Here is a 144,179-nt window from a genome sequence, read left to right as displayed (position 1 = left end):
CCCAAGCCAGAAAAATCCTTGGCAGGCATAAAGCCTCACTCATGGTGGGCTATTCTCTCAACAGATATTAGGGTTGAGTCCTCCTGATTTTCTCTGGATTAGCAAAGAATTACCAACTGTTATATTTCAAACGAAGAACTGAAACAAGGATGAGTGATCAGATGGGTCACCATCTCTTCACCTTCTAATGAACACATATGCAAGCCCAGATTCCAGTCTCTAGTTCACAGATGTAAATTGGAAAAAATTGAGTTTTTTTTAAATTTACAGCCATTTGAAAGTAGAATTTGCAAATCTAACCAAACTGATACAATATAATCTTTTGAGTGCTGTGTTATGCACCAGTGCATATCCTAAAACCAAGTGATTACCTGTCTAATTGTTAATTTCTAAAGTGAAATAACATATCAGTTACTTGTGGTTTCCATGTGATTTTTTATCTTGTTCTTAACTTGTACTTTTTACATTTTAGAAACATAAAGCTTAGGAATTTTACAAAGCGCACTATCGTGCCTTCTTAGAAAATAAGTGTTTAAAAAAAAACTAACTATGCTAGATAATCTGTCTACTCTTTGCATATAAAAGTGAGTGTGTCTGTGTATACATACACTCATACAATGGATTTATAACGGTATATATTTGTGTTGCATTGTTAGATGGACAATTAGAAAGAATAGCATTCATTAGAGCCGAATAATTAGAAGTACCTGTTGTCAGTCTCCCTGTGCTCAATTATATCAAACAACACTCAAAAAGCAAAACACTGATGGCAGGTGGTGGGAGCACAGTGGAGACAGAATCCCCTTCTGACTCTTCTCAGTTTCGGTTTGGTTTAGGAACCAGCAAAAGAGACACAGAGACACTACCGTGGTTCAAGCCTAGTTCTGTTTTGAATGATCAGAGCCATTCCTTACAGATGAAACTGCCCAAGCATGATTTTAACATTATTTTCACATTGCTTTATCTGTAAGCTACGCCAGAGACCCACTGCCTTCGAGGAGCACTAGGCTCTGTACCGTGTTTCTGAGGCACCTGAAGCAAGGACCAAAGCAATGGGGAAGTGAGAGCTGTGAGGAATGCCAGATCAGGGCCACAGTAATCACTGACCATTTCCTTCCTTCAGCAGGATCTTGATTGGCAATCTGATCCTTTCAGGAGTTTCCTCTATCCCAAGCCAGTGTCAATACAAAAGCAAATGGCTAAAATGTAAATGTAGACCACAAAACTCTTGAGTAAAACTGGATAACATTCCTTGACCTTCCCACTCATAAAGCTGCTTTACTTCCTCCTCTAAAATGAAGATTAGTTGTTATATTGTATTTACATTAGTTTATATGGCTACATCCTCAAGCTTTTTATTCAGCCAAGCGAGTCTGTGCCAAAGCCCAGGTGCAGGACTGCAGAGGCGGTGGGAGCTGTGGCCTCCCACCAGTCCCACCTGTTTTGGCATATGCTCCTGCTCACGTGCTGAGGAAGCCGTTGTGCAGCCCCTCACCCACAGACACCTCCTGGGTGCCTTCAGTAGGCCTTTTCAAGCATGTGTAAGCATGTGTGTATGCTGGACTGGGCCCTTAAGAACACATTAATCTAGTCTAAGCATAGACTTTACCCATCTAAAAGCCAAGGGAGTCACTTCAGGAGAGCCATCAGCACCTCCAGGATCATTCTGCCCTATAAAAACTATCCAAGGAGACTGGCTAAACTTCCTCTGGCAGCACTGGGGTCTTTCTCCTGGCCTCTGTCTGAGTGAGCCTCAAAGACTGAATCCAAAGAAATGCCCAGGTCTTAGACAATGTTAGGCTGGATGAATTCATCCCCATGAAAAACCACTGCATCTAGCTTAGGCAAAGGAGTAGGGGGAACAGAAAGGCAGCTGAACTCAATTTCAGTATCAGAATGTTTTTGTGCATATTGTTAGGTCTTCTTTTGTATGCACATGAAAGAAAAAGACAATGGCTGAAGAAGCAATCACTGGAATTCACTCTAGTTCTCCAAGTGCTTGCACCAGCATAAAAAATAATGCCTCTGAAAACAATGGGATAATGTTGGTGTAATATTGAAAGGAAAAGTAAGTCTCTCAAATTAATATAATGCAGGCATTCCACTTATTCTGCTTATTTTTAGCAGAAATATCAGGAAATTTCTTTATTGTGATGAAAGAAGTTAAACACTGTAACAATTTTCTCTTTTAAATAAGCATTCTACACAGGAGCTGTTTTTTTAACAGCTCTGCTTACTGATTTATCTCTGAGAAGATAAATACTTTAATTTGCTTTATGGTATTATTAAGATTAATTATCTGGTGCTTGCATGGCACACGGAATATGTACAGCACTATAAATGCTAATACTTTTGTAGAAGTCATTGCATGCAGCTTAGTGCCCCTTTTGGGTATGTGATATAGTAGGTTAAAATGTTCTGAAATCTATTCTTTCCTTTGCCAAGGATCAAACAGATGTTTTGAAAGCTCTTAATTGACTGACCAATTTATTGTTCTCCAGTAATAACACTGGAAAAACATAATGTTGCCTTAGATGTAGTCTCTTGTTCACACATCCTGCTTCTCTCTCCTGATGATCTCTGAGAACAAGCAGAACTATTGAATTATTTATTTCAGTTACTTGCTAAATTCTGCTTTGCTACCAAAATATTTATTGATGATAGCACCTGGGGTGTTAGGTTCTTGAGTAAAAAGGCTGTTGGGATCTTCCTGAAAGCAAAATTTTAAATCCTATCATATCTGATTTTAGGGAACTATGAGCACAGACTCATCCTTCCTTTCATAGCTGTACTTATTTTTTCCTCATTGCTGCCTGTATTTTGCATTTTTCAGCCTCTTCATTTGCTTCTTAGCAACACATTTTCAAGGCAACAGTGCCTGCTTTTTGTCATTAAGGCTCAATATTCAGCACATAAAGATACAAGCACACAGTTTTCAATCTAGCTGGCTGGGGAGGCAGCTAAGGAGGAAATAACAAGGTATCAAGGTGCTAGAGGGATGCAAAGCTGGTGACCTAGGACCAGAAACAGTAAAACTACAGATACACCTCCGGCCTGTCTAATTGCTAATGTGAATCTGAAATGGTGGCCTTTCCCTCTGCCTCCTCAGACGCAACTTCAACAGAGGCCCTTAAAGGGTCTGGGCAGAGGAGTTTATCCAGCCAGATGATTCACTACATTTGAGTGAATCACCCAAGGCTTCCTTCTGTAGTCCATGAAGAAAAACAGTCCTGTCCAGGTACCGCTGTTCCCTTCCTGAAGCACCAACATCTGCAATGGGTCACAAAAATCACTGCTTGAAAACAGCCTTTTTCTTTTCAATTGCTAAAGTGCCAATTTTCTTCAAAAGCCCCAAAGTCTCCTCCCTTTCCAAATAACTCAATCACTGAAGGCCTAGGAGGCAAGTTCAAGTCACTGTCACCTACAGAGGAATTCCCAGTGGACTCCCATTTCCCAGGGCATCACACTAACCACTAGATTTTAAACTATTCTGTCATACCTCTCATTTTCCTGTCTGATGCTGTTTCATTTTGTACAGATTGGAGCCAAAGGCCATGGGCCAGAGCAGGGCACACATGGAGAAAAAAGAACTCTCTAAGCTGGTTATTAGTGCATTGGGCAAACAAGGAAGGAGTCCCATGGTCCTGTTCCCTCCTCAAGATTTTATCCAAAGGCTGTTCAGTGAAAAATACAGAAAGAGTTTATTAAAATTGGATCTAGAACTGTTTCATTGCACTCTTTTTCTTTCTTTGTACCCAGACTAGCTGAAAGCAGACAATATGGACCTTCTGGGAAAAGCAGTGGACTGAGAAGCCTTCAGGCAGGGAATGCACTGGACTCGCATCTCCTCCGTCCTTGAGGTGTGCCCTACCCACAGAACAGGGACAGCAGCATTGAGTAGGCATTTAAGGAAGGCATTATTAGGGCTTGGCTTGCGGTTCTTTAATCCTTCTATGGCACTGGTGTCACGAATATGTGAGGTCTGGAAAGAAATGTAGGGAGCAGCTACTTTTGCTAGCACTAGGAGGGAAAAGTTCTGTTATAGGTACAAAAGGCATCATTTTTCTCTCGTTCCATCATGGCATGTTCAAGTGACAGCCATTAAAGGAGAAAGTTGCTCACCCATAGGCCATATGAAGAATCTCCGAGGACATGGGCATGTATTCATAGTATGTATTCAGGCTGCCATGTCATATGGACAGTAAGACAAGACTCCACTTCACACACCTGGAGAGTTTTCCTTGCATAACCAAGGCCCAGATATGATCCAGCTACTGTGTATCAGCAGATGGTGCTGGTGCTATTCTTCTGTGCAGATGGCTCAAGTCCTTGCTCCTTCCTGCAGCCCAAGAGCTGGAACCACAGAGATGACAGGGAAAAGAAGCAGCAGCACTGAAGAGTGGATATGGATGCTGCTTCTCTCATCTGCTTTACAGGTCCCACAGCCTGGCTTCTAAACTGGAAACTGCATGTCCACTCTTTCTTCATACTGCCATGTACTGGGAACTTGAGGCAGGTACTTAATATTGCACTTACCTGCAAAGGCCAGAACAGACTCTTTGCCTTTCATTGCACACACTTGGTGTTTGCAGAGTGGTATGAAGAGGCTTAGCCCTTTGATTCAGGCTGACCTCTGGTGTCTGGTTCAAGGGAGCCTTAGAAGTGTGTTTTGTTGTTCTAAGGATGTGTCCAACTCCTCCCAGCTTTAAATTGTCTCCCCCCAGGGATGGAGCTGGTATTCTCTGGTGTTCAATACAGATAACTGTTTGAAACTTATTCTCCTTTGTCTGTCAGGAACAGAGAAATCTTGTATGAATTGCAGTTGCTTGTTGTCTGCTTCTAAAAAGATAGCACAGAACATTAAAGTGATCATTATAGCCCAGCTGCCTTTTTTTACTGCATCTGTTTTCCTAATGCATTTCAGTTACAATGCTTCAGCCACTGCCTTCTGTTAAAGCACCTAATGTAGCATTTCACATTCCTATTTCTACTGGTTATTTCCGGTTCTGACAGGGTGCTGTGGCCCTGTAAGGACAAGAATTTGCTCACTCTCTAGTCCTACAAATTCCTTCCTTCCACTCTGGTGTCTACTACAGCCTGCCTGCTCCAAGTCCACACTCTCATGCATATAGACATGCTCTGTGTGCACTTTGGTGTTGTGGGGTTTATATAACTTCAAAGATTTCCTTTGGACTTAATGAATGGTACACACTGGCCTTACTTAGCATTTACACAGCATTATAGGCTGGAGACAGAGGATATTGCTTTATGGCTATGGAAGATACGGAGAAGGCTGACAAAGATGATGAAAGGTACAGAATGGCTTCTGTTCATGGAAAAACTAGATAGAGTGGACTCCTTATCCTGAAAAAAAAAAGAAAAAAGAGGGTATGCTAGAGGGTTATAAATTATAAATAACACAGTGAAAATGAAGAAGAAAGCGCTCTTCAGCCTTTTTTAATACAAGAACTAAGGAGAATCAAACAAAAGCAGCAAGTGGTAATTTCAGAAAAAAAAAGAGATCTATCTTTATACAATATGGACTTTACACAGTTGCACAGTGTATAGATCTATGGAACTCCTTGTGACAGGACATTATAGATGCTAAAAATGTACACTGGTTCCAAAATGTATTGGACAAACTTATGGAGGTGAAATTCATGGAGATGTCTTAAGCACAAAGATGCCAGAGGCCCCTGAGCCATAGTTTGCTGGGTGATGGAAAAGGGTTTTTTCAAACATCTCTATGGTCTTGCTCAGTTCTTCTACTTTTCCTTGTGCTGCTCCTGTTGGTCTTCTCCATTGTAGATGGGCATCAATGCAACTTTAGCAAGATTAAATATCCTGTTGAGGACTGGATGCTGGCCCAGCTGCGTCTGACTTAGCATAGCCATTCCTACTTTCTCACCATCAATCTTGTTCCATCCTCATTTAGTGACAATCAGTGTTCTTCTAAATATTTTGAGAATTGCTCAGTAACACTAGGGACTGGGTCAGGTAACTCCCATCATACTTCAGCTGCTGGAATTACAATAATCTGCAGATAACCACACTGTTGAACACTGGACAGGACCAAGTTGCAATCTACAGTTGCTCACCTGTTGAGTGACTGGCTTCTTGCACCCAGAGACACTAAGAAAGTGGAGGGGGCATACACTCTCCTCAACCTCTCCTTCTACCTCCTCACCCCAGGGAAAGGAAGCGCAAGTTTCTTACGATGTCATTTCACCTTAGCCTCTCCATCATCTGCTTTTCTCATCCGCATTGCGTTGCAAATCAGCTATGCACATTGACAGATATGACACAGGTAACACCCACTAGGCAGGCAAATTTTAGCAACAAATGATCGGTGACTGGTATCAGGCAAGATAAAACTGTCCTGGTTCTGCCCAATTAACTGAGCAGCTCAGAGCTAGAGTGGTGTTTTCTTTCTTTTCTATTTCCCTGACAGCTAATGCTCTTTGCAATACCAGCAAAATGTCAGTAACCCCATTATTATTTTACCCTAGCACCAGCCTATGATCGCAAACTCTTAATCATTAAATCCACTTCAGCTTGGCCTCTATTACTAGCTTCACAATCCTACTATTTAATATATATGATAAGATGTAATCACTGTGTTGCCTGAGCTACCCCGTCACATCTCTCAGTGCAGCTGCCCAGCAAACCACAGCAAAGCAGTCCAATATATATCCAGTAGCAGCAAGTGTAGCTGCTCCCCATCAAAAGGAGGCTTGGATGACAGCAAGAAGTGTGAGGATGCCAGCTGGGGACCAAGCAGGCTCATCTTCTAAAATATCACGAAAAGAAAAACGAATATGCAACAGAGAACAGGGAAGGAGGGATGAGAGACATGAGAGGGAAGTAAGACCTGCTGTTTGTCAAGTGACCAAGAGGGACGAAGTTGGAGCACAGATTGCCATGGCAACGAAGTTCGGGAGACCTCAGCTGTAACCAGTACTGCCAGAATGACACTGTGTTTCTGTTTGATTTTTAATGCATTTGTTGAACTGATGTAGGGAGCTGAACAGAACATGCTGAGCTGAACAGAAACCAGAACTTTCTTTTGAAGAGATATACTCCTGTTAGCCTTCTTAAGCAACTCACAACACATGTTGGTCCATAAAACAATTTGTATTCTCTCATTCATTTAGGACACAGCATAGACTCAGTCCAGTAGCAGACAGAAGTAAATCTATGGAGCTGGGTTTGCTCCATTCAGGATTAGGTCTGCTCCTAGGTCTAGACCTTTCTATTTTTTTCCGGCAATACTGGCCACCCAGAAGTCCACACAAGCTAGCAAATGAAGCCATCAATATCATTGCCTCACTAGGGCAAGACACACTGCTTTTACTTCTTTTGGACCAAAATGCTACTTTTGACACTGTCCCATCTGGGATTCTGGGATGCTCCCAGGCAAAAGAGGCAAAGTGGTGGTAAGGGACATTCATGGCTGCCTCAGGAACTGTGGCCTATGCTTGGGCCTCATGAAGCTGGCTTGCCTACAGACCTGCCTTGCAACTGACTGACTTCAGTATTGGGGGACGATAACCCCTGCCTGAAGCTCTTCCTTCAGCTGTAGCATTAATCAGAGCTCTCACTTGGTGATAGCTTTGGTTTCCATGTTCTTTAGTGTCCAAGAAGCCAAAAGTTCAACTACAGCTGCTCACTCAGCAGTTACTTAAAGCAGTCTCTGTCTCTACCTGTCTCTATCTATTTTCATGACATTTATAAACACATGATTATCTTCAATAGCTCTGTCTCACTGCTGGGATGGATTGAACTCAGCCAACATTCAATATGGTCATCGATTATGGGGATGGTGCAATAAGGGGCACCATTATAAAACTGGTTCACATCAGCAAGCCAGAAGGAGTGCTTAGGAGGACAGGATTAGGTGTGAAATAATCTAGACTGACTGTAGAAAAAGTATGAAATGCACTAAAAACAATATGCAAATTTTAACACTCTTGAAGACAACCAAGGATGATATAGTAAGAGGCTGCAGGCAGGTATCAGGTCGTAGTGACCATATTCTCCATCTATTCCAACAATATGACAAAAATAACCTTGGTTCTGTGAAAACTGTGGGACACAGAAACACTTCCCAGGTTCTAGATCCAGCTGCCATGTCCTGGCTGCAGCTTGTGATGGGACCTGGGCACACCTTCCCTTCACTCTCCAGAATGCTGGAGATGGCCAGGCACAAGGGACAGGGATGGAGATGTCACATATGCCAACAACTGCTGAGAGACCTGCTGCCCCACTGCTTAGTCCCAGCCTAGTGTGCAGCCAGGCTTTGCTGCAAAGCAGATTCCCTTTTGACAGTAGGACAACTTTTTCCAAGAGTACAGAAGACTTGAGGTAAAATGTTGAATCCACATATAGACCGTATGTATGCCCATTGGTGGCCTTTGAAAAACATGCTAGAGAAACTTCTGTCAGATAGGTTACACTAAATTATCTCTTTAAGCCTATTACATCTGACACCTGATTAATAAAAGGCCAAAATCAGAGCTTTGCTATGGTCTGAAAAGGAACTCTAGGCAGAAAGGATTCTCATTAACCATTTTATGAGCAACCTCTACACGTTACATGCTACATGCTGCTTATGGTCACATTATATCCACTTATTTTGCTTGAGAGAATATCACATACCTGCATGTAGAAAAGCAGCATTTGGATGGTCAGTATCCTCACATATTTTCTTATTTTTTTCCCCAGAAAAGTAGTTTTTAATTACAAAAAAAAAAAAAAAATCATATCTCCAAACCCACTACTTTCAACTTGCCTCTGAATTTAGGAAATAATGATAATGCTGGGAACTCATCTGTTAGTTCTATCAGTGCTTGGAAACCAAATACCTTGAGGCCTTAAAATGTCATCATCAGATGGGCTAAATAGGTAAATAGATATTCATGAAGCAGAAAGTTGGCAAGATGTATTTGGTATAAAAGTCTTCCAAAAGAGATTGTCTTTAATAAAAAACAATTATAACAACATGTGACCATAGCAACAGCTAACAGAGCTGGAGAATGGAAGAGGTAAATATTCCCCTCAGCAGATGGATGTCTCCCTTGTCTTCCATTGAAATGGAATGCTGAAAGGCTAACATCAAAGATTTGTTCAGAAAATTCTTATCTCTGAACCCCCTGCACACACACAATTCCCCTGAGCCTCAGAAAAGCCTTTTTTTCATTCTGCAATGTGAATGTTATTTCACAGGGTGTATTTGTATTAGTTTTTAGATAGCAACACTGGGAAATCTGGAGGACAGCAAGGCTGCCTCTTGTTTGATCTCCTCCTGCAGTGGTGTTTGGTCTTCCCTTTCTCCCCAGGCAGAACCCTGCAGGTCACTCGTTCAAGTGTCTGTGAGCACAGATTTGGTCCCTAAGTCTCTGCCTGTCATCTCCAAATTGGTATGAGGCAAGGAGATTATGCAAACAGAAAAAGAGAAGTCTATGAAAAATAAATAATATAGCTGCTTGTTTTGCTCAGTGTAACACTTGTTCTGTTCTGAATGAAAGAGGTTAAATGATTTTTTTTTCTTTCTGAGAAATGCAGCCATCAGCTATGGGGAAGAAACTGTCCACTATTTCCACACAAGCAGAGAAAAAAAAGGTCCCTTTGGCAAAATAAGGTCCTTCCAGTCTTTGATTACAGTATTTACTCCTGCCTTTCGATTCCCTGCATGAAGTATTTCCAGGTGACCCTGCGCGGGTCAATAAATAATATATCATCCCCTAATGAAAAAACCTAGCCACGTCAAAGGCGCCTTTCAGTCTGAGGCTGGCTGGAGTTTATCTCTTACCTTCAACTGGCAGTTTAGAAACATTACGACAATCAGATAAACAGAAATGAATAAGCACTTCGATGGTTCAATATCTCACTCCACAAGTGACAATAAAAAGCTCATAACTTTTCGAATGGCACATTTATATGTGCTGCATGCTCAGGAAGGGGACTTGGCCTTAGGAAGTGGAGTGGCAGTCTACTGTGCTGACCCCAAGGAAGCAGAACACACTACGCACACTCAGGTGATACTCAGGTTACATGTGTGCAGCTTAAAGGGAGAGCCCACAAATGCAGTTCTCCACGAAATGGTTAGATCTCATCCATAGAGACTGTGCCTCTGTAGAAGCAGCAGCCATTGTGCTTCCTCTGCAAACCTCATTAGGCGGCAGAAAGAAAAGCTTCGCTTGTGCTTACTATTTTGCAGGAAAAAATGAGGCAGACTTAAATCTGTGGCAGGACACAACCAGAATCCATGAGTTATGACCCCCAGTTCAGCTCCTACATGGCTCATGAATTTGTCCCTCCATGTGAGTAGCCTGATTTCTCACAAGATTTACATTGGGAGTTTTATAAAATCTCAAAGAAAATGTTTAGCTGCTTCTAGTTGAAATGAAAGGTGGTGAGTTGTAATAGGCTAGTCACCTCTCGTATAAGGAAGAGAGCAGCTCTGCTGCAGAAGATCTGCAACAGCTCTAGTAGTGGTGAATCTGCTTCTTTTTACAGATGTGCTGCACATAGACAGGAAGGCTTGAATCAGAGAATCTGAGCATTTCACTGCTCTCCAAGAAGTATTTCTAAAGATTGGGCAGGAAGTGTCTTGGGCTAATCTTTCTGTTGAGGTAGCTTCATTGGTTTCAAGGGATCTACACTGGAAGAGTCCTTTGGCTGCTAATTACTTTGCTAATCATCCTCAACCAAAGTCATCATTTGTACTGAAGAAAACATTCTGCATGTTATATAGCAAAAATTCAGTTTTTCAAGGCACTCTTTTCAGGTTTAAGAGGTGAGAGGAACTGGTAACTGCTTGAATGGCAATGGGGACTAGAATTTTCACGTTTAGGCTCAACATCCAGATCTTCTCTTGCCAGGTGATGGTATGATGGCAGTCGAAGGCCAAGATCAGGTTTCTGCCCCATGGCCATTCATCAGCACTGATGAAAGGCCACAGTTTAAGGTCCATGCATAGCACCACACAACCCCTTGTTGCAATATAGAGTGTGGGGATTAATGATGAAATCTGAAGTGTTACCGAGCGTTTCAAAGTCCCACACTTAACTGTGGAATACACTATGGCAGCACAGATCTCCCTTGCACGCTGCCGTCAGGTGACCTCGGCTCCGACGTGCCAGAGCGCGCCTCTAGCATGGAAGAGGCAGCTCAACAAAGAAGCCTGTTGGCTTTTTACTTCTTGCTTGAATTTGTCACCACAGATAATCGAGAGAGGTGACCCGCCAGGGCAGTACCACACAGAAAACGGAAACACCGGCGCGGCTCAGACTGCCGGGCACCACGGGCGCCCGGGGGAGCTCGCCTACCCTTTGGACCGGGGTGTGACGGGCACGCAGGGGGACCAGCGCCAGCGTGTCCCGGGCGGACGGCAGCAAGGAGGAGCCGCAGGGGCGGCGCGGGGTCTCGCCAGGCCCCTCGCTGCCTCCAGCCGGGCAGGAGCAGGCCAGGCGCAGGCGTCCAGGCCGCACCAAGGCCCACGTAGCAGGGCATGTTTCGGAGGGGGACAGATGAGACAGGCGAGGGGTCTCCACCTGCACCCGGGGTTTCAAGGTCGAACCGAGGACGCCCCATGCATGCGGGTTTGGGAAATCGGCCTGGGTCCAGGGCCTGCCTGGTTTGCCACACAGGGCAGCCAGGGTTAGCGAGGCGGAGCGACTCCCCTGGGACCTGCAAGCAGCTCGCTTGAACAGGGGCAGGGCACCACGCTGTGGCGACCTCGGCCCTGTCGTCTAAACCCTTCGAACACAAAGGGCCGGGCACCCATTCTTAAAATGCGGCAGTGCAATAAAGCAGGGCCTGCCGCTCGCCCCGAGCCCGCTCGCCCCGAGCCCGCGGGCACCTCACGCCGCCCCGGCCCGGCGCGGCCGCGGCGCACGCAGCGCGGCGGGAAGGCGGCGCCGCGCCGCTGCTGCGCGCCCGCCGCCCGCCAGGTGGCGCCGTCGCACCGCGGCGCCGCGGGAGGCGCGCGGGGTGGCTGGGAGGGGGCGGCGGGGCCGGCGCGGCCCTCGGAGGGCAGCGCGGCCCTGGGCGGCCCCGCCGCGGGGCTGGTGCGTTTTCCGGGACCCCCCCCCCAGCTGGTTCGTCCTCCCTCCGTGATTTCGGGCTCGGCGGCGCGTCGGAAGCTTTTTTGTTTATTTATTTACTTCAGGGGGTGCTGCGGGAGGGCTCGCTCGGCTTCGTTCCTGGAAATACCAGTCTGAGCGCGTTCACACCCGCGGAACCGCCCGTGGTTGCTCAGGCTGCGGCGCTCTCATGGCCAGCGCCGGCTTGCGCGCAGCGACTCCTCCGCCTGGAGAAGCAAAAGCAAGATTTTACTTCGTAGCGGCTGCGTTATTCTGTTTTAAGTTAAGCTTAGCAGTTGGGGTGGGCATAAATGCCGCCTTCCACGCGGGGAAATTGTAACGAAGCCTTTGTAGAATAGGGTAGCTGCAACGTGAGGAGATCCCCGCAGGCGTGGGACGGAGCCGGATTGTCTCGGTCTGTTTTGCACCCTTGTGGCAGCGTGGCCGGGAGCGCAGCCCTCCCTGCAGGGTGGCCGGTGGCCGCCCCGAGCTGCGCCCGGGCTGGGGGCCGAGTTACATGTGCACCCGCAGTCCAAGCAGGGTGACAGCTGGGTGCGGGGAGTCTGGGACCAGTGCGTGTTTCTCTCTTCCACTGAGAGATAGCTGGGGAAAGGGTTGCGCCACTAGTTGTGTCTGTATAAGTGAACTAGTAAATACATTAGTAAACTAAGCTGGGGCACAGGCCCCAGCACTGCCCTGCAGTTGTCTGTGTTGTTGAAGTGCTAGCATGTGCTCTGGCACGGTCCGTCTGACAGCCCAGGCCAGAACTGATCCAAATATGAACAGCATGAATGAGGCTATCCTGCTTTGGCCCACTTTATTTATTAGCCTTAGAGCCTTCCTTACAAGGCCTGGCTCTCCTGCAGCCTGTAGAGACTGCAGAGACCCCTGGAGCAGTCTGCAGTGACATTACGCTCGACTGTTCTTTAATCTTCCCTGGCAGATGAATAGGAGTTGCTTGTTACGTGAGGTCAGCACACATAACAACCCACAGCTTTAATCGAGGAGGAAGATTAAATCTCCTTCATAGGCTTTATCCGTACTCTGCCGTTAAAGCAGGCCTCAGCTGTTACTTACGCTCTCCTGTTGAGGACCCACCGTGTCTCCAGTGCAGGGTACTTAGACACAGGAGTTCTCAGTGTCTCCCCATTATTTTTCTAGCCCAGTAGGTCAGGTCACATCGGTGTATATCCTCCAAGCTCTCATGTACACATGTCCACCCCCTTTCCTCCAGCTGCATCAGGAAAAGCAGGAATTTGATACCTCAGATATTCAAGACAGCGTCTCTCTCCTGTGTCTCTGTGTTGCCCTCCCCACAGCATCAGAGCCCCCTGTTTTCAGAGAGCTGAGTGAGACGGCGTGGAAAGCTGCCAGCAGCAGCAGCAGCACCAGCACTGCAGCTGCTTGCCAGGCCGCGGTAAAGTGGGAGGTGGCTGCGGCCTTCCCCAGCTAAGGATGCAAAGACTGGTGGAGCTGCCGTGAAAGGACTCAGATACGACTGTGCGATCTTATCTTTGCAGGCAGTCTGCCCCTTTCCGGAATGGGAGCTGTTTTATTTCTGTATTGTGCTGTATGTGATGTTTCTTCTGCTCTGCTTTCTGCTGGCCTGCTCTTTGGTACACATGACGTGGGTTCTGGGGACAGTGCTATTAGCTGATGTTTTTGAGGTAAGGGGAGTTCACTGCAGTTCCTGGAGAAAGAGGAGATGGGAAAGGAGAGGCAGGGAGAACAGGGATACCGCAAAGCTCTTCTCTCACATCCTTTTTCTTTCCCTTTAGAATTTGGTCCAAGGTCTGCAGGGTTTTGCCATTTGTGTGAGATCTCTGGAGATCCCACAACCCTTTCAAAAGCAGTAACTTTAGCCTTCCCATTGAATTACTGCTGAACCCTCTCTTAGTCTCTCTCCTTTTACCCCTTACTTTAGGAGTGTCTGAGATTTGTAGGACGTAACCTGTACAGACAAGTTCTGTGTAGCACTTGCGCCCTGAATCTGGTGGTTTCTGTTCATGGCTGATCTATGCTGTAGCCTGACACATAAGGAACATGCCAGGCACATCAAGAACAGGCCTCTTGGCTTGGTTACGGAGTATGGGACCGAAGACCGGGGTGAAGGGGCAGCTCACCCATGCAGAGCTGTGCTTCAGAGATTGTGTGCGATGAGCATGTGTTGGGTATGAGGTCTGTGTGAGGTGGCTGACCTTATTTGCACAGGGAAATCAGTCATGGTTACAGCACATTTGCAGATGAAATCTGTGAGCTGTTTAGCTCCTAGCCAACACACTGTAAGGTGGAGGCATGTGACTCTCCCAAAGCAGGGTAAAGGGACAGTGGGGAGATGATGGGAAGTGTAGAAATGATTTAGGTGATGCCAGAGGGAAAGGAACGGAGTGGAAGAAACAAGCTTATAAGGCTGAGAGCAGAGGGAACATGGACAGATTTACGTGCGCGTGCACGTGCGCGCACACACACATGGGTGCTAGTTGATTTGATGGTGAAGGAGAAGAGAAAGGGAAAGCCAGATTTTGCTGAAACAGGAGAAGGATGAGGAAGTAAGCAAAGGGGAAGAACAAAAGTTTTGGGTCTGAAGGAGAAGGCAGGAAATGCTTCCCAAAAGCAAAGGCCACCGACCAGGACTGGGTGGGCAAAGTCAGGCTATGAGGAGGGCAGGAGTTAGGAATTTCAGAGTGGGGCTTCCTAGGGCTCGGGGGCGGGGGGGAGTAGGTGGCTGCTTTTGATTGATTGGCTTCCCAAAAACTGCTTTCTGCTCTGATTTTTTTTCTTTTTTCCTTTTTTTTTTTTTTTTTTTGGTTAAGCGAAGGGTAATTCTGTCTGAGAGGATGTGCCGGAAAGCTAATATATAAGGCCTGAGATGCTCTTTCACAGTGAACACAGGTTCCTCATCTCCTTTTCAGGCTTCACTGGTACAAGATTAGACCAACACAGCAAATGCAACTGCAAGCACACAAGAGATCCATTTTTGTTTTCAGGAACTGGGAGTCTTTTCTTGAGAATCATAAAAAATTATTGAAGAGAAGGCCTTTTAGATGTTATAATATATCTTCCTGACAGTGCTGAATTATTCTTAGAGCGCATTCCTATAGTTTTATTTAGTTACATTTTTAAAGGCCAATAAAACAAATTCCCTATCTAATTCATCTTCCAGAAAGCTCTGCTGATACTCAGCTTAAGTTTTAATTTGCAGCTTCCACTGGTGTTTCTTGTCCTCTTTGAGAAGATTTGGACTTGTTTAAGTAAAAAGTCTTATAACAGGGTTCTCAGTCATTTTGGATGTAAAATATTGGCAACATACTTCAGTTTAAATTTGGTCTGATTCAATAACTAGCTAACATACAGCAATAGCTTTAAAATATTAATTGTTACAAACACTAGGAAAATAAGCAACTAGGTCTCGAGTTCTTTAGAGAATCACCCATTAGCATAGAGATTGCCATTTATGTACCTTGGAAAGACCAAGGATAAATAGGCTTAAACTTGGATAAGTTTAGACTGGAAATACAAGACTGGAAATTTAAGAGTGCTCTGAAAATGAGAGTCTAGAACAGAGTCTTCCTGTAAGAAGAGCAAAACCCAAAGTGTTTTGAGATGCAGCATGAATGATTTATGGAAAAGATTATTGGGTTCTATGAGCCACGACAGCAGGGCACTTGTAAGCATCTGGTTCTGGATTCACTCAGATTTACTAATTAAAGAATTGGTTTACTCAAATAAGGAATAAAATGGAAAAGGGGTGTTCCACTCTCCTGGGAGTTGAATGGAGGTCACATTATTAATGATGAGGCTAGCACTCACCAGGTGCTGTAGTGTTCTTGACAATGTCTTCTCTGTAATTTCATGCGGTTTTTATGAAAGCAATGTGTACAACCTCCTCTCTCCTTCCTTCCCTCCCTCCCTCTTCCTCCCTTTCCTTTCTGAGCATGTGCAGCAGAAATTCCACTTTACTGAACCCCAGGAGCCTCATATGAACTTCCAGCAGGGATGTTGCAACCAAGCTGCTGCACGACCTAAAGAGGATGTCTGAGCGCCGGTGGCCGTGCGTCCCAACTGCGAACCCAGCGCCCCCTCTGATGGCAGAGATGTCATTGACTGCAGAGGAAATATTAAGACTAGCCAGTGGTGGGTCCTGTTCCACGTTTCCAAAGGATTGTGCTGTACTGCTTACAGACTGTTCTTCGTCTGCTTATCCCCTCCAAGCAAGCTTGACCTCCTCTGCCTTTGCTGCCTCCAGTCTGTCTGTCTCCTACTGTCCTCGCCTCCCCCCCCACACCTTTTTTCCATGGCTAAATTTATTACCATAAGACATGCTAATGACGATACTTGCTTTCCCTCCTAGCTTCCTCTCTGTCAGTAGGAGAAGTACGAAAAGTGCAGGATTGAGTGATTTTCTGGCCCCTAGTCCGTGCCTCCATGGCACCCAGCAGCTGAAGTAAGCTATTGCAGAGGAAATCCTGCTCTGACTCGGACCTGAGGATGAGGCATGGGCCAGTAGCCACCAGAGATGACCTGGATGCAGAATGGTCAATATGTCAGAGACATACTAGAGCAGAGCATGCTCATGCAGGCACCTGTAGGAACACTGAATTCTAAGAAGTCTCTGAGGAGCATGTGAGAATTGAGAAATCAGAGGCTTATAAATTGGACAAGCATTGACGATTTGTGTTGTTAGGAGCCCAGAAACTCTACTGTTGTGTCCTGCAGTGTACAAAACAGTTATCTACAAAACATTTACTCCTAATTTAGTTCTTGGAAATAGCTGAAACATCACAATACTATTACTAATAATAAGCTCAAGACAGACCACCAGTTTGGAAGATTCAGATAAAATGGTGGCCATTTTGCCTTTGCGCTAATAAGGTAAATGAGAGAGAGCTTTAGCTATAGGTGGCACAACTTAAACATACTTTGAAGTGATAGCTACAAGTGTGCTATGTAAACTGTAATACTTCATCCTTGACATCCGCTAGCAGTGAGTCAGTAATAGCAATTATTTAAATAAAAAAACAACAACCTTTTATTAAGTCATCAAGAAGCACATTTACCTAAGCTGAATCACCCCAGAGTGACTGTCCTTCTGACTAATTAGGTTTCTATGCTATGGTCCCTGCTATAGGATCCCCGCTCCTCATATTTTTTTGCTACCTTGTTCATTAGTGATTTGTCCTTTGCTGGCTTCTACATGTAACGAAAACTGAGGTGAGGCTGAGTGAAAGATGTGTCTGCATTTAATACCAAATGTGGTATTGTTTGTCATGGTTCTTACAGGTTATGTGAGGTCCATTTTCTTGACAGGACAGAGAGAAGAACAACAGGAGGAAAATAAAGCTAATTCAGTCCTATCTCTTTATATTTCTCCAAGATGGAACAGCACAGCTATTAACTTCCAGTAGAAGCAGTGCAGTGTCATTGCTTGATCGGTTGTCGGTGTGGCTTATTTTACCTTTCCACTACTCATTTGAAGAGAGACCTGCCACAGCTCAGGACAGTACTTTAAGGTAAGAGTGGGCTTTCCCCACACAGAAATGCTTTCAGTCATGAGGCTTTTATTTGTGTCTAAATTCATCAGCTTGAACTCTGTGCTGACTTTTTCCGGTGTAGATACTGGATTCAGGTGGACTTACTTGGAACAGAGTGATCCAAAATTACTCAGCTCCATTTCCAAGGATTAAATACAGGGAACTACCATAGTTCTCAACAGTACCACCTTCAGAAAACCTGTTTCTGGAGAAACTTCTGCAGCCCTGAGGCTGCTAGTTGGCAAGGCTTGCCTGCCAGGAAATCTGCACAACTTTGGCCTGTTTCTAAATCTCATTTTGTGCTTGTCTGGCATCTTAGGAGTCAGTAGCCCCCATCTCCTTCCTCGATGAGCCTGCTCTATTCAGTCATATCTTGGCAAAGCTTCTTCCCCCTGTACCCACTCATGGCTCCTCCTTATCACCAGAGTCACCGTCCAACACATTTGGGCTTGAGCTCTGAGCCAGCAGCTTGTATCCCTCCCAGAGACTCTTTCCGCTGACTACTGCTGATGCCTAAAGTCTCTAGGAGTAAGTGATCCCAGCACTAATCATCCCTGCTGCAAGCAGGGATATGAGGACAGCTCTGGGAGCTGGGCAGAAGGCTAGCTAAAGTGGTTGAAATCAGAGGACAAAGGGCAGGCAGTGCCAGAGATCTGGGGAAAATAGAGGTGTTGGGAGTGAGCTGCACAGAGAAATTGGGTACCAAGAGCAGAGAGATAGCTGCAGGATGCTGAGAAGGGGTGGGGAGGTCACTGAGTGGGACTGGGAGCTACTGGGGGTTGTTGGACACCTTCAAGATGATGTTTTCTAGCTTTTCAGAAGCCTGGATGTTCTTTTCCTGAATGTTTTTTTGTATGTGTTGTTTTTGCATAACAAATTTTCCCAAATGATCTCTTACAATATTTCCTGTAAGGCTTGAGTGTAGTGGTCTGAGTGCTCTTTAATAGGATCCAGCTTATGGAGGGACAGGACGTACTTTCAACCAACAGCATGTGTTCAGGAGTGCTCAGATTCTCTCCTCATTTCTAAATTCCTCTAAGAGTCACCAAACCAGGAGGGTCAGAACATCATCCATAGAGGAAAAAAAACTATTAAAATAGCATCATTAAAGGCTGCAATTACTGATACACTTTATTTGTTGGTGCACATGGGTTTGCTAATGAAGCAGAATATAGAGAGCTATTGGTTATATCAAATCCACAGCAGCAAGCTCTACTACAAATATTATATTATCATGTGAAATGTATAACTGAAAGGTAGCAGCAGCTAATGAAAGTCTGGTCTTTTTTGAAGACAGAGAAATCTTTTCTCCATTTTTTCTGCCCATGCAGTGAAAATGTCAGTAGAGTCCCACAATTCTGTGAACATCTCATGTTCACTACTCACCAGATCTGACTTGATGCCAGGGATTAGATTTAGAAGCCTTTGCTCATCTAAAGATGCAGAAAGGCACTTAGTGCTGTTTGTAAAAACCATAAGAGGCCCTGCTCCCATGGACATGTGTGTGATCATCAACTGTATCCTTAGGTAAGAAGTAGCTTTGCAAACTAAGCCCTTGGGCACTGTAGCACAAGTGCCAGTGTATTTCTGTTATTTGACCTACATTGCCTGTTTCAATATTGGAAGAAAAAGTTTCAGTGCATATATCTTATCTGGCAATTCTTTTATTATCATTTCCCATGTAATTCTGCAATAGCAATGATCATAGTTGCATCCAGAGAGGGTAGAGTACTTTGCAGAATCATTATGCCTCACAACAGAGAAAAAGGAGGCAAATAAGCAAATCACATTAAGTCACAGAGCAAGTCATCCTAGTGCTGCAAATAGAGTTCCTGGCCAATGTCCCTTTTCAATGCAAATCAGTGACAAAGAACCTCCTTTTTTTGCAGATACTGTTAGAGCCCTGTGAAGTATTTTAGATTTGACCCTGGACTGCTGAAGCTTTGTATCAAAAGGGAAAAGCACAAGAGGGACACCACAGGATCCAATTTTTACCTGTATAAATGTATTTTATGTACTGTCGAGGAAACGTCTGCTTTGAGAATAGGGTAAGGGGTTTTGCTTTGGGGCAGAGCCTCTGACACAGCCCTTAACTTTTCAGTTCCTTGTGACAGAGTGGAAGCCACCCCAAGTTAGGCACCTGGCTGCTTGAATCCCGCTAGCTGGGCTTCTGGGCCAGCCCTCAGGAACTGCCAAGAGCAAGAGGGCAGGAGCTCCCTGTATCAGGAGTGTGAGGCCCTGACACACAGAAGGGGAATAGCTCAGAGTCTTCCTGGCCTTGAACCCTTCTGGACTTCTCTCCCACAACAGAAGAGGAGATAGAGGTGGATGTGGCTGTTGGCTTTTGTTGGCAATACCTGGGTAATTTAAGCACATTTTCTGCTGAGGATTGGAACTCTCATGTGCTAAGTCCTCCTGGGCAAGTGGCCTACACTTACAATTTTAGGATATGCTGTATACACTGGGGGAATTCTTATTCTATTTCTCCCACTAAAGTTGTTTTACTTTGCCACATAAACATTCACTGGGTTGGCAAGAATGGGAAGAGGAAGCATAGCCCACTCTCCTAGAGTTTTGGTTGATTACTTCAAAGAGATGTAGGTGTAGTGCTAACCCCAATGAAGTTGAAAGTATCTATGAAATCTCAGGCAGTGTCCCTCAGAATACACAGTCTTGATCTTATGCCAGTTAAAAAAATTCTTTGGAACATTTGAGGCTAATTCGTCAAGAGATCTGGGAAATTCAAAGGTTGCAAACTAGAAAGTGACCTCACTCCTTGAACATTTCCTAACTCTGGAACAGCTTGGACAAGGAGTCACGAGCTATGTGACTTCCAGAGAACTGGTGACTTTGCCTGCAAACTAGGTGGGGGAAATAGGAGATCATGGTGGAGCACAGGGGCTGTGAGATCATTAAAAGTCATTTTAAAGACACACCAAACCTCAAGGCCACATACTGGCCCTTGTGAATGGCATAGGGGGTTGCTTGAAGTGGGACAAAGTACAAAGTGCCAAGTAGTTTTTAAGAGCACTGCATTGTGAAAGTGCCTCTAATGTGGGTTCAGTGGCCTGAAGAAGTGAAGCTGCAAAGGGGCACCAATGCTGGTGGCATTGCCTGGAGATCAGAGAAGACTGTCTGGCAAAGGGCAGTGCAGAGCTGGCAGCCCACACAGGCAAGCCAGCACTAGCACCCAAAGGAACACAAGGTTTAAGCTAAGGAAGGATTTCAAGTTGCTTGTGTAATTTTTTTGTGGGGTTTCCTTTCTCAACAGACCACACAATTAACAGTTCATTAAATTGTACATCAGCGCTTCACTGGAGGGAAACATTTTCAGTGAGCCATCCTTAGAGAAAACTACCCCTACCTGTAAGCAGGGGGCACTGGACAAGTCCCTTTCCCACCCTGGTTATGTATCTGGATTCCCTCACAGTGTTTCTTTCTGTTTATCTCAGCCCAGCTCAAGTAAATCTTGACTAGTGCAGGAGAGAGTCAGCAGATCACTGAGTGTGCTAGATAAAGCCCAGTATCATGTAAATAAATCTCTGTCATTGCTTAAATTAACAGTCTTTTCTCAACAAGCGAGAACTGTACATCTCCAGCAGCTTGTCGTGAAATCACAGTCCTTCCTGTTTATTTGTTTAATGTAGTAGGGCTGCTGTAAGCCTGTATCTCACATGCTTCGGAGGAGCTGTATCTGTTTACCCAAAGGAAGGCTCTGCTGTTTCTGCACGACTCAAGTGTGTGATGGTGTTTCCATTTATACTTTTGCTTCCCCCGCCTTGTCTTCATGGGCTGATTTGGTGAGGAAGGGAGGCAGCAGCATGGGCAGAAGGGAGGCTCTAACTCCCAAATCTGGGAGAGCTTACTGTGGGTCTTTCCCTTCTCCAAAGGAATGAGGGAGGAGGTGGCATGGAAGGGTGAGGGAGGCGCCCCTACTGAAAGCCCTGAAAGCCCATCCCCAGCCCTTCTGCCTCTGCCCACTGATGGCTGTTCCCCAGCCCTAGCTCCCTCAAATATCCCAGCCTCTGCTCCGACGTCTTCCCACCCATCTGCTGCCAGCAACAGAGCTGAATTTCTCTGCACAGCTTGGAGACAGCTCTAGCCTTTCTGAAGCTGCCGAAAAATCATTTCTTGCTGAATAGATGTGCTTATGAAAGTAAAACCATTATCTGGATCCCTAAGTGCTGTGAGACATAGCCACAGTTTAAACTCCAGTGGCTTGTGAGTAATGCATTTCACTCCTGTGGACAGCATGACTTTGGGCTCAGAACCCAGAAAGCTCAAAATAATATTTTCTGCAGAGCATCATGTTGCTGAAACAACAACTCCAGCCCCCAGTCTTTGCTAATTCTTTTTCTTTCTGCTAGTGAAAATCATTACTTAAAAGACAGTTTTGAAAAATTCTAAACAGATGAGTGGGAAAAAGAAAAAGCTACCCATGACATCAGCAAAACAGATACAAATAGACAGATATCAAAGGATTGCTGCCTTCAGCTACACACTTGAAGTATTGCTGACGTCAGTCTGGGGCACATTTTAGCCTCCTATGCTTTGCATTTAGGAAGCTGAAGTACATTACATATAATTGGTTCCACCTACATATAATTTATTGAGGGGAAAAGCAACAAGATGCAGATTTTCACCATGACTATAGGCACAAGGCATATTCCTGACACTAGTAGTTTTCCTGCAAATTGGCCTTGGAAGAGTGTCCACCGGGGAGTGCTCATAGAATTTGCCACAACTGCATCCACCACTCAATGTTCCTTCCTCACCAAACCCAGACAGAGGCTAAATCTGAAACATGCACAGGGACGAGAGCATACTGCGGGCCGGCAGGGACAACAGTTAAGAGAGCCCATGAGCCGAGCAGCTCTTATCTTCAACATTTCAGATTGCACAAGATACTGATGAAGAGATTCTTCCCTGTTGTTTCACAGCTGCCCTGGTGCCGATCACACTAACACACGGACTCAGCTGGGTGCTGGGAGGTGGCTGTGGTGGACACGGGAGCAAGGCAGATGGCAAGCCCAGGGGAATTCAGTGCTTGGATCTGGATCTTAGATTCCTGTAATTCAGCTGATAACATTAGTAACAGAAAACATATCAAAGGCCCTTTCTGATGAAATGTGCGACTACTGGTTTGATCATTCTAGGAAGACAACAAGTACCAGGAATAAATACTATTATCATGGTATTTGTAGCTGCTGCCGCTGCTACACTGCCATCCCAGCAGTGAAGTTATGATCCCACATGAGCTACTGCGAGGAAGACAAGGAGCAGGGTAAGGAGCCTGATGCCGTTCTGGCAGAAAGGAGCAGGGACTGCTCTTCTTAGCCAGAGCATTGCAGCAAGAGGCTTTATGCTAGCATGGAGCTTGGAAAAGCTCTGGCTTGCCAATGCTCCCCCTCCTGGAAGGTCAGGACACAAATGTTTTCCTACACCCTGCATAGCCTCCACCCATGTCCCTCCAGCAAATTTGTGTAGCAAGAATTTGTCAGACTCATTCTTTTTTGTACTATACAGTACTCCCCCACATGCAGAGGTTAGTGCCAAAGGACTTCATAAAATTCTTCATGTTTATTTCCATATTTTGAAGAAGTAAATACCCAGTTCTCTGAGGCAGTGCCAAAGATCCAAAGATGTTATTCTCCTTGAAGGGTGCAGGATGCTGAAGCAGTCTATAGGGAGGATAGCATAAGGACTCTCTCCTTCCACTGGTGGGCTGCTCCCTCTGATTTAATTGTAGCAGGCTATGCTCTGTCATTTTAAGCTGTTCTTCCTTTTTCCTCTCTTCAGTTGCTCTTTCTCTCCTTGGAAGAGCACTTAGGGCCTCTCTGTCCTCCCAACAGCAAGAAGTCTTTTGCAGAGGTGGCGCAAGCAGGGCGGGCATCAGGGAGCCAGCAAGGAGTGCATTGACTTTGCTGATGAGCAAGTGTTTGAGTGTTGTTTCTCCAGGGTTATTCTGTGATCACAAAACAAAAACAGTGCCCCACAGTTGTCTGCAGTCTTTGGCTCTCCAGTGCACCCATGCCAGCACAGCCAATTTCTCCTTCCCATCCCCTTCCCTTTTCAAGCAGCCATGTACCAGTGGATCTCACTGGTCTCCTTCACCCGTTACATGCTCCAGCTCATCACAGCTAGCTGAAGAGAAGGAGAATAGAGGCTGTTACACACAGCTAGTTGTTGTGTTGATTGGACCCTTTGCTCCAAGTGAGCTTGATGATGACCCACTAACCCAGACTAACTGATGTTAATCAGACCTCTAGAGCAGACCTCTAAAAAAATGCTTTGTTTAATATGTAGCAGGGCTCTGATTTTTCAACACTGGAACCTTGTGAGCTTTACTGAAGCCAGCAGGAGGTACAGGTAGGCTGGACCTTTGGAAATCAGATCTTTTACTGTTTGACTAGATCTAAAAGTAAATTGACCTGTATCTGAAGACACCAGACAGAAGAGGGAGAAATGAAGTTACATTCGTGTTGAATCTGACCTCCTAAGCCAACCAGGAAAATGTGAGTTGCAAAGTAGTATCTTTGCCTTAATCTTACCTCCTACAGACAGAAATTTTAAAAAATGATTTGGAAAACCTTCCTGTAGGTCCCACTGAATCTTTTACTTGTCTGTGCCTTAAAATAAACCTACTGCTTCAGCTAATCTAAGCTGGATCTGACTGTCTCTTCAAGGAAATTCTAGCTGACACTCGGGAAGGGAATGTTCTCCTGGTTTGCTAGGAAGACGTGAACGCCCACATTCAGAAGAGCACTTGGCTGCCTCGGTGGGGTTGGACGGCAGCTGGGGCGCTGCAGAGCCCCAGGAGCGCCTGCGCCTGCCCGCAGGCAGCCCTAGCACTGTGTTCCTCATCTCCTGCAGTGGCAGGCACTGTGCCGTGGTCGCCAGGCAGGCACTCGTAGCCCAAGCCTCGTGTTCCTTGATTAAATCTCACACATAAATACACCTGAAACAAGGATGTTTCGTGTGAAGTGAAAATAGTGCGCTGAAAGGTCCAGTAAAGGACTGGGGCACTTAAGATTCACACTTTCAGCATCTGTCTCCTGTATGTCTTCACCAGTGAAACAAAATATTGTCCTCAGTGGCATATACAGAGCAGGGAAAAAGACTCAAAAACAGAGGTCTGAAAGTCCTGCCCTCTGAGCAGGGAGCTGCACCAAGCCAGGCAGTACAAGTGACCCAGATCTACTTCCCTTTCAAAGGCTCATGCCCTGCCATTAAACCTGATGGGCGATGCCCTTGTCCACGTTTGACTCGGGGCTCAGGGCGAAGCGCCCGCAGTGGGGACAGGGAGGCAGGCTGTTCATCTGCCTGAATGCTCCTCCTGCTGAACGGGGCCCAGAAATAGTGCAGCATGCAGAAGGAAACCGAAAAAAAAGGGGATGTCTTGCACTCTACTGGTCTTGTTCTCTCAGTTGTGTGCCTGGTTCCTGGTGTTTTTATATAGTTTTCGTGTAACAAATAGAAAGGGCTTTGGGAGAGAGGCTGCCACTGCCTTCAAAGCTGCTCCTGGGAAAGAAAACAACCAGCAAAAAAAGACCCCTCAAAGGGCACGGCTCTGTGTCACCAGGTAAGTGCACTTTGAGCTTGAAGCCCTCTTCCTGGCCACCCCCAAGGTCTTGACACTGCCTGTCTGAGCACTGAGCCCCCAGCGAGCCTGGGGAGGCAGCCACTGAGCCGCTCAGGTTGGGACTCACGAAGGTGGCAGAGGGGCAAGTACTGAAGAATCAAAAAGAGATGAACTTGTAGTGTCAAGATCACACATTTTTAAGCTCCTTTCTCAACATTTAACCCCCAAAACAGTACAGCAGAGCAGGGAGTTAAACCCAAGGCTCTCCGGAGGCAACATGCCTTGTTGCAGCTTTAGCTCCGCACAAAATTCACGTGGAAAGTGCCTTCTGCTCGCTGCCCGGACTTCGTGCAGCCTTGGCACCTGGCGTCCCCTGAGCCTGCCCGCACGCTCCTGCAGGGGCCTATTCAGGACGATGGGGAAGGCAGAGCCCAGTGCCGTCCAGAGGCCGGTGCTCTGGTGCCACTGGGAAGTCAATGCCACCAACCTCTCCTCTGCTTGCTCCTGGGGCCTGGAGCACAAGGCCAGGGAAATTGGGCTTGCCGCCACCCCAGCTTTCCAGGCAGGAAAGCTTCATTCCTGCAAAAGCAGCCTGGTCGGGCTGCAGCGAGTCTGATCTGTGCTCACATGATCTCAGGAGGAAGCTTTCCATTTAATTGCAGATCATCCATGTTTGTGCATGGGTTTCCGTATCCCTGTCAGACCTGCTTGCAATTTAGCATTTTCAGTACAACCTGTCTCGGAAAGAGGCTCAAATTGTCTTCAGAAAACACCAGTGGCAGCTACGTGTAAAATGCTGTCTGTGCTACAACACCTAGCTAGCATAATAAATGACTTACGATGCCACAATTAAGTTTTTGCACTTGTGTTTTGGAGTGGTCATTTACGTCACAGCAATAACTCATTTTTCAAATTAAAAAGACATCAATTTCATTCATCAATTCAATCATCATCATTTCAATTAAAAAGACAATTAGAAAGACATTTCTGCCTTCGAATAACAGAATCCTCTACCTTTATATTCTGGAAACTTGCAACACAGCAATCAATTACCTGAAGCATTGATTAACCACAAGGACCTGAGACATGGCAGCGCTAGTGTGCCCATCTAACAGCTAGACTATTACTCCAGGTTCCCTTTGACGGCTGCCTGGAGAAGTTATCCTTCTTCTCCTGGTGCTTTGGTGCAGCTATTGATTTTCTAGAAGTATTCATTGGACAAGAGGGTCTTATTTGTTACAGTCAAAGAAGAAGAAGAAAGTTAGCTTTGCTAACACTGGTGCACAGTCTTCAGACTCCTGGGGAGTGATGGAGAGCCCCAGCCCTGGTCTCCGCAGTGCAGAGTTCACCCCGAGCCCCTCTCCCCTGCCAGCTGGTGGCAGCGAGCCGAGGGGCTGTTTGTCTTTCCCTTGCGTTAGTCAGACAGACGCGCGGGGCTGACATAACGTGGTTACTGAACCCGCTGATGTAAACCGTACTGGGAGGATCCTCACAACATGGCAAGCAAAGATTTACGACTGGAAGTCCAAGTAACTGCCTACTCCAAACAAGCAGACTGAAAGAGTGGGTGAATAATTCATAATATTACATGGAAAGATACTCAGGGATGCAACCACAAAATCCTTTCCATGGCTTTATCGTCATCTCTAAAAATAAATGACTGCCTACTCAGTTCTTTTTACCTTTGATTGCAGCTGTAATATTTGCAGGCTTTTAGTACATACGTTTAGCCTCAGAACAGGAAGTGCAATTTAAAGGGTTAGATGAGCACCTAAAGAAACATGAAGTATGGCCAGACTCAGCTGCTTCAGATCTCTGCTTGGTGCAGCCAAGTGGGAAGCAGAGATGGCTCCCAGCTTGGTGTTTCCCCAGGCAGTAAGGCTGAAAAACACAGTTCAAACCTGGAGTACGGTAGAGCGGGCTTGGAGATCGATGGATCCACGTTACTGCACTTGGATACAGATACTGACTTTTATTTCAGCTACATCTTCCACAGCAGAGTGCTAGGAGACAAAGTCAAGTTTAAATTCCTGGGATATTTGATTATACCAAGAGTATGGCTAGTTTGGAGTGTTTTTAAGGGCATTAGGCACTAGCAGAGCATCATAAAGCAGACTGACTAGAACTAAGGCCATCGCACTGTTACCAGAGCTAATATTTTAGTTTTATATCTGGAATGAAAATAACCTGTGATTATTTACCCCTGCCCCACATATGACCATCCTCCCTGCACTGAGTTTTAAGGGCTGTTAGCAGAAGTGTCTCAGAAAAGACCCAGTGTAAATGTAATGAAGGGCTGTAAGTAATCAGTAAAATGAGCACTGATGTGGGTTTTCATAGAGTTATTGGAGGAAGTTTTTTTTTTTTTTTTTTTTTTTTTAAGGGAAAATGTAAACTGGGACAGAAATAAAGAGATTCAGCCTAGAAAAGCACAGTCCTCCCTTTAGGGAAGGGTTGTAATAAAAATCCCAACTGTTTTGAAGAGCTTAGGAGGGCAGAAATGTTGAGGCGCCATCTCTGGGATTTGGGGCTGAGTCACTGACACTTGGCAGGGAGCTGATTTTTCCATCTTCAGCTCTCAGATATGGTTTTCACTCCCAGTATCTCTACCCAAATGAAAATTATTAAAACTTTAAAAATAAATAATCAATGGAAACACTAATTTGTGTCTCCCTCCTTTTTTTTTTTTTTTTTTTTTTTTTTTTTTTTTTTTTTGTCTACCAGCATGCATGAAGCTTGGAGAAACATGGTGGCCTTTGAGACTCCTGCTGCTTGCTCAGGTTTGGTTCAAAAGTTGGTGGAGAAGCAGCAAGGAGGGAAGGTGGACAGGCAGCTTGGGAGATCGAGATTCGGTCCCTTAGGACACCCAGCAACAGCAGGGAGTGTGAGGCCAGAAATCCAGCGCGCGCTTTTTCAAAGTTCAGTCCATCAGCTCATGAAACCTCTCTGCAGAGAGGATAAATCATTTGACACAGCGCACGGAGATGCTTCCCAAGGACAGCAGGAGCGTAGCGGGGCGCAGCCGAGATCTGCATTTCCAAATGAGCAGGACATAGCAATGAGTCATCAGGGTCCAATGTCCCACCGCCACCATCATTGTCCAAAGGAAAAAGCAGTCTGCTTGGCTCTTCAGCCTCCCAGAGTGTCACCCACCCGTCTGCCTGCCCTCACTGAGCTGGGTTTCGCTCTTGCTTTTATAGGGAACAGGTAAATGCATTTGCCTCTAGATAGAGACCTGCAGAGCTGAACAACGCGGTTCTCCATGGGGCACAGCACGGATGACCTGCAGGGGGTCCTGAGCACCCATCATGGATACTGATGCTGGGAGGCGACGGGCCCTTGGACTTCCTGTTAATTGGTGCCTCACAGGGCATCCTTGTGGGCCAGACCTTCATACTGCCCCACCACGCTGGCTGAGGCGGCTCTGTGCCGCTCGCTGCCTGCCTTCTCCCAACAGTATCACGGAAGATGACGATGTGATCTAGAAAAGAGGGGAAGATTTTCTAAATGGAAGCAGCTTTTTCCCTCCCCCCAAAATTTTAACAATGAACACGGACTATATGGAGTCTTTCCAATATCCCAGAATACTTGGCTTGTCAAAAACACTAGGCAGTATAAATACAAGAAATACAAGTCCTCAAATAACATCCACTCCACAAGAAATTTAAAAGATCTCAAAATTGACATGTTGAGAATTTCTTACTTGGAGGAATTCCAACATTTGTGTGTTTGTTCTGAGCTGGAATAGAAAGGAAATAAAATCCAAATATCAAAATCTCTTCTGAGCTGGTAACATCCATTTTACCCAATGTAACAACCACAAAAGCAAAAAAAAAAAAAAAAAAAAAAAAAAATTTTTTTGCTTTAGCTAGGACCAGTGCCCAGCATCTTCATCCCACCTACAAATTAGAAAGTACTGTGCGCTTGTCTCTGCTTGAATACCAGGTAATTACACATCCCTACAGTAATGCTGCACAGGCACCAGCTGGAGTGATAAATCACAGCTCAAGAGCTGATTTCCCAAACAAGCCGTGGCCTGCACACAGCCCAGGCTAGCGCTGGAGTCTGTCCAAGCAGGGAAGCAACGCTACTGACATTGGCTGTTGGGAAATAACAAGTGCAATTTTCAGTAACTGTTTATAAAAAAGATAGTAATATATTTTTGTGTTTCCGTATAATTGGAATGTGTCCTCTTGACTTCACCAGAGGCTGGTCCTAGATGTACAGCAGCTTAAAATTAATGAGATCTGCCATAAATTTAGGTGATTTTAACCAAGTGTTTCTTTATTTATTCATCTAGGGAGTTTTGTCAGAGGAAGAATACCACATTTTGAATTATCGCTGCAGAGAGAGGTGCCGACAAATGTGCTCGGATTTTTTCCACCTAATTAGCAGCATGCGGGAACTGCACCTCCTCTCATTACTTGCTATTATAGGCTCACTGCATTTTGTAAAGAATCAGCGCAACGTTTACAAAACCCTTCCGTGCGAGTTCACCTGTGGGGCTTTCTACGTTGCCGTCCTTCCGCGGGCTGCGAAGCCGTTCACCCTGGAGCTCCCCGGCGAGGGGCAGGGAGGAGCAGCCTCCCGCGGCCGCGCTCGCAGCGCCGGGTGGGCAGGCAGCTGGCCTCTTCGTCCCTTACGTGAGGCTCTGCCCGGCCCCTCTGTCCTGCCCGTCCCGTGAGCGATCGCTGCTCGGGGGGTGACCGGGAGAAAAGCCACTTCCCTTCACTGAAAAACCAGTACGTACGATGGGAGCACTGCTGGGATTTTAACGATTAACCACCCGTCATGAGCACAAAGATGCCCCCTCCTTACTGGTGGTCTGACAAACAGAAATTCTCAGAATTGGTCAAACGCTTCTCGTTACGCACAAAGTGGTCCTTTAACAAGCACTTTTTATCGTCACAGAAGCGATGAGACAGGGCCTGCTGTTAAAACCAGGAGCAGCTGTACACATAAAAGACATCGCAACACATGGAGCTTGTTTTATCGTGAGTTTTTCTCTTTGCCTTCCTGGGTTTCTGCAAGCTGCTCACCCTCTGGCGCGCATCCTGCCGGGGTAGCACCTGGAGCCCGTTGGCTGGAGCTGCAGCAGGGTGGACGGGGCACTCTGGATGACGGAGACACTTCACCGAGAGCCTCTGGAAGACTCTGGGCCTCTGTCACAACTCCAGAAGCAGAAAAATCCAGTGTTGCTGCCATGCAAGACAAGACATTATGATGGCAACAGTATCCCATGAAGCTGAGAATTAAGAATCCCATAGATTCCTAATTCCCATAGACCCCCCCAAATAGGGAAGAAAATAAAAAGATTGGGAATAGTATTAAGCTAGTATCGCAACACAAAACATGCTGCTTCCACCACTGTCACGGGAAACACAGGTAGGCATCTGACAACAATTAGGAACTCAACGGTAACGAATCCCTCCTATCCGAATGCCTAACATCCTCCGTATACAACGGTTATTCCGACTGCCACCGCACAGCACCGAGGGACCCAGCCCCTCTGGGCTTGTGCTATACTAACAGTGGGGTTCCCGCTATGATCTACGGATAAGATCGTAACTCACTGGGAAATATAAACAGACAGAAGAGGTGCAAATTGAAAATGAGAAAATGATGATCAGTATAATAAGCAGCACGTCAGATGTCCCTGAATCTGTTGGCTCTGTTTAGGCATTATTTCACAGGTGAGTTTCAGGGATAATTTTGCTTAGGAAGAAGATAATGAAGTGATTTTGCTGATGCAGTAATTTACATGAGATTAGTTTTTAAGCAGAGCACTCATACCATGCATACATGGAGGTGCAGGAAAAAGTACAGTGAATTTGCTAGGAAGATTAAGGTGATGTTGTTGAAGCAGGCAGCTGCAGAGAGACAAGGAGCAGACCACTGATAAGCAAGTAGCTTTTATATAGGACAAAAAGAACATTGCACAGGGCAGAGGGCTTCCTCTCCGGCAAGCGACTTCTGCTCAGCTCAGGCTGCAGGGTAACTCAATGTTACAGAGAATAGCTCAAGTCTGCAAAACAACTGCAGCTATCAAAGGTGGGAATCGTAAGTCACAAAACAAATGGTGGGGTAAGAGGCAGTCTTCAATCAATCTGCGGTAGAAAGCTGAGAGTCCATCTTTCCTGTATTTTTGATAAGCATCCAGCTGCTAATCCCAGGCAAGGAGAGGCCAAGCGCTCTCTCATTTGAGAGCAGAGGGAAGAAGTATCAGACTGACAGTGGGTGAGACACAGAGGGAACAAGAACAGACCAGGACTTGGACGTGATGGGAGGAATTGGGGCTGGGATCTGAGGCAGAGAATTAGGAAGGAGCAGACAAGTGCAACTGCATGGGTGGAAACATCTGTTCTTAGAGGCAGGAAATGTTTGGAGATGAGGAGCAGATTGAAAGAAAAGTGACTCTCACACACACAAACCAACTGAGACTAGAGTCAGAGAGAGGGAGGGAAGCAAAGGCAAAGAGGGAGAGAGCAGACAGATGGGAGAGGAGGACACCGCTGGCTAAGACTGACCAGATACAAGAATACCAAGGCTGAAAGCTGGAAAGGCAGCGAGAGGGAAATGTGCTGAGTTCAAACAAGGAGCCTAGTGAGAAATGCTAGGAAGAGGGACCTTCAGTCAACAGTCGTGCGTGATAGCTCTATGATATATAAAAGGTTACATTAAGTAATTATAGTTCTTCAGATTCAAAACATCAAGAACGGGAGCCAGGCTCTTCCCAGTGGTGCGTAGCAGGAGAATGAGAGACAACAGGCATAAATTGAAGTAAGAGGGGTCCAGACTGGGTATAAGGAGGAATTTTTTCACAGTGAGGACAGTGAAATAGATGCACTGGTTGCTCAGAGACGTTGTGCTGTCTCTGCCTTAGGGGTTTTCAAAAAACAACTGGAAAAAGCCCTGAGCAACCTGACCTGACCTCAGAGTTGACCATTTAGTGCAGGAAGTTGGACTAGAGACCTCCTGATGTCCATTCACACCTGAACTATCCTATGAGCATATGGAAACACAGTTTTGGAAAGGGAATAGTTTCATACTATCATTTACTGCCTCTGCTTAATTCCCCAGGGCTAGAAGTAAAACAAGAACAGAGCAGAAAAGCAAGCAAAAAAAAAAAAAAAAAAAAAAAAAAAAAAAAAGAAAAAAAAGAAAAGAAAAGGAAAAAAAAAGACCGTGGGAAAGGGGGGGGGCTGAAGCAAAGAAGGGTTAAGTAGGAAACCTGCTTCTCCAGCATGGGGAATCAGGAGCTTATTTGAATCACCTATTTTCTTCAAAAAATCTGTGAAGCCCCCTTGCACCTATGTGGTTCATTCCTTTTCATATTAAACTGCTCAGAGGATAACCATCCTATTGTTTGTTCTATTAGCTCAAATGTCAGAGTTTTTTGAGTTTCCCCCCAGCATTGTCTTTTATTAAAATCTAGAAATGAATGAATGTTATTACCCAAATGAATGTTATAAACCCAATGAATGTTATTAAGTTTGTAAAGTCAAGCATGCAAAGGGTGGAAATGGGAGGAATGCAACCTTAATCCTGTCTCTTCATGCGTATGCAATAACATCCACTGAAACTACTGTGGCATGCAAACACCTTGAACAATCACAGCCTCAAGATATTTACACTGAGTTCAAACCTCATGACTACTGAGTAGCTGGAGTGGGCTAAGGGGCCTACTTTAGCAGAGAAAGTAGCCCTTGAAACTCAGGGCCCTATGATGCCTGGGCTCTGCACTGTTGTGCTGAGAACTTAGATCTCAGACTGTTAAGTCTTGGCATCTCCTACCACTGAAAAGCCCACACAGCAAAGTTGCTCTAGAGTCCTAAAATCTGAGCTCCCCCTAAATCTGTCAGATGAGCTGGCAAGCAATTAAGCAGGTTGCTCTCTTAGCTCTGCAGCTGTTTCACCACAAATTGGTGAATGACATTCACACAAAATGTTTCAGTTTTTGCAAATCATCAATTTCTGACACAATCATCTCTGCTGAAAAATCATCTTTGCTGGAAAATTCCCACCCAGTTGTAGCTGTAATATTATACGTATTAATAGGTGTCCCTCTTCCAAAAGTGTCAAACCCCACTCCTGTAAATTTTACCTTGGCCATTGCTAGTTGGGGTATCCCCTACTAGCTACAGTAGTTAGTTCCAATATGAGAGAGAAAGAATAAATCCGAGAAACTTTAGATACATTCCATGAGAGCTCTGAAGATCATGAGTAGCACATTGGGTTTGAGCCAGCATCTTACGGGAAGCTAGCACCAGGATCAGAGTGCTGGGGTGTTATGTTTACTGTGACTAGTGCTGCTTGGTAGGTGGCCCACTGCATGATCAACAAGCTGGAGCTTCTTCAAAGCTTCCTCCTGCAATTCCGTTGTTTGCCCAAGCAAACTGCTACATTTTGCTTTCGATACCAAAAGAGAACATGTTTCAACAGAACTAGATTCCCTCTTTTCTCACAGTTGCTTTTGCGCCTCTGTTTTTAAAGGTATGCATCAGTGGCATGAACTTAATGACTTCTCCTCACAGCAGCACTCTGAAACAAAACAGCCCCAACACAGAATTAGCCAATAGTGAAATGCCAGGTGACAACCAAATACAATATTACACGTGTTATATAATACATATAATTATATATGCATATAACACATGTTATATATGGAGTTGTCTTGGAAGGAGTGGTTTAACTAGTGTTTAAATTCTACAGCACAGTGCAGTGTTCTTCCTTCTTTAAGGTTTGTATAGTTGTATGTGGAGCCCAAGTAACAGGGCTGAAGTAACTCGAGTGACAGCATAGTCTCTTGGTTTCTTTACTCCACATTGCTTGATGGTAAGTAATGGTTAGTTCCAGGGTAAACCATGATTTGCCTTTTCATGAAACCATGATTTTGGATCAATGTTCCATATCAGTAGCATTTAATATTGCCTTGTTCTCAAATAATATGGGCAAAATTAATCATTGTTTCACAGTTTATAAAAAATTGAGTACACAGATTGTGTACAGTGGCCAGGATTTGCCTTTGTTTACCAGTTCTAATCCAGCAACAGAAACAGTAGATTTAGTTCTTATTCTTGAGGCTCTTTGAAAAGAGCAGAAGATAGACATTAGGGAAAAGTCAGTATTTACATCTGGTGATCAAAGCATAATTTACAAAAAGTTTCTATTCAGACAGCCATTTTATAGCTCAGAATTGTGCCCGATTAATCAACAGTATAAATGTTTATTGCGGCATTTTTATCAAAAAACATACACAATTTCAGAATTTCATCTATATGTTTATGTAATTGTAATTTTTGAATTTAGTTAAGGGTGCTTCTGAAATACCATGTATTCTTATCAAAAACAAAGAGCCTAAGGTCAACAATACAACAAACCAAAATAATCATGTTTCTCCAAGTGTTATTAATTCAGTCCCAAATATTAAAAAATTCTCTGTGCAATAAGAGAGCTCTTAGTGAACTGAAAATGAACTAATCATAACTACCTTTGACTGCATTCTTCAACTCAGTTCCAGCTTGAAACTCATTCATTTGAATTGATAAAGGAATCCAAATTTATTGTGGAATCTTTTTTGCAAATCCTGAACACTCTCTGAAGGAGCCTAGATCAAATTCTCGTGAAAAATTGGTGCAATTCAACTGAACACAGTGAAGTTATTAGCAAGACTATTCAAAGACTGTTTTAAAAGACTATTTAAAGAAGATAGAACTTTTCACCCACACTAAATATGTGAGAGCTGTTGATGTTGGTATTTTTGTGTGAATAGCATTAATCATCCATATACACAAATTTGTGCTAACATAGGTTTGAATATGCTTTGCCATTGTGCCACACTTAGAATATTCTAAAAGCTTTGACCATTGCTATTATTAGCTCCAATGATTAAGAAAACTAAAATAGGATTTAAATGTTAAATTGTTCAATGCTAAAAAAATATTCAGAAGGGTAGGTTTTTAATTGATATTGAGACAATTAGTTTCAGGCATTTGAGTTTCAAAAGTTTTTCTTTTTAAATACATAGTCTGTCTTCCAGTATGAAATTAACAGTTTGAAAACATCCATGTTTAGAGATAATGCAGTTTAAACATTTACATGCCTACATTCAGCCTATATTTGCATGAAAATGTCAAAATGTTTTTCATTCTTCCTCACGCTTTAAGAGAAACGTCAAGGAATTAGAAGGTTTTTTCTACAAATTCTTTGGTTGGTGATGAGCAAGAGTCAGTCATCTACATATAATTATGTAGACATCCACACCACAGACCACTTTGCCAAATAAATGGAATACTAATGTGACAGCTGACTTCTAATCTCCAGATCTTCCTTACTGTAATTTAAAAAATAACATCAGCAATGGGAAACCAACATTGATATAAGCAGACTTAGAACTTGAACTAACCAAACTAAACAATTTACAAGCAGTATTTCAGCAAACTACTAATCACAGAATTTTAAATCAATTTTTAGGAAAGGTCATGAACATAATATTGTTGAACAGTTCCTTATTTCTACATATAGAAATTGTGCCATAAGGTGGTCATATCCTTTGATAAGTACATGGACATGAATCTGCTTTTCACAAGATTGGTTGGAATTACTTTTTCCTTCTCTATAATGCCTGGAAAATTCTCAGGTATGTAATGATCTCTTCCTGCCCCTCCACACATTTTATTTATTTTTTTTTTTTTTTTGAATGAAAGACATCACCAGCCTCAAAATTCACATACGCCTTGCTTGCAGAATGGAAAAAATGCCTCACTACTTTTTGTTTCACCAGAAAATTAATTTGCATTGAATCAGCATCTCCAGTATGATGCTCAAGGAGAGTTGTTGCCTCTTAAGGATAAAAATACTTCTAAGGCCTATTTTAAAGGTTTGTTCTTTCAAATCTTCAAGATCACAGACTTTCAGCGCTCCTTGCTTCTGCAGGAATTCTTTTTGTACTATTCTATCTTGGTCCGGATCCACAAAGGTATTTTAAATATGTAACTCCTGTTAAATTTAATGATAAATTGAATTTTTGTAATCTCTCTGTATGCTGACTCCTGCAATCCTGTCCAGCCCTTGAGGGAACTAAAAAGAAGACACAGTGCTGCTCTTAGTACTTACGTAAATAGCCACAAAACACGAGGAAGTGTTTTTTTTTCTACCCATGTACTGCCAACAATGGAAACTGGAATCTGACCATAGCTTAATGAGCTAATCTCCATGAGCAGATGCTAACTGCCCCTCAGTTAGAAACCACCAAGCAGAGCAAGTTAGAACAAGGTTTACCTGAATATAAAAAATGATGCAGATGTGCAGAAGTCGTAGAAGCTGCTGTACCTGCTGCACAGAAACAAAAGAGCAGACAATCGACTTATGTAGCCCTTTTCCCAGTTTTACATCCAATATTGCAGGGAATGCTTTATGAGATTGAATTCTGTGTACTTCATGTATGGGCAAAGTGCCAACTTGAGCAGTGCTTGGAATGCTAGACTGCAGTGGAGTGAGTGGCGGGTAGGCAGGAGTCCTCCGAGGAGGATATGTGACAGCTCTCAAACACACACCAGTTTCCACGAAAGCAAACACTGAAACAGGACTGGATCATTCAGGCCTCTGGAGAGTGATACTCAGCGTTCTCAGAAAGCCAAGATTTTCTCCCCCCGCCCAGGATAAATGGCAACTGTTTTTTCACATCATTCCTTCTCAGGCAATTTCTAAAATTGCAGTGGCATTTGTGCAGTTAAAGAGACAAATATTCATGTGCTCTAAGTATTATCACAGGTATATTTTCTATGAAAGTCTTAGTTGAATGAACAGCCGAGTCCTCCAATGAGTTTGAATATATATCACATAATGCTTATGCTGTAGGACATAACATTTTTTGGACATGCAGGCCCATAATAAAGACTGTCTGTAACAGCCTGCATAAACAGTGGATGCTGGTAGGATGCTCACTGGGTCCTGCTAGAAATACATTGTAATTATCAAGGGTAGTGATATGTCCTTGATATCTGGCTCATAACAGGTCTTAATATAACCTGCTATTCATTCTAATCGATCTGTGTCAAATGGTCCTATCTCCACACTGAACTCTAAGCAAACTGAAAAATAATCTGAAGGATCTCTTTTACAGAATATGTGTTTCCTTGTTCGAGTATTTTCCTGGTTCTGTAACAATCTTCAGGAAAAATCTAGAATGGCTGAGTTGCTTTAAAAAAGAGGAAGAAAGGGGTGCAGTGAGGTTTTATTTGTTCAATTCTGCGACTGCAAAAAAGTCTTTCTAATATTGAAGAAGAGCAGAAAGACTTTCACTACACTGGCATCCAGATTAGAAGACAAAAAGCTTCAGATCTTTTCAGTGCAAAAATCTTACACATTGATCTCATCTCTTAAACACAGTTCAGTAATTTAGCAAACATTGCCTATAGCTGTATATCAACAATCTTTCTTGGCATGAAAGATGCACAGAAAAGACTGACATGTGATAATATTAGGATAATCAGTTCTTGAAACACAAATAAATGTATATGCATGAAAGCATGCAACTGGAATTGAACATCATTAGCAGTATCCTATACAAGCTAACTAAAGCAGCCACTACCATAAAGCATCATTTGTGAAATACAGAGTTGAAATAAAAATCAAAACAGTTGATACACGCTTGTGTTATGATGGGATGACAATCACACTCTGAACAGCTGGTAAGATACTTGACAGTAGCGAGATTTCTAGGCATCTATGGATATTGAATCACTTAATAATACAGCATGCTAGTAAAATTCTTGGAGATCTTTATTTTTTTCTAGTTTAAAATCAGTAACAGAAAGTACAAAAATAAAAAGTATTCCTAGTGAATAGCTAAAAATGCTCTGTAGATCAGACCATTAAAAGATTATATTTCATTTGACTGACCTGTATGCATGGAAGTTAGTCGAAAGTGTTTCTTTCGACTCAAGAACATTGAGTAATGCAGTCATATCAATTTGATAGACTTGTACACAGATGGAAGTTTTGAATATAAACTTAAATAACAAATTAAACACATACATACTTACCAAGACATGACTCTCTAATACGCAATGAAAGCCTACAGTATGGCACGTCATTTTGAACAGACCCTAAATTCCCCAAACACCAGAAATCTGCATTAAATGTAACAGTTTATCTTTTAGAAAATGCTGCTTTTTTAACTAGCATGTTAGTAAATAATTGAAAAGTTACTTCTCTTTAGTCTCTGAAAAATCTGTGCTATGTATTTTCTCTTGGATTACCTAACCTGTGGAAAGCAGATCAAGGAAGAAATGTATGATCCTTCTGCTATTAAGGCTCCCTAATGCTGTGAACAGAGAGCTCTACACAAAAAAACAGGTAGACAGTACCTCTGCCCTTTTCATCTGAGCCATTAAAACCCTCTTATGCAGGCAGCAATCAAAAGCCATTAGAGAGAAAGAAAGAATGTAATTTATTTGTACATTTGGGAAGAAACTGGAAGATATTACTTGTCTTATTTCAAAATTGCTGATGCCTGCAAACAATCCTCCTTAAATATCCAATACACTTACAGAAGCTCCCCAAAAGGAGCTGCAGTGAAGTCCCCAAAAGTCAACTGCAACAAAAGATTTTCAGGTTCAGACTAAAAATTCTCTCGCTTCGGGGGGGGGGGGGGGGAATGTGAAGCAGTAGACAGTTTTCCAGATGTTTCTGAATACCAAACAAAGTTTATTTTTGCTTCATCCCAACACATTCTTAAAACTGAAAACAATAGCTTTCAGAGATCTCTGCATTTAAAGCATGAGGTATGTGGTTTTTTGCATAGTAGCTGACCTGTGTAGCTCAGTTATAACAATCAATCAGCAGCAAAGCTGCAGCAAAATGAACAGCTCTTGAATGCAGATTACGTAGAATATGAATTGAGTACTTAGGCTGAAGAGACCAGTGTATTATACATCTTACTTGACACTGTGTGAGGTTAGACTTTAAAGCCTTACAAGAAAATTACAGAAAGGAAAATGTGCGCATTGTATTATCAAGAGGGGGGTAAAACCCTGAATTTATAAAGCATGAAACCTTATGAACAATCCAGAGAAACAGGGCAGGGAACAGTGAATCTCTTGGACTGCAAAGTCACTCTTCCAGAGCGAACAAACCATATCTAAATTATTTAAACATTTAAACAAAGTCATACGCATTGCAATGTGATACTACAACCCATGGATTAATGTTTATTGAAACTAAGTTTTCTCCTCTTACAGATAAAGTTAACTGAAGAGATATAGGTATTGAAGCTGTGATCCACTAAAGGGATGAAACACCTAAAGGGATGAAAGCTAGTTTCAAATAACTCTTCTCATGCAACTTAAAAAAACAAAAGAAAACAAAATCTTTTTTGGTATTCTTAGTTATCCATGCATTTCTGACAGCTTTTAAAATTTCTCACTGCCAGCCCTTTCAGCTCAAGCTGAATTCTGTCATTGAACAAAGCCAAGAGTTAAACAGAAAAAAAGATGTCACCTCTTCATACGTATAAATAGACAACATTTTATCTATTTAAAAAAAAAAATCCTTGTTCTTTTATAATCCATGTTGTGTGGGCATACTATGCTCAGAGATAGCTATTGGTTTTGAATGAGAATTTGGCAAGGAAGTTACAAGGATCTGTTTATTACATTAACTGTACACAGTAAGATTTTTCCTGTAAGGGAAATTTCTGCAGAGAGAGGTAAGAAGGTATGCACCTATGTAAGTTCTGTTAAATGAAGACCAAGAATTTCAAGATTTTGCATATTAAAGTTTCTTATAGTTAAAAGGATGACCTTAATAACAATTTTATATACAATCATCTTAAACCTACAGCTAAGAAACTGGAGCAAAGAGCACCAGATAAAGTTTCTTTAATAAGAGAATTACAGAATTAACTAAAGACCCCAGACATTCCGGGTTTTAAACTTTACAAACATCACCACAATAGTAACCAAGCAATAGGAACTTTCACCTGTATATGCACCCAATAGTGCATATACAACAATGCTTGTGTAAACAGACACAGACACATGAGAAACAAGGCAGGATAGATTTCATAGAATTGTCGTATTTCCCATATTCATGGAATTGGTAAGGTTGGAAGGGACCTCTGGAGATCATCTAGTTCAACCCTCAAGCGAGTGGCCCACATCGGGATCGAACCCGCGACCTTGGCATTATTAGCACCATGCTCTAACGAACTGAGCTAAGCCTAACCCCCAAATGTCCCGTTTGGTTTCAAGCTGCTACTCCATAAAGATGCAGGTCTTCTGCAGATCTCATGTTATATCTGCCAGTCCTATGTGGATGTCTGAGGGAGTGGTAGAACATCTGAAAGGGCATCAAATCCCTATGTACTGACACCTGAATGTCACATATTGATATTCAAATCTGATTTATGACTGGTTTTTGAAAACACAATTTAATTTTAACCTTTGTCCATGTACCTGAACACTGACTACCTGAAGTCACTATTTCCATGCAATCAAAGATCACGGATCCCAACTACAAATATGGCACAATAGAAACTGTTTGTAAAACCAAAAGAATGCATATTGATACAAACAGTAGTGTACACTTCAAGTGAAAAATGACTTGCTACCGAATTGTACATGGATACTGCAGCTAGCTGCATCTTTTTCTTCTGATCCTGGACTCCAGCTCTTTGGTCAGTCTCTCTCCTATGTAAATGCTGTAAACACTCTCATTCTCCTTTCCTCCCCTTCTCCCTCCCCCAGAGTGAGGATCCAAAAAAATCTCTTGGGTAATTCAGATACCTTGCTATAAGATATATATCTTTTTTGAGGAAAGGAAAGTCAATAGAGAATGGTATTTGAAAACACTCCCTCTTTTCTACTTCAGAAACTAACAATTTAAAATCTAATTCCAGAGAAATACACCAAAAACATGAATGCCACAGAATGATTCTCATAATAAAAGATCTAGAAAAATATGAATGCAGCATGTACAAACACAATTGTCCTTCCATGGCTCAGGAGGTAGTTATCTTAGTGCAAGAAATTCTAGATACTTTTTGTAGGTTTGAAAACACTGTAAAGACAAAAAGCAGCTGACTGACCATCAGGGATCTACAAAGGATACAGTACTTACCTTTAGAGAACATACTTTATTTAATAGAAGTTTTGCTCCAATATACAAAATAGGGGACTGTAGTCCCAATTAACATTTACAAAGTTACACAGCAAATCATTTCCATCATTTCAAACTGACAACTCTCCCACACTTCCCATTGTATTACAACCAAGAAATAATTATGTAACACTTTACATACCAATCAGTTATATTTTGTACTTCCCTGTTTTTTCCCCCACTCTTTTAAAAAGTAAGTTGCAGTTTCTGATATCAGTTTAATCAAGAAGTTATGATTATTTCAGCTGCACTGGAAGTAAAATGAAATATATCATTTGGAATACTATCTCAAAACTGTTATACAAAATAATAGTCAGTATTTTATAAAAATACATTGCAGGAGTAACACAAAATATCTTGTGGCTACCACTGAAAACGAAAATGCTTTAAATATTGTTATGGTATAAAATATGTAGCTACTAAACTCTGCTTTTAACTACCTCCCCCCCAAAAAATACCCAAAAAGATGACCAAACATTTGCCAATTAAGAAAAAGTAATGTGACAACTCTTTTACAATACTGTACCTTTAGTATGCAAAGGACTTCATCCTTCTAACACGCATCATTATCCAACTGATTCACTCTTTAACCCTTTTTCCACTGAAAGCTGAAAAAAGATTTTAAAATAACTGGAATCCTTTAAATCCAATCTGTTACATTTGTATGCATCTCCCACAGTATTCAAGCTTTTCTTTAAAATGCTGGTAGTTTAATCATGATACATAATTTTATATAAAAGAATTAAACCAAGCCAGAGCTTTAGAAACTTTGCATTTTATAAAAGTAATTTATTACAATATGACAATTGTTAAATAGCCCAATTTATTTAGTGACCCTGTTAGATATTTGTTCAACTAATTGTATAGGTGAAGTCATTTCCTGAGCTAAAAGATACAGGTAAGTAAATAGTCAGTTATAGCAGCAGACAGGAGACATTCTTTTAAGTTTAAAACAGTATCAATAAAATAACCTCAGAAAACTATGATAATGTAAAAACAACTAGCTGAAGAGGGGCAAAAAGGACATCCAAGGCCTGACTACCATAATCTGGAATGTGTATTCCATGATTCTCCAGAAGTTACATTCAGTTACTGTCAGACAAAGAATATTGGAAGAACGTCAAATCACAATAGTTCACATTTATTACATATAAGGTGTTGGATCAAGATGTAATTCTTAATGCTGGCTGTTTCATAAATCTAAAACAAGGTAAACTGTTTGGTTTCAGAAAACTTCACCCTACAGGACCTACATATTATTATGACTTTTAAAGGAATGTGGTATCTTTGATTTCATGAAATTCCAATTTTTTTTTGTTTTGTTCTGTTTTTTTTTTTTTTTTTTTTTTAATTACTCAGACATATTTTTACATTTGAGGCCTGGGTGTTTTTTGAGATAGTCACCTATGCCTCTGGTAACTGGATTCATTTTCTGGAGAGGGAATAATATTCTGAAAACTGTTTACTTTGATCCAGGTCATTCTAATTTTCTTAAAGTATGAATCATTAACAAATAATTAAAGAGCTATAAAGACCAAAATACCACCACTGCACCATCATTTTTTTTATGATATGCATTCTTAAAATCTTCTATGTAGTAGTTTGATCACTTTTTTCACCCACTAATGCACAGAGAATATTGTAATTTAATTAAATAAAGTAGCACACTTAGATACCAGTTCCTCCAGAAGGAAATCTCTTTTCTGTGTTATTATTGTAGGCATTGCTTTTAGAATTTATATTGGCTGTTTTTTAACACTTAATTAGTTTTAATTCAAATCAATATAAAAAAAATCCAATACTTGTTAGAATAAAGGACAACACACAAGATCCTAAGAAGTTACAATAATTTATAAATAAAAATAAACTATTATAAACCAAATCTTTCCCCATACGGAGATTAAAAGCCATAATCTTGACTGATTGTTCCCGATCATATATTATAAATAACATAAGCTTCTTCAGAGAAGCAAAACATACTTGCCTCCCTGACACCAGTTCATATTTTCAGTTAAACTACTACCATCAAGAAGGCAATTGTGTTGGGCCCAAGTATATCTTCTTGCTTACATACTAACCTCATTCTTTCAAACTTACTTAAGTACAGGAAATGAAGTTCACAAAAAGTCCTTTACCTTTTATACAAGAAGTCTGTATAAAATATCAGATTTCTAATACTTCTATTGCACTAATCTGGCAGTGCAGTTAGAACCTGATTCAAATTCCACTGAAGTCCATGAAAAGTTCTCCAGTGACCTTAATGGGGTTTGAATTAGGACCACAAAGATAATATTAGTTACAGAAAGCTCCTGCAAGAGTGGCTGGTATCTCTCTTTTTGTTTATGGAATGCAGTGGAGATGTATAGTCAACATGATACCTGAGCAAATAAAATGAAAATGATATGAAGGTTTTAAAAATCTCAAATTCTTTGCTTAGTTGCGTGCAAACTGTGCTACTGCCCCTGGAGCTTCCTGCATTCCTTTCTTCAGTGCTTGCTCCATTACAAGATAGTCAGAGAAGAAGTGAGGCATAAAAATCTTCCTTCTCTCCTTCAATCCCGAGACTGATAGAAGAGGATGTAACCAGACTCAGAGTTCTTTGAGATGTCTGATGTCAACCCGTAGAATTCTTCAATAGCTTGTGCATCAATTTTCTGTATGCAAACCCAAAAGTGTAAAGTAAGTACCTTGTATAACACACACATTAAATTCCACTCTAAAAACTGTTCTCAATATCAAACAAAAATAACTTTTACTTGTTTCAGAAAGTAATAAAATGCAAGTAATTGTTAAATCTTCTATGCTTTGGTTTCCCTCACTCTCATCAACCGTACAGATCATATCATATCTTTATCATACATTTATCATGTTTCATATGTTTTTAGTATTACATGAACTTGTTACAAATGCAACTTAAGATGTAGTACTTGAAAAAAAATCACAGAAAAGGAAGTTTTAAAGAAAATACTCTCTCATTTAAACTTTAAAATCAAAATGAAGAATGTATGTACAGACTCATTACTGAACTAAACAGTGTAAGGTAATAAACTGCAGATGAGAATAAAGAGAAGACAAGGAAGAAGAACTAACTTTCCTAAGTTTGTCATAAACAGTATTTACTTGTGATCGTATTAGTCTGAAAAGCTTCCTATAACCAAGTTTTTTGGGGAAAGATGTAAAGGTACTAGAATGTGAAAAGAGTATCATCAGGTTTTCACTGTCAAAGTCTTCGTAAACAAAATAAACTGAAACTAAAAGCAAACTCTCTTGTCATATTTAAATCAAGGGCAATTAGGCTATAGACAAGAAAAAGGTGGAAAGATAAGATTTTCCTTCACTTAGGCAGACTTCAGGTTTAATCTTATTCCCATTATTTGGGATGAATGAGTCATTCCAACTTGAAGAACCATATGTCTAGCAGGCAGTGAGATATTTTAGATCTAAGAGCAAAAATATTATTTTTTTCTTCTTTGGAATGGCTAAGAGAAAAAAAAAATATATTACTGCCAAATATTATTGCTTAGAATTGGAGAGATTGTCCTTAATGTTTACGAAATGATATGAGATCTACCTCAACTCCACCTGCTCTCCCTGATAGAAAAGCAAACTTTTGACCCAACAGAAGACATTTCAATTTACAGTGTGTCTTGACAAGATACAGAGGCAATCCTTTTACTTTGCATTGTGTGAAAAAGAGTCCTTAGTGTGGCTTGCAGAAAAGCTCTCAGTATGCTTATTTGTCCTGCCAATTAACATAGTAAGTCCAACTCCTGTCTCACTGATTTTTTTCTTCTTTTTAATTATGCATTCCTGTGTATCGTAAGGAAAAATATACACTATTCATTTTACAGGTTTAATTAACCAAATAAGGTCAGAAAAAGAATCTGGACAGCACAGTCATAGCTCTGTTCATGCATAAGCATAGACAAGGGGGAGGTGCAAAGGAAGATTACAGAACAAGCAAAAAAATCTGAGACAACATAAAAGAAGAGACACAATTAGTTTTGGCTCTTTCTCACCAAGAACAAAAGGTAACTCATTAAACTGAAATGTGAGAAAGTCAAAACTGGTGAAGGGAATACTGCTGTTCCAAGAAACTAGCTAACAGTAATTTATTACAAGTCCTTGTTAAAGACTTTGAAACATTCAAAATAATTTTTTTGAATAATAAGTATCTGGAAGCACGGTTAATGTTAACAAGATTATCAGAAGCAAAAGGTTCCAGTTTCCAGGTAAGCTTTTAAGTTTCAGGGTAAAACAACAGAAACCTGAAGTTTCTGCTTATTTTTGGATATTTGATAGAACAATGTGACTAAGCCATTATCTTAAATCATAAGCTCCTAAAAAAACATGAACAACTGATTCCTCCAACAAATCATTTCAATTTAACTCAATTTACCTATATCTTTATTTGCCGTATATTCTGCACACAGAAGTAGTTTACTGAACAAAGGAGGAGGCTGGCCATACACAGAGAAGCTTTTCTCAAGAAGTAGAAAAACCATAATGAAATTCAAACTATTGTAGAGTCACATCATAAGGTGCAGTTCTGCACTCACAGTTACTCCTCATTTGCATTGGGGTTGAACCCCCTTCTCATTAGCATACCAGTCCTTTTACTTTAAATAATCACACACACACCTGGAGAATACAAGCGCTCTGGTTACTAGTGGAGGAAAAAAAGACCAGGGTTACACAAAGCTTACCTCTACAATATCATCATCAAAGAGCAACCAAAAATCATGACTCTTCACTATTGCAATATAATGTCCTCTATTAGGGCCACTGAAAAATAAAGTTTTTTAAAAAGGAACATAAATCATAACATATATATGTACAAAAGTATTTCATTAAAGTGTTTTTCCTTGTAGAAAAGCAACATGAACAATAACTAAAAGATACTGATACAGTTTCGGTTTGCATGTTTCTTTTCCTCCTTCTTCCCCTACTTAAACGATCTTCATAGGAAGGTCTTACCTATCTCTACATTTAATATTGTGCATTAAGGATTAAGGGTTATAATTCCAAATGAGGAATACGCTGCACAGGCACTGAGATTATAAATGAGGTTAAAAAAAAGGGGGGGGGATTAAGAAAACATTCTGATGTTACAAAAGAATGGACTAAATGTCAAATCATTTCTTATCTTCATGAAGAAAAACATACAGAGTGCTGTTCATCTACAGTCACAATCCGGACTCACTATGACTGATGCACAAACAAGCAAAAGACCCTCCACTGCAAAGGAAAACAGAATTAAACTGACAGCTCAGAAGCCTGAAGAATCCTCACAGCAATGAGAAGGGTTTCCAATTAAATTCAAACAGTTCTAATGCACAGCACTTTAGGTTATGACAGACAAGACATTTCTCCACAGCTATTACAGCTATTATCTTAGTATGTCCTGTATTTTAATCAGATTTCAGTCAAGAAAACAATACATAGCTGTAAATTTCAGCTAGTTCTAAAGTGGACAACTACTAAACAACTCTGGAACTCTCTTAACTGACTAACAGCATTCATATATAATTTTTCTTATGTCTAGACTGTGGTGGGAAGGCTACCATTGGTGACCAACAAGTATATGTACTTGTCAATTTTGAGGGACCTCAAAAAAGGTGGAAGAATGAGCTGACAAGAACTTCATGAAGTTCAACAAACGCAAAGTCTGGTACTGGAATAACTCCCTGCAACAATACATGCTGAAAATCAATTGGCTGGCTAGCAGCTCTGAAGAAAATGGCCTCCGGACCCAGGTGGTCAGCAAGTCGAGTTGTCAACCAGCAGCACATCACTTTGGTGATGGGGCTGACTGCATATAGAGCTGCACTGTAAGAGCACAGCCAGCAGCAAAGTGGTTGCTTCCCTCTACTCAGCACTCTAGGACCCAGAACTGGACATGGAATTCCAGACGTGGGCTTGTCAGTATAGGATATTGATAAATTGGAGGAAGTCCAGCGGTGGGTCACCAAGATGGTCAGGGGACTGTAGCACAGCATGGATGGAGAGACATGGAGGGAGCTCATTTTTTTTGGCCTGGAGAAGATTAAGTGGAGGATCCAACCACTGCCTTCCACTATCTAAAGAAGGGGAGTGAGAAAGAAAACAGAGCCAGGCATAGCTCAGAAATGCACATTGAAAGGACAAGAGGAAGAGGTCACAAATTGCAGCAAGGGAGATTCTGACTGGATATAAGGAAAAAAGAAAAAATCCACAGCGAGAATGCTGATGGACTGGAACCCATTGCTCGGCGACATAATGAAATCTCCTTCCTTAGTGATTTCTGAAACTTGACTGGACAAAGTCCTGTGTCACCTAACCTAATGTTGAAGCTAGCCCTGCTTTGAGGTTGAAGTAGCTGAACTTTCTAATGTGGAAGATTCTAGATGTTAAATCATTCCCACTTAGTGGTTTTTTTTTTTTTTTTTAATCCACTCAGTATGTAGTTTGTACTGCAGCCCTGATTTTAAGGCTTCAAACAAGAAAAACATTTGTGGAATACAGCAAATCTAATACAAATCTACCAGTCATAGTTTGAAAGCGAAAAAACAAACTAATCAACAAAATTCATACTTCATAAAATGTTGCTCAAGTCTATAAAAGAAATATTAAAGGAAACGCTTTATAAAGGAGCATCTGTTCCACAATTTTTTCCTTCCTAAGAGACTTTTTTTTTAAAAAAAGAGACTTAAATGCTGTTAGAATTATGATATTTTTTAACAGTTAAACTTATACAAAGATTCTTTATGTGAAATACACTGTTATTACCTTCCACAATGAACTACCACAGCAACAAGGTCATACATTCTGTCAGGATTGGTGGCATCTCCTGAGGTGTTAAATAAACGAAGCTCTAAAGGAAAAACTACTCTGTAAGACAGCTTTGTGTATCGATGCAGCTGATCCATGTATTTAAATCTCTTCAAGTGGAGAGCTAGAATCATAGGCAGCTTTTTTACTTTCATCCTGAAATTTAGAAAAAACAAAAAAACAAAAAAAAAATAGTATTTCCAATATCCAATGAAAGTGCTGATACTGACAAACAGAAAACTAGTTTACCAAACTAAAAAAATTGTCTAAGCATTAAAAGATACTCAGATGATCAGCTGTTTAGCAAATTGTGAGCATGTCTTATGTTTCAAAGCTAACAGCAGTTTGTTCTGTTGTTTAATCTAAGAGTAGATTTTAACAATTGAGAGAACCACAAAGATAATTAAAAAAATAAGCTAAAAAAAAAAAAAAGAAGAGCTGTGACCAACTCACTTAGGAATAACAATCACACAGCATAGAATTCATTTTTTAAACATACCTCCCCTTAGCTTTCCTGAGGTCCCAAAAGGAAAACCTACATCCCAAAAACAAAACCTACATCCCACTTGCTATAGAGTAGAGGTACTACAACAAAGTTGTTTCAGAGATCCTGTTCCATTTGAATTTCCTAATGAACTGGCCACGTCAAACAAGCATTAGAAAATAAGTGACACCATTTTGTTACACATATTATGCAAGTTTTTATATCAAACTATTCATTTAACATTGCTAAGGGATACCAATTGCATACTGTTACTCACCTCACCTCACAGTACCCAAACAAGACAATGTTAGCCTCCAGCACAGCAGTTTTATACACACATTGGAGCATGGAAGTAATAGCTAGAAAGCGTGAATCTAGCTTTACAGAGGACTCACTAGCCCCTTTCCTGAATTGAGACACTGAGATCACACCTCAGTGCCTACAAATTTTTACTAGCCACGCACAGCTGGCATGGCAGTGAACTTCTGCTCACTGAGTGATAAATTTGCCCATATTAATGGAGCAAGGGCAGAGAGATGACAGAAGAAATTATTTTTAGGGAGAGGTAATATATTTTTATTACTCTACTGAGATACGGGCATTATTACTGGTCTATTTCAAAAAAAAAGGGCACACATTTGTCAAAGGTTCTTGAGCTCTAAATGGGTAGTACTAGTAATAGGTCATCTTTAGAATAAGTAATAATTTATGGAAAGTTTTTAACAACAAATTCCTTTGACTTGAATCTACTATCTCTATGCTTCTGCTGAACCTACTATTTTTCATTAGTGTCTATCCATGCACTGTTCTTTTTATAAGTATTCCTTTAAGTTCACTGTAAAAATTCAGTTCTATTACAGTCCCTAACATTTTAAGATAAACATTTTTTCAAAATGAAAGCCCTCTTCTTATAACGCAATTGTGTTTGACAACAGTAGCTCTTTTGTTGGTGAAAAAATCCACTATGCCATTTTTGCTAGTTGAGTAGACACTATCACAGATAAACTTCGTATTACAGAAACGGCAGAAAATCGTAAAAATAGTGCAACTTGACTTAATCTCCATGTGAAAACCAAAATATAAATGATAAAAGCTGTGTTTTGCCAATACAGCAGCACCTATAGCAAAGGTTTATATCAACACAGCTTACATTGTTTGGGGATCACATTACCTCCCACACAGTGGAGCTAAGCCAACAGAAAACAACAGGATAGACCTGGCTTCACAATCCTCTAATAACACACCAATTAGTAAGCTTAGGTAATGTGTCAAGACAGACTTTGCAGAAGAGATATGCCAAAAGCCATGGGTTTAAGTGACAGTAAACCAAATAACCGGAATCAGTGATATAACCAGTAGAGCATGGCAATGTTCCCATCCCTTCAACTCATCTATAAGCAGCCAAATACTTCCTCAGATAATAAATACAGCACAGTACACAAAATCATAGTTGTTCACAGATGAAACAAGAATAAAAGCAATATTAGAAAGGCAAGAAATGTAAAAAAGAGTCAGGCCTCCATGGATTTTCTGTGGCTTTTCAGGAGCATTGTGAAGGAAAATCTAGCGTACCTAATTAAGCACTTTCAAGAAATCAGAAACTCAGTTAACATAAATGTAACATTATGAGCTTTATTGTGACTGCATCAGAAAAAAAAAACAGTATGAAACTGTCTCTTACAGCAACCATAAAAATTAATCTGATTTAATCTGTTTATCAAATTTTCCTATTTTTACCAAATTTCCATGAAATAGGTTTTATTTAATTAGGAGAAATCAAATTTAAAAAGTCACATGAAATCAGCGATTTTTCATCATTACCCATAATCTTTGATTAGTCACCATTAGTTTTTTTGCTCTGTTCTTTTTATCTTGTTTCTGGGCTTTAAACCATTATATTTCTCCTTGTTAAAATAATTCATGATCAAAGGCCTCCCAAAATACTTTACATGCATTCTTATTACTCTTGCAGCAGACTCATTGAATTCAAGCAAGAGGAATGCAATCAAGTTACTCTTTAATAGAAGACAATTAAAGGATGAAAAATCTTCTTCCCTGCCCAATACACACACATACAAAAGGAAATACAAGAGTTATTTTAAGGTAGGTTTTTTTTCTCCATGGTTTGATGTACCTTTTATGTGCTTCTTGCTTACTGCGACACTCTTCACAGTAATATTTGTATTCACTGCACAAAGTTTCTGTATTGCTGAAACCCCTGAGTGTAAAAAGAAAAAAAATTACAAGAAAAGCTATGGATGCTAGTTTCTTACTTCATACATACAGCCGTTTAAAAAAAGTTTAACATGATTTTTACATTCTAGCTTACATAAGCCAAAAATTTGCTAAGTCAAATGAACATAAGCTTTTATTTTTACTTCTTGTTTTCATCTTATAGAAGATGAAAAAAAATAAGAAAATTCAGTTTTTGTATCTACCTTAAACAATGAGTGATGGAAGTATTTTGCTCCACATCAACTGAAAGGTCTAAGAAGTCTTCATCTTTGCTGCTTATCTGCAGGAAAAAAGGTCCAACATATTACAGATAAAACTACTTACACCTGATTTACCTTGGTTGTTCAGCACCACTTACTTTTGAGAGAATGTATCTTTTATCTTAGAATAGCCTTTAAACAAATTGTGACAAGTGGCTTTGGTATTTAAGAGGTTTGCTAGATTTCTGTTTTTTGTTTGGAAAGAGGAAGATGAAAGTGTATGTGTGCCTGTGGCAGGAATATGATGCCATTTGTCATTCTGTTGTGATTTCAGCTCATTAATATTAATGTCAAGTTCTTCTACACCTCACTCTTTTTGAAAAGAATACAATAACTGGGATTATTCTTCTCTGTAGTGCTCTCACCTCTGCTCTTCCTCCATGATTCCCTCTTAATAGAAGATGTGTATTTGCCTACCAAGTGTTCCTAATAGATAGCCAGAAACAGACTTCAAAACATGACTGCTAGAATCATCATGCTCTTAAATCAGCAATAGAAAGCAGATCTGTCACTGAATGAGAGTTTGGGACTTGGTTTGACAGAGGTAGAATCGTGCATAGCTATTTCTTACAAAAATATTAGAAAACCAATTAAGTTACAAGAGAAAACCCTAGGAGCAAAGGAGAACTTCCATCACAAATCCTGAATGGCAATGGGTGAAATCCACATAATAACCATGTTATTAAAAGGTTTAGGAAATACAAACTGCAACCTTAACTTTCATCTGCTAGTGTTTCCCCTCCACATCTAAATATATTCAATGTCACTGATGAGAACATCTGCTGCCTTGTTCGACTCCTAGGTACAAAAGTGAATGTTTTTAGAAAAGATGCCTGTCTGCAGTTTCTTGATGGAAAGGGCAGAAATGAAATAGCTACAGGAAAAAGAATATAAGTTCATCTTTAAGACATATGAGATTTAAGTTCCCTTTTCAGCTTAAAATAAAGACACATTTGAAAAGCTGTTCTTTGATTATCAAGAGATCTGAAGGATGCAGTTATTAAAGGCAGCATATATGGAGGGGGGGAAAAAAAAGGTGGTCTTTTTGAGAATTATCATCACTGGGCAAATCCAAAACCTTATGAAATTACATTGAAAGCTTCTACTAACACCTGTAAACAGACTAGGGAAAGATTTCTCCCATTCTTCTGCAGCTGATCTTTTAGAGATTATATGCATACGTACAGAAAATACGCCATTAGACCAGCATACAGCATCATCTAAATGCTGAAGTAAAATGGTTAGTCTTCTAAAGGCATTACAGAATATCTACAAAGACATCTAAGATGTTTTTAGGATCTGAAAAAAGCCACCTGCATTTTCAGCATGTCATTTTCATTTCCTCATTCTTTTGAGAATCTCCTATTGTTTAGGTATGTGAAGATGAACAATTCTTCAAAATACCCCATTGCAAATCACTTACATACTTAAATTTATCATACTTAAATTTGGAATACTAAAAAGTCTGAGTGAAAATCATCTTAGTCTAGGAATTTAGAACAACTCAAAAAAGATCAGCAGTTCTAGGAAACACTGCTGCAGCCTTCACTGGGAGGAGTCCTGTGATCAGTGTTATTCAGACATGCAGTTAGATACTTCTTTCTCTCTTAGCCTAATTAAAGAAAATTCCATGGAACAGTAAAAATTTCATAGACAGTTTTATCATACTTAGTTTCTGGAGGGGAGAGTGGGAGCAAAGAGGATAGGGATGTGTTGTGGTTGTTTAAAAAGGAGATTAGTACTGAAACCAGAAGTTCACAACACAAATTTTTCCCATCTTAATGATAATACTGATGATGTTGCCTTCAAGAACTTCTCTCAGGTTAGCTAGCCCACTGAATACTTAGGATGATTAAGAATCATTAAAGGTTCTATTGAAAGAAGAATAGCAGAGTGGATTCTTTCCATCTATGCTGATAATATAGAAATTGCTCTTCTTTATTTTCAAGACTCTTCCAATATTAGTGTTTAGAAAGTTAATATAAATTAACTCAAACAGTTTTAGCTAAAAAAAAAATCCATTCTAGGGAAAAAAAAAAAAAGCCCCTCTTGTCTACTTGTCTAGAAGTTCTGCTTCAAGTAGATACCATTGGAAGCTCCTTAGGCTACTTCCTGGGCTCCAACACTACAGATTTCAATTATCTATACAATGACAAAAGGAGGGACACAGTCAGAAAACTTAATCACTTACAGAATCAAACCCTGATGTGTTCAGATAGCCATGTGAGTTCCCCAAATACAATATGAGCAACTGAATAATAGTGAAGAATTTGTGCATCCCACTATTCTGGATGGTATGCTGTCCTAACCTCATGGATATAATCCACACTTAGACAGCTCAACTGTAGTCTGATGAACAATGCCACACAGAGCACAAAATCTAGAAGGCTAACATTCACAGAGTCTGTATTTCTTTCAGATTGGATTTTCACTAGGAGTGTGAATCAGCTCACTGAAAAAAAAGCTTTTATAACTGTAGGCTGCCATGGGTCCTAAGAAAAACAAATTTTAAATGAAGCTGAAATAACGGGTATGCTTTATCTTGGGTTTAAAATGCAGGAGGGGGATAAGACATAGTTATGGTACTCTTGTAAGAGAGATCACTGAGATTTTTATTCTTATTGCCTTCTCTAAATTATCTGAAGTAGAACTGAGATAAAGAAGAATTGCATGCCTTGCAGAATTTCATTAAAATAATGAGACCACGAGCTGCAGACAAACATTCTGAATATCAGTTTGATACTTTTGACCTAAAACCATTTTACCTTTTTCTCGGTACAAATTCTCTCCACATTTAGCTGTTTCAAGTATTCAGATTTAATCTTAATCAAGTCAAATACCTTATTGTCCAGTTTACTATTACTTTTTCCTTAAATCTTGAGAAAAACTCTATAAAACCAACGAACTGCTGGATAAATTTTATCAGTTAGCCAAAAGTCATATTACTTCATTATACTGCCTCTCTATGAAGGAGGGGGAATCACATTAACAGCACGTAAAGACAACTTAAAATCTGTTTTGTAACTTATGTTACAGTGTAGTTGGACCTAAGACATAAATCTTTGTTAAAGGACCACTTCTACATTCTTTATATTCCACCCTCCATATTCAGATTTTAAATGGAGGATTATCTTTAAATATTCTATTAACCTTTTAGATCAAAGAAAGACTAATGAGACTGTGTGTCCTGGAAAGGTCTTTTCTATAATCACTACAATCAAAAGCACAATAAAATCTTGCCATGCTGATTTCAGTAACATTAAGTAGTTTGGGCCAGTTAAAAGATGATCACTCATACATGGAGAAAAGATATATTGTATGTTATATTTAAATAAGCATTATATTCCATATTATTGTATTCCAAAATATATTATTATTAAGTAAGCATTATACTCCATTTAGGCCCAAAATATACCAAAGTTATTGACTTATCATGAAAAGAAACTAATTCAACCTTTATTGCTGTGCAATCCTCTTTATGAACTATACTCAAATACTCCTGAGAGTTTAAGTTATATCTCTAAACACAAAGCCTCTAAATACCAGCAGCTTCCAGTAAATGTTAAAACAATCATATATGCTTTGTTTGAAAATAAGACACTCTTCACAGTAATATTACTCATTTAATATGTCTAAATGTGTATTTAAGTGCCTATTTTCAGGCAACTGGTTTTTGAATAGACAGAAGCTGACACATTGAATAGACAGAAGCTGATGAGATTGTTTTTTTTAATATATTTTTAGCCTTTATATTTCAAGCCCTAATAATCTAGAAACTATGTGTATTAGAACATTTTGGCTTGGAATGTTCTTTAAAATGCAACCGGCCAAGGAGGCACAGCTGTAAACTGACATGGCATATCTTGTTCAGCAATAGCTAACAGAAAAACAGAATACTGCAAAGTAGAGCAATATTAGTAAAACTCTCAAAATTGTGATAGGTCTGATTACTATTTTTTTTTTAAGAGCATACTAGTATTTTTAAGTTGCATTAAGGACTGCACCTAGACCAAAAGCCATATAGGAATAGTTCATTTTGACATAGCAAGGAAAAGTAATGATTGTAGAGCAAGCAAAATTCATGTTTCAAGAAAAAAAAATTGCTATAAAATAATTATTAAGGAGGGGGAAATCTACCAGGAAAAAGAAAAAAAGAGCTATGGTAGCTAGAAATCAGCACCTAAAATACAGTAGTCTAGTTGAAGTCTGCTGAAGTCTGCAGTTGTATTATCTATGGCATTAAGAAGCTCTTTTCTTGACATAAAAGAAAAGTGAGATTTCTATAAGATGAAAAAGACATACGAAATACATAAATTTAATCTGATTAATCCATTATTTCCAACATCACACTGAAATACGTGCATTACCTGATTTTGTTAAGGAAAATAGGTATGAAGAGTCATACAAAAAGTATAGTCATTTAGCTTTTTACAATATCTAAAGCATAGACCATAACACAATTACTGTAATTTTCAGATTGTGCTGCTTCATCTTTCCCAAGCAGGTGAAATTCAATCATAAGTTTTTCTGAAATACATGCTTTTTCTTATTGTGGAACTCTTCTCAAAGAAAATATTAAGATAGCTCTTTTTCAGAATGGGCATTTATTAGGTTACAGCACTACAAGAATTCCTGTGGAAAGGAGTTTAAGAAAGAATTACTTTTCCTACACCAAAGCTACATTCTTTGAAAATCTCACCTAGGGTCTCAAAGCCAAAAGCAAATGACAATATCTTTATTTCAATAGCTTTAAATTTAAAAACTAGAAATCTGCAAAAACCTGATTCAGAATACCTATTTCTGGAAAGTATGACTAAGTGTGACATTAAGTCATAAAGACAGTAAATTTGCAAAAACCCTCCATATCTCCAAGTATCAGGCTTCACTGCTCTTAGAAATATATCAGTTCTAACGCAAATTTTGAAGTTGGTTATGACCATACTGACAAAATTCAACAGGTCATTTTCCTAAAAATTGACCAACAGTTTTTTCCTAGAACTCATGCATTAGCTGCTGAAATAGTCTCAATAACAAAGAAAAAAAACCCACAAAAGTTCATACAAACATAAGATCTCCAAATAAAAAAATCAGTCTAATACGCTAGTTTGCTGAGATAAATGAGTTCTGAAAACATGAAGAATTTGCTTTACAGAGTAAATATAGACTTACAGTTTCACAAGTAAGACACCTAGTTTCATTAGTTAATGTTCCCTGAAAGATTTCATGAACCCAGGTTGGGTCTGGTGGGCTGTTACTTTCATTGTCGATGTTGCCGTTAGGTAGGCGACCATTTTGTTTCTCTTGTTTTCTTTCCTCTTGCAAGATATCCGCAATTGTATTTAATAGATAATTTAAGAACTCATGTGCATCCTGTTGCATGTAGTTATCAAAAAGTTCTAAAAGAATAGATTTTTTAAATTAGTTTGTTAGTGCTATAATACAAAAGAGAAAAACAAAGAAAAAACTTTAAAAAGTCAGTTTTTGCTTCAGGTCTTGAACCATACATGACAATTCAACATCATCCTAAGATGAGTACTTCAAAACCTAAGCAAAAAATGCAGAAGGGGAGGGGAAAATCAGCTTATATTCACAGCAATATCTCAACTCAAAAAAAAATTACCAGTGAACCATTCTGCAAGAAAACAAGGGCATGATTCAACTACCTAAATATAGGCGTACCTATTGTGCCATCTGAAATGTCTAGCTTATCCAATCCAGCCTCCAGATGCCAGTCCACATCAATTCGCATCTTACTGGTACCACATCATATCGGCCAAACCTAGGTCAATGTCTTGGATAAACAGGGCATCTCAAATGGCATTAGATGTTATATTTACACAAATGCACTGAGAACTTACCGCAGGAAATGTTTCACTTTTTGTATGTTCTGTTAGAGGAGAAATATGAACAATAAATACTAGAAACATTATTTATTTTCACTTTTATGGTCATAAGCCAACTGCTGCTCTGTCACAAGCAGTATCACCAATACTAGCAATGAAAATAAAATTAAAGAACTGAAAGGTAACAGTATTTTTAAATAACCATTAAATAACTTTGCCAAATTAGTCCACAGACCTAGCCAAAGCAACAGCAAACAAGCTTCCGATTAAAACTTCAAGCATAGTCTTTCAAGATCTGAAAAATTGCTTCCTGAGGTTGATATATGTAGCACCTCTATTACTGGTGGACTTTGTGGCTAGATAAAGATAGCTCCACCACACTTTTTGCTTGATGTCCTCAGTCAGTCAACATTCCTAAGCATAACACTTTTACGATTAATTCAGTTGAAGTGTAACAGTTTCAGTGGCACATGCTGCAACGCATAGCAATACTACAGATTAAAGTAGAAAGTCGGACTCTCATTTTCCTATGTCTGTTCTCTCGTTTATGTTCAAAATGGTACCATCCTGAAAACCTCATCTATTATAGTCCTTCAAGACACCGCTTTGAGAAGTCTTTTGCCTCCAAAGCTTCACTATAGGAGTGGATTAAGAAAACTATAAAGGCTATAAACCAGACTTAGTAATAACAATTTGTTCTCTCTTCCTGAGCAGGAGCTAGCACAAGGAAATTTAGTTGCCAACTGAAAAAGCACCTTGTATCACTGGCCAATATCATGCAGATCTTCTGAATGTGCAATTACTTCAATTAATTTTAACTTACAATTTGCTTTTATTCAAAAATATATTAAGAGACTTGCTTTCACTGAAGGGGTAGTTCCCAAGACTGGAAAGATGAATGAAAAAGATACTCAGTGAAGCCTAATTTTTGAAGTGCATATTGGGACTGCATGGAAGCTTTACTATTACTCATTTGATGGAATCTGGGTGTATACTTCTTCAAATAGGGAAAAAAAAATCCTGCGAGACTAGCAAAGTAGGAAGAATTTGATGCTAATCTAGATCACTTGGAGAAGTTAAATAATGCAACAAGTCAGCCATGCCTATAAAGCAAATAGTCTATTTAATAAACTGCTACACTACTTTTGGGTAATAAGAATAGGCTAATTCTGAGTCTAGCCTACTGTAACACCAAAGTCAAAACAAGAGAAGTCTCTTGAGGTAAAACACTTACTTCAGAAGTTCTTCAAGGCTATGTGTCCAGTCAGTAAACTGACATAAAGTACAACAGAATGAATTCCACGCATGACCTTGCTATTGCTCATTTTATGATTAGAAGAGTTTTAAGCAAACATAATGGTATCCCTTCAGCTGACTTCAAGGTGGCAGCTGCTTCTTAGCATGCTAAGCTTTAAGATCATTAACGAACGTATACTGGACTCAGACTTTGGAAATAAAGAATAGCAGGATTGTAATATGGAACACGTGATTCTCTGCCATCACTCCTCTTCTCAGCCATCACTCCAGTCTGGCTGGATTCTGAGCAGTGTAGAATCTACAGTAGGTATTGCATACCCATCTGATTTCTTTTTTAATCTAATTTTTTATTTACAGTTCCAAATTATATACCTTTATGAAAAAGCTTAATAGCACATATAATGTCTATGCTTGATAGTTTAGCCATTTACTTCTGTAAGAAGGTGAGACTATCATCATTAAGAGACCTAAAAAACCAATAGGAGTTGAAATTTCACATCTGATGTCTAATCATGAAGATTCCAATCACCTTTTCCTGCCTAGAATTCTAGTGTTACGACATAATTAAGCATTAAAAGATAACATTCTCTAAAAAGAATTTAATGACTCCTGTGTTTTACTTTCAACTTTCCATTTGAATTAACCCCAGCACTTGCTGTAGTTAGTAAAATTCAGTATCATTAATTTGTTCTGTAAATGCATCAAAATGCAACTATATTTACTGAATGACAGTTTTCTAATCTGCATATCAGATTAGATGCTTTTTTAACATTGTTAATGTCATTATTACTATTCATGGTGTGCATTTCATGGGGGGGTCACTTAAAATTAAGAATATCATTAAAATATTTTGTTCTTTATTTTTACTTATATAGATGGTCTCCTAATATTTAAATTCTTTTCAGTGTGAATATATGCTCTCAGAGAGATTACAACAGTATGAACATCTCTGTTGCAGCAGTGGTAAATATACTATCTTATACTATTTATTTAAAGCTAATGGTTACTGTATAGTAAAATTTGACATTATAATTTATTTTAAAAGTACTCAAACCAAGTAGCAGATTATAGGCTTTCATTTGTATTTTAATATAAAATTGCTTTCTAAAACACATTGATCAATAAATACTGTAGATAAACTAAGAAATGGTAAGAATCTGTGGAAAGCTCTAGAAACCCGGGATATCTGTAACACTAAGAAAATGAAATAAAAACCAACACAGTTTTCAATTCAGTGAGGATTTATGCAATACTTTACTTGACCAACTTTTCTTTTTTTAAAGAAATAATGCATTTTAAAAGCAATAAGTGGTTTTAAAAGCTAGATTCTTGAACAGGCATCTTATTATCCTTTCCACACACCCTATTTGGGAAAATAATATCTACATTCCAAGAGTAATGTTTAAGTATAGAAAAAAAGCTTTACAGTAAGTTTTGATTATAAAAGTACAATTCTTATAGAGGCAAAATTAACAAGCAATTTCAGAAGTAGCCATTGACAATACACTCAGCTCTATGTGAACAGCGAGAGAGATTCTCTTTCAAAATGAGTCCAGGTTTACATCCTTATTCTAGGGCCAACTCTTCTTTATATTACAGCACCAAGAAAACTTCTTATGCTTAGCAATATACACAGGTGAATTATTCCACTATTTCAGCTTTGGAACTAAATCACAATTGATACAATTATGACACAAGAAAAATAAAAATATTACCATTTTCTTTTCGTAATCTTGTTATAAATTTCTTGGGAGGTATTACTCCAACTTTTTTCTTCTGGGTGGCTATACTGTGGAAGAGATCAGCTAAGCATGTAAGGAGATTCTCTTTTTTTCTTGGTTGACTCTTGTACGCTAAGACTTTGTCTCGAAATGGGCGACAAAAATAAAGTGCCTGAAGAACTGAATTGCAGTAGCATGTATTCCCAAACTATAAAATAAGAAAGAAATTTATTAGCTTGCATCGTATTGCTGTAGAGATGAAAAATTAAATCCAGAGGATAAGAAAATGCATGAGTAGGAACAAACTTTCTGCAAGTCATTTATTTTTGACTTTAAGATAGTAAAGTATATTCCTGTTTCACAAAGGACAAGTATACTGTAAGCAGAAGAAAGAAATACCTTGGTAAATTCAAACAATGTTGTTTTTCTTATTTGTAAATTTAATTTATTAATAATATTTTCCATTAATGTGGATCAAAATGTTCAGCAAATATCAATAATTTTGCCCTCAAAATCCTTCCCAAACTCTCCCAAAATACATCCAGAATTACCCAGAAAAGTAAAAATACCTATCCATCTACTGCATCAGTCATAATACTAAAGAACAGGCACAGCATGACCTTGTATTGTGAAGAAACTCAGCTATAAATTAAGATAGCTTCTCAGATATTTCAGAAATTGGGTTCTCCAAATCTTATTAGTTGAGATCAAAGTCAAAAGTAACTGCTTTACCCTGTTCCTACAGTGTCAATTTCCACTTCAGGATGACAGGATTCACATCGAGGAATTTTCTTACAGTCACTGAAATATTGTTAGTTTAGGATTCAAAGATGTGGCACAGGTGGTAGTCTCAAAATTGAGACTGAAAGATAAAGAATAAACAGTTTGGACAAACATATTTTGATGGAGGTGGGCTGATGAATTGAAATGGGGGAAAAGAGTCATCTAGAAAAGCATCTGTAACCCTCTCTGTACCAAAGTCTCTTCAGATGTTCCTCTCCCCCAGACTCCTTCCAGCTGTTAGGCACTCCTTCCTTCCCCTTGAATCGTTTGATCACTGACACTGTCTCCAACTCAGCCCAGCACTAGAAACTTCCACATCATATCTACGAAGGCATCGAGAGTGGATGTAATTCTTCCCATTTCATACTGGTCTCCTGCAGTGGAGTCTACTACCTAACACTGAAAATGTCAGAAAATTCTTTAAAGGCCCTCAGTAAGCAATCCAACCTCTCAGCTGCAGTCACTCAGCCTGTAAACTGAAACACACACCTACTACATACGTTCTGTAAAATGCAAAAATAATGTTCATATTTATGTTTTATATAAAATATTAGCACACACTGGTAGTAAATTATAAGGTTATATTGTGAATGAGGCCATTGTTATATAGGAAAAAGAGTGTATTTAGGGTTATTTTAAGAGTAAGTTCTTTCAATTAAAAAAAAAAAGGGGACCTACAGAATAACAGAGAAGTAACTGCTTCTCATTCTCTCTCAGTTGAGATCACGACCAAAAAGAACACTACACATAATTTAAATAGAAAACTGGCACGTAAATAATTGTTTTTCATTTTTTTAGTTAAAGAAATACAAAAAACTGCTCTGCAAATACTCAAGACACACAGAAAGAATTAGCAATTAAAAAAAGACAAAGACATTACGAATTCTTAAGACAAACATATTAAAAAATGAGGCAATTAACACTAGTTGTATTTATTTTTTAAGCTAGAAAGAATGCTTATTTTAGTTTCTTTGTGGTCCAGTTCTACACTCAAGTAAGTCACTGATTTTAAGAGGAAAAAACAAGCTTTTTTTCTTTAAAGGAAGCAGATAAAGTCACACAGTAGTTTCTGCCAAAAACATTTAATAATATAAGCTGATTATTTATGAGTTTATAATTAAAAATATTCATAAAAAGAAATTGTATTAAAATGTTAAGAAAGTTCTTAAAATTGAATCAAATGGAAACAAGTGCTGTAATTTCTGCAGCAAGTGTCAAGAGATAAAAAGGCAGCAAATTAAAAATTCCATAACATCTCAATTTTAAAAGGAAGCAATCTGAAGACAAATTAATTAGAACGGTAAACATGCAGTGAGAGACAACCAAAATGTAAAGCAACAAAGAAATCAGAACACTGAAAGAAACTGAGATGATTAAGTTCAATATGATTATATGTTAACCTATATGTCTATCAATAGGAAAAAAAGGTGATTCAGTTCTGAAGAGGTTTTCACCAATCAAATTTAGAAAGATAGTAATCAATAGAAGATTGCTTGACAACAGACTCACAAAGAAAAAATTACTACTTTACATTTGTTTTATATTTAGAACATCAATCTTCATAGCTTCAAAACTTACAATCTTTTTAAAATGTAAGCTTACTTTTATTCAAACATTGACTTTATAATACAGATAAATGTGGTAAGATCAGCATTTATTACCTTCCTTTCCATCTTTGACTCCAATGCAAAAGCATATCCCTAATTTCAAAAATATCTAAGGCCTTGTTTCAGTCTCCTTTCTTCCCACCGTTTACTGAACACTGCCAATCTGGGCCTTTTTGACCTCTACAACATATAGCACTTTCTAATTCTACTTCTTTAATCCTTAACTCTCCTGCCAACTGGAAAAAGAGAAACCTTTCTTCTCTCCTCACTTTACAATTAGCACTCCCTCAGAAGCACAATACTCTTAAAAAGATGAAAGCTACCTACTACATGATGGGAAGTTTGTAAGCATAAACTGTATGCTTTGTAGTTACAACGTAAATGCTCCAACCACTCAGAATATGAAAACGCACTTAATGGAAAGCCCAAACTACTTAAAACAAGAAGGATATTTAGCTAGTGTCACTCAAAATAAAATGGTTGGAAAATGAAATGCTTGTGAAGTCTGTCTCAGAGAAACTGCAGAAGACAGTAAGAAAGGCCACCATAGTAATTTTGTATATTATTCCGTCAATCTGTATATTATTCTGTCAATCTGTCATTCAGCTAGTTTCTTGCTTGCTTCCTTGTTCTTGTGAGATCCATCTTAAAATATGCATATTTAAGAAAAAAAAGTGTCTTCTTTCTGTTCATATTGTTCTTCTGTTGTAAGCTATGAGAAATCACATTATTTTCTTTCACAAAAATACTGCACACAATGTTTTCTCCTCCCTTCTTCCCCTCCCCCCCCCGCCCCCTTTTAAAGCCCAATATCAAAGTTACAACATCCAAGTCTGACTGGAAACAAAAGGGGGGGAGGGGAAGACAATCAGTAAAGTTGCTACAATCAACTAATTGAAAATAGCTTATGGCCTTTCAGTTTATTCTTTTGACGCAATACAGAACAGTGAAAAAAAAGTTGTTTGTTGAACCATACAAATCTCCAAGAATGATCTACACAAATGCAGATCTGCTTAGAACACTGCTTTGGTATACCGGAATGGTTCCTCCTTAATCTATCTGATACATCAGTGGTTCTGACAACTTTTGTTAGTTGCAATTTTTTCAAAAACACACAGATTACAGGAGACTAAATAATCAAACTATCTGTTCCATAAGTCTGATAAACTCTGAAGAGGGGTTACCTTATGAGATTAAAAACATTTGTTACATGATACTCATTGGATAAGATCATGAATTTAATTTTGAAGAACACAGAAATTTACAGTTTGCATTCATAGAATCGGTAAGGTTGGAAGGGGACCTCTGGAGATCATCTTGTCCAACCTCCCTGCTCAGCAGGGTCATGAGCATGGTAAACAGGGTTGCATCCAGGTGGGCCTTGAAGATCTCCAGAGAAGGAGACTCCACAACCTCTCTGGGCAACCTGTGCCAGTGCTCCGTCACTTTCACAGGGAAGAAATTCCCCCTCACATTCAGGCGGGACTTCCTGTGCTTCAATTTCTGCCCATTCCCTCACATCCTGTCACATGGGACAACTGAAAAGAGTTTTCCCCCATCCTCTTGACACCCTCCCTTCAGGTGCTTGTACACATTTATAAGATCCCCCCTCAGTCTTCTCTTCCCCAGGCTAAACAGGCCCAGCTCTCACAGCCGTTCCTCATAGGGCAGGTGCTCCAGCCCTTTGATCATCTTCGTAGCCCTACGCTGGACTCTCTCCAGTAGCTCCATGTCTCTCTTGCACTGGGGAGCCCAGAACTGGACACAGTACTCGAGATACTCACCAGGGCTGAGTAGAGGGACAGGATCACCTCCCTCGACCTGCTGGCAACACTCTTCCTAAGGCACCCCAGGAGACCATTGGCTTTCTTGGCCACAAGGGCACATTGCTGGCTCATAGTCAACTTGTCCACCAGAACTCCCAGGTCCTTCTCTGCAGAGCTGCTCTCCAGAAGATCAGCCCCCAGCTTGTACTGCTGCCTAGGGTTATTTCTCCCTAGGTGCAGGACTCTGCAGTTGCCCTTGTTGAACCTCACGAGGTTCCTCTCTGCCTAGCTCTGTAGCCTGTCCAGTTCTCTCCGAATGGCAGCACAGCCCTCAGGTGTATCAGCCACTCCTCCCAGCTTCGTATCATCAGCAAAATGCTGATGATTTTGGCTAAAGTATTTGCATTACTGGATTTTAGAGGGAAAGAAGAATGATATGCAATCCTGATTGTCCATGTGCATTCCTACATTTTATGCATGCCAAATATCTTGAATTTTCAGCTGGTTCAAAAGGAATTCAACTCCTACACCTGAGAATCATGACTGACATTTTTTAGTAAAACAGGAACTAAAAGGATACTTCTTTCTACTTGTTTACAAGTTGCCAGAGCTACTTTAGGACTTCAGTAATATAATGTAGTGCTGACACTGCGTTTTCATTGTCTTATCCCAATCTGATCCTCATGGTCCCACACCCCTGTCCCTTACCATCTGCATAATCCTCCCTGTTACACCTTCTGGCAGCACTGTAGTTTGTCTGACCTGGAATGGAACCATTTCAGGTTACTCAGTTGGCAGAAAACTATTCAACCAAGGCAAAAAAGTAAGCTGAAATGACTCAGCATAAGGACAGAAGTGGCCAGTGCTGGAGAAAACAGTGGGATAGGACTGCGTAGCAGCAATTTGACCGATGAAGCCTGCAACTGTCCCCCCAAAAAAACTTTTTAGAGAAAAAAAATGATAACATGAGCTGGATTTGAACCGGTGAGACTACAGGATTGGTAAGTATCATCAAACATATACTACATGTATTATTAAGGTTCAGCTTAAAGACTTGAGCTACATCTACACAGGTAATGATACTTGTTGAATGTCAGCAGTAAAACCTCTATTCAGGCAAGAAACCTTTCTCTATCCTGATATCAGGAGTCACTCCTGCACGCTCCAGCTCTCCAGATAACGTTAGCAACGCTAACTTTATTTTTCTGTAGTTAGCATTTGGCTTGACATGCAGAGAGAACGAATCAGCAGCAAGTCTGAAACACTCTTAGACATCCCACTGACAGGGCAATTAGAAACAGGTGAATAAAGTACTCATGTCCAGTATTTTTACTTGCTAGACATGAGTCTAGCAACATCTGAGGAGTTGCTGCCTCAGACAGACAGTTCACAATGATCTTCAGTTTAGCGGATTCGAATTGCAAATAACATTTTCATCTTACCATGTATCTTAAATATTGTCTGCTGAATTCATGAATGGTATTTGTCCTTTTAATTGTAAGCAGAGTTTTCCATTTAGAGCTTTCATTGAACACAATCAAACATCCCATTGATCATCTGTTCTTCCATATACTTCTGTAATTGCCCTTTTTACTTCTACTACTTTACCTCTTAATTGTTCTTTCAGCATAGCCTCTGAATAATTTCTGAATTCTCCTCAAAAGCTGGAGAGGAGGTAAGAGGGTCTTTCTACCTTTTCTCCTTTTACATTCTATCTGGATAATTTCTACATTTATGGTTCACAGCTCTCTATTACAGAAACATCACCTGTATCTAAAATCCTGTCCCAGACATTGCAAACAACTAGCTATCACACAGCTAAAACAGAGCTATTGATTTCCACATCATATGGCCTCTCTCAGTTATTGTGGAGAAAATTAGGACAAATAGAATTGATAAATGAATTAGAAAAAAATAGTAGTAAATGTTAATTAACCTCTAAAAGCCTCACTTCCTGTAATTGGTATAAAATGATCAAAAAAATCAATGGAGACAAAATTTGTGATTGCCATCACATCTCAGTCTAACAGTTCATTACTCCTAATTATAATCAGCTCTGTTATTTCTTCTGAATAGGAAATTGGCTATTTGCTAGTAAAGAGACAGCTACCTTTCTCCCTTCCTGGGGTTTTGAATTCTGCAAGTTTATTACACATGTAATGTCATCCAGATAACGTAATAGTAAACATAGGCAGTATAAAAGATCTGAAAACCATTCAACCAACAGTATGACTGAACTGCATTAGCCAATCACTGTACCTGAAACAGACAGCACCAGTGCACCACAGACTTAGTAGAATCCCATTTCACTTTCAATTACAATTTGAAGAAGTTTGGTCCATAAAACTTCATTGTTTGAAGGTAAAATAAGATTAATGGATTGTCCTGTTCTACGCAGGAAACTAAAAGAGTATCTTGAGATATCTGAGCTGCTGATCTTTTATATGCATGGCTGAGGGCAATGACTTCAAAAAAGACAGAGCTCCCCTCAAAATCCCCACTCCCTTTGGATGGCAGAAAGACAGAATTATCATCTTCACTGTAGGAGGTGTATCCTTTACTGAAATTTTTCTTATAGCTACCAAGTATGTCGAGCTTCAAGATTAGCAGTTCAATAGAATTTTACTGTTCCCTTAGTTTTTATTATAATATCATAATGTATGTGCAACTACAGTTATAACAGACGGATTGCATAAACTAAAAGATTGGTCTTTTCTGTTAAATAGCTATAAAGTACAAAGAACACAACAGATTTTTAAAAAGTAAATAGAGGTTTTGATGAACTGAAGCATATACTCAACAGTGTAAACATTCAATCTTATAAGATGGCAAAGAAGAAAAATACTAGTGGAAAATAATAACTCACTCCTGGATAAGTTAAATTGTTGGCAAGAATACATTTTAGGTTCAACATTTCTTTCTTCAAACATGCAGCAAGTATGAGACAGGAAATAGAATTTAATTTATATATGCCAAAAGCCTGGGCCACTTCATAACAAATTCAAAAAAAAAATTACTTTATTTTCTCTGTATTTTGGATTAATCTGAGCAAGAAACCAAATGTTAGAAGACCTTAAAAAGTTAACATGGAAATATATCAATATATTTACCCTGTTTAACATTTGAATTTAAATGGTTAAATTCAGAATTTCTCTTTAATATGTGATCTGCAGGTTGATGTGATTTGTTTTAGTTAGTTTTTTTAATGTATGAATATTTGGGTCATTTTGTAAAGACACACAACCACACAGGAAGAAAAAGGCTTAAGCTAAGCCACCGTTCCAAAAATGTTAATGCATTATTAAAAGACAGTGCTAAGACAGGAAAAGGCTTTTGCTCATTGTCATAGTTCAAATTTTTAAAGTGTCATATTCTCAAGAGAAAGGGAATTGGTCAATGGAATCATCAAACAAGGTTCATTTGGGATACCTGACTAAGATTATTATGAGGATGTTTGAAGTTTTCAGGTCTGTCTTTTGTATTTTCCTTTCTCCAGATACATTTCTATGGTAAAAACAGGGGATACCTTCAAACCTAAAAAGGGATAGTGGGACTGCAATTGTATCAACTAGTATCCCAGGCACAAGTTAATGATAGCAGTTTTTGTATGTATAAAAGAAATAGTGCAACAATTCTCAATCCATTTGAGAACATGTGCAGAGAGGCATGACAAATCCTCTGGACTGGTGCAAAAGACCAGGAAAATTAGGTTTATCTGTCAAACAGAGTAATAGTTTTGAGAAAAGGTAAAAATAGCTTTGAAGGAAATGAGTTTACAAGCTTAAACTCAGCTATGGAACTAACAGCAAGTGTTAACAGGTCAACTACAGTACTTCATCTTTTCAGAGAAAGAAAGCCATATTTTGAAGGTATTTCAGCTTTTCAAGAGAAAGGAAAAAATTACTAATTTCAAATTTAAGTGAAGACTCCGGAAGCATGTCAGTGGTAATGTAGAGATAGACATATACGTTGTAGTATCAGGCCAGTATTATAATTCATTAGTTTCATTAAGAATATCAAGATGATGGCTCATGCTAAATCAACCCATTTTTGATATGTACTTTCTGAAGCCCTGAAAAAGAAAACTATTTAGTAATTGATTTCAGATGGAATCATGAAACGTCTTTTAACAAGATAACACTTTTCATAAGTAATACCAGAAATTACAGTGTAAGTTGCTCCTGAAAACTCAAGACAGAATGGAACACTATTATGTTTTTTTCCACACTACTTTTTCCCCTTCAGTCTCTCTCTCTCTCTCTCTATATATATATATATATATGTATGTGTATATATATATGTATGTGTATATATTTCAATACAAATGGCAGACTGGAATGCTTCATATCATCAATGGTCTTCCACTAATTTTATTTTAGTATACGTATTCACTTAAATTGATGTATTACCAACTGCAAGCTACATATTCTAAATATTTTTAAGACTTCTACATTTTAATAGCAAGATAGTGATTTAAACAAAGAAAAATCACCTATAATAAATATAATGAAATAAAGTATTAAATATAGACCAATTTCAACAATTATTTCAATATATTGAATACTGAAATATATTTTAATACATTAAATATATTGAATATGGCTTTCAGCATTTGAATTATTCACTCAGTGCAAACCTTGTCATTTAGCAAATTCACTTGTGGAATTTTAAAGCAAGCAAGTTATGCATTGAAACTTACATTAACCAAACCAAAATAGTGCTCATTGACTGGAAATTGTTCTGGACCAATTTCTTTCTCCAAAGCTGAGGCATTGGCGCCCTAGAAAATTAAAAGCAATAAAATATTAGTGTTGCAGCCATGTACACAGCAAGTTTAGCCACTTGAGAAAGATGTTTTTCTGCAAGGATAAATGACTGACTCCGAAAATTCTACAATGTGCAACTACAGCCATGAGTGGCAGCTCATATACATTACAGGCGTGTGAAACACAGTCACAGCTTAGTCTGGTCACAGTAAATATCTGGGGCAAACAGATATTGTTCAAGAATCAGCTGTTTTCTACAATGCATACATCATAGAAAATTAAGATACAGTTACACATTTCACATTGTATTTCAATCACATTTCTTATAGTTTTACTGTTGCCTGGGTCAAATGTTCTTATCCTCCAAACAAGTTGCTATTTTACTTTCTTTACCTACAGGAAAAAAAAATACATGGTATAGGTATAAGGTCAAACTACAGGTATAGAGTATAGGCACAGGTACAGAATTTGTTAACACCAAACAAGTATTGTCAAATCTCAGGCCATAAGACTCAGGGTTTATGAATTAGGTTTACTTCCTAACACTGAAGCAATCCAATCAAGAGAGAGGAAAACAAATATAAACCAGAGAATAAAAATGAAGAATGGATTAGATATCTTCCCATTTGTATCCAGACAATATGGAGAAAGCAGAGTTTGTGTCCCACCTCAGTAATCGTCTGTGGCAAATTAATCAAATGTATTTAGTTAGTCCTATTCTTTAATGCAAAGATAAACTCTTAGACAGGGAGATAATAGCCAAGAACGCAGAAAAATCAGTTCTTTGAGTTCTCTGTTGATTTACACTCTCTAGCTGTTTAGATTGGCGAAAAAAATTCACACAAGTCTGAAGGTAGTCAGGTCACTCAGCAAGTCTTCTGTTCCATAAGATACTCATAATACAGAGAAGAACCTAACACACTTCGAAAACCAGCAAATTATTTCAACATAATCTAAAACCTCTCAGAGACTTGTTTCTAAATATGTTCTATTCAAAAACATATCAAAATAAGTGACACTATTTTCACGTAGTTATATGAAAGAATACTGTTTTGGTATGCTGTATTTATCACTTTGAGTACAGTTCCTTAAGGTAACAATTGCACTTACACAGTACTGCTAAACAGGTGATACAGGGCCAAATGGTGAGCTCCTCTTTACAGTGATAATTCCCACACTGTGTAGTACATTTTGTAAAAAGTTAAGAGGCAGATTGTTCACAGGAAGCAAAGAGATGAGTTCTGTTTCACCTGCACTAAAATTATATGATGTCCAAAGTACTCTCAAATACCCTGAATTTTGTAAATTTAATGACAACACCATGCAGCAAGTGTTGGTGCGCATTAGAAATGCTGCAGACTTTGTCCAATCAATCTGTTGTTTTGATCCTCAAAAAGATGACAGAGAAAGTAACTTTGTTTACTCTGGTTCTAACATACAACTTTTGCCTGAACTGGCACAATAAACACTTGATTTCAAAGGACGGAAAACTAAAAGTTATGAAAAGGCAAGCATAGCAATGTACTATTTTATCTATCAACAGCTGCATGCAGATCAGTTTGAACAAAAGCATGACACTCCTGAAAAGCCTTTGCCACAAACACATTATCAGCATAGCACATATAGCTTTCATGACATAAATAAAGTATTTAAATCCATTTGGGGGACTCTAGCTACATCATTTTTAGACTTACCTACTAGGTAAAATAATACTTTTCACAGAGGATAATAAATTGCCATATTTAGGTTTCTCCACAATAACTGACTGTGAACATGGCCTTACCCAATAGCAAATAACCAGATACACAAGCTGCTGCTCCAGAAAATTCAGAGAACAAAAGGAAAAAACAACAAAAAGCCCACTTCCTGTGAAGTCTTACACTAACTGCATACAACATTGATTATACATATATGCATAAATTAATTGATTTATATATATACAAAATTGATTTATACATACACATACATATATATGTATAAATCAATCATGTACATATGTATGTATTTATGTATATACATATAAATCAATCATATATACACAAACACACACACACTCTATCAAAATAATAAACGAGTATGAATATTCCAGTCAGGGCCAAGTGAAACTAAAATAGCCCATACCATATATCAAAGAATCTTAAGAACAGATAGGGCTCCTTATTGTAAGAATAAATTACACTATGTTGTTTTTAAGTCAAACAGTTTGCAGAAATGTAAAATAATATTGGCCTTCTTTGTTGTAGATGTTACACCACATGTTGCTATGAATTTTAAAAGACAAGTCTCAAAAATGACAGTTTTATTTTGTTTTTAATCTTAACATATTAATCTTGGACAGATTAAGATTTGCCTAACTTCTATTTATTATTGAAAATGATCCTGCAAATGATGTTAAAGTATCAATGGTTATAAAACACATATAATGAAAGTTAGATCTAAGAGTGTACTACAGTACCCTTCATCCTATGTGCAACTTCAAACGGATATGAGATAAAACATTAATAATCTTAATTTAACCTTGTTCAAGTCACTGTTTATTACTCATCTCCCCTATCAAGTTAAGAAAGGGGCTATATCACTGAATTTATCAAAGATGCCCATAGCTGCTAAACACTTAATTCAGGGATAAGAATCCATGCTTATTATTAGAGGCCCTAAAATAGTTTCTCGATTTTCGCTTGAGGTTCCTATAAATTGACATATTTAACATGAAACAAATGAGTGGTTTTATTTCAGTTTAGTGCAATCAGAGGCCAGAAAACACAGTGGGAGAGGAAAATCTACTACAGTTGTTTAATTAAGTACAGTTGATTTTCCCTAATTTGCAAGTTTTATAAATACAGATTCTCTCAAAGTTCAAAACTAAACTAAGAAATCGACCCAGGTAATTTCAGAGGGAAAGGGAAAAAATGGTAAAGTGAAGATATAAGCAGCATTTGTTGCTGATTTTTGATTTTTTTTTTTTTTTAAAAAAAAAGCTTACTGCAATAATAAAATTGTTAACTGCTGTTTCCTGGCTTTTACAACTGACTTTCTTCACTGCTGCAGAGGTCACACTATTTTGGTGCTACGTGTAAAATTAGTACTCGAGACAGCTAATGTGCATAAGCCAACAGGAGCAGATTTGTAAAGCACATCAGTTGGTGTTCATAATCTGACATACACACTATTTGAGTTTCAGAGGTTTTTCACCAGTCTGGTTCTACCTGGCTCTGGGACTGAACATCCAGCTGTGACTGAAGTACATTGCCTAATTTCATTTCCTCTAAGAGGAATATATTTCATGCACTGTAAGACCACCCTAAGATGGAAACCAAATTGTGATACAAGAGGATGCCTGGAAGCTCTTCAGAAGTGCATATGCCTTATTTGAATTAATACGCTAACATGAATACACCCACTAAATAGCATGTCTCTCTAAAAATACTATATTAAAAATACTACCTAAAAATGTATCAGCATGGCAGCAAGTAACAGCAGTTTTGGTGCCCTACCTTGTCATTATCATCTAGCCTAGCTGAAAGCAGTTCTCTTAAAAAGACTTGATCATAACCAGCTTAATATGCTTTTAAGATTATACTGGTGTTAGTCTTATCTTTTTTTTTTTTTTTTTTTTTTTTTGGGGGGGGGGAAGAGGGATGATCTATCCTTTTCTAGGATAAACAATGGTTGATAAAGTCAAGAGGTCCTCTTTTCAGTAATTTGCTGTAAAACACTTTATATTTTAGCTTTAGAGTTGTACATTTCCCATGTAAAATCTTGCATTTTGAAAGAAATTTTCTATCTCAAAACTTACACTTGCCATCAAAATTCTAAAAATCCATTTCTCCCTTCATATATATCCTATGCCAGTTTATTCCCTGCAATGCTCTCTGCCTTCTCCAGGAAGCAAGAAACAATAAAGACGACTCACATAATTAAGTCATGTTGCATAGGTATGCCTAAGCCAATTTTTTAAAATATGCCCTAAGCTATAGGTAACTTAAAGAAAAACATAAAACAGAACTTTTCCTGGTGACTGAAAGATATTAAAAGTAAATAGTAAAGTTTATACCCAGGAATAACAATGTTTTCTTCAACAAGAATAAAACATTACTGAATTCTGTCATAAAACATTGTGAGTGCAAAATTAAACTAATTATTTGTAACTTGTAAAAATAAATCTCAGCAATATAAGCACTCATTTAAATGAGCTTTCATTTTTTTTGCCAGGTATTCCTTGCCAGGCTCTTCCTTGTCTGTGCTACTAGTGAAGACGTATAAATTTCCATAACCTATTCTAAATAATGCACAATAGTATGGCTGATGAAATCTTCTATTAAAGAAGAAATACATATTTCTACTCTTTTAGTCATGTTTAATCAGAATGTGTAAATCCACATTTTTCCCTGCATTTATATTATCAGGATTAAAAACAAACAATATAGCTATATTAAATCAGTTTACATTTGTTGTTTCAATGGAAACCAAAATGGAAATACATTTCTTATGATGTTTTTCTTGCCAGGAAGCAGAAGTGAAATAGGCTAAATAACCTTCAGTAATCCTTGTTGTCCACTTATTGGTGAAAAAATATGCTTTAATAACACCCAGCTTGATAGAGTTAACTATGAAATACTTGGATTATTTCAATTCATACATTTAAAATAAATTAAAAAGTGATCTTTTCTTAACTAATTAGTTAAAGACACTGTCTTATGTAGCCTGATCACATGCAACTATAACAAAAAAATTATTTTTATGGAGTACAAAGTTTAAAAAGAGCTTGGTGGAGCAAGGATGACAGTATAGCCTGAAATTACATTCTTTTCACATTTGGAATGTCTACCACATCTGTGTTTTTGAGCTCAACTGAGCGCACACACAAAGTATTTTCCTTCATACAGCCGGATACTCATACTTCCTCCAAAGAAGTCAATTCTGAATACTAAAAACAAAGATAAGTTACTCTCACATATGAAGCAGGGACTTCAAGAGTTAGAACTCTGGGCTTTGCTCTTTCATAAAATGATTTTTCAAAACATGCAAAGACCTAATGATGCCTCTACAATTGTGTCATATTCATCATGGGAAATTCTCTTGATTAGAACTCCCAACAGATGAGCTCTGGTGAACCTCCCTGTTTATGGTCTTAACCCATCTTAACCCAACTATATGTATGTGTCTAACACATACTTCTCCAAAATTTAATGCACTTGCAACAGAATCACCACAATAAAACATGTGCCTACACACTCCAGTACACCAATGAAGGTGGGTTCAACTCGTGATTCCAGAGTGAAATGGAGTTGCTGAGGCACAGCACATGTTCCTTCTTGCCAAAATTGCTACATGAGCAAGTCAGACAGCTGGGTAAAGCAAGACTAACACTGCTATTTTCTCTGTAAGCACAAATCAGAACCCTTACATGGTGTTACTTTAGTCCTCTTATCCTCTGCTTTCTTTTCTATCATGTGCTCACTTTGAAGCTGTTTTCTATATGACTTTTCTGTCCTTGCTGCAACTCTCAGTTCTCATTTCTTCCAGCATGCCTCTTCCTTCCACCTTCCTATGGAATCTGTTAAACTGATCATAGATTAGCAGATGGCATGACCCAATTAGAAGGGACAGGAGTGAATAAATAGTAGTCATTTCTGGCTGACTCTGGCAAATATCAATTTACATTAAGTACAGATTTCACAACCAGGTTTGAAAATCCTATTGTAAGCATTGAATTCCTTGAGCAGTAGTTAAGCTCACATACGTATATCTATCTTAAAATTAACTGCAAGTATAAGCTTTTCTTGCAATTAAGCATTTTTATAAAATTTCTCTCATATGACATTTGAGATATGTAACTGTGTGCACTGCAACCTTACCTCAGCTGTGCACTTACAGGGTCTGTTTCCTCTTACCAGCCCTTTTCTCCCATAATCTTGTATGAAGTTAAGAATCTCTGAGACCTCTTCAACCTTGTCAGATGTGACTGAAATAGGCAAAAGGGTACCGGTGGGATGGAGAGACAAGCAGGAAAAGGACAACAGCCAGCCAGTCAGTATGACTCCCTAAGTCTTATTCCATTAAAAAAAAAAACAAGTCTAAAAACAAAAATTTGTAGAGACTTCTAATACAGAACACTGCTACATTACACATTCCATATCCAAACTACAAACCACGTGTTTGATGTCAGTTTTCAGTGTCTGAATTAATCACTGAAGACATTCTGTGGCACTTGAAAACAAAGTACGCTAGCCCCATATATAAGACACCAGACTGACAGATAGAAAAGGAAGGGAACATATGGACAAATACCTGAAAGATGAAGCAAAAGATTTTAATGTCTAATGCTACAGATTATATAGATTAGCATCATTTTTAAAATGCTTTAAAATTTTCAGGTTTTGCTAATACAATGAAACACTGAAAAATAAGTACCACTACTACAACTTCATTTGTACGTCTGAGTTCGACATATTCAGACTGCTATCTTTCAAGCTACAAAGATCATTTCTACTCTTTGCTTTACTCACTAAGACTTGTTACCCTTCAGCTGCTAACAAGTGTTTGCTAGATTCTAGATAGCAGAAGTAAAAGTCAGAAATACTACACTCAATCTCTATTTTATGATGAATGTAGCTTAGGGGCACATCTTCAATAGAGTTAGCATGGGTTACTTTACTATCTCCTAGACAGGCATAAAATCCCCATATAATTCAGTCAGGTAAGACCTTTCTTGTAGTTTAATGCATGGATGAGGGTAAAAGGACAAGTTCTGCTTTTACTGGAAAAGCATAAAAACCAACAAAAAGCCTTTAATTTCTTCCATTTTGCAGTAATAACAGTAGCTAAATTACTCAAGGACAGAGCTTCTCCACAATTTCCAGCCTTGTAATTAAGTCTTGCTACAGCACAAAGAACCATGGGAGTGGTGACTGTAGGAATAAAAAAGTCCAAGGAAATCCAAAGATGGGATGTAACACTAGAGGAAAGTCTCTTAAGAAGAGCTGTAACATCATTGCTATGAATGATGGAGTACAGATCAATGAACTAATGAAAGAGAAGATCATCTGAAAAGGCACTGTGGCTAACAAAGTAAAAATCCTGGATATTGCTCTTCAGTGTACCCACACAACCTGCCAGTGCTGTAAAACCTAATTTATTGCTTTCTAATATTCAGTGTTTGAACAAAAAGGATAAGATGCATAAAATATAAGTGAGTCAGAAGAAGTAAAACTTGAATTTGTATACAAAAAGGGAGTCATTAAAGGCAGACCTGAGATGGAACAGCTTCTTCAACACAGGTAACTCCCAAACAGCTGTTTTACAGATTGTAAGTGTACATACATGTTAGGTTTGTGTCAGCAAATTGCCTCTGGACAAAAATAGCCTGTTACTGGTTTTGTACTAACCAAACACAAGAAGAAAAGCAAAAGCTTGAGAGTTCTTGTTAAGAGGCATGAGAAAAACCCTGTGGGAAATTTCATAAAGCTATGTGTGGACTGACACGAAGAATAATTGCAAAGAAAAAAAATCGATATTTATATTTATTTTTTTCCACAAAATAGATGCTTTAATATGCTTGTTAAAATTAAAAAGATCTGCCTGACCCTAACTAAACAACTGTTTTAAACAACTTCAGAGTAAATATCAAGTTCTTTTTAGTATTATCCTTACTGAAAAATTTTAAAACACCATCCTACACTATCTAGTAAGTATTAAAAAATGGTTTTACTCTGGGCATCCCTTGCTAGCTGCCCCATCACACAACACTATTAAAAGTTCAAGCGTCAGAAAGATACAGGAAAAATCTTATGTCTGGAGTGCACATGATTATGATTGGACAGATAATACTTAACTCACATCAGATTTCAGCTTCATGGTTATAGACACTTTAGTTAATAAGATATTTTTAGTTGAAAAAAATTGTTTATGGATTGACATAACTAGTTTAATGTCATTTCTAATATCTATACATACAGAACAATCTTAAACTAGCTGCTTGGCCAGTCCAGACCTGTAACTCCCAAACAGTCTGTAAGAAGCAAAGTGAGCTCCCACACACTAGACTTAAATAAAGAAACCAGCACTGAAACTACATTGCCAGAAAGACGATGGCCAACTGTGGGTGGAAATAAGTTAGCAAAGACTGCAACAAAATCGGACTGGTCCATTCTACAAGGATCAATCACTTTGGCTCCTCAACAGCCTCAGCTACAATACAACTACTTCAGAGAATAATTTTTGAAGTACATGGTACACATCCTACAACATTTGGCCACATAAGGATCTTAGTATACAGCTCATGAGTACAAGAAGCCTGACCCTCCAAGTTCAAATGAAAAGATGTGATCTCCCATATCTCAAAAAAAAAAAACAAGACTACAGCTGACCAGCAACCATCTGAGCGATTTTAGCCCACAGAGTCAGACGTTCACTCATTTCAAATACTGCTGAGTGACCTTTGAAATAACTGCTTGAGATATTAAAGCCTTTGTGCAGCAAAATCTATGAAAATCATACAGTATTTTCCAATGATAAACATGTAAGCACTTCCCGTTGTTTGACATTAACGTATGCTATAATCTCAATTTAGCAAAGCAACAAACTGGATGACAGAGCACATTTTTCCCCGTATCTATCTCTTCTCTTCCTCTGTGGAAACAGATTTGGAAACCAGACTTCTCATTTTTTTTCAAGGAACAGGTAGAAAAGAGCAAGATGTTTGACTATGACCCATCAACACACCTCATCCATGAGAAGTAGAAACTATCTATAGCATACTTCCTTAAATTCAGCTTTCTTCCATCAGTGAATTTATTGTTTCCCACCCCTCTTAAAACAAACAACTCTGAGAGCCTTATTACATCTATGCATCTGCTTATAGCTCTAGTTTATAAAGAGAGAGTGTAACAAAAAGCAATCACTGAAATAAGTCTCCTATCAGGAGCCGGATCGATGCAAACAATTCAAATTACATGCAAGTGCGTGAAGCGTGCTTGGCTAAACAGATCACACGGAATGCTAACACTTTTCCGGGTAACTAGAGAAGCACCCGTCTGCTAATATGCAAGGCAATTAGAGTCCCACAACAATAGTAAAGTACTGTAAAAGCAGAGAACAATTGCAAGGTGGATCAAGGGACTGGGGGCACTTACGGAAATCCTGTCCTAAAAAACGTATCTGCACTAAGCAATGCCAACTCTGGCCAGTGTTCATAAAGCTCCTCCCAGCTTTCGGCATACTCTGGGGGGAAAACCACGCACTTCTATCACATTCAGGATTCCCCTTCACACCTAACCCAACCCAATCCTATCAGCGTCTGCATCAAGATCCAGCCTTCCAAATCCGATTAACCACGCTCCGCTTCCGACTCTCACCCACGGCCGCGGCTGGGGGACACCTCCTGGCCGCTCGCCCCGCTCCCCACGCCGCCGCACCACCCACCGCCAGGGCGCTGAGCAGAGCCGGCCTCCCCCGCAGCCCGCCCCTCGCCGCCTCCCTGCAGCCCCTTCCACCACCCCGCAGGGACCCGCCGCGCGCGCGCCCCCACCCCCCTGCGGAGCCGGCAGGACAGGGCCGACCCTGGCCCCGCGCTCACCATGGTACAGATGGAGGCGATTTTGGAGACTGTCATTAGGATTTCCATCCGCCCAGCGCCATCTTCCGCCCAATCACAGCGCCGAGCCGAGCCGGGCCGGGCTGGGCCGGGCGGGAGTAGGAGGAGAAGGTGAGGCAAGGCAGGCGACGGGGGCAGCCCTCGCCGCCCCCGCCAGCGCCTGCCGCGGGGCGCGCGCAGCCCAACGGCCCCAACGGCTCTAACGGCCCGGCGCGCGACGCCCAGAGAGCGCCGGAGCCGCTCGCTCCCTCACTCAGCGCCCGCCCCGCGTGCGCGGCCCGACCCCGCCTCCCGCCGGGCCCTAGCGCCGCCGCGCCCGCGGCCAACGCCCCGCCCCGCAGCCTCGGCACCGCCTCGCGCCGCGCTCCCTCGCCCCGCCCCGCCGCCCCCTGCCTCGGATGCTCTGGCCCCGCCCCTCCACCGCCTCCCTCCGCCCGCGGCGTCCGCGGCGCCGGACGCGCATGCGCGGCGCGCAGGGGGCGGGGCGCGCCCGGCTCCCTGCGGGCGGGGCGGGGACGCCCCGTCGGGTTGGGGCGGGGCGTCCCGTCATGGCGGGCTGCGCGCCCGGGGCGGCAGCGCCTGGCCTCGGGGGCTGCCAGGGCCCCTTCCTCGCGTGCTGAGGGATGGAGAGCGTATTGTGAGGAAATGGAGAATTGGGGGGCGGGGGGAGCTGGAGATCACCTAGGCCAACCTCCCCTCCCCCTGCTCAAGCAGGGTCACTTAGAGCATGGTGGACAGGGTTGCATCCAGGCGAGCCTTGAAGATCTCCAGAGAAGGAGACTGCACAACATCCCTGGACAACATGCTCCAGTGCTCTGTCACTCTCACAGTAAAGAAGTTCTTCCTTGTATTCAGACAGAACTTCTTTCAGTTTGTGCCTGTTGCCTCTTGCTCTGCCACATAGCACCACTGAAAAAAGTCCAGCCCCATCCTCTTGGCACCCTCCCTTAAGGTATTTGTAGACATTAATAAGATCCCCTCTCAGTCTTCTCCAGGCCAAACAGGCCCAGCTCTCGCAGCCGTTCCTCATAGGAGAGATACTCCATTCCCCTAATGGTGTTTGTAGCCCTAGACTGGACTCTCTCCAGTAGCTCCATGTCTCTGTTGTAGTGGGGAGCCCAGAACTGGACACAGTACTCGAGATACGGCCTCAGCAGGGCTGAGCAGAGGGGCAGGATCACCTCCCTCCACCTGCTGGCAACACTCTTCCTAATGCACCCCAGGAGACCATTGGCCTTCCTGGCCACAAGGGCACATTGCTGGCTTATAGTCAACTTGTCCACCAGAACTCCCAGGTCCTTCTCCGCAGAGCTGCTTTCCAGAAGGTCAGCCCCCAGCTTGTACTGGTGAATGGGGTTATTCCTCCCTAGGTGCAGGACACTGCATCCATGCTTCCTTGATGTAAGTGCTGAATGACTTCCAGAGAAGGAAGGAGTTACCTGGAAGAGAGGAGAGAATAATTAGACATAATTTATAGCCAAACAGCCAAAGCAAATTAAAATACAGAACTAAGCCTTTTGTCGCCTATTTACCTTAATCAGTTGAATGCCAAACTAACTTCAAAGTAACTTCTGAAGTCTAAGTAGCATCTGCATAGCAGTTGTCTTATTGCCTTTCCTCTGGGATCCCTCACAAAAGAGAATGCAGAGGAGGCACATACCCAAGACAGGACTATGAATTCCTTCCTTCATTCCTTTTCCTTGCTTTGTCTCTAGATTACCAGCTCTTTGAGTTGAGTGGGTTTGGGATTCACCTGCCCCAACCTCAGACATCTCCAGAATAGAAGCTGACCTGTAAGGTACTCAATCTGTATCAATGACTTAAGGTGTCTACTTTTGAATGAGATGAATCACTTCCTAAATGTGCCTGTTTCTGTCTGCAGACTATAGTGAAATTTGGATGACCGTGTCAGATGTTGATGTCTGCATTATAGAAATCTGAAGTTGACTGTATTTTACCTTTCTAAATATTTAGGAAAAATCTAGCCCAGTGAGATATATTAAGAATACTGTGTAGCCGCATAATGCATGTATCATGAAGACATTCTTTCACTGTGAAAAAGTTATACTTAATATCTATAAAATAATGTAATTTTTATGACCTTCAGAAGTAAACAGTCTATAAAAATGTTTACAACTGTGTTAATGGAAATACAGAATAACAGTTTTTCTTCAGCTAAAATAAAAATAATCTGACTTTCAAAAGTTGTATAACTGAACTCTTTATTGAACCTGAAATATACTCAAACAATCTTTTATATAATATCTATGGTCTAGAAGTACACATTTCAAAAGTCTAGTATTTGAGAAAATTACTGCCTCTTGGATAACTACATTCAGAAACTGTTGCCACAGAAACCATGGGGGAGGACAGCATCAAGGGAATGAGAAAGAAAAGAAACAAAAGAAGTGGATTGGCCATTTATGAGCCAAAAAGGGAAAAAGGACATTCGTCCTGCTAGAAGTATCATACCTTCAGATATTCAGCCTTTCATCTGTAATTCGCAGCTGCAATATACATATGTAATATGATTGTTTGCAGTATTAATCAGGTATGCTACAAGAGATATTCCTGTGTAACCCAGAGTGGACAAAATATTCAAAAAATGACACAAGGAAAATACGACAGCATGCTGTCTCCCTTGAGCAAAAACATGAAATATAATTGCACTACTGGACAAGTTTGTAAGATTATCTGAAAGATAATTCAGTTTGGAATTAATTATATGGCACCAAGTTGTATTGTATAGGCCATAGAAAACTGCAGGAATCTTGGAAACTCAGATGGAAAGTCAGAGATTGTCTCTAAGCTCCTTCCTTGAGTTAGAGAAAGAAGACAGAATATATTTGGTGTGAACTGTGCTTCCTGTCTGTAGCTCCAAGAGACAATTTAGACATAGTGGAATATTGGACCGTATTTCAGAAAGAGTGGGGGATGTAAGACTATGTTAGCTTGCATCTGACAGGTATGGGGGCTAATCTTGGAGGGAGTCTAAGCAGAGGAGCTGGGAAGATGTTAAATTAGTAACATAGAGCTTGATTAAAAAAACAATGCTAGGTAAACTGAGATGCTGTGTCACGAACAAACTGAGCTCATGCTGCATAGAATGGAAGGAAATACTGAAATACTTTCTCTACCTTTAACTATTAAAATGACGTAAAATCTGAGGAAACAAGTAAGAGAACTGGAAATTCTCATTTAATTCTCATCATTAAGCCCCTTGAAGTGATTGTAATCATTCATGAGTGATTTACTTTGATTATTTGACCTGCTTAGGAAAAATAGGATGGGTAGACTAGTATTTGTGTGTGTATATGTGTTTGTGTATGCTTGAGAAGATAGAGTTTTTAAAAGTTTGTTACAGAGTTACTATAATGTATATAGAGCAGTATGCTAACTAATCCTATCTGAGAAAAATATCAGTGATATCTTGTTTTAGTGGGGAGAGACAAAATCCACCTGACAAAGTGGGACAAGAACAGCATTGCCAACTGGCTGGCCAACCTGATGTGGAGGACTTTAAAGTAGGAACAACAAGGGAGGTTCTGTGAAGAAGAGAAAAAGAGTGGCTAAATGGGAAATTAAATTAAGGCCATGGTTACCGTAAGGATCTGTATTGCGTGGTAAATCTGTCCCATTAAAACACACTGAGTTATATAATCTTACGGTTTGGCAGGAGCCTAACTTACTCTAGGGTGGGTGGATAGGTTGGCTTTAGGGTAGGTTGGCTTTAGAAACTGAACTGTAGGCTTGGTACAGGTATGTTTATGCCTGTCTATATGTCTGCCTGTAACTATAGATGGTTTTGCTGAGTCTGGATTATTATATATAACCCACAGTTAAATGAGGAAACAAGGATTAGGGGTGGTAAGGGCACTGAGGAAGGAGAGCAGCAGAGTACAGATGCTGGACTTCAGGAGAGCAGACTTCAGCTTATTCAGGGAACTACTAGGTGGGATCTTCTGAGCAGCAGCTCTGAGGAATAAAGGAGCTCAGGAAAGCTTGCAGGAAATCACAAGGACAGTCCATCCTAATACTAAGGAAAACAAGCAGATGTATCAGGAGGCTGGCTTGGCTATATAGAGAACTCAATCAAAAGAATCCATGATTTGCAGAGCTACTGTCTATAAGAAGACACTTCCAAGAATATTGGGAACAAAATGAATTCTGCTGACCATTCTAGATGGAGATGGTAAAACTTTTAAATAATGATCTAGAAAAGAAGTTTTCAGTACATGTTTCTATCCAGCATTTGGAAATAAATAAGACTATGTATTTGTTCTAATGATATACCATTAGGAAACAATAAAGGCATACCATTAGGAAACGATAAAGGCATTCACAAGCGTAACTAGGATAAAGATTCTAAAATTACTGTTCTGAATGTTGCAAGAAGCTCTTGATGGATTAGTTCTAGACTATATGCCAGTCAATATTGTCAGCAATATGAAAGCAAAACTTCCGTTCTGTGAAGAAGAGAAAAAGAGTGGCTAAATGGGAAATTAAATTAAGGCCATGGTTACCATAAGGATCTGTATTGCATGGTAAATCTGTCCCATTAAAACACACTGAGTTTTAATATAGGCACAAGCATAGTCACTCAGGAATATAGTGTGCAGGCCATGCCTGCAGAGATGAGGGGCTGTATTATGGAGCATGATGACGGAAAAGAAGTGAAGACTTTCCAGTCTAATTCTATGGTACAAACAAATAATGGAATCTGTGACTGTATAACCAGGGACATGGCAAGTAGAAAGACATTATTTCACCTCTATATATGGCATTGGTGAGATTCCTGTGGTAGTACTGCATTTGCTGCTGGTGTCCTTACTGTCAAAAGAATACAGAAAAATGATTTGAGGTTGGAGAAAATTCTTTGCAGAGAGAGACTTAAAGAGTGCAATCTGTTTGGCTTATCAAAAAGAAGATTGGAAGGTGACTAGAGTGGTCTTCAATCTAGCACAGAGAAAAATAATAAGAAAAAAATATCTATAAACTGAAGTCAAACAAATTTGAATTATAAATTATACACATTTTTTAACAGTGGAAGAAATTCATAGTTGGAAATGCTGCCAAGAAAAATTGTACATTCAATATCTCCTGAGTACTTCAGTTAAAGGATAGATGCTTTTCTCACAGAAATGCTTTAGATGAATGGATAGAATTAATTCTCTCAAGGACTTTATTTGTTGTTGTTATAGTATTTGAATTACTATAACACCTAGAAATGTAAGTCAGGGGGCCACAACCCGTAACCTCCTTAATCACTCTGTGAAACAGAGAGAGAAAACACATCTTCTGAAGAGCTTATACTCCAAATGTACAGACACTAGTAGACACAGAGGAGCAAAGAGACAATATCACAAGTGCAAACTCCTACAGCTCATCCTGTGACTCTCCTTGTTTTATAATCTTATGGTTTGGCAGGAGCCTAACTTACTCTAGGGTGGGTGGGTAGGTTGGCTTTAGAAACTGAACTCTAGACTTGGTACAGGTATGTTTATGCCTGTCTATATGTCTGCCTGTAACTACAGATGGTTTTGCTGAGACTGGAGCACATGAAGTTTTCACTGATGTTGCTTGACAACAAAATCGGTCCCATGAATCTGTTTTCCTTCTGCTTATCAGTCAGTCAACCAATTAGTCAACCTGTTGCTGTGGTATCTGAATGCAGCCATGTTGCATCTGTTGTTGGACTAATATAAATTATTGTAAGATCAAAGGGTAAAAGGACCATAGGATAATTCAGGTGTGAAGGCACCTCTAGAGGTTTCTAGTCCAGCCTCCCACTCAAAGCAGGGTCAGCTGTCAGATCAGACGAGGTTGCTCAGGGCTTTGTAAGTACCTTATTGCTGATTCTAGAAACTCCAATTTTAGATCCAGACATGATAGTGGGGTGTTTAGTCATTGCAAAATACCATCTGAATTAATTGTCTGGATTTTTATTGACATACAGCCCACTGGAGTCATCCACTATTGTCATGATATAAGTGAACCAACCTTGCTCTGGAAACACACCTTATCTTCTGGGCAACTAGTGTTACAAGTTTTGTTCTAGGAAGTAATAGAGAATGAGACATAAAAGGAAAATTTCCTCAAACTGTATTTTGTATTTCTAAGAAAATGTGAAGCTCTATGTAAATTATACAGAACTTAGAATCTTAACAGATTGTGTGAGTGAAATTGGACCCTTCTCAGGGACAGAAGAGACAAACAGGAAATAATATTTGGAAAGTCATGTCATACCAAGTTATCTTCTACTGACTGACAGTTAAACAACTGTATTAGTGAATTAATCTTTGTAAATTATGTTCATGGTACATTTTCATAAAATACAACGACTTTCAAAATAGCTGTACCTGCTGTCTGAGAGCTATGACAGTTGGGTGGACTAACTACATATGAGGGAATTCAGGCATGAACTTAAAAAGATGATGTATTTCATTAATAGTTTTAAAAGAGTAAGTTCAGTCCTAGTTATAAATAAATTAATTTTAGGTATTACTACAGAAAAATACACAAATAATGCAAAATTATAAAAAATATAACTATAAACTATTATAACTGTGCAATACATCAATAAATATTATTTTATAGCACTTTTCATCAATACATCTCAGCATATTTTACAAAGAACCATGAGAAATAATCATTATTAGATCAATTTTATGAATAGAATAACTTAGGTGAAAGAGAGTGCTATGGCAGTATAAATTTTGTTCTTAATGGTTTTTGTCTTATGCTCACTTCAGAAGACCAAAGCTTTTCAGTAAGGGTGGCCTTTTTTTCTTTAAAGCAGAAAGTAGTAATTGTTTCTAGCAGAGTTCGCACATGAGGGTATTTTGATACTTTCACTTCCACAACTCAGATGATACTGGGCATCTTGCCACAAATATAGCTGGCAAATGATTAACCTTTTATTACACAAAAAATTGCTAACATATGAAATGTTAAAAGAATAAAAGAGAATAAAAGAATAAAAAAAGTACTCTGTTGAACTGAATACAGTTTTATACCAACTGTACTTAAAATACACCTCAGTCAGAGAGGTGTCCAATGTGACTGCCAAAATGGACATAGGAGAATTTAGTTTTGGTGAAAATAACAATAGATTTCTAAATTATTATCACTACTTCAGCCTTTAGACTGCTAAAAGAAGATGAAATTCTGGCTGAGAATAAAGTTATAGTTCTTAGACAGAGAAAAGTCTCCTCTTGAAAAATGGGAATTATTTTGAAAGATTTGATCGTATTCTGCAAGAGAAATCTGTATAACTCGGTCCCAATGATCTCAATATGAAAGGATGTGAGTTAGGTGTGAAAATAATAATTGTGTGTTTTTTGACATTGTTCTGAACAGCTGCAGAGTCCTCCGCAGGATCCTTGGCAGAAATAGGGCCACAGCTATATATGGAAATAATGTTATTTAATATTGTAACAAAATGCTTTCTATAATAGTAATCTTTTTTAAATTGAGTGGATTTGATCCTTGAGAAAGGCATGATGGGAAACTTTGTATTTACTAATTTCAGTTTCTCTTTAGAATGGAAACCTCAGAAGTGCGTGACAGTTCACATGTGAGCTTTAACTTGGAAAATCTATTACTAGAAGTGAGAAGTACAGGACACTTCAGTCTTTATGTTCTGTATCAGAATATCACACAAAGCTTCCCACTGCAGCCAGTGAGGTAGTAGTTTTGTGACCTTGGCATAATTTCCCCAAAAGTAAGATTAGAAAACAAAATCGTTAAAGAACATTTACTGCTAATAGCCTATGTTTTTCCTGACACTAATGGGGGGATCATTATTTTTGTTTTAATTGAAACATATGTCACAGTTAGCAATCTCTTGTGCTTCCGCTGATCTAAAGCTATTGTTGAAGTACATGTTGCAATCAGTTCTCATACAATGCTCTCTTTGTGAGTAAAACAGAAATAGAATAACGTTGATTTCTTCTCCTATAAGATTTATATCCTGGAAAACCCATAGTTCCCTTTTGTACTTGCAGATGGTCAGCTAAATACTCCCATCTGGATATACTTAGAATTTAGTTTTCTCTACAAATTGAAAAAAACAACAGCCATAAACACAGGTTACCTCACAAGCAGCAGAACTAATGACATTTAACTTGGATTTATGCCCTGGGTCTTTACACCGCAGTAACGCCGGCATCACCTCTTTGTCCCATATGACCTCATTTCCTCCTTCCATTTCCCCTCTCCACTTCCTCCCCCATTTCCTCTTCCCCCCACTGCAGTAGTGATTTCTGCTGTCCCCCCCTGTGTTTTCCTTGCCCCTTTTGCGCCTTACTTCCACTGCCTCTCTCCCCATTGTCCTCCCGCTCCAAGCTAGATAAGAGTACCATAAGCTGTGGCTGGCTTGCAGCAGCACATATTTTGCATATTCTATTTAAGGACTCCGTAGCATTTTGCAAATATTAATGAATCAACAATAACCCCGCTCAATAAATATACATTATTATTCCCATTTTGCATGAGGAAAAGTTGAAGTATAGCTTGTTTCTTGTTTATTCTCAGCTTCACTTAATTCACCCTTACATTGTTCTTTTGTGGCTGTACATCTTTGTTCAGAGCAGCTCTTGTTGTCTCATTGATGGAGTTGACAGAGCATGACCAATGCTTGTTATTTTATCACAAGCCTTGTGATATGTGATAGTTTCCTTGCAACCACAGTTACTGGGGTCAGGTGATGAAGATGAATTGAGAAATTCACCTTTTATTATTATACAAAGTTTCTAGCTCAATAAGCTAGAAAACTCTTGAAAAATGTGATGGCAGAAGACTGAAAATGTTCAAAAAAGGATAAGAATAAAATGAATTTATTTTTCTTTAAATATTATTTTAAAGCAATTGTATCTTGTGATGTCATAGGGTCTCTCCCATGGTATGTGTAAGACTGCTGAGGCTAAAGGCAATTTTCCATTTTGGAGAGGAGGTTGGACTGCAAAAAGGCAAATCAGTGATGGCTGAACCTTCCAAGCACAAATTCAAACCCTGCTGTAGCACCGAGGAAAGGGTATATAATTGGGATTATAATCAAATATGAAGTGCTTTAATGCAAAGAACAATATACTTTTTAGACCTGCAGTTTCTATATTTGATTCTTCTTTCTTTTTCTCTCAAGAAGTGCTTTTAAAGGTAGGAGAGGATTTTCTGTTAGCATCCAGAAGATATGTATAACTAGAGTAAGACAGTAATGTTTGCTGAAAGATTGTTACAGTCTGCTGAGTACTTGAGTTTGCAGTAACTCTGGTTATTTCATGCATTATTAAAAAGAGCATCTGCAGCACTGTTAAAACTGTAAACATTCTATTTCATCTCTTTGTATTCATAAAGAATAATCAATTTAATTTGGTATATTTTGAAAATGGAATTAAATTTGTATTTAGTGGAATTCAGCTAATGCTAAGCAGAAAACATTCCTTTACTTGAAATAAAACTAGCAATATTCTGTAAAGCCACTCCTTTCCTTCCAGCAATGTTCTTTATCATTTCATAATCAATTAAAAACAATAATGTTAATGGCTCTGACTAGAACAATTAGTGACAAATATAAATGACTAACTCAGATATCAATAATCAATACAATTTCCTAGAGTATTTAGATAATAGAGAATGATCCCACCAAAATTTTTACTTTACACTGTTGTATCCATCAAGTATGTAGCCTTTTTAAATTACAGTAGATAAAGTTGAAAAGTTAGAATCAAAGACTCACACAGTTTCTAGCGCCTCTGGAGGTCTCTAATCTGAGCCCCTGCTCAGAGCAGGTCCAATGACAACAGGTTGCTCAGTGCTATGTCCAGTTGGGTTTTGGACGTAAATCCTGCCACTTCTGGGCAAACTGGTCAAGCTTTTGATGACCTTCATATTTAATTCTTTTTCCTTATATCAAGCCAGAAATTTCCAACATTGTAACTTGTGTCCGTTGCCACTCATCCTTATACTGTGCATCTCAGAGGGGTATCTGGCCTCATCTTCTCTACACTCTCCCATTAGACAGTGGCAGTCTACAATAAGGTTTCCTCTTTGCCTTCTCCTCTGCTGGCTGGACAAACCCAGCTCTCTCAGGTTCTTCTCATATGTCCTGTGCTCTAGCTCCTTGACCATTTTGGTGGCCCTTTGCTGGGCTTGCTCTGGTATATCTATGTCTCTTGTGTCCTGGAGGGCCCAGAACTGGACACAGCACTCCAGATGTGGTCTCACCAGTGCCAAAAGGAGAGGAATAATCCCTTGACCTGCTGGCTACTTTCTTGCTAATGTAGCTCTGGGTGTTGTTGACGGTCTTTGTAACAAGGACACACTGCTACTTCATTTTAAACCTGTTTTCAACCAGGACTTTCAGGTCATTTTCTGCAAAGCTACTTTCCAGCCAGTCAGCCCTCAGCCTGTCCTGTTGCATAGGATTATTTTCTGTCAACCCATTTCTCCAGCCTGTCCCAGTCCCTCTGAATAACAGCCCTGCCCTCCATGGTATCGACTGCTTCCTCCAATGAGGTATCATCTGCAAAGCTGCTGAGAGTTAGCATAAAAATAACTTGTTTTGTAATATAGTTTCAGTGAGATTTCACCAGTGCAAACTCAAGAGTGTCATTATTATAACTGATCTTATATATTACACTTTTCCAGGTATCATACTGGAGCAAAAAAACTCGTATTCAGCTCTGCTTAAAGCTGAATCTGTGTCCTCCAAAGTAAAGTCTGTCCTGAAAACCAATTGCCATAGGTTGAGCTTCTGTTAAAATTATACTTCACACTGAATAAAATTGTTACATGGTGGAAATCAGATAAGAGGAAGGTCAGCTAAGTCTGACCCTTGCCAGTGTGCATTCTTTCCTATATTTGTTTTGCTCTGGCCAATCTATTTTAAGTGATTAAAGGCCAATTCTGTCTATGTTTGTTTATTCCTTATAGACAAAAATTCTTTGAAGATGCTGAGAATTTTCTCTGAATAAAAACATGAAGAGTTAAGAACTGATTTTGTGCCACTCCTATCACTGATAGGCCTGTCATTCCATGATGACATGAATCCATGATTCAGAAATTTTACTCCTAGTTCCCAGCTAGCAAGTTAAAGGCAATCAATGGAAGATTTACAGCCAGTAAATCTCAATCCCAGGAGCTTCATATTTCATGGAATGTGATCATACTCAGTAATAACAGGAAGTACCTCACAGATAATCAATACACTGTAAGTAAGCTAACTGTGACTGTTGTGTACAATTCTGACCATTGATATTCGACAGATGTGTGGGAATGGGAACAAATGCATACAGCCTGTTATGTATGTGGAAGCTGCAAGAACCTGGATTATTTAGTTTAGTAAAATGAAGGTGCAAAGAGGATATCATTCTTCTGTGTAAATAACTGAAAAACAAAATGTGTTAACATCATTGCTTGCCAAGCTAAAAGTACACATGAAAGTATACCTAAGTTCACACATAAACAAATGAACAGAAATAGCAGTATGATCCTAACCAATAAGCCAGTACCTCTTAAACTATAATTAATACCTCCCCAGATGGTTTGGGAGGGCTCAAAGGGGATTGTGAAAGATCAGAATTCTTTCTTTTTTTTCATATATTTTAATGATTAATTATATACTTAGAATAAATTCATTACCAAAAAAAGCCCAACAAAACTCCCAAATTCTACAGATTTATTGCTGGCAGCAGCTCAGTTCCACTACAAGAGAGGAGAGAGGAGTGAAAAGTATCTGTAATTACTGGCTGTGTTAGTCAGGGAATAGCTAATCATCTTTTGTGCAAAGAACTAACTATCCAGCTAAGCTGATGCTAACAATAGGAGTTGTTTGGTCCTGGCTACATGGGCTGGACTCAGGGGAGGTTATGCAAAGACTGATGACCTCAGAAAGTAGTTCCACTTACAAGAAGATTGAAAAAACACTGCATTCATGAAATAAGTTTTCTGAAAAGCCACTCATTTGGTAAGGGAGAGAAGGGAGGAGAGGAATACTAATTACTTTTAAAATGAAGTTTGATAAATTTATTAAGGGATATATACTATTTATATACTATTTGGTATCTGTGGGAAGCTGGTCTGAAGTTAAACAGCAGAATCCTTATAATCCTAATGATTACTATATGGTCAATAATGCAGTGTACAATTACATATATATACATATATATGTGTGTGTGTGTGTAAGAAGATGCAAAAGGAGTACAATTAGGAATTAAGAATTGAGGAGCACAAGACTATACCTGTATATGCACACATGCACATATAGATTGCCACATTATTCAAATATTCAGCTGAAAGACAGAATTTGTTCAATATTTCATATTTTATTTGGCAGGATCAGAGATAATAATGGTAAAAGGGCCATTTGTTTGGCTTCAGTATAAATCTACTAGCATCTAGTAACATTTTGAATTAGCAAATAATGTATAAGTATCTCGTGTGTAATGAAAAGCTTCACTATTATGTGTGATTCACTTGGCACCATCACAATTCTTGGACTAGACATTTTTTTCCTTTTAATTTCTCTCAAAGGCATTTCCCATTCCTTTCTCCATTAAATGTCTGTCTCACTGGAAATTCAGCTCAATTATTGTACCTGTGCTGGCATTTGTGCAATTCCACACTGAGCCTATTCAAGAATCTCAGCTGTCCAATCACTTTTTGGTGTGTGTGCTTAGCCCCAGATTTTATTTATTTAAACACCCACAATACTGTGTTCTGGCTTACATTTACAGAATGGGTTTTGTGGCTCAGGAGTTTGATTGATTATCAGAAATAAAAATGTTGTTAGAGCTAGAATCATTGAAAAGCTAAAGAGAGCTATGAAAGGGCACCAAAGCATGACCTTGAGGTGCCATGTTAATGTTGTCCTTTTGGAAAGAGTGAACAGTGGAACTATATGATCAAATTAAGATGACACAGAAGACTTTGGACAGTAACATTGTGATCAACAGGATGGAGTAAAGGCTGCACTTCTAAGGACTTACACCCAGTGTAACTGATTAACTTTACAAACATGATTTCCAGTTCAGACTTTTGTTCTTTCAGCTCTATACCAAAAGGAGCTGCAGATTTTGATCCGCTTTACACAAAACCTCATCTGAATTATTTCTGTCAAAATTTTGCTCCAGTCATGATCAGCTTTTTTTCATGTAATGAATGCATGATGTGAAACATAGTTGAAACCTACACCTACTGAAGGCAAATATAGTTTATCTTTCACCTCAAAGTCGTTTATAAACACTCATTAGTTTAAATTCTCTCCATACCCTCACTGAATAACTTAACACAAATGGAGTTTGTTGGAGTCACACTCTAGATCTCAGTGTGTATCATTTTGTCCTTTGAGCTTAGGAGCAAGCCAGATCCCACTGTGCATCAGTGAAGGATTCCTGACAACCCCATGTGCAGAATCATCATAGCTCATTTATTCTTTAGAATTCTTTTAAATGTCTGGCTGGACAGATGCTGCAGAGAAGTGGCAAAAACAAAATGGGGCTCTTGCAAAGAAAATCTCAGTATCCTGACTATGGAAACCTGGTAACTGGAAATACTATTTTTACACGTTTTTTACAAAAACAAAAAACAAAGTGATGTTTATCTAGTCTCTGCTTCTCTGACCTGTAATAGGCCTCCAGATCAAGTTCCTTTCCACAGGTATCTTCAAATTTGCTCCCTTCAAGTTGCTTTCCCTCTTCTCCTCTACATCCAAGCCAGTCTTTGACTTTATAAAGAACTGAATTCAAAGAGAATGCGAATGCACAGGAAAACTAGGTCAGAAGACCAAAACCTCTCTACAGATTATCCATGAAGTAGGGTTGGTTTTCCTGAAAGAAATCTTGTCAAAGCCTGAGGGTTTATGTTTTAACTCCTACAACAATATAGTTCCTTCTTTGCAGACCTCCTATAGAAACATTAATGGTGAAGAAGGAAGACAACAAAGTGTTGGTAAATGCTATTAGGCTATCACAGTGTAGTAAGATTTCCAAAGTATATTAATGGGTGGAGCACCAGGCTAGGACCTTTGTGTTCTAAATCTTCATGTGAAGCTAGGTGCTGCCATTCATGTTCACCCTGATCTCAAGGATGGGGTGTTTCTGGAATAGAAACAGCTTCTTGCTGTAGAGCTTGGGCAAGGAGGGATTGAAATCTGGATCACGAAATATCCAAATGGAAAGAGCAGTTTAGGCAGTTTGAGAGAAGCAAGCAGGGTAGCAAAGGGAGTAAATGGGGTTTCGAATACAGGGCTGTAGGTCTCCTCTAGGTCTGCTTGGCTAGCTCTAGTTCTCTGAATATGTACTCACCTCAAACCTTGCACAACCGTATCTTTATAAGGATATGGGCTTCTTTATCATCTATTAAGATGTCCTTTTATGAGTAAAATATAAATGCTTTGCAGTTTTTAAGTGCTTAGCAGGCCACAATTTTGGGAAACTAGATAAAATTTTGGTAGATAGGATGGACTTCAAATACAGACAGCAAGACCAGTGGGGACAAATTTTATGGGGACAAATGGTGACACATAATTGTTTCTTTGAAATGCTGAGCTATTGAAGGATCCTAGGAATGTGCTAACCAAGACAAATTCTATGAATAAAATTATTTGTTGAAGTTTTGAATAAACTTGTCATGTAATTTCTTCTAGAAAAAAAAAAAAGGATGGGGCAAATCCTAAATGTCTTACTTGGCTCCAGATGAAGCAAAGTTTGATTAGACTCGGAGATACTGCTCCCTTATGAAGTACACTTATATGCTGTACATGTGAAAATGAGTTTAAACATGTGGAGTTTCTTCCCCCTTCTTTCCTGCTTTAAGTAGTGAAGATTTTCTGTGTAAACCACTGGCAAGAGTAGAGGAGTTCAGCTCACTGAAAATGCCTATCTTCCTTTATTCTGTAGGGTCTTTCAGGATTTGTTTTCCTGTTTTTACTTTGCTTGCTGTCCTCCATGAGATCTGTATCTCTGTTGCTAATATTCCTCCCTTCTGAAAAGCTGTTCAGCTCAGAAGCATGTTCACACTTGGAAAAGTTTCATGGTACCTAGATTGAATGCATAATAAATTATACGGATTTTCTCTGTGTAGGTATGAGGTGTTGTAAATTCTGGGTTTTGCATTATGGTGAGCTGGAATATATACAAAATGTTAATAAAATTTTGTTCTAAGAGATTTTATGTGTAGACAGGACCTCTGTCTATCATAACACCCTCTGCTAGTGAGTTTTGCAAGCAGAACTTGATAATGTATTTAATACTCCATATCCATTCTTGTGATCCATAAATAGTAAACTAGCTTTCAAATGATGACAGAAAGGGCTTACGCCCAAGTTTTGCAAGACAACACTACAGTAGCTGTGAAGTTAGCCAGCGGATCAAATATGTTTTTATATGCTGCTTTAAATAATCATCCTTCCCCTAAATTAAATAAGTTATTCTGTCGTTCAAAACAAAAATTCCTGCAGTAGGGCAACTTCTGGCTGCGCTAAGTTTTGAGCTGTCCTTACGTGTTGAGCTCAAGGGTGGGAGGCCCTCTTTTGACTCACTTCTGCCTACAATCAGCTTCCTATTGTAATTCCTGCCGGCACTAATATTCATGATGCACAAACACAATGAGTCACGGCTGGCAGTGCTGGAAGCTGCCAACAAGTCCACTTCCTTCTCAGGCACCCCACAGCTGATGCAACCTGCGGCCACATAAAGGCACTTTGTTCAGAATCTGCACTTTATTTTTTGTGTGTGTGTGTGAAAACAGCTGTCACGCAAATTTGGGATTATGGCACTTAATAAAGATAAAATATTAATAATTAAAAACACAACAAAACATCTGCTTTTGATCGCTGCCTAATTCTGTTGTTTTGCATCTTCTGCACTGTTTTCTTGACCAGGATTACCCAGATCTCAATTCAGGCGGCTGTGACTGGCATGTAACAGCAGAAGGTTCATCGTGCAGGAAATTTAAATTACAGTAAGTCTCTTTACACGGCTGAGAACAACTTCTTGGCTGCTATATTCTGAATTACCAAACGTGATTCCTTACGGACAGTGAGCTAGTCAGAGCATGACGCATCGCCCAGGACCCTGGGCAGACATTTACCTCCTCTCACACCTCCCCTTCAGCCCCGCTATGAGCCCTGGCGCTACGGCCGTGCCGCAGCACGGGCCGGGACCGCACAGCCCTGCGCCCGCTCCACCGCGCGCCCAACCGCCGCCCCCGCCCGTTGGGCCGTTGGGCCGTTGGGCGCAGGCGCGGGCCGCCTGGCGCTCAGGCGCAGGCGCGGGCAGCCCCGGGAAGGCCCCGCAGTTAAGGGCGGCTCCGGAACCGCCTCCCTCTTTTCGGCCCGGGCCGCCATTTTGTAGACACGCGGGGGAGCCGCGCCGAGCCGCGCTCGCCGCCCTCAGGTGCCTCGGCGGCCCCGGGCGGCGGCGGCAGGGCGGGCGGCGGCGCGGGGGCCGCGCGGCACCGGCGGGTGGCGGCGGGGGCCTCGCGCGGGCCGGGCTGAGGGAGCGGGGAGGCCGCGGCCTGCAGGCCGCGATGCGGGCCGGGGCGGAGGGTGCCGCGGCGCCGCCACCGCCGGGTTGCGGGAGGGCGGGGAGCGGCGTGCGCGGGGCAGGCGGCGCTGGGCGCCGCGGCGACGCGGGGCACGCGAGACCGGGGGGCCGGGGGGGTCCTGTCGGGCAGGGAGCACAGCTTGGAACTAGGGAGCTGCTCCACTCCGGTCACAAGCGCGGTTGATCGTATCAGATGCAGCGGTGTTTGAGAACCTGGGTGGGGGGGATTTTGCCCTTGGGAAGAGAGACTCGGGGAGCTGGGCTTGCCCAGCCTGGAGCAGAGATGGCTTCGGGGTCACATAACAGCAGACACGGGGACCGCCGCTGCTAAGGATGTGGAGACAGAGCCAGGCCTTGACAGGGGCACATGGCAGGAGGACAAGCAAGAGGAGGCATAAACTGAAACGAGATCGGTTTAGGCTGGGTATAAGGAAAAGCATTTTCATTGTGGGGCAACGTCAAGACTTGGAACAGACTGCCCAGGGAGGCTATGCAGTCTCGCCATCTTTGAAGGCTTTTAACACCTGACAGGATAAAGCCCTGAGCAAATGCCCCATTCTTATCTCATAGCTGACCCTGCTTTAAGGAGGAGGTTGGTCTAGATGTTTTTCTGAGGTCCTTTGTAACCTGAATTATCCCATGATTCTATATAAATATATATTTTTTCCCCTTATGAGTGTCTGAATAAATAGCGTTGTTTGACCTGGTCCTGCAGTTGAGGAGTGTTACTGTTTTGAGTAGGTGTAGAGGCTGATTTTTTCCAAAGTGTCATTACTGGTCAGATTTTTAGTGAATGAACTGATAACAGAGTAATTTGCATTAATTTTCAGAATAATCAGCCAAAATGACGAACACAAAGGGGAAGAGGAGGGGAACACGTTACATGTTTTCAAGGCCATTTCGCAAGCATGGTAAGCATATCTTGTAATAAGTGCACCTATATTAAGTTTCTGGATTTCAGCTGTCCCTAGATAGCATTTGAAGAACAATGGCTTGTGACAAAGCATAACTAAAAATTTAAACCAAAAAGTAAGATGGAAATACAACAACAGGTCCTATAACTTATTTATTAGTATTCTGATTTCTTAACAGTAGTAGCAATACTAATTCTGTCATTGCTTCAAAATGAATTTGAAAGGGGAAGTGAGGAGAATGCTTCAAAGTAGTCATATATACTTGAAATATACATTTTGTTGCCTCTTAGCTGTGGACAGTGATAAGTTATTCACAATGAAGCAATAGGAAATAGTTGGAGCTAATACCTGTCTTCTGCGTTTGAGATTGAGGCTGTAAGCGTTCCTGAGTTAGCTGGGATTTTTTTAATCATTTGGTAGTATGTGAAGAGAGAGTTACTGAGGAAAATGGCTGGCTCAGTTTTATGTATCTTTAATTAAAATTTGAGAGTTTTTCAATGAAATGCTATCAAATGTATCATCTGTTCAGTGAAACTGTAAGCCTGATAAATACTCAAATTTTTATCTCTTAACAGGCGTCGTCCCTCTAGCCACCTACATGCGCATCTACAAGAAGGGCGATATTGTCGATATCAAGGTACCACCTGCAATACAGTGTAATAATTTTCAGTTCCTGGTTTTGTGATGTAGCCCTTTGTATTATTCATATCGTGTCTCAACAGAAGTATATGCTTTTGAAACAATACTGTAATAAAAATGCTGCTGAAACAACAGTAACACTTCAGTGTCACATACTGTTGTATGTGCAATATATGCATTTTGTTATGCTTTGGTACTGTGTGTTAAGCTGAACAAATCAAGTGAAGAATGCCGTATCAAATACTGGTGCTACTGTATGGTGCCTATTAGCCCTGTCTTCACAGTGAACCCAACTGTCATTTTGATTTGCATCTGTTATTTGGAAGAGCCATGGTCTATGGTACGGTAGCAGTTGCTAAAATAAATGTGTATACGTATGTGATACTACAGAAGAATAAGTGCAGCTTTTTTTCCAATTATTTGGAATTTTCTACGACTGCTCATTTAAAATCAGCAATATTTTCAAAATTAAGTTGTACTGAATCTTAAATTTTTTTTGAACCTTTAGTTTCTTTTGAAAAGCCACATTTTCACATCAGTTGCACAAAATCTGTTCTCCCCCACCACTTTTGACCTTTGGAGAATTATCTTGTTCAAGAATTAACACTTCTTGACGTTCTGGAGCTTGATGATGATTGTCTCCTATGATTGCTTCACTAAAAGTAAAATGATCAAATCATTTCACCGGCACTGAAAGCAACCAGAATTGTCATAGAAGAAATTTGGTAGTCTTCAGATATAAAATATGTTGTTAGAAGTTTATGAATAAGATAGGAATATTTTTAAATCAATCTCAAGTAGATGTGTGTTTTCCATTAAATTCTGAAACAGAAGTTCATTACATTGCTTCTATTTTTTTCTGAATTAAAGCTTACCATTCATTCTTGTTTTAACTCTTTGACAGGGTATGGGTACTGTTCAACAAGGTATGCCTCACAAATGTTACCATGGCAAGACTGGAAGGGTATATAATGTTACTCAGCATGCTGTGGGCATTATCGTAAACAAGAAGGTTAAGTAAGTAACGCAGTTCTATTCATTGAAACTTTTATATCCAGAGAAGTTGTCTGTAATGGCACCCTCCTTTCACTTTGCCAGTTAAGACATTTTTTGTCTTGATTGGTCATTCAAGGTGGGTAAAGTATATATCCTTTTATAACCCAAGCAAATGCTGGTCATTTGTTTTGGATCCTGTCAGGGGAAACAATTTTGATTCTTCTGAGCAGCATGTAAAGCAATAAGTACTTAAGAGAGATTTTCAGCTAGCTGTCACAGTTCTATTGTGATCTCTTTTAATAGTACATTGTGGCTGTGTTCAGCTGTGTTTTGTACAGTCTGTTCAGAAAAGGACATAACCTTTTTCCTCCAAGAACTGGAGGGAGTACAGTAGTAATAGATTCAGTTATCCTTCTGTTTGTTACAAGGTTAGAATTACTTCTTCCCCAGAGTCTTAATAGTCAGCTGTCAGTATATTGTCATGTATTAGTGTGCTTTCAGTTACATAAGTTATGTATCATTTGCATGCAGACTATTTCATCTGCGACAATGTATTCTGAATGAATAGTGTTTAAAGAAAAATGATCTATAATTGAGCTTATGAAGTTACTTACGTAATGGTCATAAAACTAGCTTTGAAATGGCCTTTTTTTGTAAGTGCAGTTGTTTAAAACACGATTTTTTTCCTTAGGGGCAAGATTCTTGCCAAGAGAATTAATGTGCGTATTGAGCATATTAAACATTCAAAGAGCAGAGATAGCTTCCTGCAGCGTGTGAAGGAGAATGAAAGGAAGAAAAAGGAAGCAAAAGAAAAAGGCATTTGGGTTCAGCTGAAACGTCAGGTAACGTTCTTAATTGTAGTTGACACATTATTGATTCAGTTTACCAGAAAAAGCATACTTGAACCGAATCAATTAACAAAAATGTTTCTTTCAAAACAGCAGAGGTTTGTGTTGTAAAATTAACTCTATCTCCTTTCTAAAAGAAAATACATTAATGAAGCAGCTTACTGCATCCTGAAAAATCTAGGTCTATGACACTGTTGGAGTTTTCTGATGCTACCACCCTAACTTGTGTTCACTTCCTTTTTTCACTCCCTTGCCACTTTACTACAAAGAGAGGGTGCCAGCATGCAGTGTATCTGCATCTGAAGTGTTATTTTTGTGTGGTGCCTTAGAACTGCACCATCCATGGATAAAGATGACATCTTTGTCTGTGAACAAAAGGACAAGTGCTTCCTGTTCTGACATCACTTCTAGGGGGTTGCTGATCTCCACTAGAAGCTTTAATTGATTGCAGGAACTCTGTTGGTTTTGGATTGGGTGAATTTATCTGCAATAGTTTCTATTCAGTAAAGAATAACTAAACTAGAGAGAAGAAAATGATTCTTCGTTCTAGAACCACAGTGTAGGTAACTTTATGTTAACTTGGATTAATAAATCGCAGAGTGTAAAGCCTAGATTTCTTCATTCAGCAGTGGAAGTCACATAGTTTCACTGTATTTATTTATACTGTATTTATTTTATATATTTACTATACTACAGAACTATAGTCATAATTTTATTGTTGATCTTTTGAAGCGAACTTTAAAGACACTAGGAATTATAAGATTTCTATATATGCGTGTATAAAAATATAATAGTGCATTAAATGTTGTCAAAATTAAGTTTTGCGTAAGATTTGCTTTGATTGACAGTTGTGTGAGTTCTTTCTCTTTTGTTTGCAGCCTGCTCCACCAAGGGAAGCACATTTTGTGAGAACCAATGGCAAGGAGCCAGAGCTGCTGGAGCCAATTCCCTATGAGTTCATGGCATAATGTATGTTTAAAGAAATAAATTAAAAGTTTTTGGACGAGTGTATTTGGTTGTAGTTGATTTCTTTCAATAGTTTTTAGAACAGATGTTTCAGAAAACCTGTACTTCCTTTTATTGAAGGTTACTTGCTTAATCTGCAGCTTTTGCTTATCAGTTTAGTTGTTTATGTAGACTGTAAATTTTGGGGACACTGAAATTTGCTAATGCTCAATGATGATCATCCTCCTTTGATTACCTAATGAGGTAATGTGAGATGACATGGAATATTTCACCGGCGAACTGAGAGCATGTAGCAGACCTGTACAGTGTCACTTGAAGTTTTTTTTTTTTTTTTTTTTTTTTTTAATGGGGATAGAGATAACGAACTTCAGATCTCACTTATTATAAGCCTTTGGTTAAAAGGCCTCAGCCTAATACCAAAGAACATTTGGTTCACAGTTGTTGAAAACTACCTTTTGAGAAATGGCTGTGGGCACACTTCAGTGTTTTATCATTGTAACCCCTAAAAGAGGGATCCCCAGGGCGGGAAACATCCTGAGGGAAAAGTTGTAGGTTAGAAACAAGTCTCGTTGTCTCGGGCATTTACTTCTATTGTTGTAATCAGCCTACATAGCTGAATACTTGAATTTTATGTGGAAAAGACGATTGGCTGTCTGAATCTAAATACCTGTTGGATGCTCTCATGCATTTTTCACACCCCATTGATTCTATTCTAATACAACACAGAAAAAATAAAATGATGGGAAACTGAACCCAGTGTTACCTGCCCAGTACTTGTTAATCAGAAAACATCTTTAGCTAAATCTACTTATTGACCAATGCAGTATTTTTTTGTTGTTGTTGTTGAGTTGTGTTTTGAAATTGTGTAAAGGTTGCTAAAGAAACTGCCGAAAGTTAACATTGAAAATACATAAGATGACCCTTAATCCTTTGAATATGGATGATCTTTACGTTCCGAGATGTGATGTAAGGTGCTGCTTAGCTCCCTTGAGTGATGCCAAACTAACATCTACACGTGCAGGGAGTAAAATACTAAAGAAGTTATTGGCCTCAAGAACTTTGTAGGTATTGACTATTGAAAATTGCTGAATAATCAAATGTAGGAAAACGGAATGTTTTGGGAGCGAGAAATTGAGAGATAATGCTTACTTTTCCCTTAATTCTAGAGTTGCTTTAAGTGCAAGTATTGAACTGTAGGTACTGATTGCTCCTAAATGAAGGGATTAAGCCTTACAGTTATCTGACATTGAATTGTGGGCGCTCCTCCCATAATCCCCGTGAGATTCCTTTCTCATGGAATGTAGTTTTTGGTTGTAGAAATCATTCTCTGGTGTGGCCTGATACTTAAGGGTGAGAGGCTTTGAACACCAGAGGTCCATAGTCACAGTGAGCAGGTACTGCATTCAGTGTTTCTCCAGACTCCATCTCATAAGATGGAGCGGGCAGTATAGTTGGAATGACTTTGAAACTGCCTTGAAGAAGAACGGAGCAAAGCACACCCATTAGCAGGCTGATACAGGATATTAGTGACAGTTCTTGAATTTTGGCATTATGTGTGTTAGATGCAGAGTGCGCCACACTTACGAAGCAAGGCTGATGAATACAGCTTCCACTGTTGTGACTTGTTCACTTAAGATCAGGTGGGGTTTTCTTGGAGCAGCTAGATGTGTAAACTAATGCACAGGCCTTTATCAGCTTCTTTGGCTTGTAAACTTTCACAGCAAATTAAAATAAAAATTGATTTGCAAGATATGCCTCATTTTCCTTTAAGCTTGGCTTCTTTAGTTAAGTGGGAGATTATTTAGGGGAATGATCTTTGGTATTCTGAATTTTCTGCTCATACATGCCTGTGTAAGTTACTTTGGTTCTGTTCCGTACTTTTCTGTCAAGATACAAGTGGTTTGGCATTAGCATCATGATGAAATGGTTAACAGTAACTATGAATAAGTGGTAGGTTGAAAATAAATCCAAAAGTCTAGAACAACTTAAAATCAGGAATAGACAGTATTCAGTTTAGTCTCACTTTTGTGCTGGAGACCCGTCACATAGCAACAGCTTTTCATGCAATTAGTCTCTGTTTTCAAGGTCACTATGCAGACAGTTAAAGCTCATAAGCACATATTTGGAAGCTGTGTGTGGGCTGGGAGGAGAAGGAAATTCTTTCCTTGATCAGGATTCCCAGAAATGACCGAAAATGAAATTGGGTTTGTGTGACAAGAGAATTATCTCTTTAAGGTTTCTTAGTCAATCTGTATTTTTCAGATACTAAAGATTTAACCTGTCATAGGTTTATAGACGTTACTTTTTAGTCACTTTCAATGCACTGGTACCCTTCCTGGTAATCTCGGAGGTTTGCCAAAGTGCAGCTCAGATACTTGCAGATCTTTGTATCTGCTGCTGAAACATTCTTCCTATATGTTTGGCTGTCCTGTTTGCATAGTCCTATCGGAAGAGGGAGATCTATGAGTTAAGTTGCTTAAAAATCTGCCTGTCAAGATTATCTTCAGTCACAGAACTAGTGTCTTAAGTTGAAGTGCATCCTTCTTTATGTGATACAACAATTTTAAATATATACATAATTTGCTGAATATTTGGGGGGGACACCAGCAGAGCATGGGCAGGTATTCTGTAGTTTAGCACTTGTGCCTCTCTTGGCATTTGAAACATTTTTCCTTAGTGGTTGCAGTTGAAAGTTCTTGCGGTCCTCAGCATGCTCTGTATGGGATATTACACGTTAGACCCATAAAAGAATTGCAGCTGTAGTCAATACTCTGCTGTCCTACTTTGAGGCAGTGTCCAGAAGGCAAAAACTTGTAGCTAGCCTGCCACGCTAGCCACCTATGTGTTTCCTCATGTTGTGATAGAAGTGAATTGTTTCATTCCTGATACTCTGAATCGTGGCAAACTGTTGTGCAGTGTTTAAAGCTATAGGTGTCCTATATACTTAGGCACACCCTGAGGGCTAGTGGAATTCAAGAATTTCTAGTTTAAAGGCCAGTAACTCAAAAATGTTGTTACTGTACATTACCTGTCTTTCAGGCTGCCTTCTGGTACAAGAACTTCATAACACCCAAGTTGGTGATCAGGTTCCTTCACAGGTGGAGCGAAGAGCTTATGAGCAGGATTAACTGGACTTCAGTGAACTGATGGAAAAGACTAAAATGACAGCTGTGGTTTAAACCGGACTCCACCAGGGATATACTGTCAGGGAGACTCAGAATTAAATAGCTAAGCCTCCGTTCCTTTTTGCCCTGTCTCTATTTTAGAAGCAGTGCAGCTGCAGATCTCCCAATGGCTTACAATCCTATACAGGCACATCCCAGTGAATGCTTACCAGCTGGGTTGTGGCATGTTGGGCTGGCTTGTTTGTTTGTGTGTTTTGTTTTCTCTCTTTTAACCCTTTTGCTGACACCATTGTGCCGTTGAGGCATACTTAAATATTTGGTAAGGCAATGACAGGACAAATGACTGCAAGTAGCTTGGCAGCTTTGTTCCTAAGCCAGGCCCTTGCAGATGAGAGATTTGATTAAAAAATTCTCCCATGTACTAGCTGAATAAACCTGCTAGGGAGAAATGAGGAGAGCTTTTTCTCTGGCTGTCTTGGGTGGGTGGATCTAGAGGGAGGATGGTTGTGATCTATCTAGTAGATTGGGATTTGGTGAGATCTCTTCTGGTAATCGAATAATGGCAGGACATCATGTATGTGTCCAGTGATGGTTCTTTACGGACTGTGGGGCTTTCTTTTGACTGTTTTGTCAGCTTCAGCCTCTAGCGTATTACTTGCGCCAAGGTCAGAGTTCTGCTGAAGGCTGCGTAGTCAGTGTGTGCTAATTCTGTGTGACCAGGAAGGATCAAAAAGAACAAAAAGTACTGTTGAAAAAACGTGTCTTTATGAAGGGACTGCAGGCTCAGGACCCCAGCAGGAAGCAGGTGAAGCAAGCAAACCTGAGTGTGGTGAGAAATGTGCAAGGACACTCGCATCCCCATTCCTGGGGGGACACAGATTAGCAGCTGACACAAGACATTCTTCCTGTTGTATTTATCAAATAGGGGGAAAAGATCTTGAGCTTTCCTTACCTGTCCTTCTCAGGCCAATTCTGGACTTGACATTTTCACGACCCTCGATCAAAAGGACAACTGGCCATCCCAAACATAAGTAGCACGCTGTGGAGTGGCCTAACAGGTTGCAGAGCATGCCAAGAGCTATGCATACAGCTGCCAAAGAAAGTGTTCCTTGCTGTTCCAGCCCAGGCAGGTGAGCTCTGCAAGGTGCGGCGGGTTTCTGTGATGCAGGGAATGTAGAGAAAGAACATGGTTAAACTGAGCCTGGGCTTGTCACTGCCTAGATAACCTGCATCCCAGCCAGGAGGTGCTATGTGCCACACATTGTAGGGAGGCATACTACTGCATATGCTTTTCCCCTTGCTTGGAAAGAGTACCAGCATCCCCCTTAATTTAGAGGGTGGTGGTATAGAAGACATAAATTGTAAGCATTTAAGCATTGCATGTGAGGCCTGCTGAAATGTCTGTGAATCTGTATCTGGAGGTGCTGCCTAGGCCTGAGTAAGAATCAAGTTTTAGCACTTGGGGTTTACATAGTCATAACCATCCTGAGTTAGCCACTGAGTAGGAACATGGCTCCCTCCCATCAGTGACACCTGTACAGGTCAGGAACCCAAAGAGTGCACTCATCTCGGTGATGTTGCTGGTGTCTTAATTCACACTATTTGAATGATAGCCTTGGAAGCCTCAGTCACTATTTTGCTTATGTCCATCTCAGTCTGATTAGTTATTGACCATCATGAATTGCAGAATGTAAAGCTCCTCAGGGTTAACAGCTGCACTCCTGTGCATGGGCTTTTGATCCTGAATTTTCATACAAGGGTGGTGCAGCTGTACGAGCTCACAGCAAAGGTCCTCACCAGTGTGTCTTCACATAGAAAAGCTTTGCACCTGCTGCTGATTATCCCACATTCTAAGGATGATATGGTCCTGCCAGCCTTGAACCCAGAGCTTCTAGTGGACTGCAGCATCAGCTAGGACTCCCAGGAAAACAATGTGCAGATCTTGTTTCTTAGAAAAAAAGGGGACCCAGAAGTTCTCCAGATGTCCTACCCCAATGGCTACTGCAGCCACAGGGATTAGTCCCCTACTTCCTCTCGCAAAAGTACTTAGTGTGGAATGATATCAGAACTTGTAACAGGGAGGTGATCAGCAACCCAGGCTCTGGTGTCAGTGGGAATACAAGCAGGGCTAAATCTTGTTTCTGTGGGAGGGGCCTTATAGATGATAGGCGTGATGATAGGGATGGTGGCATGTGCAATCTGCAAAGGATGGATGAAAGTATGGCTTGATGCTTCCAAGCAGGACCTGGTGTCAAGAAAACAAAAGCTTCTTTGGATAACTTTGAACTTCTTGGGGAGTGTTTGGCTCTACAGGATGGTAATGGGTCTCATCTGAAGTAAAGCCTCTGAACTACATAAGTGAAGAACATCAGCTCCAGCTGCTTCAACCTCCTGATCTGGTCCATTGCACCAAAGTAGTTGATGTAGACACAGCCAATTCCTCCCTGGAAATGAGTTCCTTCACAGTGTTTCCTACCCAGAGATGCAGTCATCTCTGAGCATGACACCATGGTTTGCTGTGGGCGTGTGGGATGTTCTAACCAGCATGAGCACTAGAGCTTCCCAGAAGCAGGATGAGCTCCTCAGGTTCTGGATACAGTGTTTATTAATACTGCTACTTTCACAGCTCAGCACCTGGCAATCATCTGCCTGGAATGGACTCATTTTAATAATGTTCTTTCAAGAGCGCAATGAATGTACTCTGATAGCACTTTTGTAAAGAAATGCATAAAAATAGCTTGTGTTTTGCACCCTGTACTAGGCCAAAGACAAGTGGTGGTGCATGACAATGGGAGCAGATGACAATAACATTAACCTCTAGGAACCAAAAGCTTTCAATGATAAAAGAGAAATCTTGGTTACAAAAGAAAAGGGGCTCACTGGCATGATGGGAAGTTTTGAAGTAGAAATTTTACAGGCAATCAGTTTGCAAGGTTAGAAACGGCCTTGATACTGTAGTGGTTCTTAAGCACTGAGGTAATACAAATAATAAACAGCACTTATTCCACAGTGTTTTTCCTGGGCACTACTGTAGCTGTTGTTAATTAGCATGATGTTAACTACTCTGGGGCATGTGTGACCCTTCACTACAAAGTAAAGTGGAATCTTCATCAGGTAGAAAATTTATGGGGTTCCTAAGGCATAAGGGGGGAAAACTCTTTTAAACAGGGCAGAACAGTTCTCTTTGTGCAGCTGGTCAGCTCCTTGGTGGGTGCAGGGTGCAGAGCCTGAGCTGTGCCTTGACAAACCATGCTCTCCGTACCATCCGTAGGAAGTGGAGAACGGTCCCTCCTCCCATCCTTGATCCTGCAGCACTGAGGATTTGCTTCTCAGGAGCATCTTCTTGTGCTCTAGTAGACCAGAGCTGGCAAACATACTTCACTGTCCAGTGGCTTGGAGCTTGTGTCACTGGAAGGGACAGAGACTGAGGCCTTCCTCAGGATGTGCTTATCAGATAGGGTATCTGAACTCCTTTGTGGGTATAAGGAGAGGACAAGGGAAAACAAGAAAGAAACATAACGTGTTACTAGTATATGCATCTTCTGAGAGCTGTAGCGAAGGCTCCCCTCGAAGGGGAGTAACATGCCCCTCTGTAGGCACCAGCCTGTTCCCCATATGGGTGACCTGGCAGGGCTCCCCTGTCCCATGGAGTGGCAGCCTGTTCTCCTCCACTTCTCCTTCCTTAGAGGCCAGGAGTGTGGAAAGTGCTTATTTGTAGCCCAGCTGCTGTCAAGGTTCAGGTCAGCTGCCTGCATGCAGGTGTCCAGCACCTTTTAGGTGCCCTAGGGCATCTGAACAGGATAGGTGGGACACAGCAGCTCCAGGAGACCCATGGGGCCCAGCAGCCTGGGCCCACTCAGCACAGCCCCAGTGGCCCTCAGCACCTAAATTTAGCCAGCTGACCTGAGCCCCCCTTCTTCACAGGTGGGACATGAAAATGCCTGGAAACAGCCAACTGCAAGTCTAGGCCAAGGGTGGGGAAGAAGGAAGGTGAATTTAAGCCCCGTCCTGGCAGCTGGATGCCCACCATGCATGCGCAGCCTGGCTGGTGTGCAGCTGGCTTCTCCATGGTGCTGGGCTGTGAACCCACAAACCCTCCTGGGGATCTGGATGCTGCTGGTTGGCCCTTCTGCCCAAGCTCCTTTCAAATACGTTTACTGAAATCTTCCATGTTGTTTCTCACTGGCTTGTGTTATCCGTGTGACAGTATTAAAAAGACAGCCCTTAAATGAATTATTTGATCTTGTAAACACTTATGTGCTTGCAAAGCAGCATGCCGCAGCAGCAGTTTTACAGAACCCAAGGCAATCGTTCACACAAAAAGATTAAAGCAGAAAAACAACTGTTTGCAGGTTTGAGGCTTTACCTGCTAAGTTGCAAAATTAAGCCCTCATGATGAAGCGCCTTTCTTTTCTGAAACTTTCCTTCACTTGAAAAGCCCAAGGGCCTGATTCAAACCTCAAGGCCAAGTGGGCTACAAGGCTGGCTTTCAGCAACAACAACAGCAGACGGATGTATCCATATGTGATGAACAAAATGGTCTGAGATAAAATCATTTCCCCTTCTTTTCCTTCTGTGACTTGAGAAACACGTTGTGGGGAGAGCGAGTGAAGCAGGAGCTCGTGGCTGGTGACGGCGTGCAGCACGGCCTCACGCTCGGCTCTGTATTTTTAGCACTGTGGGTGAACTGCGGCTTTCTGTGCTGCGGACATGCACGTGTGCAATTGCACAAGCAACGAGAGAGGGGCACGGGGCAGACGCGCAGAGCGGCGGCCTTCCCGGCCCCACGGCCGCCAGCGGTATTTCTCCCCCTCGCGGCCGGGCCGGGCAGGGCTCTTCTCCCAGCTGCTGTGGGGCAGCTCCCGCTTGCCTCGGCGCTGCGCGCCCGCCGCCCCCGCAGCCGCGGAGCCGCCCCGCAGGCGGTGCCCGGCCAGGGGCGGCGCAGCCGGGCCGCGGCGGCGCCTTTAAAACCCGCGGGCGGCCGCCGCCGCTGCCGTCGGGTGCCGCCGAGCCGAGCCGAGCCGAGCCGAGCCGAGCCGAGCCGAGCCGAGCCGAGCCGAGCCGGCCGCGGGGCCGCCCCCTCCATGCGCCTGCCGAGCATGTCCCAGCCCTTCCTGCTGGCGCCCATCGCGGAGTGCCCCGCGGGGCCGCCCCGCGCCCAGGTCCGCCTCGCGGTGCTGGGCGCCCGCGGCGTCGGCAAGAGCGGTGAGCGCGGGGCTGCGCGCGGGGCTGCGCGGGTGCCGGCGCGGGGCTGCGTGGGTCGCCGCGCCTAACGCGGCCGCTCTGTGTTGCAGCGCTGATCGTGCGGTTCCTGACCAAGCGGTTCATCGGGGACTACGAGCCCAACACAGGTGAGGTGGGCGGCGGGGAGCCCGCAGGTGAGGTCGGCCGCCGCGGCGCGGGCAGCCGCGGGTCTTCACTGCCGCCCCGTGTCTCTCAGGGAACCTCTACTCCCGCCTGGTCCATCTGGAAGGAGAGCAAGTGGCCGTGCAGATCCAGGACACGCCGGGCTGTATCCAGGTAGGGGCGCGTCGCCGTCCCGCGGGCGTCGGTGAAGCCCCGCGGCGGCGTCCGTAGGCGCCGGTGTCCTCCCCGCCCCGCCGGGGGCTCGCGGCTGCTGCTCCCAAACCCTGTCGCCAGCAGGCATTTACCTGTGAAGAGACTGGGCTGTACAGCAGTTGGCTGGCTAGTTCGTGGTTTGCACTGAACTGGTCAGAGGTATCCACTTTATTTTTAAAAATAAAGTTTAACTCAAAACCTTGTAGACCATACAGGCTTATGAACTTTTGGGGAGATTTTGCTGTTGATCTCTCTTCCTGAGCTACACTTAACTGTCTGAAGTACTAAGAAGGGGGGGGGAGAAAGAAAAAGAAAAATGAACTGCAGCATGTTGAGCTAAGTGATCCAAGAATAGGCATTAGAAGTCCCAAATTCTGGCTTGTTTGCTTAAATTAAATCAGTTTTTCTTTACCACTTACGGGCTCAGCTTTTGGGTCTAAGTTCCTTAGAAGGGAAACAGCTGGGTTAACATCTCCTAAGACAGAGCTCACATTTATCTTTGGACCTGTTTCAGTGCTATTTATGATGCAAGCTTTTTATTTTTCACAACTCAATATGAAATTTTTACTGTCATATCACAGGTGCAAGAAGACCCTGTGCAGATGCTGGATGCCTTGTCTAGATGTGCGAGGTGGGCAGAAGGCTTCCTCTTGGTCTACTCTGTCACAGACTACAGTAGCTATGAGTCAATTCGACCTCTCCATCAGCACATCCGCAAGGTCCATCCAGATGCGAGGACTCCCATCATTATTGTGGGAAACAAAGCAGACCTTCTCCATGCCAGGCAAGTACAGGCAAAAGATGGACTACAGCTGGCGAATGAACTAGGCAGCCTGTTTTTAGAAATTTCCACGAGTGAAAACTCCCACGGTGTCTGCGAGGTTTTCCAGTATCTTTGCAAGGAGGTCAGCAAACTTCACCACAGCAGCAGCACAGACAGGAGACGGTCATCCATCATCCCTCGGCCCAAATCTCCCAATATGCAAGATCTAAAAAGACGATTCAAACAGGCTTTATCTTCCAAGGTCAAATAAACCCCACTGATAAGATCAAGTGTGACTCAATAGACTTCTTATTTTTGTAAGCTAGTTAATAAAGATCTTTATTTTTGTACTAATGCCAGCGATGTGGAAGTAAGTATATTGAAGCTTGCAGTTCTTTTTGCTATTCTATTTTGCTCAACTGTTACTCTTTTAAATTTGATTTAAAAAAAAATGCTACATAGCAACCAAATAAAAATCTTTGGTAGCTGGAGAAGAGGAATTTGCTGTGAGGCTTTGAATCTGTTTCTGTTTGGGTCTGGGATTTGCTGTTTTAGTTCGCTCAAATTACTTTTGTTCTTGGGTCATTTTCCTGCTTGTAAAATTGGGGTGATGATGATGTAACACTCACTCGCCTTAATATTTGGAAAGCCTTAGTTGGAAAGCTTTATATGGAGAGGAAAAAAAAAGCATCATTAAACATGGAAAAAAAGACTGGCTATACGAATTCTGCTTATAATAAGATTTTGCTCTCTTTCTTCAGAGGTTCCTATTTTGCTAGCATTTGTAACAACATGAATGATAAGCTGTTACAAATTAATTCCAATTTTTGATATGCTGTGCTGCTTATTTTATAGATCTGTCCCACCAAATTAGTCTCTTGAGCTCAATTTTTAACATGAGGGTTGAGGTTTCTCCCAGAAATCATTGTGGGCCAAAGTGCTGAGCAATCCGCAACAATGATGAGTGTGTGGGAGTACTGCTGCTATCTCCGGAGATGTGTGGTAGGAGGGACTGATGCGTAGATCCTGTTAATAGAAAATAGCTGCAGTTAAAAGGAATCACATCTTTATTTTCCCCAGTGAAATTTTGTAGTTAGGCAGAGACAGGATGGAACATCTACTTCAGTAAGCTCCATACCATGCTAGAGTGATTTTAGTAACTATGCTAGATACCTAAACATGGAATGTGTTTTGTACTTACAAATGTGCCTCTGAGGTATGTGCTGCAGGGAGATGGCTGTGCCTTGCCAGTACCTGCTCTTTCTGTCCCCTTGGACTTCAAACACCGTGGGCCATCTCCACTCCTGATGTGCAGAGGAAAGCAGTGGTAGTAGACATGGAAAGGGGGCCTGAGCAAGCTAACCAAATTGCTGTGGGAGGAATCAGAGGCATGAGTTAGCTCTGGGTGGTGGTGGATGCTGCCAGCTGTATCCATATCCAGGACTATGCACAGTCTAAGTCTGGGCACAGTGTTGGTACCTCCCCTCAAAGATTGTATGCAGCTCCACCAAAGGGATCCTGAAAGTGAAGGGACACAGCTCAAAGCCTGTAGGAACAGAGTCTTATTCCATGTGGTTGAAGGTGGGACTGAAAACTGAGTCAAAAAATCTTGAATTTGACTAGGGGCTGTGTAAAATCGTGGTGATGACCCACATGAATCAGCGTTCTGTTTGAGATGTATCTGAAAGATTTTTTCACCATGCAAATCCTTACTTAAGGTTCAGTCTGTGGGCTCAGGGGCTTGAGGAGAGCAAGGGAAATGGGGTTGAGGACAAGAAGTACATTCTTGGCAGACTCAAACTTACTGCACAGGCTATGTAGTCATGGGGAAATTTGAAAAGGCTGAAAATCAAAGAGGGTTAAAAAAAATCAAAGTTGATTATTTATCCATCATTTCATCATACTCTGATGGGGGATAACAAATTGTTTTTCAAGAGGAAAATACCACTGTGATACATTTTTGATTTCCTTTGATTTTTTTTTAACTGTAGCTTTTGTCTCTGGGAAGTAGCTTGGTAAAATATAACATGTGGCAAGAGTATTCCAGGTTCCTTGAGATGGTGAAGGTTGGTTTCACACATGTAGTGCTGTTTCTCTGGGCAGGTTGCTGAAAGTGTTCAGCTCATAGATGTGCATAAAATATGCTAAAAGGGCAGGAATGGGTATTCTGTATCTCCTGGCAGCCAGCAACGGCCAGGTAAAACAGAGCGTGAGGCAATGCCCGACCCCTGGCGCCTGGTTCCCCGGGGGAAACGGGAGCTCAGGGCTCTGCCTTGGTGCAAGTCTGGCTTCAGGATATATTTTCCATGGCAGTAAAACTGCCTTTCCCCTGCTTCTGGGCCGGGCGTGCGAGCGAGCTGCCGCAGAACCGCTCAGGCCGCGCAGCCCCGAACGGACCGGCCCAGCGGTGGGGGGCGAGACGACCGACCGCCGGCCGCTCTAACGCGCCGGTTCCTCCGGAGCCGGGTGGGCGCGAGGCGGAGGGGCGCGCGGGGAGGCAAAGCTGCCTCTGGCGGCAGCAGGGGAGCTCAAAGGCTCGGCACCGCTCGCGCCCTGCCTGCCGAACACCTGCCCCCAGCAGTCTCAAGCCGCCCCCCACCCGGAGGCCAGGGAGGCTTCCTGAGCGCGAGCCGGGCACGGCTTGGCCTTCCTCTCCGATCGGAGGAAGACGCACACCTGCCTCCTTCCTCCCACCGCCCCTGCTGCGAAACGCAGTCACGGCACTTCCCCCGGACGGGAAGGATGAGTGGGATTTCAGAAGCGGGGACGCGTACGGGTTATGGCTGCTCCTGCATCAGCATCCCTCCCCTGTTGGGCTATTTTGTCTAGTTATCTCCCAGAACTGAAATCAGCCAGCAATTCTTTAAGACTTCATGAATTTTAAAATAGCTGCTGCTATCAGCCTGTTCCATGCATTTCGGTTCAGGAGCCGCAGCTCCCTAGGTAGCAGCAAGAATGTTTTCCTCGAAACGCTATAAAGGCATTCCCCTCGCTTCCCGCTCCAGCTGGGCAACCTTAGGAAGGTCGGAACTGGTTCGGAACAAAGTCCTTTAGGGAAAGCTGTCCTTTCATGGCAGTTTTTGCACTGGCGCATTACCGTTGGCTCCTGCCAACTTTGGTCAGATTCACACCAGTAAGAGAGCATGATCTGTTCCCTCCTAAATCCCAGGGCTTGAAAACCTTTTCAGAGATCAATAGTTCCAGGGATGATTGTGTCGCTGTATCACTGCTCCAAAGATCTATTCAATCCTCCAAAGAACTATCTTTCAGAGATATGTTCAGAATGACACACCTGAAAAGCTTATTATGAGTTAGAGTAGGGCTCTCAAAACATCAGCTCAGCTTTGGTTTTGGATACCTAGTGACAATTTAGACCATTTAGACCCCATTTGTTGATTCTCTGCTTTGCTCTTCCACTGCTCTCCTCTCTCCCCATGCACAGTAAGGAGAAATAAATGCTTTTCTAAAGAGAAAGATTTCAAGATAATGGGTTTATGAGATTTTCCTACTGCATTCATTGCTTGACACTCTTGACCAAAACAAGTAGGATCAGATGTATGAATACAGACTGTGACTTGTATTGCCAGTGTGTATTTTGGAACATAACCAGTTACATACTCTCTTCCCACACAACTAAACAAAAAATTAGGATACAGGTATCAAACACCTATTTCACTGACCCATGCCATTTGACTGATAACTGAAAAGCAATGTGATAAAATTTGCATAATAGTTACACTCCATAGGTGTTACAGTTGGGGTTTCAGAAACGTGCTTGGTTGGTTGCTGCCCATGTTTTCCTTCCTGAACTGAAAATAGCTTTCTGTATGGGAAATCATCAACCGTAAGCCCTCATGCCATGAGTGACTCTGAATAGGCGGTTGCTTTAGTTATACGCAGAGTCCTCCGGCCTTTGCTGGGTGAGTGCTTGGGCAAAGGGATCTGCCCGTGTGTGTAGGTTTGTACGGTCACAGTTCAGAGAACTATATTGCTCTCCTGATCTGTGCACAATATTCCCATTAAAATGTATCTGACCAGAAAAATCTGACAAGGTTATTTATTAGTTTAAATGCCTTACTGGGAAGTGGTAATTAATTCTTAAAGCTGGAATATTTCTCTTCTAAGGTATTTGGCTCTTTCTTCATTATTAAAACATCCTCTTCTCAGGTTTCAAATGGACCTTGTAATCATTTCATAGTAATTTTCCCATTTTCCCCTTTGGGATGGAAAGCCAGTATCAGCAAACATTATTTCTCAGCACAGTGCTGGGAAGAGGGAACTAAACTCTCCTCACCATCTGGGACAGCAAGGTGAACGGTGAACTCCATCCCCATAACTGATATTTCCTCCTCCTCACACAAACAAACCTCAGTGCAGGCAAATCAACACAGTTTTTGTCTGGGGCTCGTGGTCCTGAATCTTTCCAGGAGCCTTAAGAAACATGGCTTGACCAAAACTGCAGCAACTGCTCCAGCGAGGAGGCCTGCCATGGATACCGTTCCTTTTAACACTAAGAAAACCTAATATTTCTTTAATCCTAGGAGACAGAAATAGCAAAGCCCAAGGAGTGCAGATGTCATAAAGAAATCAGAGCAAGAGCAGTGTTGCATTGGAGCCCCCCTCCCAGGATTTGAGGCAGCCAGCTGGGTGTTGCCTACCTGCAATACAACAGCAGGCAATGAGCATGGGTGTGATTATGCTGTTTTGAGAAAAAAAAAAAAGGTGGGGGGGGGAGGAGAGAAGGAAAGAAAGAAAAGTTTTTTTTTCTTTTTAGCTGGACTCCAAAGGGGTTGCACTGAGCTGCTAGGAAGGGACAGCCTGGGTGGCCACTCGTCATGCCCAGCGCCTGTAATAGAGGCAGCCGCCTCAACCCGCAGTCTCCCACCCCTGAGGAGCTGATCGCCTGCTGCTCCCTGCTCTCCCCTCGACAAGCAAGGGTTAATGCTTCCCACCTCCACCAAAATCCCCCAGTGCTGTGGCCTGCTCGGCATCTGAGGTGGGATTTGCTTTGTTTAAATGGAGACATTTGTAGTGTAGATAATAGCCTCTGGGTTCAGCTGTCTCTACCATCAAGGGAGCGAATGAGGCACATTCGACTGTTTTCAGCATCCCATGAAGAATTGCATCTATTCCCTTCCTGAAAATGCGCCTGTCCAGGCCTTGTCTCTGGCAGACCCCCTCGGATCGGCACAGTCCAGATGCTCCTCTCTTCAGCGTCTTCAGAGCAGTTGTCCTTCCTACAACCCCCCTGTTTGGCTTGGGGAAAACTGACCCAGGGTTTAGCTGTGAGGTAGCTGCTCCATCAACACAGGCAGAAGGAAGCTTGGAGGATTTTATATCAGAACTACAATTTTTTACCCTTTCTCTCTCTCCCCTTCATTTATCAGTATGTATAAGCAAAACAAAGAGAGCTTATTTGCGCATAGTGGATTCTTCAAAGTGCTTAGTATCCTATATAAATGTCTATGTCCCTGCAAACCTCTCCCAGAACTCCTTCACAACACGACTCCTTCCTGGCTGGCCATGGGGCTGCAGCTGCAGGATGGGAGGACCTGGTGTGCTCTCCCAGCCCAGCCCAGGTAACAGCAGGTGGTCCCAGAGAAGGCACTATCCTGGCACTCAGGGCTACCCTTTGTCATCACTGTGCTCTGAACTGTGGTGTCTGGCCTAGTTTTGGACACTACTGATGGACATTTTTAAATGACTTAATTTGGAGACTCACTCAGCAAACACTGCCAGAAATCTATTTTAACTGTCATAATTTCCATTCTCAAGAGTGGGTCCCTTCTGGCTTGTCTTGCTATGTCCAAAAACAACTGAAGAAACCAAGCTGCAGTCAGGACACTTTCTCTCTATCCAGTTTTGCAGTATATAATAGAAACATTGAACTGTTTAATTAACCTTTATCAAATCCTAGATGTGGGGCTCCGAACTCATTCAAGAGAAAAACCCTTGGGCTCAAGGTTGAATCTTTACTTCCCAGAAGAAGGATTCAGAGACCACCAACCCTATAAAGACAGGAGCTGCCCCTACCTGTGCTATTTACCCCCTGGTTCTCAGAAAGCTGCTGTTGGAGCCTGTGCTAGTACTGGGCAACAGTTGGGCACTCTTGATTTCAGCATATATTTCTCTTGGGAACAACAGTTTGATCTGATCAGATTCATCTGAAGTACTTATGGAAAACTGTAAACAAGCTGGAGTAAAAATAACAGTGACACCCTTTTCTAGTCCCTGTGCAATTCAGATTTACTGTACAGATGTGGCAGTAAAGGATTTAGCTGTCTTGAGTCACTAATGTGACAAAAGTATCTCAGCTCCGGTTAACTAAAGTCAGATGTGATAAAAGCAGAACATTCCCCCAAATCACCACGTTTCCTGATGAAATCAATATATTCCTCTGTGAGTTTGTGACATCTGCAGTTTTAGAATGCTTCTAAAGTAGTTTATAAAAACACTAACTTATGAGTGTTTATCATTTTGTTTTAGTTCCTAGTGACTGCTCAGAAATTGCTGCAAAAAGCTAGATGAGATCTTGTAGTTCTGGGCTAGTGTTCTGCATATGGCAGAGGGTGTTCTGTGCAGTGAGTATTGTACATGTAATAGCATGCACTCAAGTAAGTAAGTTATGGACCTTGGAACATGCTGCTGTAACATGTTACTTAAACGGTCCTTAAGACTGTTAACTTAAACATCAGGAGGCCTCCTGCAGTTTGACGACACCAATTTTTGTCCTAAGGTAACTTTAGAATAGCAGACGCCTTAATGAAAGGTTTCTCAAGGTGAAAAGGAACTTAGAAGATTTATATTTTTCCTTTCTGCTTCTGACCATAAACTCTGTATAATCTATCTACAGGCAGGAAGACTGAAAGAAGATTTTATTAGTGGCAAAAACTGACAGTATTTCCTTGCCTGAATAATAAAGACAGATTTGTGTAGCCTTACTGCCTACTCTCAAGAAATTGCAACTTCCCTCAATTAACAGAAACCTTTCATGAAGCCAAGACAGACTTTTTATTTTTTTTCAGATTATTTCTAATATTGTATATTTTGTTCACACTACAAGTCCCATCAAATTAGTTTTACTTGAAAATCTCAGCTCCTTGAAAAAAATGTCTGAGAGTCTCTGCTGCCATTCAAGAACAAATTTCTAGCCTTTGTGCTTGGAAAGAAAAGTGATGGACTGTGATCTAATGCAACGCAAAGGCTCAGAAAATGAGAAGGCACCTTGAGCTCCAAAGCTTATTTTTCAAATCCTACCATTTTTAAATCAATCTATTGATGTGAGGATAGAAGTAAGAAGGAGGGAGGATGACCTGTGGTGATTTTCTTCCTTCTCCTGCTTTCCTGTACTTTGAAGAAATGGACATACAATCAATGGGAGTGAGCCTGGGAAAGTATCATAAGCAGAAGTCATTAGCTTATGACCCCTTTGGAGCTGAGGTTCATAGGAGGACAGCTGCCTTCCCAGGGAGCTCCAGACAGAACCCTGGGGGTGCGTGCCCTTTGATATTTGGTGAAGAAAAGGCACTTGGATGAAGGTGCCACAAAACAGGATTGAAAAGTATGTCCAATTTACATCTTATGTTGTATCAAATTAGGAGACTTTCCTGTTGAAAGGTATACACCTCATAAAGTAAATAAAAAATGTTACATCTTATGTTGTATCAAATTAGGAGACTTTCCTGTTGAAAGGTAGACACCTCATAAAGTAAAGAAAAAATGTATGACTACAATGTTATGTGAAAAATGCTTGGGCAGCCTGATCGTGCTTTTGCAAACTGGAGAGAGTGATCTAGCTGAAAACCAGCAGCTTTGGGATGCAAAAAGCCTTAGACTAAGAAAAGAGGCAAAAGGGAGTTCAGGAAGCTTTACTTGAGCATCCAGAAGGCTGGGTAGCACTGCGTGCTGCCCATTATTTTGCTGATGGCTGTGACTGCTGAAGACCAGGAGCAGGAGGCGGAACTGGTGGCTGGGAGGGCAGTGGGGAGGACACATGTCGGGTGAGTTGTGCCTGGCTGAATTGCCTCCCTTACTTAATGTAATGTCCTCACCAAGAAATCCCAGCTGAAGACATCAGGTAATTTTTGTTGTGTTCTGGGAAAGGAAGCATTGGTTAGGGTGCATCATCCTGCGTGCTTTCCTGTTGTCCTTTTCTTCCTTCAGAATTGTTGAACCACTTGATTCAGCCCTCATGCTGGGAGGAAATACAGCTCACTGGGAACTTAGACAGCTTTGTTTAATCTTTACAAGGTTCTGCTTGGAGGTTTGAGCAAGCTGTTATTAGCAACATCTATAATTTGAATCAGGCTCTTGTTGCTATCAGTCAAAACCTGGCAGAGGGTTGCACTCATCTGGGACAGCCAGAGCAGGAAGTTGAGGAAGGAAGACTGCAGGAAGTACAAACTTTTAGGGAGCAAGTCCAAGCTGGGGAGTTACAGACTGGAAAAGGTTGCTTGGAGGAGGACAGGAGTTACTGGCACTGCTCTAGTGCTGGATTAGAGAAATAAAACTCCAATGAGGGTGGGATGTGGGGGTTAGTCTCGTCTCCTGCCAATCAGTGCAGTGAGTCATAGAAATCAGACATGGAGTAACAACATGAGTGGCTCTTGCCTTGGGACTAGTGGGGTTCATCCTTTCCAAAAACTCGTAACCCTCAGTAAAGTCTTTTTGTGTCTCCCACCGAGTCCAGACCCACAGCACACCAGAGCTGGATGCTGGCACTGCACTAAGAGGTCCCTTTGCCTGCATGGTGGGACCTCTGTAGGGATTTTGCTGGCTGTTGGCAAAGTAACAGAGAGAGACATCTCAGAATCACAGAATAGTTGAGCTTGAAAGGGACCTCTGGAGATCGTCTAGTCCAATCGCCTTGCTCAAGCAGGGTCACCCAGACCATGTTAGACAGGGTTGCATCCAGGTGGGCCTTGAATATCTTCAGAGAAGGAGACTCCACAACCTCACTTCATGGCCCATGGACCTGTGGATGTCAGGTTTGCCTAAAAGATCTCTAACCCAATCCTCCTCAACCAGTGGAAATTCTTCCTTTCTCCAGACTTCCTCTCTCATTTCCTGGCTCTGGGAGTCCTGAGGGCTGCCTTTAGCAGTGAAGACTGAAGCAAAGAAGGCATTCTGCAATTCTGCCTTCTCTGTATCCTTTGTCCCCAGAGCCCCTGCCCCATTCAGCAACGGGCCCACATTTTCCCTAGTCCTCCTCTTGCTACTGATGTATTTGAAGAAGTCCTTCTTGTTATCCTTGGCATCCCTTGCCAGATTTAATTCCAAATGGGCCTTATCCTTCCTCATCACATCCCTTCATACTCTGACCACATTCTTATATTTCTTTAAAGTGGCCTGTCTCCTCTTCTACACTGTGTACTTTCTTCTTCTGTTGGAGTTTTGCCAAGAGCTCCTTGCTCATCCATGCAGATCTCCTGCTCCCTTTGCTGGACTTCTTACTCATAGGGATGCACCAGTCTTGAGCATGGAGGAAAAGATGCTTGAATATTAACCAGCTGTCTTGGACCCCCTTTCCTTCTAGGTCAGGACATGTGACAACTCAGGCTGAGCACAAAAGAGGATACATGGGGGAAAGTTAGATGATCTTTTGTAAAGTAAAGGTTGTTTTCTTCTTCTGTTTCCCAACACACAGGAACTAAATATTCTCATCTTATTACCATTGTAATGTGTAGCCTGTAATTGTTCTTGTTTTGTGTGATGTTGCTCTGTTAAACTTTTGTTGAGCCATATGTATGTACAAAATGAGTTTCCCACCAACTTAAGGTATCAAATCCAGGACTGCTATGAGGAAACTCCTGGTCCCTCATGTCCAGGTGCCAGTGGCACAGCCCCTCAGGAAACACCACCTCCCTGCCCAGCCTAGACCTTTTTCACACAGCTTTCAGTTTCTCAGCCCCTCACTTGGGAGCCAGGTTCTCCTCCCCCAGTTTATCAGCAGGATGGGCAGCTACTTTCCAGTCAGGGCAGGGCTTGGGTGTCCTGTCATGATGCAGTTCCCTGGCACTTGGTATTGGAGTGGCATTTTGCTGTTTTTTGTGGAGGCTGGTGTTTTTTTTCCTGGAAAAAAGAGATGAAAGAAAAGAGCTGATGGGTCAGCAGTAATTGGGTTTGTCTCTGCTGCAGTAGTCTAAATGCTTGATCAATGCCCCAGCTGCATGGCAAAGTGCTTTTATCCCATGATAAGACACCTCTCCCATTTTTTCTGCAGGAAAAGGTCTTGAGAGGGCAGCTGCCAGGAGCTTTTGGAATGGAAAAACATTTGCACACATCCGTGAGGACATCCTACACACTGTTGCAATTGCTTAGTCAGGACACTGACCTTTGGAAAGTGCCAGATTTACCTGGATATTCCTACTCTGGCTCCTCACACTTCACAATACAATTTCTAAGTGTGACTCATATTTATTTTTTCTTCAGAAGCCCCTTCATCATCAAGCAATCTTAAACACAGTGTTTTCAACTCAGATATGCTTGACCTCCCCTTCAGAGACACCTCTGACAGGTAGTTGCTTCTTGATTTTGTCAGAGTTGGTTTTAAAATCTGTAGAGTCCAGACTTCTCTCTTTCTTTTGGTAGACACAGTGACTACACTCAAGCTGCTTCAATTTTCCTCCAGAAATTTCAGCTGGTTCGATAAGGGATAACATGAACAAAGTATTGGTTTAGCTTAAAACTTCCCACAGATAATTTTCCAGATGACAGTTCATCAACTCAAATTGCAGTTGGCCCTTGGCTTTTAAGGAAAGTGATATAAAATTTCTGCAAGACAGTTGCTGATCCTTGGTTGAGCAGCTGAGGCAGTAGAGGCTGTGAGCTTGCCCCATAGAGATACAGCTCAGAAGGGCCAGGGCAAAACAGTCCTTTGCATGGGGAGTTTGTCTTCATCAGTTCCCTAGGGTAGTTTTTTGTAGCTTATTTCTGCTGTAAAACTGCTCAGGGGCTAGTTCAGGCTGAAGCCTGTCCAAGATGGGCTAGCTTAGGATTGTTTTTGCTTTGCAAATACTGAATGCGTTATTTCACAAACTGTGAAGGAAGCAGGGCTGGAAGAGCTACTCTGGTTGGACAGGAGAAGCCATTGCATTCACATAAACCAGAAGACAATCTCTACTATGGCTGGGAAAGAGCAAGATGAACTAGGAAGTGCTGCCTTGGGCGATTTCATCATATCTTCCCTGTAGAGCCAAGTACCATGTATTTTCCGACCTACTTCTTTAACCCATCTTCCCGCTGCAAAAGCCTTGCAAGGGCAACTGTACCCTGAGCTGTATTCAGAAAAACTTTTCCAATTCTTGAGCTCCTCTCTCCCATCCTCTGCTGACTAAGCTGCCATCAAGAGCAATGGTTGGATCATGGAAGCAGAGATCACAGCCACAGGTGTGTGGTGGTCTCCATCCCCTGCACTGCGTCCGTACACAGACATTTGGTGAAGAGGCTTGACACAAGCATTAAAACAGTAAGATAGACTCTTGACGATACCTTTTGGCCAGCAGCTGGAGATAAAGAGATTTTTTTTCTTTTTCTTTTTCTTTTCTTTTCTTTTCTTTTCTTTTCTTTTCTTTTCTTTTCTTTTCTTTTCTTTTCTTTTCTTTCTTTCTTTCTTTTTTTTTTTTTTTTTTTTTTTTTTTTTAAAAGCAGTTCTACATGTTGTTTTCCTCCCACTAGGTCCAATTCTTCACCAGAGCAACTCCACATTTGATGGAGTGGGAGCTGAAGGTGTTTAGTACTGTGGAGGGTGTGATCAGTGCCATAATGGACATGCTGTGCATCTTGCTTCGTTTGAACTGTCAGTAATCACACACCTGGTATGCAGATACACCTACACACTGCAGGAGAATTTGGCTTCTTTCCTCCCTCCTTGTAAGAAGTGCAAGTAACTGGTAGAACTAGATTGTCAAATAGGCTTTAGTTTGCCTTTGTTTAAAAGAAAAAACTCCCAAACCTCCTAGAAATCCACAAGAAGAATAATTAAGTGTAAGGAATGGTTCAAGAGGCTCTGGGGAAGATACTTTTCATAGCTTTTACCTTCTGTCTTTTGAACTTTTGATGTTCTTATGCGGACATTTTGCCTTTCCAACATCCAGCCAACTCTGGTATTTAAGCTGCTAAACTCAGAGCCAAGTACTTTTCAAAATGGTAGTGAATTGCTTTAGTTGTCCAGGAGAGCTCAATTTCCCTGCTTGTTTAGCTGAGCAGCTGGTCCGGGAGCTGCAATGCTGATTCTTTCTGGGTACAATGCCTTTAATCCTGGGGGGGCCCTAATACACTATGCAGATAGATGTTCTGGCAGTATCCATCACTCCTGAAAACTGTTCTCTCTATAGAATTACACCTCAGGGCCTGAAACCTTTCCACTTCTTAAGGCTTCTTGAGAAGTAAAGCGTTATTTAACTGAGCTGTGGTATTTGACCTTTAGAAAGCACAGAAGGTTGTACAGGAGACAAGATCCATGGTGAAGGCCTAAGTTCAGAAAAGAAGATTTTATTAGAAATATGTTTTTATAATTTCTGTAAAGATATCTTAGTATAGACATAGATAAATTTCAGTTGTGCTTAATGTGCCTTCCCATTTTCTATTATTTTCAGATTACTTCCACATACAGTCTGAAAGCTCTGCTGCGTCTTCTTGCAATCACTGGTCGATTGCATCATGAACCTCTCTGTTCTAGCCACAGCCACACGTAGAAGTGAATAGAAAAAAATAAAAGAGTTTGGCGCAAAGAGACTGTCAGAATATGGATGGTTAGGTCAACCTTTTTTGTGTGTGTGAAAACTACCTTCATTTTTCAGGAACAGCAAAGTGGTAGTAAAAACAATTTCACTGATTACAGTTAAGAACGAGGCCCAGGAAAAACAACCTCTAAGAGACACAATGTGAAACTGTTTTCATGCTACTGCTCATTTCACAAAATCTTGCTTAGCAGGGCACTCATGGTAACTCGAGGAAGAAAAGGATTACATAATCTGCACCAAGATGACAGAAAACACTCTAAATGTTTAGCTTGTTTCTTGAGAACACCTAAATCTTCATTGATTTTTCTAGAGCTGAAAGCTGAACATACATAACTGAAAAGAATAGCACCAAGGAGAGTGGAAAAAAGAAATGCATGACACTTTACATTGATTTAGCCATTATGTTGTACAGGCAGAATGGAATACAGCAAGAGCCATTCCCTGTAGCTCTTGCCAAAGGCGGCCTTGGTATTTACAGGTACTCACACGTAATTACAGCTAAGTACAGTAGTAAGCAGTAGAGCTCTGCCCTCTCCTCTTTATCTTTTAAGTTATAAAACTGCACGCAGTGCTTCTTAGTCACCCAAACTATGCCACAGAGGTGGGAAAGTACCAATTTGTTCCCTTTTCTAGGGGATATACTGAAAGGATGGGGAGGAAAAACACCTAAGCAGATAAAAAGAGGAGGGAGGAAGGCTTTTTCTACATAAAAGTAGAAACGCTCATCCTAGTCTGGTTCAGCTCTAGGCTGGACTGAACTTTCCAAAAATTGTCTAACTCTCAGTTCCTGAAGAAAGTACTCAAAGTACTATTTGAGGCAGGGTTTGAATCTGGAGTCATCATTTCCAGTTTCACATTTTGGGCAGTGTAGCATGACCAAGCCCAACCAACTGCTGAAAATTCTCTCTTTGACAGAAGAAAATGTTATATGAGGACTACTTATTTCTGTCCAGTGATTTTAGAGAAACAGTTGCCATTGACTGATTCTATCTCACTTTTCTTTCGCATTGGAGAAGGAAATTTGTGTGCTGTTCAGAGAAGTTTGCAGGGTGAGTGTCAGGGCCCTGAGTGCAATTTCCTTCCTCCTCCCTAGGGGTTTTGCTGCGAGTGCTCAATGACAGCTTTGGTACCAACAGCCTCCTAACCTTAGATCAGACTGCTGTGAGAAGAGCAGTCTGAAAAGAGCTGTGAGAAGCCTCCCTGGGGATCTCCTCGCCTTTGCTCAGGGACTGCACCTAAGTTTAGGCACCTGCCCAGGTTGAGTTGCAGGTGTGCCTGCGCCTGGCCACACACCTCGCTGAGTTGAGCCCTTGCTCCTGCTGCTCCCTGACAACGAGTGCTACGCAACTCAGGACTTGAAAACATGGAAAAGCCATTTTTTGACCTATTTACTGATGTGAAGTATGCACAAATCTGTGAAATAAGGAGTTATCCTATTTTGTCCTAATAATGTTCTCCCTCAATTAAACATACTGGATTTTTGTCACTTCAGCTTATGTAATTTTTTGAAAATATAGCTGTAGAGTTGCAAGCTCCTGAGCTGCTACTGCTGCATCCCAGCCATGGAATCCTGTTTTTGTTGGTCTGACAACTGTGCAATAAAGACATCATTCACTCTGTAGTGCTGTTGTTCCCATCCAAGTGCCTCTCATGTTTCCTCTCCCTTATTGCCCTACTGTGAGATCTTTATTGTGGGGAACTAAAATAGACCTAATTCATTGTTTGCCAGCAACTTCAGTGTTTGCAAGGCACCTACATGCTTATCCTTGGTAAAATAAAGAATTCTTATCAAATTTGGCCTGGCTCGGTACTCTCTGAGACCAGTAGGACTTCTTTTTGATTTAAGCCTCAGATACAGAGAAAAATAACATCTTTCGGAAGTGTTTTACAGAATTTACAGAAGCTCACTCTGGTTAGAGGGGCTGATATTGGCAAGGCTGCTTTTCTACTTGCATACTAGCTCCACTAGCATCACTGAGGGTGTTCACAGCCATGGGCGGTCCTCCCAGAAATGAGGCATTGGCACTTTCTTTGCCTCTTGGAAGTCAGTCTCTGCTGCAGAAGAGCTGTAACATGGTTCATGAGCAAGCAATCATAGCTGAAAATTTTTATGAAACTATAGTAAATTTATTATCAGAACACTTATGAAAGACATCTTCAACAGGCACTGACAAAAACAGAGGAATTTCTTGGTCTAATACTGCAACTTGAAGTACATGACATAATTTTAATTGCAACTGATGGGTTTGGGGTTGGTAGCCCCTTCTGACAGTACCACTAGCTGCAATATTCCTACGCTGAGCTATCAATCCCTGGTTGATTCAGACGGTTGGCCACTGTTTTGGGTAGAGATCTCCAGAGTTTCTAGGCTGGCTGCCCAGGCTTCTGGATGTCCAAAAATTAGAGATGAATGGCCACTGTGGGTATACTGTGAATCTGCGCTTCCCTGACATTGGAGAGTAATTGTGCATGTTTAACCCATTGGGTCTACTTCTTTTTAGACTTGCCACTGTTGGCATATTGACTAGAGTGACATCAGCCCCTGGCAGTATTACAACCTTGCCTGCAATGGCTTTTAACAGTCTAGTAAAGCTGACAAAGTTTTGCGAAGGACATCCAGATTTTCACAAAGTTCTCAGTTATTTTATCAGACTTAGTTTTATTTTACTGACTGAAAAGCAAAGCTCTTGACTGTTTTCACTAATGCAGTCTGGTTCATGAAGGCGTATGGTTTTAGAGGGGCCTCTTGTTTTTAAGGAGTGTTCTGTATTTGAGAACTGCTCCTCCTAGGCAGCATCCTCCATCCACTGACACCAGAGCTGCAGCAATTCATATACAGCCGCTAGGTAAGCGGCCCAGTGACTCCTGGACAAGGAACTTGGCAAGGTTTTGCTCTCAGCTTCCCTAATGCATCTCTACCCACATGATTTCTTTGCTGTAACAAACTGTAATTTGCAATAAATACCTACTCAGGTATAAAACAATCATCCACTTCACAAAAGGTCTCCAGTTAAATTACCACTGTTTGTGTAGGAGTATTTTCTTTTCTGCTGGCAAAGAGTCCTTATAAGGAGTAATAACACTGAAGAATCTTTTAAAGAAATATGTTTATCGAAGGTTTACTATTTCACAGGTTTTACTGTAAAATCATTTACGCAAAGCTGTGAGTCACAAGCTGAAGTTCAGTGTCTGAAATTGCTGGCAGAGTGAATGAATTTTGTTCATGACAAAGAGATCAGTAATCTGCATGCATTACAGTCAATTTATAATTGCTTTAAAATCACATGGTAAATGATTATAATTAGGACAGGAGCTGTTAAAATCAAGAACAAAAGAAGGCCAAAAGCTGAAGCTATTTACTGCTACATTTCTTTCCCTTTAAGGTTTATGAAAAACATGTTCTAAGTCAGAAAGCACAATAAAAATAATGAGTGACCCTTCAAACTACTTTGATGTCAGTAAATTTGGCAAGAGTTTCTGTAAAGTGTAGCATTTACTTGTGATATGTGTCACAAAGACCTAGGCATAAAAATCCAGAATAGACAGGTCTTGACAATAACTTTGTTGTCCTGCCTGGATGGTTGGTCATACTTAGCAAATTGACATGACCTCTGTATGTGGCTATTATGCCTCCTGCTCATCTGGAGGTTCACAATATCTATTAATGCAGAACTTCCTCAAAGATGTTCTCTGTCTAGTAGCAAGCAGGAGACATTCCTGCTTGCAAATGGAGCATCTAAATGGATGAAAGATGCCTCGGGAAAATACAAGTCATTCTTGACAGGGGTGACCATCCATCAGCCCCACAGACTGGAGTCTGAGACTACAGCTAAGTAACTGAAAAAAACAGAATAGGATCAAAACCTTGAAAAGAAATATTCTGGTGATAGAGCCTAAAATCAGCCCTACCCACATCCCAACCTGACAATAATACAGACAAGTATCATTGGTCCATAGGTTAATGCGGTGGTGATGTAAGACTGAGCTCGGCCAACATAGCCTTGAGCATCCCAGCCCTGGACTCAGCCCCCAGCTGCATCACCTGCAGGGTGCCATAGCCCCCCTCTCCCACATGGAGCAGAGACCCAGCACTCAGAGACAGTTCCTTCCTGCAAGAAGCTTCGCACTCCATGGCACGACAAAGTGGGGAACTGGGAGAGATATTGGGACAACACTAAACCCGTGCAAGGTGGTGATACAGCACATAGCACCTTCAATATTGCCCAGCTTTTTGAAGCCATCAGGGCAAAGACAAGTTTTTAAGGGGTAATTTATGGCTATGGTTATGGCTGCTGCTCCCTGGATACTTATGCTCTACCATGATGGGCAGAGTGGGAGAAAACACCCGTATGCGTGTGAGCATCAAAGGCTGGCAGTACAGCCTGACTGGGGAGCTACACACCACTGCCAGCAAGTGAGCTCCTCCCATCCCCACTGGATCATTGCACTCTCTGAAAATAGCTCTATGCAGGAGAAGGACAGTGACTCCAAAGTGCGTAGGCATAACTGAATCAAAAAGGTGAACTCACCCAGTTTACGGCAGCTGGTACAGATTGTTATTTAACTGAATCAGAGCAGAGCAAATACTTTCTACCCCATAAATCCAGATGAACCTGATTAATTCCCAGACAATTTAGTTGTCCTTCTCATCTTTCTAGCCATTCTAAACAGTAATGTGCACTTTTTCTTGGCCATAAAGGTGCCATTTGGGTGGTGTCAGCCCAGGGAGGGAGACTAAAGGCTAAACCCTGCCCAGGGAGATTGTCTACCCTATGCTGGTCTATGTAGCAGCAGAAGACCCTCTAGTCTGAATTTTGGAGATGCTGGGACTCTGGTATCCCAACTTTGAATCTGTTCTTACTGCAACTTCCATCACAATATGGAAGACAGCTTATATTTTCTCATCGCAGATGAGACAGAAGTCACATCAAGGGGCAGTCAGTGCTGACAGGAAAACTTGTGTATCCTAGCTGAGAGGCTACTGAAGTCCTTCAAACAAGGAAGAATTATTCCCTCCTAATGGCTCCTGGATGACATAACAACCCATCTTACCTGTTAGCCTGCAGTTTACATGAGAGTTTCTTTAGGACCCCTCTAATTTATGCTATAAACATATTGATCTGAGGAGAGATTTGCCTCTCTTTCTGAGGTTCTGGTTCAGGAGAACTTTCTCCAGGTGTCATGTTACGCTGTCTTTTCCCTCTTAAAAAGATGAGGAAGGCAATGCTTCTGTCAAATTTCTCTTTCTTTTGGCTATGCATTCTGTAATGAGAAGAACAGGAATCATTCATTCATGACTGCACAAGGCATTCCCCAGATTTCAGAATACTCCCCAGATGTTCTGGTGGAGAAGTAACCCTCCTGACTAGCAGAAGAAGGAATATACCCAGACTCAGATCTACAGAGGTATCATATTCAATACAATCAAGTATTGAATTATCACATTGTCATACTTTGTAGACCAGACTTGGCCTCCCTGTCAGATATACAAGAACTGGGGAAACTTCAGTAGCATCAGTATGTTTTGATTGATAGAAATCTAGATAACATAGTGTCAAAACTGCTGCTAATTCAGGAAGCATATACAAGTCATTGTAGCTGTTCCCAGGATACGAAGTGTTCGGAGTGATGCTCAGAGGTCAAGGTGCCTCCACTCTGATATAGATAAGCAACAGTGATGTCATGCAATGACATTCATCTTAATAGATACTGTTGATTTGATGACTGTGGAAACAGTGTTAGTTATGAAGAGCTATGTTTGCTGTCAGTCACCAGTGTAAATCCAGCTATCGGTAGCTTAGCTATGTGACTTGCTGGCTGATCTAGTGACAAATTCTGTTCATCTGAGGGAAGAAGAGTTTGGCATATAACTGTTTCTTTTGAAAGGAAGAAATCTGTTTTGTCTCAGTGAAATAATTAAATGTAGGATAAGGCGAAGGAAGCAATGGGTCTGAGATCAAAACCACTAAGTACAAAGAAGCACTCTGGATTCCTGGTGCTTTGAATTTGTACATTAGTAAATTAACAAAAAGATCCTTAATGGGTTGTAATAGTGTTTTATTATTTCTCTAGCTACATGTAAAGCAATGTTGCTATCAATTTGCCCTTAGCACACGTATCATGCTCTACAACCCCTCGCAAACATAAAACTGGAAAGATGCTGTGCAAAGGCTTCAGAAAGTAAGTCCTTTGTGAAGACTTAAAAGCAGAGTAGTGGGTATTTATAGGAGCAGTTGGCCACAAGCTGGCCTTTCTGCCATGATGATGATCTGTGGTCTCTGAAGGTGGCTTAAAAGCCAGCTGTCCTAAAGAAATGTTATCTGTATGGTTTATTTATTTATTTATTTATTTATTTTTTATTTTTTATTATTGGCATCAGGTGGTTGTCATTTAGGACCAGAAACAGTGGTTGGAAAGGCTTTTTCTGTTTTGTTCTTATGAGAGCCCCCTCCTGTATGTTTCTCAAGCCTGTCTTGCAAGGCAGGCTTGATTCATCATGTTACATTATGGTTCTGGTGCTTATTTCTTCTCATCTTTTCCCCGAGTCTAGAATAAGATTAGTCTCCAACGAAGTGTGCTAGTTTTGTGAGAGGTAACTGGTAGTTGAGAACACCTTTAATCCAAAGCTCTATAGCTTATCTTGGCTCTTGTCAACTGTTGGAAAGACCAATAACCAGTAAAACAGACAAAGGGGACTGGTTATTTCCATTATCTATAATGGGTGCCAAAAGTAGATACTCATGAAGTCTAATCTTGGGTCCAGCATGCACTTGGAGCCATTGGACCTTTGTTTCCTTTTAGAAAATAAAAATAATACTCAATACAAATGGAGGGATGGGATATCTACATCTTACATGACAACAGCTTAGCAGAGGTTCAAAGAGGCTTCTTATGGCCTCATCTGTATCTAGCAAGTCAGTTAAATGTAGCTAAAGCACACTGAGTCATGGCATATCATTATCTGGAGGGACATTAAGGCAGTGATGAGCTGACAAGCAGGGAAGCAAGGAAGCTGCATTCTTCAGCAGCTGAAGTGTGTCACAAGAGAAAGTCCTTGAAAACTGAATCAGACTTTATTCCCTGAGCTTCTTGAAAAAGGGGAGATGATGACTACGGAAATAAAGGCCAAAGAGGAGCCAGACTGGAAGATGCTTATTCAGACTGTTCGTAGGGAACCTCTGGACTTGGTGCAACTGTTGTTGCTGGAGAGAAGGTAATCTCTCATCTGCATAGGTTAAAAAGAAGGAATGCTACAGGTGACATGTCACCATGGGCATCACTGGCATGTTTGATAAGCATCACGTCTCACGGTAAGTTATTCTGCAGATGTTACTAATGCCTCTTCCTACTTTACATGAAGAAGATTCCCCAAGGATATCAATGATACTAAATTATCCATCTAATAGGAGAGGCAAATAAAAGGGCATCCCTGTCCAGAATATCTTGTGGAGGAAATTAAGGAGGAAGATGGAGTACATCTGTTTCTGATGACCAGTATGTAATCAGAAAAGCACACTGCTGAAATAGCTGTGATTATTTATGCAACATCATACGTTATTAGTTCACGATATATGGACTTATGGTCAACTTTTCTACCTCCTGCCAGCATGCTTCCCAGTCTCACACACCAACACAATTCCTGTGCAGGGTGGATTTATTTAATTTATCTCAGCTAAAGAATACTCAGTCTCATTTAGACTAAAGTTTTCCTTCAGTGGTAAAAGCACAGATTTCTACATTTTGAAGAATGTTTAAGTAATTTTCAGGAAACAGATGCAGATCTGGATGTGCTCTAGCTTTACCTAAATGGTCCTTAAGTAATAGGCAACAGATGTTTTGAGGCAAAAACCCCAGCATTTCACAAACAATCTCAAGTTCTGTTTATTTAAAGAAATTGATTTAGTAAGTCCATTGTGAGTATAATCATAAATAGAGTAAACTGAATGCATTTGCTATGACACTTTTGGCTGAAACTCTCACAGATTTTGTTTTCTTTGGAGTCTAGTGAGAGCTGAAGATCTAAAAGATGACCTTCATAATTCATTAATCATCACAAAATGCTTCCTTGAGGGAAAAAATATGTAAGGTATGTGCAGGGCTGAAAGAGGGTGCCTTGCTTAACAGGAAATTTAAGAGTTTGGGCTCCTGGCCAAAGGAAGAGTTTTCATAAAGAAACAATTTGTGCAGTCCCTGCATGTGGGGTCATCCCTCCTCCACCCTGCCTAGATCTCTTGGCCTCACTCTTCCTGCTTGATCTACAATGGTCAGCAGCTCACTTCTCTCAACAGGTCAGATGAGATGAGTGGGAACATGACATGTCTTGTTACTTCAGCTACTCCTTAGCTCTAAAGCTGTCATCTCTGCCAGAGCCTCTCCCTGCTCTGTTCTTCTTCAGCCTGCTTCCAGCACAGCCTGTCTCTTCCTGGGCTTCCTTTTGGTCTTTGGCTACATCTGTGCAAGTAAACTAGAAAGGGGCAAGGCATGGGCGTTGAGCACTGACTTGCAGCTGTTCTCATGGCATATTTGCCAGCACACTCCCTGACATGGTTTTGGACTCTGACAACTACCCCTCTATGCAGTAAATGCCTAGGCATATGCAGTTCAGAGGACAGGATGGGCCAAGAACTATTCCCAGTAGACCATGTAGACTTATGGACCCAATGAATCATATGGATCTATACCTCTGTTGCAGGTGAGGGCAAGTTAGCTAAGTGGATGCGGGCCATGCTGTGCTACTTGTGTTCAAAGACCAGAGAAGAAGTCCCAGTCATGTTCAGTTCACAAGAGCAGTCACACAGTCAGTTTTGTCCATCCTTCTTCCATGCTCCTCTCATACTAGGCTGCTCCTACGAACTGAGACAACCTGTTCTGGTACAGAAGATCAGAGGAAGAATCAAGCACTCAGGAAAGTAACTCCTTTGGCCTAGTGCACACAATACACGATATTTGCAAGTTGTCCATTCACAATTTGATGACAGAAAGAAGAGCCTGGGTCTACAACTGCCCTAAAGGTGCAACTGCCCTTGTGCTATGTGCGGTTGCTTCAGATATCACAGTTATCTCTCCCCTCCAGCGCTCCCTGCAGCAAACCTAAGTCTCTCTGCTGTGTACAGAGCTACAACTTCTCTGGTTCAGCAAGTCCATGGGCTGTCTGCAGCCAGGGCAGGGAACAGCTCCCCTGGGATGCACCATTTTTCATTGGATCTCTGAAGGTCATTTACTCTTCTCCCAAGTGTCTGCCTGCTTGATCTCACTGATGCAGATGAACACTGCAGCTTCTCGTGTGCTCTCCTGGACTTTAAACATACTGACACAAGTCTTCAAAGACACTTAGCATCAGAGATCTCCCTGTTTTTGTCAGAGTTGTTCAATTAAGAGGAACTAGAATGTGATTAACATAGTAGAACTTTCATAACACATCAGTAATCCTGCGGTTGCTCCCTGTTTCCTGAAGCAAATCTTCTTTTAGCACAGTTTGCTAAGGAAATGAGGCTCTTGCAAAACCAAGGCTTAGGCAGGATGGCTTGTATGCAGGCATTCCTCTTCAATACTGCAATATCAAACTATGACTGACATGACCCAATGTGTCCCTGAGCTAAAGTGTCCCAGAGCTTGTATTTACAAGTTTCACAATAATAAATGACTAAGTATAGGAGAAGAGGAGATCCTTTGAATGTCTCTGTGAGGGAAGCAGAGGCCAGTCTCTTTGTGGATAACTGGGAGCCCTGATGGGAGAGGGACATTAGAACTTCTTCAGCCACTGGAAAAAGTTTCGGAATTTGCACAAAATAATCCAGTCACAACAGAAGCCCACAGAAAACCAGTCCCACACTTTCTAGCTTCCTCCTAGCCACGGGGAGCTGTTTACCTTTATTCCCTCCGTAAGTCTGATCTCACAACTAGACTGACTAGCAATTACTACTTCCCTGCTTATCCACCCCCAGTTCCTACTGCAAACAAAGAATAAGGCAATTCTTGTAGAGCATTTACCCCCAACAACACAGGTCTCTAAACCAGTAGCCAAAGCCATCTTCATCCCCACTACTTGTCCAATTCCTTTTTTTAAACTAGATAGAAGATAATATATATGTAGCTTGCCTTGGAAGAATGTAAATTAGCTCAGGAAAGTTATATAATCCCAAAACATTTGTAGGAAGGAGAAGTGTGAATAGCAAGAGTGCTTTAGGAGACACGGAGTGGGAGTGGGCAGCAAAGCAGACATAAATTTGCAAGAAAATACACTTTGAACTCCATACACACACACAGGCATCAGGTCATGGAAAAATGAGTAAAAAGTCCTTTTTTTATGAGCTCAATTCAGAATGTATAGAGCATTCTGGTCCCACTCCAACACAGCAGCTGAGCAAGGTTTTATTTTAAGGGCATGCGTAATCTCAATAAAGCAAGTAGGATTATTCATGTGCTTAAAGTTAAGCATAGGCTGAAAACTGCTTCTCTGGCTGTGGGCCAGCGTGCTTAGCCTTGCCAGCTTCTGGTCTGCTGCTTCTAGAAGTGCACATTTGGCTCTGACAACAATGCATAGGTAAGGTCCAGAATAAAGCAACAGTGGGAACTTATAAGGGAAAATCAAAGGGCTAAATAGGGTTTATCTAAAATATAATACAGTGTTGGGGCAAATATGAAAATATTCTGTAGATATCTAAGGAGAGTAAATGCCATCAATAGAGAAAAATTGCTTAGGCAAACACACTGGTGGTATAATTAGGGCAAATAAGATGAAATGAAGAAAAGACAAATTCCTATTAAACAGTAAGAACATCTTATTGATGAGAGAGTTTATACTGTGAAGCTGCTGTCTACAGCTTTGCTAACTACTGCACTTCTGCCTCTCATAAACTCTTCAGTCTGGAATTGAATAAATTAGCATTAATGCTGCATTTTTTTCCCTTATGTTTTTAATTGAAATGTTCTTGCATGGTTTAATGCATTTCTGCTACAAATCAGATCACTCAATGCCACTTCTATGGGAAGGGAGATAATGAGCCAAATTCTGCTCTGAGTTATAGCGATATCAATCTTTGTTACCTCCATTGCTTTTGGATAAGTAATTTCAGAGCAACAGAGATCAGATGCTGTTCCAAGCAGTAGAGGTTTAGGTGATGTAACAAATTTTGGATCTCTTCATATTTTTTAAATATTTCAAAGTTAAAGAGCTTGTTCTATCTTCACATAATTACTTTTATCTTCTAAAAATACTTGACATTTTATAAAGTTATTCAAACTGCTCTTTTGCGTGGTGAAGCAAACCATACACTGAGATTTTAATATGAGCAGTCTAAGTCTTGTGTGTCGTCAAGGGATAACTGAGTAACTATTCTGATGCCTTTAATTCTGAGGGTCTGCACTTGTGGACTTCGTGTTTCAGAGAGGTGATGGGGTTTTTTTTCACAGAGGACCTGTTGTTGGTTTGATAGGCCCCTAGATCAGGATCCACAGGATAATTTGGTTCCTTTGGGAGGAATTCAAACGCCTTTGTTTATCTAGACGATGATGTCCACAAGAGTCTGTGATGAAGCCATCCCTCAGCAGCACTGCTTTGGGACTATCCTGCTTCTCACATCCTTAGCTTTTAATTCTACTTTTGTTTCTGCATAGTAGAAGCGTCTTTTATAGGGACACAGGCATCCCTATCAGCAGGGGCAATAAGGGTCCCTGCAAACCAGACTCACAGGCAGTCAGAATAAGCCCCTAGCAGTAGGTAAGGAAGAAATTGTTACCAGGAGGAAAATTAGCTCTTGTTTCCCTATGCAACTTCCATAGACCTCTTGGTCTATGATCTGACTGGAGAGCTGTGTAAGGAGGGCGAGGGAGAGGACGGGCAATCCTGCCCTGGCACCCGAGGTGCAGACTGGAGGTACCTGAGTGCTCTGCACATGCTGCTTGTGTCCAACTGGAGTTAAAAGACCAGTTCTCATTTTAAAAACAGGAAGTGCATTTTACAGATTGACTCATTGTGTGAGTAAATTTTCTTGCTATTTGCTTGCTTGGGATTGCTAGCACAAGAAGCTGCCATGCAAGCAAGGTCTGAGGCTTTGTTTTTCTTCCATGGTAATCCTTTCCTTGGCAAAAATGCCGCCCATCTACATAAGCAGCTGGTGGCTGAGCAAATAATCTAAGCAGAGTTCAGTTTTTGAGGAAGCTTTCCATGTGCCCTTTACTGTAACACTCCATAAACACTGGTGTCACTGTGAGATCAGACTGCAGCTATCATTGTGTTTCATAATAAACACAGATGGTGTTTATATTTAAATATGCCAAATGTGGTAATGAGAGCAAACTTTGAGAGGATTTATTTTTATGTTATTTCCATTCTGGCCTCTGATAATTAAGGCTGCTGTGACCTGCCTTTTGGAGGAAGAAAATATATTTATGCTATGCTATTCAGGTTTCTAAAATAGCTGAGTGAGGTTTTGCTTGTTTTTTGCTGAAGGACACTGAGCTCCTGTTTCCCAGGAAGTTTTATTGTTCAGTATTGAAAACTGTAGACCAAGGTTTACAGAGACAATTTGGCTATTAGCTTACACACATCTTAACTGCTTCTAAAGCATCCCCATTTTTCATAAAATGAGATTAATCTAAAAACTGGAAAAGTTTTATTCTGTCCTGTGTAGGTCCTTATGCCATGGTCATGCAGTAGCATCAAACATCAGGGAAATCAGCTATACACCTGTCTTCTGGCACATGTCTCTTCTCTCATCTTCTCTGTGGGCGAGTATGTTGGGAAGTCCTGTTTTAGATAAACACTGACACATACAAATATGTGCATAAGTGCTTGTGCTAGAGGCAAGATCTAAGAAATCAGCCATACAGTCCGTGAAGAAGGTGACTGTTTTCCCAGCAAACTCATCGTACAGCTAGGAGCATCCCTGGTCTCCTTCTCCCCTAATTAAAGGAGCTTCTCCTGCTGCAGAGATGAGCCAGCATTGCTTCCTCCAAGAAAAACCTGCTTCTCTGAACACAAATGCAAGACCTTCCCACAGATGATGCTGTTGAAAATCTAGAGTAAATCCATGCAAGTCTACTCTGAAAGGGCAATCTGCCTGCCTGAGTTGGAGGCAGAAAGCACTCCTATTTGTCTTCTGCCTTTAGGCCAATGCATATCAAATCTTCCAGAGTTAGCAAAGCCTTGTGCCACTAGCATTTGCAGTGGACGCATAGATTGAAAGCAATGGGGTGTGACATTTCAGTGAGTTCAGCTTAGAAAAGATGCTAATGTGGCATATCAAGCCAGCTGTGACAGCTCCAGAGGTGCCTTTCCTCCAGAGTCCCAGGTTCTCAGGATTTAGATTTTGATCCTTGTTATCCCACTGTTTTATTACACTAAAGGTCACAGACTTACAGGCACCTCTTCTATTATCAAATACAACCTGTAGTGGAATTTCTTATACTGGGCTCTTAAATAGCTCTGCTTAAATGTCACTTTTCTATGAGATGACTGTGGAAACCTGTATGGTCTGAGACACCCTTTTGGTGTGGAACTATTGCAGGAGTAGCAAACTAAGAACAATAGAAGAGAAAAGCATTATTTCTTTATAATATTTTTTCAATTTCAAGTCATTTTTGGGTAACTACAGAATGCAAACAGGTTTTAACTTTGTGAACTGGCTTTTTTAAGGAAAGCTAAAATCTTAGTGCATATTTAGTGTATCATGAATATTTTGTGTATTCAAGATAAAAGCAAAATTAAATGTTTATTCTCCTTCCCATGGGCTTGCAAATATAGTTAGGAAGAAGCTAGAGTGGTTATTTTCTTCTACAACCACTACCTTCTAAATTGTGGCCGACAAGAACTGTATTACTGTACTTTTAGGAGTCTATAGGACAACAGTTATGTTACTATGATTATAATTTTCCACCTTGAAAGGAAATGTGACTTCTTACAATGCCTGACAACAGAACAGGGTTTTGAACACTAGGAGTAAAAAATACTGGTTTACGTTGCTACCTCAACATCACAGCATCAGTCAGCAAGACACACAAATGCAAATTGCAAGGAAGAAATTGCTAATCATATTGATTTATTTTTGGAAACTATAAGGTGCTGTAGTGTGCTGTTGGTCTATTGAGTGTTTCTTTTAAAAGTTGATCCAACCGTGGACAGTGACTGACTTATTCTTTTAGGGTCAATTTGCAAGTCACTGTTGAAATAATGATTGAATCATCTGAAAAAACTTGGGCAAGGTAATATCTTTTACTTAGATTTTACTAGATTAACTGATATAGGACCACAGAATCACAGGATAATCCAGGTTGGAAGTGGCTTCAGGAGGTTTCTAGTCCAATCTTTTGCTCACAGCAACGTCAGCAATGAGATTTGACCAGGTTGCTCAGGGCTTGATCCACTTGAGTCTTGAAAACTTCCTCAAACAGAGACTGCACAATCTCCCTGGCCAGCCTGTGCCAGTGCTTGGGTGTCCTCATGGCAAAGAAGTTTTTCCTCATACCCTGTCTGAAGCTCTTTTGTTTGACTTGTGCCTATTATCCCTTGTTCTCCCACCACACACTGCTGTGAAGAACTTGGCTCCATCTCCTCAATACCCTCCCCATAGCCCCTGAGGGCTGCTGTCAGGTCACCAAAGCCATTTCTGCTCCAGGCTGGACAAGCCCAGCTCCCTCAGCCTCTGCTCACAGGGCAATTGCTCCAGTCCTAACCATTTTGATGGTCCCCACTGAACTCAGTTCAATTGGTTGATGTCTTTCCCACATTGTGGGGACCAAAACTAGATATGGTATCTAGATGTGGCCTAATGAGTGATGAGTATGGGGTGGGGGACTAATCTTGATCTACTGGCTCCTGTTAACATAATGCATAAAAACAAAGGCTGAGCAACAGCTGCTGTGCTTTATGTTTTTCCATAACTTCTCAGAAGTGGTCAGTTACAGGGTATTTCCTGCCTCACAAACCTTGCCCCATTTCCCCTTCATGGCAAAAGCAGCACTATGACTACAGGCTACACCATCCACAAGGCTTCCTGACCAAAGTGCACATGAGTTTTTCATGTTTAAGTCCACTCAGAACTTGATTCTGGGTCCAATCTCAAAGATGGGAAAATACTTGGACAGTCTACTAGAATGTGAACTCCGTATCTGCTCAGCAGACTGTAGTCAGCCTTCTCAGGAAAGTCGCAACATTTTTCCTTGAGAATCCTGTGGTGATAATGCAAAACTTGGAATGACACATTTCTTAAAAAAGAACATGGGATCTAAGTCGGTTTTGCAATGACTAAGCAACCAAAATAGTTGCAGCCAAACATTAATTCTAAAGAAATGAAGCATGAAGGATTAAGACATGGAGATCATTAGATTTTCCATGTCATTTGATTTTAAACAGTTGTTATGAACTGGGGGAAACAACAGAAATGCATGTCTTTTTGTAAGCTAAATTCTTGAGGGAATGCCAATTGCCCTACAGCATCCTTGTCTGAATCCTAAAATAGACCGTTAAAGTACAGTGCAGAAACATGAAAAATGCTTAAAGAACAGTTGCAAGAGTTTTTAATTAAAATCCTTAACTACAAACAGAGAAAAGAAGTCACAGGAGACCAGCATTGCTCAGGAGGGATTGTATAAATATTGCGAGCAATGTGCAGGGAGCTTTTACAGAGCTGCAATCAAGTAATGAAAACCCGACTAGGTCAGGAAGAAAACCAAAAACGACGAGATTTTTATACCGCTGGCATGGAGGGAAAATAGCCCCCCCGTGGTAAGATCCTGGCGGCTGCTGACAAGGGGGCTGCGGCGCGCAGGGGCCGGGGAGGGGCGAGGCCCCTTCCCCGGCGCAGGGCACCGTCCCCCCGCGGCGGCCGCTTCGCTGAGGCCGGAGCGGGGCAGCGCCGGGTGGCCCCGACGGGGCGGCCGCAGCGCGGGCGCCGGGCTCTGCCCGCGGGGCTCCTGGCCTCGCTGCCGGGAATTTCCGTCCGCATCCAGCTCCGCTGTTTATGGAAAACATGAAACACGATGATGTCCTCCAAGAGGAGGAATTTATTCTGTAAAATAGCCTTGTTTAAATAACCCTTCTACTTCTGCAACGATGTTGTCATACCCCTATTCCTGTCCTACCCTCTTTTCCTCGACTGCTAGCTCCATCTTGCGGCGTCTGAAATGGTTTATTTAAAAGTAAGAACCAAAAGCAAATGTTACACTCCTATGCGTTATTCCTGCCTCACTAAGTAGAAAGCTACTGTGTTCCTCCGAACACAGCGGAATTCAAGGTTACACTGTTTCCTCCTCTACAGGAATGAAAACCCCTTAAAAGGGATGGACAAATCCAAACCAGAGCCAACTTTATTCTCTCATTCCAAGTATGATTATTATGAACGATCAATCAGAGCAACTTGCCCTCATCTCTCTGTTACCCAAAGCAGTCACATTGCATTTTCATCCAAATCCTATAACTAGGCTATAACCTAGCCGGGCAGATTTCCAGGGTGTTCACGTAACTGGTATGGTAGAGAATACAGCCGACATTTGTGCAGTTGCAAATTCCAAAGGACTTTAAAAGCAGTAATTATAGAGCACTGTTAAATTATCGTTGGGCTGGGAGGTGGCAGCTGGGGCAGGTGTGCAGAACTTGTTATGGGAGAAGTGAGGATTTTGCCAAAGGACAGCTGACTAAATCTTACAGTTAAAAAAAAAAAAAAAAAAAAAAAAAAAAAAAAAAAAAAAAGATCCTTAAATGAGAGAGGTTTCTTCATAAGATCTTGTTCAAAAGAGCACCACAAAATAAGCTGCATTGAAGTTCAGCAAGTTTAGTATTCCAGATCAGACATTAAAACCACTAAACACTTCTTCTGCATGGTTGGCAGTCTGAACAAATCGGGGTTTTCTTCTGCATGATTTCCATTCCTGTATCTCCAGAAGGAGTTTATTTCATAATTCACATAATCAAGCATAACATACCACATTTGTATCACATGTAAAATACATTCTGCTTGTTTATAGTGTCCCAATTTATAGTACAAACAGTTAATTATGAGGGAGTAGTGATTAACTGACAAGCTAACACTTGCTTTGGTGCTTAAGGGAGCCTTATTGGAAGGCTGGATCAGCTGGTAGTCCTCTGGAGATATTTAGACTAGAAAAATTTATAACAAATAATAAAGGCAAATTAACTGTGCCTCGCAATAGCAACTGAGAGCCACAAATCTGTAGAAGATATAATCAAGGGGGAGTGAACTGAGGATACAAAGAAAGGTCCGTTAGGCTCTGCTCACTAGCACGCAAAGCCTTGGAAGAAATTATGAAGTGCGAAATGATGAAAGCCAAAGAACTGAATGGAAACAGGAGCAAAATGCAACATAGGTCTACAAAATATAGACCATGTCAGATTAACCTGTTAACCTTTTTGATAGGGAAAATATACTATTTAATCTCTGCGAACATCTCACTTAATATCCTATGAGAAATTATTAGACAGCTTGTAGAAAATGGGATGCAGTATGACACATGTGAAAGGCCAGGTTTTGGGGCAGGAGGAGCTAACTTGTGGTGCTCTTCCAGGACTATTCTGGGGACAGGATTTCATCAGTGGCAAAGACAGATCACAGTATCTTGGGACTGGTAAATGCAGATAGTTTTGCCTGTATATAGAAGGATCTGCGTGTTGTAGGGGAAGAACTGGTTGGACCTGGAGATGGGAAAACTGAAATGAGATGGAATTCAACTATATCAAACTCCCTGGAACAAATGCTAAGGCATTTAGAGAAGTTTGTGAGTGCTGATCTTTTGGGAAGGAGAAATAGTGAAAAAAAAGATGGTATCATAGACTCTGTCTACATCCATGTTTATTGTTGATCTGGAAGATGCCTTTCCCCAGCCTGAATCTACTCTCTCCTCTACAGCTCACTCTTTATCCTATAGTACCCATCAGTTGTGTATGTTATTCTTGCTAGTCCTCCAGCAGGGCTCCTCCTGCCTCAGTCTGGTGCCTGTTTTGGGAACCAACTATAACTGTGAACAGGGCTATAACTGACACTGTTAGTGAGGATGAGCTCCAGTAACATTTATGGCATTGGAAAGACTGCAATAGCGAAGAGTGGGATTATACCATAGAATCGCCAATTGTCTTAGCACTCACAAATTATACACCAGATGCCAAAAAAATAAAAGACTTAAAAATCACAATATTTTAAGGAATAATTATTCTTTGCTTTCTATTTACCATTGAATTTTAGCTTGGAAGTACAGTACTTACAGTTTTTTCTTTGCACCGACATGGATTAAGAACTTGAAATTAAGTAAGCAAGCTTAAGAGCCGTATGCAAGAATTAAGCATATGAGCAGTACTGCTACTGTTCAGACTTCTAGTAGGTCTATGCCTGTGTCCATGCATTCAGTGAACAGTGTCCAGCCAGGGCAAATTGTTGAGGATGGATCCAAGTGTTACTCCATGACGTCTGACTAAAGGACTAGACTATTGCATCACGTCAGAAGGTAACAGCTTGGAACTGCTTGCTTTTCTAGAGAATCCAAATATTTACTTTTTACTTATTATTTCTTGGATTAATTATTATTCTGTTTTCTGGAGGCAGTTAGGTATGGTAACATGGCTTTTATTAATTTTAACCTTCTATGCATTCAAAGGTTAAAAAAAAAAAAGAGAAATGACCATTAATTTGCCATCTTAAAAGAAATCCTAAGACTAGCAACTGTATCTTTCCGTTAAGAAAAAAACACTGGTTTTGTTTCCCATGTTTAATCGCTTTGGATTGGTCATGAATTTTCAGTTAAAGAAAACAGATCCAGAATCTAATCTTAATTACAGGGGGGTAAATGTCCACTCAAGTTTAAAGATTTCCTGCAGATTTACACTGCTCTACTTCAAAAACAATTCTTGGCCTTTTGTCAAAAACTAGAGAAGGCTCCTGATATGGTAAATACATTCTTTATACAATTATAAAAATTTTATTGACTTTTACCTTGGGACAGGTAAACGGGCAGTTACGACAGCACACAATCTCAAGTATTGTTTTATTGGCACAGTTTTATTTAGAGTCATAAAAATATAAAACGAAACAGAAGATACCTACTGAAAGAATTAATAGCAGAAGTGAATCTCATCCTTTAAAAGTGATTGGTTAATGCTGACTTAAGTAGGGTCCACAAAAAGCCTTGAAAACCTTACGTTTGGTGCTGTTTCTCATTTTCCCTTTGGAAAAGCAGGACTATCGAAAAGCTGTAGTCAAGTTGTGCAGTAACAATGTTCCACAGCGGTGCGGCAGCCCGGAGTTGCAGGCACGCTGTTCACAGCCGCGGCGGCGCCGGTCGGTAGATGTCACCCATGCACCAGCTACCGCGGGACAAAATGCACAAAATCCACAGAACAAACATGCGAAATACTGCCTTCGCGGCGTGCGCCCAGGTAAGCTGGGGGCATTTGGGCTTTAGAGGAGACGGGCCGAACAGGGAAGCTCCTCCGAGCGGTGCTGGAGAGCGTGCTGAGGCTCTGCGTGCAGTGGTGACCGCAAAGGGCGAGCGTGAGAGGGGGGAATGTCTATATTAGCTCTACATGACGGGCACGGTCCAAAGAGCCCTGATGAGCACCACCGGCTCACCCTGAGCAATACAGGGTGAAGACTGCTCAGCTGGTCTCCCCCATCCCTCTGTCCTCCCTCCCCTGCCGTGGGGGTGACAGGGCTGCCGATGTCCCTGGCAGAGAGTCACCCTCCACTCCGCTGTGGCAGCACCGAAGGACTCTTGCTCCCTCCCAGGTTGTAAAGGCTTGAAGACGCCAGCCGCGTATCAGTTCTCTTTAAGTGCATATCTTATGGCAACAAAACTTCCAGCTTGTTTTTTTTTCTTTTTTTTTCCCCCTCTGAAAATCAATTGAAAGCAGCTCAGCGTTATCCAGCTTAATTATTAATAAGCTCTGGACTGGCTAATGGTGTTTGCTCAGTCTTTCCATAAAATGTTTAAAAATGAAAACCCGCATGCCCCCCAAAGCCCAGTCCCTAGGAGTCTATTCCTAATCCTGAATATGAGCATGCTGCTCAGCCCCTAGGTTTTGCTGCAAGGGGTACAGCAATAGCCAAGCTTATGCCCTGCTCCATTTATCAGGAGGCAATTTGGGCCTGGCCCATGGTTTTGATGCTGGTGTGCTCTGAGAGAAGGCTGCTGTTTTGGCTAGAAACCTACTCGAAACTAAAAATCTGCCTTCTTGTGAAGGCACAGATGTGAGGGATGCGAGAGGCGTGCACTGACGTCTCGGCCAGGTGGGCCAATGGAATGGGGGCATCTGGGGCTCCCACATCTGCCACTGCCGCCAAATACACCTCCTTCCCCCCCCCCCCCCCGGCGTGCTTCCCCCGGCTGCGAGCACCAGCCCAGCACCATGCGTTTGGGGAACCTCCCTGCTGGTTTTACCCAGTGCTTCAGCTACACCGAAGCAGGCGCTGGGAGCAGGCAGTGCAGGCAGCTTTTCTAAGGCCATCCAGGTGCCTGCAGCTGGCCACTTGCAGCCCACAAAGCCTTTGAACATGGCCGTCCAGGGATTTTGTAAGATGTCAGGCATTTGGGGTGAATTGTGTTGCACGACCAACCCTCATGTTTTACCAGCTAATGGTGTTTCCTGAACAAAACTTGAAGACCTTCCAGTTTCTCAAACAGGAGGTGCTCAGCAAGTCGTCTTCTCATAGGACAGATTTGGCAGTGGCAGTGACAAGCCAGTTTTGGCTCCAGCCTGAGCAGAGAGCCACCTTCCTTACGCCCGCACAGCTCTGGCCGTGGAGGCAGTCGCAGTGCTCGGGCATTGCTGATGTTGGCAGCCTGTGGGCATTGGTACTTGGTGTGGGGAGAGCTGCCCGTGAGTCCAAAAGCCTCCATTCTCTCACGTGTATGTGTTAGGCGTTGCAAAGGCAAACACCATTTCTATTCATCCGAAGTGGAAACAGCACCAGTCCAATATAGCAGTGACCTTGGCTGTCCCTGCATGTGTCCTACAGAGAGCTCTGGGGTATGGAGGACCACCAGGTTCAACTGTCTGAGGAGCCTCTGTGTAAGGCTGTACTCAGGGGTGCAAAACCACGGCCTTTTGAAGCAAGTGTGTCTTCTTGAGATATTTGAAGGAGCATAACTGTTAAAATATAGGACAGAAAAATGTGAATTAAAGATCAGGCAAGCAGCATGAGATGTGCTCTTCCCTGCTTAAATCAACTGGATCAAAGGACATCATTGATATTCCTGGCTTTGTGTGTGTGTGTGTTAATCAAATTGGAAGAAGATCTACTACTACTCTAACTCCAGCCACATAAGCCTCTCCAGGATCCATGATCACCTATCTCAAAAGCTTCTGGATGGGATAAGCTCATTTTGCTTTCTTGACAGAAATAAGAAATTGCCAACACAAAGCAAACAGCTCACTGAACTGATTCAGTCCTGCCATCTGCAGGTACTGACGCAAGAGGGCTGAGTGTATTTTCTGCGGAAAATTAGTGCACTGGCTGCTGATTTCATAGCAGCTTACCTTTCTGCTGAGGGTTTGCCCAGTTTGGTTTGGAGCCAAGCAGGGGCACAGGGCCTCCCTGAGCAGTTTCTGGGAGGAGGAGAAGAGTGGTCTGTTGTTATGATCCCACTGATTCATAGACAATGCTTGTAGAAACCATCTTCCCTGAGTACAGGTGGTAAAAAGAGGAGAGGGCAATTTCTTTAAGCAGAAATTCCTGCCTGTTTTTCCAGATAATACATTGCTTCAAAGAGGTGCTGGTTTTAACTTCTCCTAGGCCATATTCTTTCTTGTTTTTTCTGACTACCCATAGCTCCCAGCAGCTGCAACTCCTGCTCCAATATTTGAGCCAGTTTTAGGGAAATACTTCAGACCACATAGCTCAAATCTGCTTTGGTGGTGCCTTTCTATTGCTCTCAGATTTAATTACACAAAAGATGATTTAATTGCTCTTTGCCTAAATGAAGGATGTTTGGCCTTCAACCAGCTCTCAGTCTGCAAATGAAAAACCTGCCTGATAGTCCTGTCCCTGTGCTTCAATGTAGTGGCAGGTCTAGGAAAGCCAGAAGAGTATGTCACCCTCTGCTATGCTGCTGGGGGAAGTGTCCCTTAGCCAGATGCAGCAAGTGCAAGTAGCCCTCTTTGGGGCTGTCCTAGAGAGCCCTGTATGGCAGAGAAGGGCAGCTTGGCAGGGTATGCAGAAGTGAATGAGCTGGGTACCTACACTGTAATGAATAATAACCATTTTTAAGTAGTGGTACACAAATATTATTAACATTTATAATTGCTTGCACTGAGTACATTGTGCTATAGGAGGAGAAAATATGGGCACCACCCTCACCTCCTAGAGAAAGCCAGATGTGCTGTACATCCATGGGGGATGTGGACAGCTTTGCTTCTGCTGCTGCATTTCTTGAACACCAGCCCCAAGTTTGTAGGCAGAGATAAAACCTCTTGATAGAGCAGTTACCATGGCTGAAATGCATAGACAAGATCTGGGGGACACAAGGGTGTTTGTTGCATGCCCTTTCTCTCCAGCAGCCCAGTGAAGCCCTCAGTCTAGGAAGGCCTGAAGATGCTTCCACGAGGTGGGGCTCTCTGCCCAAATTTTGCAGTTATTTCTGTCTTGGCTTCT

General features: G+C 41.1%; 3 protein-coding genes and 2 non-coding genes across 6 annotated transcripts; 4 read left to right on the top strand and 1 right to left on the bottom strand.

Moving 5' to 3' along the window:
* Positions 1-41,340: 41,340 nt before the first annotated feature.
* USP12 (ubiquitin specific peptidase 12) lies at positions 41,341-78,730 on the bottom strand. 2 transcript variants are annotated; one of them, XM_062577046.1, is made up of 9 exons: positions 78,470-78,730; positions 68,826-68,906; positions 59,965-60,178; positions 56,319-56,545; positions 51,093-51,169; positions 50,789-50,872; positions 48,129-48,326; positions 46,067-46,145; positions 41,341-44,014 (listed from the first exon to the last, which is right to left on the bottom strand). In XM_062577046.1, exons 1-9 carry the CDS (start codon positions 78,515-78,517, stop codon positions 43,913-43,915), a joined length of 1,110 nt encoding a protein of 369 aa, XP_062433030.1. In that variant the 5' UTR covers positions 78,518-78,730; the 3' UTR covers positions 41,341-43,912. The 2 variants fall into 2 exon arrangements, with proteins under 2 accessions (XP_062433030.1, XP_062433039.1); XM_062577055.1 differs by lacking the exon at positions 46,067-46,145.
* A 16,042-nt stretch (positions 78,731-94,772) lies between these two features.
* RPL21 (ribosomal protein L21) lies at positions 94,773-99,439 on the top strand. Its single transcript, XM_062567186.1, has 6 exons — positions 94,773-94,881; positions 95,862-95,942; positions 96,521-96,582; positions 97,489-97,601; positions 98,272-98,422; positions 99,307-99,439. Exons 2-6 carry the CDS (start codon positions 95,876-95,878, stop codon positions 99,394-99,396), a joined length of 483 nt encoding a protein of 160 aa, XP_062423170.1. The 5' UTR covers positions 94,773-94,881; positions 95,862-95,875; the 3' UTR covers positions 99,397-99,439.
* Positions 97,207-97,283, top strand: LOC134135771 (small nucleolar RNA SNORD102). Its single transcript, XR_009957359.1, has one exon. It is a non-coding gene; the product is annotated as a small nucleolar RNA SNORD102 (small nucleolar RNA).
* Positions 97,661-97,793, top strand: LOC134135787 (small nucleolar RNA SNORA27). The gene has a single exon (XR_009957373.1). It is a non-coding gene; the product is annotated as a small nucleolar RNA SNORA27 (small nucleolar RNA).
* An 8,091-nt stretch (positions 99,440-107,530) lies between the features above and the next one.
* On the top strand, positions 107,531-109,548 carry RASL11A (RAS like family 11 member A). Its single transcript, XM_062577033.1, has 4 exons — positions 107,531-107,724; positions 107,814-107,870; positions 107,960-108,039; positions 108,660-109,548. The coding sequence occupies exons 1-4, from the start codon at positions 107,604-107,606 to the stop codon at positions 109,110-109,112; spliced, it is 711 nt and encodes a 236-aa protein (XP_062433017.1). The 5' UTR covers positions 107,531-107,603; the 3' UTR covers positions 109,113-109,548.
* The last annotated feature ends 34,631 nt before the right edge of the window (positions 109,549-144,179 follow it).

The sequence above is a fragment of the Rhea pennata genome, chromosome 1 (assembly GCF_028389875.1).
Source record: "Rhea pennata isolate bPtePen1 chromosome 1, bPtePen1.pri, whole genome shotgun sequence".
In the NCBI taxonomy this organism is placed as follows: Eukaryota; Metazoa; Chordata; class Aves; order Rheiformes; family Rheidae; genus Rhea; species Rhea pennata.
This window is presented reverse-complemented; position numbering and strand designations above follow the sequence as displayed.

Excerpts from the sequence above, each read along its gene's own strand:
- RASL11A (XM_062577033.1), top strand. The coding sequence starts at position 107,604 with ATGCGCCTGCCGAGCATGTCCCAGCCCTTCCTGCTGGCGCCCATCGCG. Across the intron at positions 107,725-107,813 it reads CCGCGGCGTCGGCAAGAGCG|CGCTGATCGTGCGGTTCCTG; the intron begins GTGAGCGCGGGG and ends TCTGTGTTGCAG. Across the intron at positions 108,040-108,659 it reads ACACGCCGGGCTGTATCCAG|GTGCAAGAAGACCCTGTGCA; the intron begins GTAGGGGCGCGT and ends GTCATATCACAG.
- USP12 (XM_062577046.1), bottom strand. The coding sequence starts at position 78,517 with ATGGAAATCCTAATGACAGTCTCCAAAATCGCCTCCATCTGTACCATG. Across the intron at positions 48,327-50,788 it reads AAGCAAGAAGCACATAAAAG|GATGAAAGTAAAAAAGCTGC; the intron begins GTACATCAAACC and ends TCTAAATTTCAG. Across the intron at positions 44,015-46,066 it reads TTGATGATGATATTGTAGAG|AAAATTGATGCACAAGCTAT; the intron begins GTAAGCTTTGTG and ends GTTTGCATACAG.
- RPL21 (XM_062567186.1), top strand. The coding sequence starts at position 95,876 with ATGACGAACACAAAGGGGAAGAGGAGGGGAACACGTTACATGTTTTCA. Across the intron at positions 95,943-96,520 it reads AAGGCCATTTCGCAAGCATG|GCGTCGTCCCTCTAGCCACC; the intron begins GTAAGCATATCT and ends ATCTCTTAACAG. Across the intron at positions 98,423-99,306 it reads GGGTTCAGCTGAAACGTCAG|CCTGCTCCACCAAGGGAAGC; the intron begins GTAACGTTCTTA and ends TTTTGTTTGCAG.